Source organism: Crinia signifera, chromosome 5 (genome assembly GCF_055691185.1).
Source record: "Crinia signifera chromosome 5, ASM5569118v1, whole genome shotgun sequence".
NCBI lineage: Eukaryota > Metazoa > Chordata > Amphibia > Anura > Myobatrachidae > Crinia > Crinia signifera.
Genome location: NC_139221.1, coordinates 41,790,561 through 41,934,739, shown reverse-complemented (window position 1 = coordinate 41,934,739; position 144,179 = coordinate 41,790,561). Strand labels below are relative to the sequence as shown.

The following is a 144,179-nucleotide window of genomic DNA, read 5'->3' as shown; positions in this document are numbered from 1 at the left end:
ACAGCGTCTCCTGCAGAATGCAGGAGGGTAGGGAACTATAATGTACAGTAAAAGTGTAATGTGGGCAATGTGAAATGAGGGAGATTGCTAGACTAATGAGGGAGATAGGGAGATTGCTGCTATTTCACAGCGTCTCCTGCACAATGCAGGAGGGTAGGGAATTATAATGTACAGTAACAGTGTAATGTGGGCTAGGTGACATGAGGGAGATTGCTAGACTAATGAGGGAGAGAGGGAGATTGCTGCTATTTCAGGGAGTCTCCAGCAGAATGCAGGAGTGTAGGGAACTATAATGTACAGTAACAGTGTAATGTGGGCTAGGTGAAATGAGGGAGATGGCTAGACTAATGAGGGAGAGGGAGATTGCTGCTATTTCAGGGAGTCTCCAGCAGAATGCAGGAGGGGAGGCAGCTATGATGCAGAACTTTTTGTCATTCTGAATGATGACAGTTAGAATGTCGACTTTTGTTTTCATACCACATTCGGAGTTTCGCAGCTCTCCAGTCACGCTGGGAACTGTAGTGCCCCCAGTCACAGTGTGAACGGCCAGAGGCTTCCTGCTGTTTATATCTGGATACAGTACTGTAAATACACACTATTGCAGAGAAGTCCCGTGTGTCATGGTGGCAGCAGAAACGTACGTTATTATGAGGAAAGGAAGACAATAAAGTGCCTCATTCATTCATCAGCAGCCTCCCCCCTCCCCACACCCAGGCACCCCCTCCCCATCCCCGGCCGGCCCCAGCTTTCACCACGCCCCCCGCCAGTGACAGACAGGAGCTCCCATCCGAGCGAGACCGGCGCTCTCCCTCCTCACTCAGTCCTCCTCCTCCTTCACCTCCTCCCCGCCGAGCTGGGCTTTATATCTCCGGGCCGGCCGCGGTCTATGCAGGGGGCAGTGCGGCATCAGTCAGGGCTCGCAGGGACGGAGGTGGGGGCTCTCTGGCAGCGGCACACCGGGTAAGAGACGGATGGATGGGCGGGCGGCAGTGGGATGTGGGGTTCTGACTGGTCACACAACCGGGCGCTGCTAGCTATTTGCTGTGACCTGCTGCAGGTGCCTGGTCCTCCTGTACCATCCCGCTGCACCATGCTGGTGGTATGTGTGCCAGGCTCTGCACTGTACTGGTAGCATGTGTGTGCCAGGCTCTGCACTGTACTGGTAGCATGTGTGTGCCAGGCTCTGCACTGTGTTGGTGGCATAGGTGCCAGGCTCTGTCTACACCGTGCTGTTGGTGGCATGTGTGCCAGGTTCTGCACCGCGCTGGTGGCATGTGTGCCATCTCCTCTGTGTGTATACTAGGGGGTTACACAATATTTGCATTGATGATGAAAGTCCATACATACAGAGTGTGCTGTGCTCCTGTAGGCTCAGTGCATGAACAGCAGATGCTGCTATGGGGCCCTGACTTCATAGCTCTCAGCCTGCACACAGGGAAGGATGCCTCCAGCCTATTGCATCAGAAAGGGAGACTGCTATATAATCTGCCTTTCTGAAGAGGTTTTAGTGCATGACCTAAGATAGCACCGAGGGATCATATCCGAGTGATGGGTGGCAGCATACTACTGAAAACAATGTTAGGAAGGTTATTTTTATTTGTATATATTTTGTATGAATAATACTAATTCCAGATTTCTGCGGTTTCATTCCCGCCAAGACACTCATGGAGTTTGCATAAGTGTCCTAAGTGTGCTACGGTCTCCCTCCCGCAATCCATAAAAAAAAATACTGCTCAGTTATTTGGATTTAAAAAAATATATATATTCTTTGTACATGTTCTAGGGAATATAGATTGTAAGCTTCAGTGTGGCAGGGACTAACATAAGTCTACAATATTCTCTGTAAACCGCTATGGAATATGTTATAAAGGTAACTGATAAGTAAGGGGTGGTATATGTCTTTAAACAGTATTATATAATCATGCATTCTTGTTTGTCCTTAATGGACAAATGTTTGCTCATTCTGAATGGTGGGAGTGTTGTGAGTTTATAAACTGTTCCTGGAACCGTTCTATGAATGGACCAGTCTTTTAGGTCCTGGATGCTGGGGCGTACTGTCGCTAACATTGATAGGGTGTTTATCTTTGATGGTCTTGTCAGACGTCTACGTACAACAGTATACACATCTGGAACATGACTTACCAATGAATGGAAGTAGCCCAGACTATTTTGACACATGACATAAGACTTGCATGGATTTTCTCTGACCGACCCTTTCAGTTTATGCCACCGATTATTCATAATTAAATCTGACGTATGCCCAAAGTCACTGACTTGCAGCAATAATTGAATTACATGTATGTATGTATGATGTTCTTGGTTATTTAACACAACTCGCCTATTAGAATTAAATTGTTTTGTGATTGTTTGGGTGTTAAACATATATTGGAGGTTTAGTGAATTTTGAGTACAACTAGAATCTACCTGTAGTTGTTAAGAGTTAATGCTATGGGGGAAATTATTTAGCACCTTCTAGAACAGAGGTGGCCAAACCTGTCCTTAAGATCTACCAACAGTTCATGTATTGGGCAACCTGTGGATCTATAGTAGGAATGAATGCAGCTGGTTTGAAAATGTGACAGTTAGTTATGGCTACAGCTGTGTGCCGGCTAGGTGATCTGGAAACCGTGGACCACTGGTAGAGGTTGGGGGCCGGTTTGGCCAGCCCTGTTTTAGAATATTATAGTATCTGATTGGTTGCCTATAGCATCCCATGTGAAATAGAGCTCTAGTCTTAGTAAATTCTCCCCTACGAGTACTTGGCTATGGAGCACCTGCGGCGCGATAAGTTGGAGGATCCATTCAAAAGCAGACTTGCTTGCAGTTCCATCAGCCATGTAGTCTCAATTATGCTTAACTCGCATGACTTCACCCTTTGTAAAGTTCAATGTGTAAATCCTCCAGATACTCCTGTCCTTAAATCTGGCCATACATCAGGACGACCAGCATCCGATTCGCGTCGTCTAACTATTTCCCCAGCAGCTTACCAGACACACGATAGATCTTGTGTTTATATTTCTCATAAGATCTAATGTAAGATCTGAAACTCCCAGCATACCTGGTGTTGTCAGCATCTTCAGATCTTATGTGCAGCACATAAGATCTGAGGATCCACCTCACGACCCACGGATCTGTGCATCATACCGAAACACCATGATGCACACTTAAAACGCAACACATCACACGACCGGTCAAAATGGTGCGTTCGGACCTAAAATCGTTCTAATGTAAGGCCAGCTTTACTTGAAAGTTCCTCCTATCTGAGTAAATACTTGCAGTCTGAGCTCGTTCGCCATGCCCTTTGAAAAAGCTCTTCTCTAAGATTTAAAATCACTAGCCGTAAAAAGTGCTGACCTCAGAATATGCTTATTGAAATGGCATTTTAAAGAAAGAAATATATTTTCTTATATTATTAGAAAAACTCTTGGGACGAATCCAGCTCTATCAAAGTACTGCATACTCAGCTGGGTATGTATCCGCCATATACAGCACTGCTGACATCGCACGTCTTATCGGGTGCACAAGTGTATATAGCAAAAGCTTTGAAAGCTAGTCTGCCACCTGTGTTTGCATGTGTAAGATGTAGTTTCACTCTCTGCCAACAGATGGCAGTGTTTCGGAGTCCAACGGACACTAGACCTATATATCCATAGATGATGATTTCTTTAAACCACTTAATGGCTTTAAATCCGTAATGCCCAATAGTCCATGGAACATAAAAGTAAAGTTAATAATTATTATTTTTTCCTTTAACTTTAAATTGATTAGTATTCAGGATCCATTGGGGGAACATTCAATTATCTACTACGTACAGCGCCCGGAGCTAATCAGTTAGGGGGCTGCTATTAACCTGCAACTAAATGATGAAGCGTTTAATGCAGATTTCTCCTCGCACCCTCCAGAGGCGAAGGTACAAATGTGCGCACAGTGCTGACTCTAGGCTAGTCACTGGCTGATCACAGGCTTCTGACCTAAAAGCTCTGTGCGCTTTAAGCAGGAGAGAAGGCCATCAAGTCCTTGTTGCTATATCTCATACAATTAGCATATCTCAGGGTAGACTATGAAAAAAATATGTATGATATTCACCCCCTGTCAGAATACCGGCAGTTGGTATTTCAATGTCGGTTGTGACCTGGGTTGATTGACCCGGGAATTTGGTCAGTGGTGCTTTCACACTGCAGATCAACCTGGTTTGACACGACAATAACCCGGGTTGCTTTGGTGGTCTGAACAAGGTATAAGGAAGTCCAGAACAAAGCATTGTACATGGAAATATTAGAACATCTCCATTAAAAGCAGCCATTGAATATCATTGTATGGAACATTCCAGAAATACGTGAAAAGGTGCACTTTAAGTATTGATTGGTGCTAAGAAATTCCATTCGCATGTTATCAGCGTACATCTGCCAGTATTTTAGTAAGTACTCTCGGAGCCAGAAAGTTGAATAATGGATCACTTTTGAATGCAAGCCAGAAAAACTATTTGCTTTTAATTAAATGTGAAACTTCAGCAGTTCAGCTTAAGAATTAAAATGCCCAGCTAATTAAATATCTGGATGGCTTGTTCTACTGAAGTGCCCCCTCCCCGTATACTAACCAGAAAGAAGAAAAATGAATGCTTTTCTAAAATGAAATGGCTACACAACACTTACTGTATGTGATATGGCATCAGGTTTATTACCTTCTACCCCTTACACTCGCAAACGCCAGGTCGCACCCGGCATTTGCGGTATTTAGCTGCTCACAGTTTATTGACAGGTCACTGACCTCAACCACGGGACGGAGCGGTGGTGCGTCAGACGTGGGCAGGGGTGGAGGCAGCACTGAAGTGATGCTGCCTCCTCCATAGAAGTTAACAGGACCGGGTTACCCATTCGCACTGCCCAGCAACCCGGGTCCGACCCGGGATATGAGCAGTATTATTCCTGGTAATACCAGCAGATGAGCGGCGGCCATCGGTGGTGATGCGGGAGTGTGCATCAGCGCTCACTGTCCACCGCTGCCCTGTACAAACTGGGCGACTCAAAGGACAAAACTGAGCTGCTTTTAGCTCAAAATCACCCAGTGTGTATGGGCCTTTAGAACCGGGGTTCCCAAACAGTGTGCCATGGCAGGGGTGCCTCAGGTTGGTGATCCAGCACTGATATATATATATCTGTCTTTTTTTATTTGTTTTTTTTTGCTGACTTTTTCAATAAGAAACTTTTGGGCTAGTGGTGCTGTGGATGACATTGAGATACTATAGGGTGCCTTGATTCCCAAAAAGTTTGGGTACCACTGTGTTAAAGCGTTTTAGTGAAATGCACATAATTGCTAGGCAGTGAGCTGTATCTCTCTGCAGGAATCTCCAGTTTGCACAGGAAGTCCTGCCGCTATCTCTAGAATACAACATTGCAGTTTGTTTATGGGACATAACTTTTATTTTTTACTTTCTAAATGTCTGGAGCTTTCCACCGCCTGTACTGTTTTGTATGAGAGATAATATATAAATGGAACATTGTGAAAGTATTGTAATAGAAAACACTGGTGCCATCTGCCTAAATTGAATTCGATGTACATTCATATTTCATGCAGAATAATCCATATATAAAGTACATTAATGTCTTCTAGTGCGGAGAACTGATTATCTGAATTGTTTTTATGGTGCACAATGTGAAACCAGGCTAAATGCAGTTTCTATGTCTCGTAGAGGAATCCTTGGGACTGTGCTGTTGCAATATTGCAGCCTTCTGGTCATTTTATTTCCTCTGGTCCTGGCTGGGTAGGAAACTGCTCTCTGTGTAACATAGCTTTCAGTCAGAAGCGGAACTACCATTGGTGAAGCAGGTGCTTTGAATCAGGGGGCCCCTAGGGTACTGTTCCCACATGTACCTAGGGAAGGAGAATCAGCTACAGCCTAGAATACTTGCAATAACCCCCCCCCCCCTTTTTTTTTTCTCTCCTCAGAAGTGACCCTGAAAGCGGGAGATTGTGACGCTCAGCATTGCATCAATAATATTGCAGCCCGTAGCTATGCCATTAGCAGAGGAGAATACTCTATCAGGAGATCCTCCGCCAACTCTTCCAGTGGTTATTATTGGTAAGTTGTAGTATTTATTAGATTATTACACTATTTCGTGCTGACTGCAAGCTTCAGAAGCAATCTCTGGGTGGCAGAATAACTTTGCATTTTAATATTTAAGACGTATTGCGGCTTGAGTCGATGTCTATATTTAATTGGTAAAGATTATCAGGTATCTTACCCTCAGCGGAGGCAGCCATTGGGCTTGACTAATACCTAATTAATTACAAACCAGTGTCCTATCGGTCAGTTAGGAACGGTTGCGGTAAAACGCATCTAGTTTCACTAATAATAGTCAACAGCATTTAGACTGACCATGCTAAAGGTCGACAGGAACTCTGACGACATGGACACCTTTTATAAGAGTACCGTATCCCTTCACCACACCCCCCTGCTGCCATAGTTCCACCCACACCCCCGCCATCCTCCTTGTTCCCACCACAGTGTTTGCGTTCCCAGCGCCTGTACTATCATGACGACAGGTGCTGGGACCGGCGCATGCGGTCAGCTTCTATAGGCTGCTTTGGCAACAGCCCATAGAAGGGAAATCACGGTCTCTTTGCCTGTATGGTGCAGATGGCCGCACCGGGGACTGGCGTGTATGCAATACCGATGTAGGTACTGTGCATGCACATTGCTGCCGCTCAGCAACCCATAGGGCGGCGTCCCGGAGGGAGGGAACACCTGGCGATGTCCAACATATGTGAAGCCAGTATAGGATTTACAGCAAGACCTGGACAGACGAGGAGTCCAGGCTATTTACAGATATGTCCGAATGCTTCATTGCTGCAGTCATGCTAAGCTGCCTCTCCGGACAACTTTTTTGTCACAACTATCCTGGTAGCAACAATATGTGACACATCTGCACCAGGAGACTCTTCTTAGTATTTCGATATGCAACACTTGTTTATCTGTGACAGGTGTGTGTATATATATGAAGGGGATCAATCTGCGTACAAAGTGCTACAATGCAGCAGCTGCGTGTTTTTTTTCTCCCACATCCAGGGACACTGCCTTTAACCATGGGGATTGGGATGTGATCTGGAGGAGCCGGCACTTTAAGAAATTTTGAACTGCTGGCTACTTCCCCTCCAGACTGCAGTCTTTTGAAAAAAGTGTCCGGAGGAGTCACCCGGGTGTAGGTCTCTCTGAGACCGAAGACATTTTTTTTTTTTTTTTTGTGTTTTATTTTATGGCAGTGTTTTCTAATTGCACATGTCCCTGGAGGGAGCCAGGTTGACACTGCATGCAGTGTTCCTCCTGGGCTCAGCCACCGGGGTGTACTCCCGGGGGCCCGCCGCAGCTGCATGCAGCTTGCATACGGGTCCAGAGGCTACCGCACACCTCCAGGGACGGGATGCTGGCGCCGTGTGGTCCTGGTCAGCCTAGCTATCTGACCAGGTAATGAGGCAGGGAGCGTTCTCCCTGCAGTAACATAGCCGGCGGGCGTCTTACCCGCTCACCGGAGACGCTCCTTGCTGTCGGTGTCAGGCGGTAAAAGCGCGCTGTCACTTTAAGGCAGAGGGGGGCGGACCGGAAGGGCGGAGGCGGAAGTCAGTTACCTGAAGGGGCTCTGTGCCGGATTAGCTTCCTGTATTAGCAGGATGCAGGATCCCACATTGCCTGTTCTCTGCAGCAGCGGCAGCTCCTATTAAGGATACCTGCGCAGCAAAGCAAGCTTCCCCTAAAAACTTCAGGTACTGTGGTCTGGGGACGCTGGTGGTGGGAGGAATTCGGGTTAAGGCTGCTTTCCCCTTGTTCCACTTCAGACCCAGGTCAGTGTATACACTTGTGGGGGTCTGTGTGCACGGTTGTCTGCAGGTATGGCTGAGAGAAGTACCTCTAAAGCAACCCTTAAATTATATACATGCAAAAGATGCAAAGTCCAGTATACTCAGCATGTTAAGGGAGTAACTGTATGTGAGACTTGTTATGGGGCAGGTCAGTCCTCAAGAACCTCCCCGTAGCAGCAGCAACCATCAGAATCCCTTACAGCTGTGCTGTCTAATTTAGCTGCAGAGCTGACAGCTTCTCGCAGGGAAAGGGAAGCACTGCATGCACAGATTGAAAATTGAACCTCTGTTGAACCTCCATGGGCTAGATTCTTGTTAAGGGAAGCCCTTCAGTATGGAAGGTTCCGGTCCAGGACCTTTCAATTGGACATTCTTTCCCAATGGTCGGGGTTACACCTTCAGATGCACAGGCTCATAAAACTAAAACCACACACAAGACTGTCCTTGATGTGGTGGCTTTGCACGGATCATCTCTTGGAGGGGCGTTGATTTGGTATCACGGACTGGACAATAGTGACGACCGATGCCAGTCCTCGAGGTTGGGGAGCAGTGACTATGGGACAATCGTTTCAGGGTCGTTGGTCACAACAGGAGGCCTGTCTGCACATCAATTTTTTTGAGCTAAGAGCCATGATTCAGGCATCAGATCTACTGCACGGGAAAGCAATCCAGATCCAGTCAGACAATGCCACAGCAGTGGCATATCTCAACAGACAGGGAGGCACCAAGAGTCAAACTGCAATGAGGGAGGTTCGCCCAATTTTTCTTTGGGCAGAGCACAATGCCTTGAGCCTGTCAACCGTGTACCTGCCGGGAGTAGAGAATTGGGAGGCAGATTACTTGAGTCGTCAGGATCTCCATCCAGGGGAATGGGCTCTGAATCCAGAGGTGTTTCATCAGTTGACTCTCAGGTGGGGCATTCCTCAGGTTGACCTGATGACATCCAGGAGAAACAACAAGCTGCCTCTATATTATTTGAACATTAACATCAGTCCCTGCCCCAGTGGAGCTTACAGTCTATTAATATTATTGCTGACCAGGAATTTTTATTTTTTTGTCCAGTTATAGATTTTCTGGTACTTGTGTACTAGCACGGCGTCCATCGCATCGCAGACCATAAGGTATGCGATGCGATGTTATACAATTTTAAATTGTATGCCATTCTATCGCATATACAATGGTATGCGATTTAAAATTGTATAAGCACCCTAATGGGAGCTTACAATGTTAAATGCACCCCCACGCCACCCCCACTATGAACGTGAACCCGAAGCGTGGCGAGCGCAGCGGTACGCGTCCTACGACTTTTTCATACCCCCACTATCCACGTTGGTGTGGAGTTTATTTTATATAGTGTGGCGAGCCCCGCAAGTGGACACGGAATACATGTGAAGTAATGCGCGGCCCCTCGCGGGGCTCGCTGCACTTGCCACGCTTCGGGCTCGGTGGCTCGCTGTGCTCGCCACACTATATAAAATCAACTGCATGCCGACGTGGATAGTGGGGGTATGGAAATGTCATAGGACGCGTACCGCCGCCCCTCGCGGGCTCGCTGCACTCGCCACGCTTTGGGTTCACGTTCATAGTGGGGGTGGCGTGGGCGTGCATCTAACATTGTAAGCCCCCATTAGGGTGCTTATACAATTAAACATCGTATAGGGGGCTTATACAATTTTAAATCGCATCGGGTGTATGCCATGTGATGCGATTATGTTGTGCGGCAAAATATCGTGGGCACCGTGCTAGTACACAAGTACTGATTTTCTACCCATGGTTTGTGTAATGTCAGGGCAATAATAATTGTTGGTTATAGTATATACTGACATAATATAGACTGTTAAATGTGAAACTCTATATTGCTTGTACTGGTGATGTGCATGATCTATTGCAGGAAATGGCCCATCCGGTATCTGTCTTTCGTACATGCTGTCGGGGTACAGACCATACCTGTCACCTGATTCCTTGCATCCCAATCCAATTCTTCACAGCAAGCTAGAGGAAGCGAGGCACCTTTCTATCCCTGAACAGGTACATGCAGTGATGTAGTCACATGTGTAATCACTAATACTGTACAGATTATCCATGTACAGCAGACTTAGGCCACAGGTGGTTCTCACGCTGTTGTAGAACCACAGCTTGGATCAATTCATACAAGCCAAGGCCCGAGGGGTATTCAATGCCCCCGATGGCAAGCTATGACAGCGAGCAGTGCCAATAGCTCGCCATCAGAGTATTCATCTCCCTCCTCTTCACTCGCCGTTTCCACCACGCTAGTTCCCCACGGCGAGTGTGGCCATCAAAATGGCAGGGCTCGCCACAACATGCAGCGCACTCGCTGTATTTACGGAGAACCTTGCCATCCTCCAGTGAGGATTCTGGCCAAATGTTTAATATGGCGTGGGGTATTGTCTGCGTGGATTGCTTTTCCTCGCCGAAAATAAGACCACCTCGCCGTAGAAAACCCCCTCGCCGCGGCATTAAATACCGCCCCATGAGGGTGCACTGGAAAGCCACTTGCTGCCAAGCACTGCATTGCCTGGTTTTTATTTATTTTTCCACTCTCCCAATGACACTCTTCTGTCATTATCTCCTTCCCCACTTTCTTCCTGTGCACAGGGGTCAGAGATCCTGCCAACTGCCAGCACGTTTCAGCTGTCAATATTATTATATAGATTTAGTAAAACACTGTCAGAAATCCATCAGGAATCAGTTGGAAGCACTATCCAATCAAAACACTTACTCCTAATCATAATTCATTGATTACAATTTGAACGGTTCAAAAAATCTGTGGGTGTAAACGGCAATTAATAGCTGATACACCACAAACAGAATAAGTAATCTCCCCCTCCTCCTTTTTTTTTTTTTTTTTTTTTTTTATTAATATCCTGAATATACTTAAAGGGGGATGTTACTTTGGGCTACCAATCAGATACTATCTATCATCTTGTAGAAGTTACTAAATATGTAGATTCCAATTGGTTGCCCATAGACACATGTGTTGTAGAACTCCCAGTGTATCATGATGAAAAATATCAGCTCTACTCCTGTAGTGTAGCATTAATAACACTTGTAGGTTGTTGGCTTACAGGAGGTGGAAGAAAAGACATTGGGGGTGTGTGTGTGTGTGTGTAGGGGGGGGGGGGGTCGTTGAGATAAGGCGACACCATGTGTGGCACACCATGAGCCAAAATTGTATTCCTTGAAATCTACGAATAAACCCCGATGTAGTGTGAAGTCATGTAACTCTGACCATTAATAGACTTGGCTGCGGTTGGCGCTATTCTTCTCTGCATGCCAAATGCCATAAATATTTAAATATTTTCATGTGCTGTACTCCTTAGATCAGAAACTTCATGTTTCTTTCCAGGATTTGGAATACTTGTCGGAAGGACTGGAAGGCCGCTCGTCTAACCCCGTAGCCGTGTTGTTTGACACTCTGCATCATCCGAATGCTGACTTTGGGTATGATTACCCATCGGTTCTGCAATGGAAACTAGAGCAAGAACACTACATTCCTCACATTGTACTAGGCAAGGGGCCGCCCGGTGGAGCCTGGCATGTACGTATACTTCTCCGGCATAAAACACATACAATCAGCAGGATGTAATACAGTCCAAGTCCGCCAGAGATAAAGGACGCCTGCCAAACTAGACTGTTTCTTTAAAGCGGCAATACTTTACATGATTATGCCTTGTAAATGGTTGCCACTTTAAAAAAAACATCCAAGTTTTGGTCAGCATCCCTCACCTCTGGAAAGCTCTGACTGTATTACATTCTGCCACATGCGTATTTCTTTTTGTTTCTTGGGCTACCATTCAGGTCATAGAGACATTGGAAAGACTTTGGGGCTCTTGTGGTGCATGCGTTGTCCCTAATGACATTGAGCTTGTAGCCGTTATTAGCTGTTGACTGCACCTAGAATAAGCCGAGCCGTAGGAGCTAGTAATATTGTATGGCAGTGGTTCTGTCGGGGTGCCTTGAAGACCGCCTAGGTTCTGTAGACAGCTCTGGCACAGGTGTGATTGTGTTTTCAGAACCAAATAACCTGGTAACCATAAAGTGTAATGATGTAGTTTGACGGCGCCGCTTACGTAGTCAGCGTAGTGTCCCTGTCAGCATCAGCGTCGTGTTCCCGCAGTCAGCATAGTCATTGTGTGTTTGCGGCTAACTGGAGCTTACGCAGTTAGCATTGTGTCACCGCTTATTACATTGTGTGTGAACCATTGACCATTTTTAACCTACATTGTGGGGGGACACCCCCACTATCCAAATCAGCCTGGAGCTTGGCGAGGGGATGAGGTACAATCAACTCCACGCTGACGTGGATAGTGGGGGTTTGAAACGGAGGCATTTGCCAGAATGTAACATGGAGCACTGGCAAATGCGTCCTTTATTGTGCATGAGACGCACTTGTGCCCGCAACCCTGCTTTGTGCACATGACTTGCGCGCTACCGAACCCCTAACCCTGACCGTCTCCCTGAAGCGGACACGGGCAGGGTTGCCGTACCCTGCCACACGAATTACTGAGACGCACTTATAAGACGTGTATGCGTCCCAGGTAGATGGAGCGCCTCTCCGCCAGCGCCCGCATGATCGCCTCTCCGCCAGCGCAGGAGATCTGGTGGTTACCGGCGCTGTGTGAGCAGCGCTCACTAGGCTTGCCAGGGACAGAGCTGCAGCTCGCAGGGACAGTACGGTGACTATGCTGCCTGATGAGGACACTACGCTGAATACGCTGGTCTGCCGTTGGCCTATGCTGACAACATATCGTAGCACGGCACCGTGAAACTACACCAGTACCTCAGTGGGTGCCTAGTCCAATTGTATTAATCTCTATATTAGCAGAAATTTATTGAATCTCTACATTGAACAAAATGAAACCCTGTCTGTTGCTGCACTTCTTACTGTATAATAATGAATGATGGTATTTTCTTAGGATATGGAAGAGTCCATGTTGACTCTGAGTCTTGGTGATTGGATGGAGTTACCTGGACTTAAATTCAAAGACTGGGCCATTGGTAAGAGAAGGTAAGCATCTTTTAATAAAAGCACCAAGATCTATAACGGCACGGGTGTCAAACACAAGGCGAGGAGATAGCACGCAGGGGCAGTGTGTTTAAAACAGGAGTGCTGTGGTCCACGTCCGCCTTACCTGTTCCTCCACTGTCGGCGGCCATGTTCCTGTAGGCACATATGTTTGCGGCTACAGAAACATGGCCGCCGGCCTCCACGGCTACGTGGAGGAGGGCCCGGCCGCCTGTTCCTTCTGATGCCCGGCAGTGACAGACACTGGGTGGGGACGTCATGACTATGATGCCGCCCGCCCATGCGTCTGTAGAGAAGTAGGAGCAGGCAGGGAAGCTGGACCGGGAGTCGGGGACAGTGTGGCCGCAGCAAGCAGTGAAGAAAAGCTGGAAGCCGCAGCAGCTGCAGGACAGACGGAGAAACAGTAAGTGAGGATGAGGATCACACTCACAATAAATAAGAATATATATATCCGCTGTTTCCTGAGGTGTCCCCGTGTATAATAATAATAATGCCATGACACCACAGGCTGCTCCTCCTGTATAATCATTTATGTGTCATGGCATTACTTTTATTATATTATACAGGGGGAGCAGTCTGTGGTGTCATGGCATTATTATTATACAGGGGGAGCAGCCTGTGGTGTCATGGCATTCATTTTATATTATACAGGGGGAGCAGCCTGTGGTGTCATGGCATTATAATTATACAGGGGACCTACAGATACAACCGGCCCTTTGAGGGTGACCAAACTGCTGATGCGGTCCCTGATGAATTTGAGTTTGACACCCCTGTATAACGGTAAGGGCCCTTATACATCTGTGGCGGTTTGTTCCTACCCAGTTTGCTTTATCACTGTTCTAAAGTGCTGCGGAAACAGTTGTAAAGTGCAACGGAATATGCTGCGCTATATAAAACTGTAAATAAATCTTGATATATAAATTTATATCTTAAACCAGATTCCCCCCCCCTTCCCTGGTGAAAATTATATATATCTTTTTTTTTTTTACAGAAATATAAAAAGTGACCGAGTGACCCCAGGAGAAGTGGCTTCCTATTACAAGCATTATGTCAAAATAATGGGAATTCAAAGAAACTTTTTGGACAACACCTACATAACTTCTGTGGCAAAACCCTACAGGGAACAGGATACCTCGGTAAGCGATGACCCTGAAGATGTTGCGTCTGAAGAACCTCACATCAACAAAGAGAGTGGGGAGCCTGTGCTAAAGAAAAACTGGGAAGTCCACGGATATCGGAGGACGGCTGATGGCTCTCACCAGCCTTTTTGTCTCTTTGCTGAATCCCTTGTTCTAGCTACAGGAACATTTGATGCACCTGCTCGGCTGGAGGTCCACGGAGAGCTCCTTCCTTATGTTTCACATTCTGTTGCAGACTTTGAAGAAGCTGTGAGCAAGGGGAGGTTAAGTGGAGCGATAGACCCGGTTTTAATAGTTGGTGCCGGGCTCACTGCAGCTGATGCCGTGTTATTCGCACACAACAATAATATTCCAGTCATCCATGTTTTCCGTAGAAGATTTAATGACCCAAGTCTAATTTTTAAGCAGTTGCCAAAAAAACTGTATCCAGAGTACCACAAAGTATACCATATGATGTGTAACCAACTGTATTCCGCTGCCTCCAACTTGTACCCCTCTTATACAAGTTACCCAGAGCACTTTGTACTTTCTTTCAAGCCCGATATGAAGTGTGTCCTTCAAAGTACCGGTGGACTAAAAAAGGTTCTAAAAATATCCATGGCTGTGGTCTTAATAGGCTCCCATCCAAACCTCTTCTTTCTCAAAGAACAAGGTAGAAGTTTAGGACATCACCACAACCAGCCTATAACGTGCAAAGGTAACCCCGTTGCGATTGATCCATTCACGTACGAATCCTCCAAAGAACCTAATCTTTTTGCCCTTGGTCCGCTCGTCGGCGATAACTTCATCCGGTTCCTCAAAGGCGGAACACTCGCCATTACTCGCTGTTTACAGATGCGGCAAAAGAAGAAAAGGCATCGACTTGCGGAAAGTGGCGGTGAAGACAATGTGCCTTAAAGATCGGAGACTCCTTGTGCCTGATGCGGGATGTTAACTCTCAAACGCCCTCTCCATGATCTGCAGTCATGCAGATCCCATCAGTATGTGTTTTTGCACAGTGCAATGTATTCTGTAATCTATGGCAAGACTGTAAAAAGTCAGAGCTGCTTTTGTAGAAGATCCAGGATACCCTAAAAGACTCTTATCCCCGTGTTGCTATTTATAATTTGATACCGGTTTTTACGTTCTCCGCATTAAATTGCGTTTTTCCATATGTTGTAAATCTTATCCATTATAGTGTGAGGTTAGTGGGCTGTAGACTAATGCTATAATGGAGTCTGGGCATTCCGTTTTGGAAATGAAGCTAATGTTTTTTTTGAAAGAACTGGTTCTATACTGTAACTTGGTATAAAAGGAGGCTGCTGGTTTACCGGCGGTAATGAAGTGCTCTTACGAAAGTTATCCTAGGAATGTGATACTTTTTGCAATGTTGTTGAAACTATTGGTAATTATTATAGAAATATTAAGTCTGTAAAATGTACAGGAAGATTTTACAACCGTGTTTTAACTTAAAACAGAGATAAGAGGTTGTTCTTGGAAGTTTATGCTATGCACCCTTTTATACAGTTGCCGTATTGCAGTGAATGTTCTCTAGCTTCTGCGATCCCTTTGTGGCAAACTGTATAGTTTGCACAAAATGTCTCTATGTTGCAAACTTGAATCATTCATATACTAATTTAGATCCGTTGGCAAAGTTAGAATGCGCTCTAAATGAGTGTGGTTAAAGTGCTATTGTTGCCATACCAATCATGGGGTACTGGTAATCCTAAAGACAAGCAACATCCGCTGCCTGCACCTGTACCCTGTATTAATGCCAAATGTCTGTTAGTGTGCAGATGTTTGATTACAAGTTGTAACTGTTTAATGCAGTCCTATATATGTTTGCATAGTAAAGAACCCTAGAATTGTATAGTGGACCATACTGTATGTGCATACTGATCGGGGATTTGCAATCTTTGCCCTAAGACATATCTAATGTTTGATAGACTTTTGTATCTTGTGCTGAGATGCTCAGTAGATACCCCATTCAAGACGTGTATTGCGGTGCGAGTCCGGTGGCCGTGCTTGGAGGTGTTTTTAAAGGGGCAATCTCTTACAAGACATGGTTTTGCCTTGTAAATAACTGCCCTTTAAAAAAAAAAAAAAAAACACATTGAAGCCGGCCTATTGCCTAGTTCCACGCAGTTGAAGAAAATGGAAGGAACAAGAATGCTCTGGTTGTCAATATCACCAGTGTATGTCTCCCCGCACACCTAATTTTGGTTGATATTTGAATGCTCCATCAGTTCTGATTTGATATTGGCGGCTGGTCCAGCATTACTCCCCTCTTTGATGTGGAACTGTAAAGATACTAGCATTTGCCCAAGGCTTTGTTTGAATGGATGGCGGTTATTTCTCAGTGAAACTAATGCGCCCAGAGTCAGACAGACAAAAATGTAGTTCAGCCCCTGGAGGAATATATCTTAATCCCAGGAATTATGACGTATAGCTAACCATTGACCTTTTTTATAAAAACATTTACGGGTAACTGTAGGAGAATGTGTTTTCTCGAACAACTAACAGGGTTCTGTAATTGACTACTGACTGTCACTTTCCTAGTTACCTGTATTCCACCAATAATGTTTTTATGATCATATACATATACCATAGAAATGATCAGGTATAAGAGTGTGAATATGCAAGTGGCAAAGCGGTATAAAGGAATAGTCTTGACCTTGCAACCTCAAAATAGCAAATCAGTTTATAGGTGTAGACTCCTGCTTCTACGCTTTAAGAAAACACCTGAGATTCAGAACACATTCCCAGTATTGGTAGAAAAAGTATAAGAGAGATCATTATCAAATCACGGAGAGAGATAGAAGCTGATTGGCTAGTACTGTATCCTTCACAATTGTAGCTGTCGGTTTAAACACGCCCTATAAAATATATATGGCAGAAACTGATTGGTACTTTGGAGTCCGTCCCATTCACTGGGCTGTGAAATCGCAGCCTGAGCGATTACCGCAATACCATGCACTATGAATCATGCACATGCAAGGTCTCCCTGTGTACAAAGTGCAGACGGCTTCCGGCTGTTGGGAGGGAGGACCGGTGACGCCAGCAGTGGCACCAGTCTCCCCAGGGCCATTGCAGCACCGAGTAATTCTATACTTACATGCCCGCTGCAAGAGGTGGGGGCCGGGCAGCATCTATTCGATGGTGAGCGATTACGAATGGATATCCTGCTATGGGCACAGCTGCGGTGCCATTTGGAGCTGTGCCCAGGGCACTCTGGTAGGGAGGCGGCTAACTGATCATTAGGCTGCAAAAAGCAGCTCAGCGATCCAGTCTGAATTGGGACTCTTTATCTCTTTCTCAAAGCTCTGATAAATAGCCTAGTAGATTTCTGATTGTGTCATATATTTAAGAAAAACAAAAACCTTATTACACTGACTTCAAGAAGGAATGGGATACGGTCACTTGGTCAACTTGTGGGAAGGTTGACATGACTGAAGGTCGATAGGGTCATTAGGTCGACATGGGGTTTTTCCCTTATTTTTGAGTCGACATGTGCCGCCAGGCGGCATTTCAAGCCCTACCATCCACTAGGGCAGGGGTAGCCAAACCTGTCCTCAAGATCTACCAACGGTGCCTTTTTTCCAGGCAACCTGTGGATCTATAGTAGGAATGAATGCAGCATGTTTGAAAATGTGACAGTTAGTAATGACTACAGCTGTGCACCAGCTAGGTGACCTGGGAAATGTGACAGTTAGTAATGACTACAGCTGTGCACCAGCTAGGTGACCTGGAAAATGTGACAGTTAGTAATGACTACAGCTGTGCACCAGCTAGGTGACCTGGGAAATGTGACAGTTAGTAATGACTACAGCTGTGCACCAGCTAGGTGACCCGGAAAACGTGGACCGTTGGTAGATCTCAAGGACCGGTTTGGCCACCTCTGCACTAGGGCGTGGTGGGAGATTAAAATAGTGTACCGGTGCTACATTTCAGTGTCCATGTCGACATTCAGGTAAAAAAGAAAGCAAAGAACCCCATGTCAACCTTCCCCATGTTGACCTAACACATGTCGACCGTCATGCATGTCTACCTAGTGGTGTCGACCTAGTTGGTGTCTATCTAATGATACATACCCGCAGGAATGGGTGACATCAGCAGCATTTGGTAGTGGAGCATGTGGCCTATCCACGCACTAGCACAAAGTGGTGTAATCGGCCATGCTGGGGTTGCGCGGTTAGATTGCATACTGGTTGGACCAAAGAGTTGTTGCTTTCACAGTGTAGGTAACGGGCAGCCTGTATGTTCACATGTTGTTACTCTGCCACTTACGAGTAATGTGTTGGCTTTTCTCATGCACATTTCATTATCATATTCTGCAACTGAGTGGTTGCTGGATGCAACCCCCAATCATATCCTAGCTGCAGTCTCATGCACACTAGCACTTAAGTAACACTTATTGTGTCATTCTAGATTGCGAGATATCGGGAGAGCCTAGACTAGAGTGTATAATGTCTGCTATCATTATGGTTTCTCTGTGAAACATCCATACACTACTCACACATAATGTTGTGTAAAGTTGAAAATCTATTCAGATGCTGTATGTAACAATTTGCTGTGCAAAATATGGTTGTTGAAATGCAACTTTATATAATGCAATATAAAATTCATATGAAAAATACCATTTATTTGTAGTCCCTTTTTTGTGTGTGTGTGTCTGCTTCCTCCAAAGAATGTGATCTTTGTAGTGTTCACTCTAGGATTGACAGTGGGCAGGGCGCCGGGGGGCAGACCGGGCCCGCCGACATCACAGCTGGGGGTGGTCCCGGGCCGCCGACATCATGAAAGGGGTGTGCCCGGGCCGCCACCGCCGTCAAAGGGGGCGGGCTCGGCCCCTCGGAAGCCACCATGCTGCTGGGGCAGCACCGGGCATCGCCATCTAAGGCGAGAGGGGCAGAGGGCGCATTTTGCCCTTTAAAAATCGGGCAGGGCGCAGTGCCCCGCTAAAACAGCCTAGCGCGAACACTACTTTTGTGCAAATGGGAGGCATGAGTAGGAAATGTAGCACAGGGAATGCAGATGGGTGATGAATCCATATGAAATTTCTGGGTGATGAATCCATATAAAATTCTATTTGTAGTCCCTTACGTTTAGTGACTTAACTACGGAGATCAGTACAATTGGTGGCAGTGAGCCTGATTTAGAAGGTGAGTGACAAGGTTAAGATCTGCCTCAGATGATGATTCTTTTGATGTATCTTTGGGTGACGGGATTGCTGGTGATCAGATGCTGTGACATTGGACGTGTCACAGATCACATATAAAGAATGTAATAATAAACTTAAAAAATGCAATCAAGATGGCTAAATTAGAGACTGAACGTAAAATAGCGGCAGATAGCAAATCGAATCCCAAAAAATTCTAGTTTACATAAATGGGAAACCGTTAAGGAAGGAAAATATTGGCCCACTAAAAATTAAGCAGGTTATACTGGTAATAGAAGGAAAAGAGAAAGCGGAATTATTCAATTAATTTTTTTGCTTCTGTATTTACAAGGGAAGAGGTTCTCCCACAGATTATATGCTCGGCTCTTGATTGTTCCCAAACTGTATGTTTGAGTGAGGAAATAATCAAAAATCAATTAGAGAACCTAAATGGTAACAAATCTCCTCCTGGCCCGGATCAAATACACCCTAGGATACTAAAGAAATGGAGATCTGTCCTAGCACTACCATTGTATCTGATATTCGAGGAATCAAACTCGGGGATGGTACCAAGGGAGTGGCGCATAGCTAACTTAGGGGGAAATTTTGGTTCACTCATTCAGACAAATTCCTTCTTAGATGGACAAAACCAGATGTAACATGTGCAGAGAGAATTAGATTTGGGTGAGTTATTTTGTTTCTGTGCAGGGAAAATACAGACTGCTTTATTTTTACACTGCAATATAGATCTCACTTTGAAGTAAAACCCCACCCAAATCTAATTCTCTCTGCACAAGTTACAGCTGCCCCCCTGCAGTGCACATGGTTTGTCCCTCTAAGAAGGATTTTGTCAGAAAGAGTGAACCAAAATAACCCCCTTAGTACCAATATGGAAGAAAGGTAGTAAAAAACCCTGAAATGTATAGACTGATCAGCCTTGCATCCATTGTGGGGGGAAATATTAGAATGAATATTAAGAGATAGTATCCCAAAAATTTTAGAATAGGAGAAGGTGATCAGTAAGGCTCAACATGGGTTTCTCAAAAATAGATCATGTCAGACTAATTTAATTAGCTTCTACGAGGAAGTCAGTAGGGGACTGGACTTAGGGAAATCTGTTGATGTAATGCTTGATTTCGCTACAGCTTTTGACACTGTGCCTCATAAAAGGTTATTAATAAAACCTAGGTAATTTAGGGTTAGGAAATAAAATTTGTAATTGGATTAAAAACTGCACAATCGGGGGCAGAGTGTGGTGGTACATTCCAGCTAGGGTAAAGTCCAAAGTGGAGTCACGCAAGGTTCAATATCGGGCCCACTAACATTGATTAATGTTATAGGAAGTGACTAAGGGCCAGATGTATCAAGCTTCAAAAAATGATAAAATGGAGAGTGATAAACAGCCAGCCAATCAGCTCTTACCTGCCATGTTACAGGCTGGGTTTGAAAAATGGCGGGTAGTAGCTGATTGGTTGGCTGTTTATCACTCTCCACTTTATCACTTTTTGAATCTTGATACATCTGAGTAAATTTGCAATATTTGCGTATGACACGAAATTGAGTAAGTGGATACACTACAAAGAGACTTAATTAAACTGGAAAGATGGAAAATGCAGTTTAACGTTGATAAATGAAAAGTAATTCATTATGGGAACAAAAATGAACAAGCTACTTATAGGCTAAACAGAGTTATAATCGGGAATTCTGCTGTAGAGAAGGATTTGGGGGTCATCATAGATGGAAAATTTGGGTAATAGTGCACACTGCTCAAGTGCAGCAGCAAAAGCAAACCAGACACTGGCATGCGTTAAAAGGGGTATGGATTCAAGGGATGCCAATGTGATAGTGCCTCTTTACAAGGCATTGGTGAGACCACATTTGGAATTCTGCGTTCAGTTCTGGTGCCTCACCTTAAAAAGGACATAAATGAACTGGAACAGGTACAGAGAAGGGCTACTAAGCCAGTAAAAGGTCTTGAATCACTAGAATACAAAGATAGGTTAACCAGGCTGAATATGTTGTCACTGGAGAAACGGAGGTTGAGAGGTGATATGATTAATATGCTCAAATACAGGATTGGGAATCATATGGAACTGGGAGATGATTGGTCACTAACAGGCCTATACTTAGGACATGCGGGCATGTACTGAGGCTCGAGGAAAATAAATTCCGTACTTAATTAAGAAGAAGATTCTTCACCATTAGAGCAGTAACATTCTGGAACTCATTGCCGGTGGGGGTGACTACAGCAACTACTGTTAATAATTTAAATCAAAACTGGATACATGTTTGGCCACTAAGGGAATCCTCTAGATATGACTTACTCAAGTCAGTAGTTACATGTCAGATAGGTGGAACTCCAGGGACTAACATCTTTTTTCAGCCTTAATTACTATGTTACTATTGCAAGCAGAACAAGTCTACTTATATCAGATGCCTCCTGCAGCATTAACATGTTGGAGTTATCACTGCAGCTTCTATGTAGGCAGCAGTGATCACAACTCTAGCTACACCTGGATCAGACCCAATGTGTGGCACATCAGCTTCTGTGGAACTACATATCCCAGCATGCCACAGATAGTTTGGCTGTTAGGCTAGGGAACATTCGGCCATCCAGCTGTTTTGCTATGCTAAAACTGTTGCAGGGCATGCTGGGATGTGTAGTTCAACAACAGCTGGAGGGCAGAAGGCTTGCTATATCCCTATTAGGCAATATAAAATTGATAGCACAGCATGCTGGGGAATGTAGTACCAAAAGTCACTAGGGTGACCCCATAAAACCCTTATCATGGGTGTGGATATAAATATTGTGTACTGTGTATAGTATACCAGTAGTCAGTCTAGGCATTGGGTCTAGTGATCCAAATGATCAAACTCTAGCATGGAAGATGAGGTTTTTTTTTTTTTTTATAACCCCAAAGGTGTTAAATCTAAAATCAGGGTTTATTTATGTTAATTCCACCAAAATCTGAATTTGTAGTTGTACAGGCTCTCGGCCTGCAACCAGCTTCTAAATAATTGCCACATGGAAGTAAAATCTGCCTTTAACAGGAACAAGAAGAGCTCATGTCTTTAACTGCCCGGTTATGGTCTCCAGTCTCCTCCCTTTATACACATACACCGTACCATACCACCTGTGCGGTAAAACCCAAATTGGAACCTGCTTCGCCAACGGCAAGGTCGGACAGAAAGGGGGCGATGCCAAGGGCGAGTGGGTGTGGAATCAGCTAGAGGGGGTATGACATTACGTAGGGTGGGGCATGGTCTAGGACATAGTCTCCAAATAGTGGGATTGTCCTGCTGTAATCGGGACAGTTGGGAGGTGCAAATAAACAATGTTATGCTGAAGCACAGCCAGATTAAACTCCCTTGAATAAGGGAACTGGGGGTTGTCTGGATACCAGACCTGTACATTTCTGCATCTGTTTAACTTCTTTCCTCCATAACCAAAAACGTAGTGTTGGGTGGTTAAAGGCAACTGCCGAACCAATGCACATCACTATTACATGTTTAACATAGTCACACTTGTGCAAAAGAGGCTGGAGCAGCATCTACGCAACATCACTGCCGCCTGTTACCCCGGGCGTAAGGCAGGCACCCCCTACTATAAAGGCATGCCTTCTCCTTCATAATCGGAGATGTACTTACAGACACATCATGTATTTATATATACAACCCCCCCCCCCCCCCCCCTCAATTGGAGTGTCTATATGCTGAAGGAATTATATATGTATTATCGCCTGGCATGGTCATACAATTTTATTTTGGAAATAAAGACCCTTTTGGGAGGATTATAGGTAACAGCCTAATAACAGCGTGCCAGTTCTGTGAACCTAGAACCAATTAATTAGCCCCATGATGAGTTTTCATATAATTACACCTTTATGTTTCTATGTCTCAGTAAGATTCTACAAGTTGAGTTGCCACTAAAAAAATTAGATATTTCCATGCACACTGAACGAAAGACTGGCCAGGCACAAAGTCCTGGTAGTGATCTTTCAACAACCGGATAAGTTTATCCCCTGTACATGAAGCCTCCTGGTGTTGCAATAACATAATCCAGTCTTGGTTTAGCACAAATATTAGCATCGAGTATAAGCCGAGGGGGGCTTATACTCGAGTATATATGGTACTACAATAGTCTGTGTGTGTGTGTGTGTGTGTGTGTATATGTATATTTGTCCTAATTTAAAAATACATTTTTATTTTACAGGAGGTATACAGTCACCAGCCAGGAGGCCTTTAATACCCAATTACACTTGCGGATCCAAAAGAACCATCATAATGCTGAGGCAACATTGCTGGGACTTTTAAAGTTCTGTACACACGGGCCGACGTGTGCTCAGCGCCCTATACCAGTGATGACTAACCTTGACACTCCAGCTGTTGTTGAACTACACATCCCCAGCATGCCCTACATCAGTTTTAGCATGGGCAAATAGCAAAACTGTAGCAGAGCATGCTGGGATGTGTAGTTCAACAACAGCTGGAGTGTCAAGTTTAGCCATCACTGCCCTATACACACACACTATAGAGCGATGTGTGCTAAGTTCAGTGTCTTGATGCACATGTAGTGTGATCTAACTAGACCTAGACTGCATGTGCTTAAGATCTGAGTGGCCAATGGTGACACATTGGACCGCACATTGGAGCGATCTGTTGTTAATGTCTAAGCCAGTGGTTATCAATCTCGGTCCTTATGACCCCCGCACACAGTGCACGGTTTCCACACAGAATCACAAGCGAAATAATTAGTTCCATCTGTGGACCTTTTATAATGTGTCAGTGGGCAATGAGTGCACCTGCCAGGTGACCTGGAAACCGTGAACGATCAGTAGGTCAGTCGCACATGCTCTCACCTGTGGGTAGGAAAAACCTACCTCCTACATCTGAATGTGTGCTTCATATGTACTCTCTATGCCATATGTTGTGCCTATAGGGATTATGGAGTGTCTTAGTTTTGCATGTGCATCATTAGCTGACCATCAAATGATGTGGGTGTTTCCCCATAAGCTGCGAATTGATGTTTATGGTAAACACCCATATCTAATTGGTTGTGTCATTAAAAGGTGTCACTGCATGCAGCAGCGCCTCTTAGTATAACTGGTTTACCAGCTATATACTGCCATACCCATCTAACAAGGCTTGGAAGACCGCACAGTTCAAATTACACTAGTAGTAGTTCACGGGGCAACTTGCGCTTGCCAGCTGCCACTTGGATCCCATAGAACGTTTTGTGTAAAAGAACAGCAGCTGTACCATCTGAGACATGATACCGGCCAGCACTGTTTCGGTCCACTCCACCTTCTCCTGCCAACATGACTTGGCTACTCTTCATCCCAGAGGCGGCATTGGGGAGAGTAGGCTGCTGTCCCTCATGAGTTGACCCAGCAGTGGTCTGGTTCTAGAACCTGTTGTCCAGTTTTACATTCTGGTTTGGTAGCCGTCTCCCAGGCTGTAGCTGTGCAGCATAACCCTGACCAAACACGTTCCGCCGTATGCAATCCATGCACAATAAATCACCAACACAATGAAATATTACAAATCAAATGAATGCAGTCAAACATGTTTTATTGGCATTATTTTCGTTCAGTTCCATTTATGGTATCTTCTCTATCGTCTTTTTTTCACCGTTTTGGGATTATACCTATCGTAACGGAGAAATAAAAAACAAACGTGAGACATCAATTATATCCACATTATATAGTACAGCTGCAAACAATAAATTGGTATTACTAATTATGGTCACGTTAATTCTTGGACCAAGGTCATTGTCAGTGAGTCCATTCCAAATCTCTGATGGTAATTATTTTGTACTGCACCTACTGTAAACACTTCCTTCCTCATACGGTCATTTTTCTGTTTTATAAATTTCACAAGAGGAAGCGTTGTGACATAGGCTTTCATAATGGCAATTGAAATCAGCCGCTGTCAAAGTTTTTCCCCAAGAAACACAAACTTTAGTGAATTGCAAAAACAACAAAAATAAATAAATAAATTAAATTATATACTGTATGTAAAAATACCATTATCCTGTGACAAAATAATCTAAGCAGCACCCCTAAAAAGATACCTTAGCAGTGATAATGATCATATGGATGACAGGGTTTGAAGCTAAAAGAAAATAGTTGTTCTGACCTTGCACTTATATACATATGATTAGCTGCTGGTCCCCTTATACCCCTTTCACACCAGCCACCCAGCAATTACCCGGCATTTTTGAGTGCCGGGTCATTTTGCCGCATGCAGCCTGATCCAAATTCACACCAGAAGCAAATTATCAGGTTAAAGCTTTTTCAACCCGGGAATTTGCTAAAAAAAACCGTGTTTTTCTGTGGTGTGAAAGGGTCAACACGGGTCTTAAATCCCAACACTCCGACCCTGGTCAAGAGCAGGGTTGGAGTGCCGGGATTTAAAACCCGTGTTGACCCTTTCACACAAAAGAAAAACCTGTTGTTGTTTTTTTTTTTTTAGCAAATTATGTGTGGAGGCCCTTTTGAAATTTAAAGGGATACAACACCATTTTATATCTCTTCACTCATCGTTACGATCATCCTACAGCGATGGTCACCATGGGCCAGATTCTCTAAGCTTCAAAAGTAATAAAATGGAGAGTGATAAATAGCCAGCCAATCAGCTCCTACCTGCCATGTCACAGACTGTGTTTGAAAAATGTCAGGCAGGAGCTGATTGGCTGGCTTTTTATCACTCTCTATTTTATCATTTTTGAAGCTCAGAGAATCTGGTCCCTTAACTGTTTTTATTGTTGAAATGGGAGCTATTTTCTTATAATCTTAGGTTACGTTGAACTGAAAAATATATATTTTTAACTAATTACTTTGCTCATTTGTCTGTATTAAAGGTCCATACAATATTAAGAATATTTATTAAGAAAAAATACCACAATTTAATAAAATAGTACTTTTACAAAGTATATTGATATGTCGTTCAGCAATTCAGACAATTTATCACTTTTGGACAAATGAAGTTCATCCTTTTAGGGACATGATATTTTTCAGTTGATTTCTCCAAAAGTAAATCTTAAAAAAAAAAAAAAAGACGACGCATTTCGTCAGACAGGACTTCTTCAGGGGTTATCCTTTACTTGAATAGTTATAAAAATAAAAACTTGTAAAATTCAGAAAATTTCAGCAAGAACTGGATCGATCATCCACTCAATGAAATGAGGTTCACAACGATCATTTTATAAATCAGATTAGGGCCATTTATACTACAGATGGAGCGCGGCTCATGCTCGCAGGGGCTGACGATAGCAATATAATGGCTGACAGATAAATGTTTGGTGCAGGGATAGCCTTGCTGCCAGCTTTCATGTACTGCAATATATATATATATATATAGATATATATATATATATATATATATATATATATATATATCCACATTATCTACCAAGGCAAACACAGGGTGTTATCCACCCTATGGAAAGGGCCACTGTGCAAAATGTCACACATAGTATGGATAAAAACATGTTGTGCTTGGATTTAGAAATGCCTCAGATACAATAAAGTGATTAAGCACTTTTCCCATCATCAAATCCCATTTACTAAGCTGTATTTGCTTAGGCAGGGAAATGCAGCAGCCAAACTGCCTCATCACTTAGCTGGGAATATAATTGCAGATGGCTGCTGTTTCCCAGCAACTCCTGATTATCCTTCAGAGAAGCCAGGAAGGAAGAGAAGCGCACACACAGCTGAAAATAACTCGCCGCGTGGCTCAGCTCCTGCTCTGACAGGCGGCTGTAACTAATATCCTAATTAGTCATTCTAAATCCTGTGCCTAGGTACACAAAGCACCAAGGTAAAAGCAACAGCCCTGTTTTGCCTCAGCTCTTCCTAATGTATGTAGTGCGAGTGATTATGGTTTTGCAGTATAGTATTTATTAGGACGATGTCTGAGAAGCATAAGTGATATAAGTTGGTCAGGGCCAGGGATCCTAATCAATGTAAAGTACAACAACTGGAGAACCTCAGGTGTCCTACAGCCTTTTTAGGGGTTCACTAATACATCTGTGCCGAAAGTCTCCCTGTGCCGCACCTGAGAGAGTTCTTAAGCTGGTTACACACTAGTAGATATATCTGCAGACGGGTCTGGCAGGGTGTTCCCCATACACGCTGCCCGATACGTTCAGACTGACATCACAAATGCATCTGCCCAATGAGCTGTCACTAACCATTGGCTCATGGTGCCGCTGTACGGGCGGCCAGCGAATCGCTTGTACATACAGCACTGTGCAACGATAAATCTTTAGATACATCGGGCATCGGCTGTGTTGCACAGCCGCCGCAATATATTTGTGGACGCAGTCGCACAGATATATATATATATATATATATATATATATATATATATATATATATACACATACACATACACACATATATATATATATATATATATATATATATATATATATATATATATATATACATACACACAATATACAGAAAAGAGAGGTGCGCTTCATAGTGCAGGTAAAATAGTTTTTTTTAATAATACATATAATAGATCCAGGTATGTACAGACAATTGCTCGTACCATATATAAAATCTCTGTGGACTGATTACCACATGATATAAACAATACCCAAGGCAAAGCAGCTCCTCTCACGCCAGAGACGTCTTCAGGACAGGGAGTAGGTGCAGACGCTGGATTGCGTCGCAGGAACCAACCGCACAAGCCGACGAGAAGGCAGGTAAGCTGGAGAGATGCCGGGGCATAGACAAGACGGGTGTCACAAGCCACGTCCTAACGCGTTTCGTCAGAGACTTCGTCAGAAGGCGTGGTCTTGTGAATACCTGTGTTGAATATAAAGCAAGAAAAACCAATAAGGGACCTCCATTGATTATGTGACATCACAGCAAGGTGTTACACATTATATAGGCACCAGCACAATAATGATCATTTTGTGAAAAAACTACAATGTTCTTATAGAACCAACTTCGTAAATACAAAAACAAAATTATTTTTTTTTAAAAACAACAAGCAATACATTTACAAGAAATATATATTGCTGATCATATAAAAACATATACCATTACACATACATAAAATATCGTTCAAATATCATTTAAATACATCATCCAAAAGGATGACCCTATACAAATATTTCTGCATAGAAAAGGGGAATTTTTGTAAAACATTGATTAATGCTACACTATAAAAATACCAATATGAATAAAAAGGATATAAAACAGGGAGAACACTATATTATATTGCACAGACATAAAGCAATATTTTACGATTAATACTCCATAAGAATATGAAAGATGGAAAAATGAAGAGATGGAGAAGGGAAACATCATTGGTTGATAAATGGGGTTATTTCGTACCCTTCATTAAGACCCCGCGGTGTTAGGGTATTCAATTTTAGAATCCAATAGGTTTCCCTACGCAACAGACATTTCTCCCTATCTCCTCCTCTTTTAGGCTGATGTACTTGTTCAATAGCTCTAATCTTCATAGAACTAGGGTCACTGTTATGAACGGACTTGAAGTGACGGGGAACACTATGATTAGTTAACCCATTCTTTATATTGCGCTGGTGTTCTAGCGCTCTAATCGTTAGTGCTCTCTTAGTCTTTCCCACGTAGTGTAGATCACAGCTGCAAGATAAAACATAAATCACATGCGTGGAATTATTCGAAATAATTATATTGCAATACAAATTTTAAGCAATCACAAATAAATTGAATTTTTACATCAGAAATGTATTTGTGATTGCTTAAAATTTGTATTGCAATAGAATTTAGAATTTTTGGGGTGCTGGTACCTCCAGACTTGGGGCACAGCGATGGGGACGATATGTGCGCCCCAAGTCGGGCTAATCTATATATGGGTGATTGGGAAAAGAATACCCTTACCCCAGATCTGCTTAAGAGCGTGGTTCTTTTTAAAAGGTATATCGACAATATTATCGTCATATGGGTTGGTGATGAATTATCGTTTAATTATTTTGTAGAAACGCTTAATCATAACACCTATAATCTAACACTTACCCATAAGTTTGATAAGAAAAATATTGAATTCCTCAACCTTTTTCTGAGTTCTGAGAAATATCCAGATGTCAAGGATATCGAAACATCCACGTTCTTTAAACATGTAGATTGCAATAGTTATTTGCAATATCAGAGTTGTCATCTTAACTCTTGGAAACAAAACATACCTTTTTCACAATTCATTCGTCTAAGGAGAAATTGTTCTAATGTTTCCCTTTATGATTCTCAGGCAAATGTGTATACCTCACGATGTAATGAAAGAGGTTATCCCCTCGATACTGTTAATCGGGCATGTGAAAGAGCTAGAGCTCTAGATCGTGCAGATTTATTGGAATATAAGTCACAGCCTGAATCTCTTACTAAGAAAAATGACTGTCTTTTTGTGACACAGTATAATGACAAGGAAAAAGAAATGAAGAATATCTTGGAGAGAAATTGGCATATCTTGAAACTAGACCCTATTCTGGGTGACTCGTTATCTAATAGACCCAGCCTAGTATTCAAAAAAGCCAAAACCCTCAAGCATATGATTGCAAAAAGCCAGCTTGCACAAATCAATCCTGTCATTTCTGGTACCTTTTTAGAGATAAAAGGGTGCTTCCCTTGTAACATTTGTAAGATCTGTAAACATATAACAAGAGGTTCTGAGTTATTGAATCCTAAATTGAGTAGTATTAAAGTACATCAATTTCTCAATTGTAATTCCACGCATGTGATTTATGTTTTATCTTGCAGCTGTGATCTACACTAAGTGGGAAAGACTAAGAGAGCACTAAAGATTAGAGCGCTAGAACACCAGCGCAATATAAAGAATGGGTTAACTAATCATAGAGTTCCCCGTCACTTCTATGAAGATTAGAGCTATTGAACAAGTACATCAGCCTAAAAGAGGAGGAGATAGGGAGAAATGTCTGTTGCGTAGGGAAATGTCTGTTGCGTAGGGAAACCTATTGGATTCTAAAATTGAATACCCTAACACCGCGGGGTCTTAATGAAGGGTACGAAATAACCCCATTTATCAACCAATGATGTTTCCCTTCTCCATCTCTTCATTTTTCCATCTTTCATATTCTTATGGAGTCTGTGCAATATAATATAGTGTTCTCCCTGTTTTATATCTTTTTTATTCATATTTGTATTTTTATAGTGTAGCATTAATCAATGTTTTACAAAAATTCCCCTTTTCTATGCAGAAATATTTGTATAGGGTCATCCTTTTGGATGATGTATTTAAATGATATTTGAACGATATTTTATGTACGTGTAATGGTATATGTTTTTATATGATCAGCAATATATATTTCTTGTAAATGTATTGCTTGTTGTTTAAAAAAAAAAAAAATTGTTTTTGTATTTACGAAGTTGGTTCTATAAGAACATTGTAGATTTTTTCACAAAGTGATCATTATTGTGCTGGTGCCTATATAATGTGTAACACCTTGCTGTGATGTCACATAATCAATGGAGGTCCCTTATTGGTTTTTCTTGCTTTATATTGAACACGGGTATTCACAAGACCACGCCTTCTGACGAAGTCTCTGACGAAACGCGTTAGGGCGTGGCTTGTCTATGCCCCGGCATCTCTCCAGCTTACCTGCCTTCTCGTCGGCTTGTGCGGTTGGTTCCTGTGGCGCAATCCAGCGTCTGCACCTACTCCCTGTCCTGAAGACGTCTCTGGCGTGAGAGGAGCTGCTTTGCCTTGGGTATTGTTTATATCATGGTACGAGCAATTGTCTGTACATACCTGGATCTATTATATGTATTATTAAAAAAAAACTCTTTTACCTGCACTATGAAGCGCACCTCTCTTTTCTGTATATTGTAGATATTTGTTTCATCCTGACCCTGGATGCTCCTGGCGTGAGAGGTTGCAGCAGTTCATCAAATTGGACTTAGTGCTCATTTTCACATATACCTTTCTTTGATAAAGTTGGGCTTGGACTTATTATCAGTGCTGCTCACTGATCACAACAGTATCTATATATATATATAATATATATATATATATATATATATATATATATATATATATATATATATATATATATATATATATATATATATATATATATATATATATATATATATATATATATATATAGTAAAGGAAAAAAGACTAGCACTCGTAGGTCTTTCTTAGAAATCTGTATTCGGCAAACAGTGGAACAAACCAACGTTTCGGGGCAGCGCCCCTTTGTCAAGGTGTGTGAACCCACACCTTGACAAAGGGGCGCTGCCCCGAAACGTTGGTTTGTTCCACTGTTTGCCGAATACAGATTTCTAAGAAAGACCTACGAGTGCTAGTCTTTTTTCCTTTGCTATACTGTCCACTGAGACAGGCACCGGGGCAATTGAACCTTTCAGAGGGAGTGCCGGACCGTACTGTGACATATATATATATATATATTCTACACACTGGGCCGATGGCGTATTGATATATCGGCCGTTCAATCGAACAGCCGAAATATTGGCCAGTGTGTACGCACCATCAGTCCCATGAATCTAATGCATATAGTATTTAATTCCGTTTTTTTTTTATTTCCATGCCCATGTTGGTGCTCTATTACTGAGCCGGTAGCGGGAATGAAAGCTACCAAGAAATAATATTATTTGTGAGGTTTGATAAGGATTTATTTATTACCGGTAATTATAAAGTAACAATACAATACGTATGCTCTCTGACCCCAAGAAACATATCCAGAACAATACCAAGAAACTATCCATTGGGTCATTAAATACTTTATGGACCTTATTCAGGTCAGTTTGCACAGACCCCTACGTTCACAAGGGGTCCGTTGTTTTGTGTCTGCACATCCTTGCCAGCAGAGGGCGGGGGATCTATTAGCATATGGGAACGCCCAGCGTTTCATGGGCGTTCTCATGCTAATAGACAGATGACGCGGGTGCGGGCGGCTTACATCGACGGATGTCAGCTGCCCGCCCTCTTACCTCAGAATGTGCGCGCAGATGTAAGGCTGCTCTTAGACATGCGTACACGTTCAACATCATTCGATGGTTGGAGACCATCAAATGATGTGGGTGTTCTCCCGCAGGCCGCGGATGGATGTTTATGTGAAACATCCACTCGCATGCTGTACGAACGTACACGCTGTGCGAATGGTAGGCCGGCGAACCACCATCCGCAAGGCGGGATCTGGTTGACTCGCAAGGATTCAAATTCGCATCCGAGAGAGTCAACCAGATTAACCCTCTATATCCAAATGAAGAACTGTGAACCGAGACGGACCAGATGACAGCTAGGCAGCAATCTGGAGGAAATACAGGAGGGTCTACAGATTTATGGCCAATCTCATAGTAATTAATAGCTCAAATCACATAAAGCTGAAACGAAGGTTATACAGGGTACGCCTACATCTATATTCAAAGATTACTTTTTGGAGGAAGGCACTATAAAACACAGGATATCTATAGTACATAATAGTGTTCATTCTAGCACCCGCCGCCTTTGAAAACCCGTGCAGTCCCTCTTCCCTGCCTGGGGTGTCGCTGTCTGCTGTAGTGCTTCTAGCACAGAGTGGTCTGTATATCAGCACTGATATGCAAACCAGGCCTGTGCTAGAAACACCACAGCAGACAGCGACACCCCTGGCAGGGAACAGGAACTGCATGGGTTTTCACAGATGACGGGTGCTAGAATGAACACTACATCGGGTGAATAAAGAGCAAAGAGAATTAGTATGGACTTTCTGCATACGGGTTATACAAGGAGACAAAACATACTAGAAAATAAGGAGATAACGAGGACAGGAATGGGATTTCCTTTGTTTAGGTTCCATTATGCTCGCAGCTAAAGATACAGCATCCAGTGTTGGCTAGAAGAGGCCTATTGAATGGCTGTATTCATGGATACAAAAGCAGTCTAAATATAGGGTCAATGATAAACAACTGGAGATGACGAGTCACAAAGAATACTTGAAGGAGACTACACCGGCTGCCAATGATTCATAGCTGTTTCTTCTTTAACCCCTTGAGTGGTGGGTTTAGCGAGTATTGGGTTAACGCCGAAATAGTTACTCGCTAATTGGCTTCATGTGTATTAACAACTTACTTGCTCTCTCCCAAATACCTGCTTGAGTTACAAAACACTGCTTTACCAGTGACTGGAATTAACCCTTTACTAACTATTATTCTGACCTGCACGGAGATCCCCATACTAACCACTAATCCCTAGTGTCTTATCAACGCCATTTGGCATGCTTCAATATTTTATTTCGGTACTTGTTTCCTAGCATGGCGCCCACGATTTTGATCGAAGTGCATCTTATCGCATCACATGCAATATAGCGGCATGCGATGGATGCAATGCGAAATTGATTTTTAATTGTACAAGCACCCTGATGGGTGCTTATAATGTTAAATGCACCCCCATTGTCAACGCCACCCCCACTATCAACGCCAACCCGAAGCGTGGCGAGCGCAGCGAGCCTGCGAGGGGCGGCGGTACATGTCCTCCGACCTTGTCATACCCCCACTATCCACGTTGGCATGGAGTTGATTTTAGATAGTTTGACGAGCGCAGCAAACCACCGAGCCCGAATCGTGGTGAGCGCAGCGAGCCCCGCGAGGGGACACGGATTACTTTACATGTATTCCGCGTCCGCTCGCCACGCTTCGGGCTCGTATTCCGCTTGCGCTCACCACACTATCTAAAATCAACTCCACGCCGACGTGGATAGTGGGGGTATGAAAAGGTCGGAGGAAGCGTACCGCCTCCCCTCGCGGCTGCGCTCGCCACGCTTCGGGTTGTCCTTGATAGTGGGGGTGTCGTTGACAATGGGGGTGCATTTAACATTGTAAGCACCCATCAGGGTGCTTGTACAATTAAAAATCACATCGCATCACATGCCATTTGCTGGCATGCAATGCTATGCAATATTTCATTGTACAAGCACTCCTGTTAATTCAACGGGAATATCGCATACCACTAAATACGTTATGCGATGGGCGCCGCATACCAGTGTTAATTTTATTCAGTGAGGTTCACACAAATAAAATATCCACTCAGCAGCGCATAGTGTTTATTCCTTTTTCTTTTTTTGCCTTTATTGTGAGCTTTTAGCAGACTCACTAAACACCTGCAGCAGCAGTGGACTGATTGATTCCAATTTATTATACAGTACATTTTATTTATACATCTCTGAATAGCGCCAGGACTTGCAGATAGTGGAAGAGCCTCAAAATTCTCCACTGTCTGCACCCCTTCTTTAAGAAATTCACAATGACGATTACGTTTTTCCATGAGCAGTACGCTGGGGGAGATGCAGCGTACATAGTGGAGAACAAGACCAGTGGAAAAGTTGGCCATAGCAAGAAATCTGCTTCAATGTAATATTTATGTAATATTTATCCAATAAATTCTATAATGTGACAGTAGATAATTGGATGGAACAGGCAACATCTCCACTCTACACTGCAATATACGGTACATATCCCCCTGACACTTACTACACAGAAGTTCAGGTCTAGGCAACTATAAAAACATTGGCACAAAATGGCACCGCAGGCACTACCAATCAGAAATGTTCCTGTGAGGTCACATTTCATGGAATACAGCGGGATCAAGCTCCTTCCAAAAACATGTTTGCAAGATGGAATATGGAAGTCCTTACAGAAGAAAAAAAGGGCAAGAGACGCCAGCGATATTGGGAGCGGATAACGAGCCCTGGACTCACAGGACACAGACACCAGCAGATGATCTTTGCAAGCAGCAGTATGGCCATCGCTTCATACATTTACAGATATTACTGTATCTGCTAAAAGTCATCACTTCATAGACACAAAAACCGCACAACCGCATTCTTCTGTCTCACGGGAGTGTAGGCCATCTTCACTCGCACTAGACTGAGCTGGGAAGATTGGACATCTGTTTTAGCTAGATCTTTTGCAATCATAAGGAATGATAATAATGGCAGCTATATCATTCCTATCAAGATTGATATGAATTATATCCCGAATGTTTGTCTGTGTTTTGAATATTATGCAATAAAAAAATTGATTACAAATAATGGCAGCTATAGGGTTCCACCACCAGCTACACAGATTTGCACTAGTAAGCAGGCTGATACCGCCATATGGAGAAACAGCCGCAGGCCCAAGGAGTTGTTACAGTACAGACCACCCAACATTTTCCCTTTCTCTTCTCAGCTGGACAAGGATTACTCTGCATGTTTGGGCTGTCAGGAGGTATTCAGAGCATGGAGAGTGATACTGAATACTGATAACCTTTCCAGAGTTCCGCTTCCAGTATACTAACTGTGCTCCTTACTCATGATCACTAACACTCTCTAGCAAACTGTCCACCACTCTGCAGAGCTTCACAAATGTCGTCAAAGCCTATTTCTTTACCAAAGCCTTACATATCTCATCCAGGACAGTTATTACTGTCCTGTCCACCGACTCACCTGACTGTGTCATCCTTCTCCATCAGCCTCTCATTAGGTTGTAAGCTCTCAGGAGCAGGGCCCTCTTGTTCTCATCCTTCTCTCACGTTTGCCATCATCTCCACTACTTATAGTGGCCCTCCAGCCGCCCCACATAGTGTGATATTGGTCACTGACCATCAAATTATTTTTTTTCCCCATTTGCAAATAAAAGTCAGTCTACACTGACTTTTATGTGGCTCGGAAATGTCTAAGAACGGGGCGGACGCTTACTTCTTGTGACGTCAGCCACACCATGCAGGCTTCCCCACGCCTGCATTCGCCCAGTGTTTTTCTGGGGGCACCCACCATTTTTGTGGGCACGCCCAGAAAACATTGGGCATCCACATGCTACCTACGCAGTCCCCAAACCATTGGAACGGGGCCGAATTCGCTTAAATACCAATGAATGTGAATCACCCCCTTTTTCGGTCCACACATTCTGTAAGGCAACTGTACTCACCTGAACAGATCCTCGGCCAGTGACTGTTCTCTAGCTTGCTGCGTTTGCTCCTACAGAAAAAAAACATTGCATTTGTATTTATCTGTCACAATATCACATTTTTCTGATGACCTGCCAGTTGTAACTAGCTGAATATATTCTTTTAACAAATTGTAATCCACTTAATTTTGTGGAGATGAACTGCAAGACAGTGCTGGAAGGCCTACGCTATGCCTAACATTAGGTAGATTACAACACATTATGGCTCCTATCCCTAGCATGTAACACATAAGGGGCATGCTATGCTGCAAAACACAGGCCGATCCTGCTGTTGAGCTTAAGTAGTTTTGGTCACGTTTATGGTATCCGATTATTCACCGAGTGGTCGGATCAGCATTTGGTATGGCTGACTGCAGACACACAGCATTAGCATCTAACTAACTTTGAATGTATGGGCCTACCAATGTTACTGTAAACAATCAGGGTAAATTACTTATTAGGCATTATTATACATGTTTTGCCAGTCACCTTATAATGCAGCATGTACAGCAAGCTTCAGTTTGTGCAAGAATAAGACGGTGGCAGAAGGAAGGAGAATAAGAAGAAGGTGGTAGAAGGAAGGAGAAGAAGACAGTGGCAGAAGGAAGGAGAAGAAGACGGCAACAGAAGGAAGGAGAAGAAGGTCGAAGAAGGAAGTAGAAGAAGAAGGTTGTAGAAGGAAGGAGAAGAAGAAGAAGGTAGGAGAATTAGAAGAAGGTCGTAGAAGGAAGGAGAAGAAGACGACGGTGGTAGAAGGAAGGAGAAGACGATGACGGTGGTAGAAGGAAGGTGAGGATTAAGATGGTGGCAGAAGGAAGGAATAGAAGAAGAAGGTGGTAGAAGGAAGGAGAAGAAGGAGAAGAAGATGATGATGGTAGAAGGAAGGAGAAGAAGATGATGGTGGTAGAAGGAAGGAGAAGATGATGATGGTGGTAGAAGGAAGGAGAAAATGATGGTGGTAGAAGGAAGGAGAAGAAGATGATGGTGGTAGAAGGAAGGAGAAGAAGATGATGGTGGTAGAAGGAAGGAGAAGAAGATGATGGTGGTAGAAGGAAGGAGAAGAAGATGAAGGTGGTAGAAGGAAGGAGAAGAAGAAGGTGGTAGAAGGAAGGAGAAGAAGAAGGTGGTAGAAGGAAGGAGAAGAAAAAGGTGGTAGAAGGAAGGAGAAGACGGTGGTAGAAGGAAGGAGAAGAAAGCAGAATAAGGAAAAAAAGGTGGTAGGACGAAGGAGGAGAAGAAGAAGGTAGAAGAAGAAGAAGGTGGTAGAAGAAAGGAGAAGAAGGTGGTAGAAGGAAGGAGAAGAAGAAGGAGAGGGTGAAGGACAAGATGAAGAAGACAAAGAATGCAATTTAAAAAACATGATTTAATAGCTGGAAGCATTAGTAGCAGCCTAACATATGACCACTTTTTTATTCTCCTTACCTCCATCTCCTGCTGCAACCATTGCTCTATCTCTGAATTTTTCTTCTTATCGTGAGCAATCAAGTCAGAGCCCCCAATGATATGGGGGAAGCTTCCCGCTCCTGGATATGCTATCTATATACACAGAGAATAATATTTTATAAATAAATCAGACATATAGGTATAATAGCAGATATGCTGTGTCTTAGTTACAATGAAGAACTACTAAGTATTGTCGGTTGCTATGTGAATGCACTGTGTATTTCCCATGGAAATCAGGTACCATATCTTATTTGGATACACCTCTTGGAGAAGCTCATCACACAGCAAATGAAACAACATATACGGCACACTTTAATGTGAAGCTCTGTAGTGAAAACCCCTATGGAATCCCAGGAATGGATTACCTTTCTGAATTTCTTGAAATTAGGTCCATTTCCATTGTTCGAGTTGGTAGTGAGCCGACTGTTTCTAGCCGGTCGATTAACAACTAATGATCGAAACTCTAACACCAATACTTTGCTCGGATGTCCATCATCATCTTCCTCTTTTGGTTTAGCAGTCACCTGAACAATGCAAGCATTGGATGTTATCATTACAAGGGCAGCATCAAATCTATACATTTTGACAGTTCTCCATCTAAAAGAACCACTTGAAAACAATTCAAGACATGGACCATGATATCGATTACTATTTATTAACATTTACTTTACAGTGTAAGCATATTCCATTGCGCTTTAAAAATGTCCCCTAACTTCTACAGCCATGTTCAGACTAGTGACTGACAGAGAAGTCTGGAGAAACACAGAGAAGATAACAGGAGAGAAAGGCTGAGGAGAAGAGTTGCCCCAATTGCTCAAGATTGGCTTAAAGAGCAAACTTTATCCTCGAACTTACACACTGTGGTTGAGAGTAATATGAACATGAAGTTTTATTCCCTTTATTAGCCTTTTTTTGGGCAGCCTCAGACTGTTTATCTCCTCACAGATGACATATAGAATTTGATTCTGAGTTGCACTTAATGCATCCATCTCTGTATACACACTACGATCAGTATACCAATGCTATACTATGGCACTATACTGAGCCATAGGCATATTTCGTTATGCAATGAGTGTGATGGTGGTTTGGATGGACCAGACCGAGTGTGTTGGGAGGCTCCTTGAAAATGAAATTTAGGTTCTTATTGGTTGCCCATAGCAACATCCATCTTTAATAGAACTCCAATTTTAATAAATAAACTCCTGAGATTGTAATGGTGGCTTGAGAAGACCAAAATGTGAGTGGGATTGTTGTTTTGGAGGACCAGCCCGTGAGTGGGATGGTGGTTTCCAAGGACCAGACTGCGAGTGTGATGGTGGATTGGGTGGACCAGACTGCGAGTGTGATGGTGGATTGGGTGGACCAGAGTGTGATGGTGGCTTGGGAGGACCAGGTTGCAAGTGTGATGATGGCTTGGGAGGAACAGACTGTGAGCGTGATGGTGGCTTGGGAGGTCCAGGTTGCGCGTGTGATGGTGGCTTGGGAGGAACAGACTGTGAGCGTGATGGTGGCTTGGGAGGACCAGGTTGCGCGTGTGATGGTGGCTTGGGAGGACCAGGTTGCGCGTTTGATGGTGGCTTGGGAGGAAGGGGATTACCTTGTTGCGCTCATATTGAAGCTCTGGCTTCTGTTCCTCATCAGACTCAGTCTTTATTTTCTGAGCTCTCGGTGGAGGCGCCTAAAACAGGACAACACAAACTGTCAATTACTTGTATGGGAAACTAGTGGCAACAGAACATCGGAACACAGGATAAAACACAAATGGAATTTTCAATTGCAGAAAACTAAAGTCCACAACTTTTAAATTAAAAATAATTAATCCTTTGAATCAACTACAACAATGGCTGGAATGTAAAGCTGGTCACATGCTTCTCCCTCGCTATTCATAAAGAGCTTATGAAAATGGATGTAGTCATGAAGTCAGGAGGTATTGACTTGGTATGTGTGTGTGTGTGTGTGTGGGGGGGGGGGCAAATTCAGAGTAACTGATGACTGGCCTTGTGATCTACATAGCCCTTGGGTTGAAACAGATGCTACTTATAAATAAATATTCCATAACAAAGAAAATGACTTTAACTATTTTTCTTTTAAAGGCTCCAATAAATCTTGGGTTTATTAATATCCTCACAGTGTTTCCACCACGGCACAACCGGCCTTGTTTTAAAAGTGACAAAATGTTCACTGCCCTTTATGGAAGTGCCTGCTGGAACAGGCTGCTCTCTTCCATCTCTACCTGCGGGCAGAGAAAAGTTGTGCTATAGAGCTCACAGTCTGTGAATAGATGCCGTGCAAAAATGCCCATTTCCCCTACTGTTCTCCCTAGAGTGTTTGCAGTCTTCCCCATTCCTATGTAGCATTATGATGTTATAAAAGTTACAATTATTCAGAAACCAGGTGTTTGCAAGAGAACCGTATCAGCAGCAGAAGCGTAGCTCCCCCTTAGAACCGTATCAGCAACAGAAGCGCAGCTCCCCCTTAGAACCGTATCAGCAACAGAAGCGCAGCTCCCCCTTAGAACCGTATCAGCAGCAGAAGCGTAGCTCCCCCTTAGAACCGTATCAGCAGCAGAAGCGTAGCTCCCCCTTAGAACCGTATCAGCAGCAGAAGCGTAGCTCCCCCTTAGAACCGTATCAGCAGAAGAAGCGTAGCTCCCCCTTAGAACCGTATCAGCAGCAGAAGCGTAGCTCCCCCTTAGAAACGTATCAGCAGCAGAAGCGTAGCTCCCCCTTACACTGCAAGGCCTAGTCTCAGTTTTGTACTCAAGGTTACATGTCTAATTAAGCACAATCCCTTAGGCAACAAAATAATGTCTTACAGGAATAACTACCAATTATATCATTGTCCCACCTACACATATCCTTTTAACTCATTATGGATATTAATTCCACCTCCACAACGTAAGGCCTGGTAAGAGACTAGTGGGCACTTTACACTGCTGCAGGCTCATTACATTGTGATCATTTCAGTATATAAATGGGTCAGAATGACCTGGACATTTGGAAGCAGAACTGATTGATATACAGTACAGCAACAATATCAACACACATCTGTGTGTGTGTGTGTGTGTGTGTGTGTGTGTGTGTGTATGTGTGTATGTGTGTGTCCATTTCACTTTAATACACAGGAAATAAATATTTCGAAATTAGAATAGTTTAGAACAGGCATGTCCAACGTTGGCCCCCCAGATGTTTTGAAACTACACATCCCAGCATGCTTTGCCACAGTTTTGCTATTCGAGAATGCTAAAACTATTGCAAAGCATGCTGGGATGTGTAGTTTCACAACATCTGGAGGGCCAACGTTGGACAGGCCTGGTTTAGAAGCAAAGGGTTATTTACATTTAGAGCGACTTATTGGCTATTAAAGTGAACCTGGCAGTTTTCATAAAGCGAGCATGAACAACAGAGTCTTGGTAAAAAGTCCAATTGCAATGTGTTTATTCACACACACACACACACACACACACACACACACACACACACACACACACACACACACACACACACACACACACACACACACACACACACCTTAAATGGTATCCCTTTCTTTGTCTTCTTCAGGACTGGAACTAGGATTTTTGTCACACAGAGCAAGGCAGCAATCTAGCAGACCCACAACCCCTCTGTTCTCCCCGCCCCCTTCCCGGACTACCACATACCGGGATCTTCTCCTTGCTCTGCACCTGACACAGTTTTGAAGCACATGCAATGTATTGACATCACGTGCACAAATAAGGGGGAAAAAAAAACCTCTATTGCTGTGTGATCCCAGTGCCTCTATGCCTGCACCCTGCCGATTTGTCTACCCGTGCAGGCACAGTGCCCAGTAACAACCACCGATGGCCTCTGTGACACTCTGCTGAATCCAGCCCTAGCCCACCCTTTGCAGCCTACCCCCACCACAGCATGCGTCCAAACTCATCAAAGTCTTTTTGAAACAAACCAACTCAACACCACTCAAAACCAGTGCCCAAGGCATGTGCTCCCCAGTCGCATTATTAAACATTATATTAAGCAAGCTCAGGTGTGGGCTGTAGTGTGGTCTAAACAACCCTGTGATATGAAACGCAATAATTGTTCTAAAAACTGGGCAGAAACCATAAAACAATTCGCTTCTCAACAGCACAGTGAGCATACTTCTTATATATACAGTATTAACCCTTTTGAGTTCCAACATCTGTGAGTGATGTTCCAAATATCCTCTAAAAATGCCAGCATTGCTCACATTTGTTATATAAATGCAAATAATCGAAAAAAAAATGTTGTAAAAAAAGATTAAACATTACAGGCCATTATGAGGAATAACAATGTTCGCTTGCCAAATTTTTACACCTATTTTGACAAACTCACTTGGCACTGAAAGGGTTAATACCGGTTACATCATGAGACCTGTACAAGGGTGAAGAGGTGGAACTTATATAGATGCAACATATGGAAAAATGATATCCCGAGGGATAAGAAATCACTGCGCGTCAGTGTGAGGTTCTTGTGAATCATCCATTACATATTCTGGTTTAGAGTATATGCGAGGACTCCACATTGATCTTTGTTTTCAAGACAAACTGCGGGCATTTATGGCAAACCTAATTACCCAACAACATTGGGGATTTAAACAATGGTTGTGGTAAACTACATTATACCAAAATGTTGATTGGTCACATGATTGGCAAGTGTCCAGGTACATCAACAGCACATGAAATACACTAGAGCAGTGATTTTCAACCATTTTACCTTGTGGCACACTAAATTAGATTTAAAAATTGCCAAGGCACACCATGAGATCCCCACAGTCAAAACACATTGGTCGCCACAAGAAAAAAACAAACCTACTGGCACCCATATAAAAAAGAATCACATTGGTCCCCACAGGTAACAAAAATAAAATATATTGGCCCTTTACATGAAAAGAAGAGACCAGTAAATAACAGTTGAACTGATTGTGGCTGTAAACTGGTTTGGGCATCTCTAGATCTAGGGGCACACTTGAGAACAGCACAAGGCACACTAGTGTGCCACGGCACAGTGGTTGAAAAACACTGCACTAGAGAGAACACTGAATAGACAGTTTGCAAGTGGATACAGAAATGAACACCAGTATTAACACAATTTGGCTCTCTGTGGGCACAGTGCCGGCCTTTGGAAAGCAGAGCTTTTCATCTGGGAAGACCTTTAATCATTCTATTTTTGTGCAGATGCGTGTGACTGATAGAATGTGACAATTACACAAAGGCTGACCCACACAGTCAGCAAGAATAAAAACACTTTGGTAGCGTGGCATTTGATAACGCGCAGAATAATTCAGATGACACAAATGCAATTTATCCATTATCCTAAGCAAAATAAGTATCAACAGCTTAAAAGGGACCCGTCGCATTGAATTAACAGTTTATTTTTAAAGAAAATAAATTATCAATAACTTAGGCAAACAATTCACTGATGAAAGGTTCCATTAACCGACCTCCTTGGATCACACCCGCCCTCTGTTTTAGAAGCCCCTAGCAGCTGCCTGTTGGTTTCTTTGTAAAGTTGGGAAGCAAGAAAGATTCAACAAGAATTCTAGCAGTTTAAAAAGTTAAATGGCATCAATATAGGTTTGAGGGAAGAAATGAAACAAGGACAGGACAAAGACATTTTAGGGTGGTTCTTTATTAAGTCAGAAGGGAAGGTTGTGATTTGTGATGTTAATTCAGTCCTAGGCAAACCATAGATTAGTTATAATCATATACTCACATGCTAGGAACCATCAATCGTAAAATGTAATCATTATTCACTGGGGCTAGTAAGCAGGTGGGTTCAGCAAGATACACCACATGGCCAATGTACTATGGGGACAACCAATGTTGACCATATCATTCCAAAATATTTACAGTCAGGGCCGCCGAGAGGTATGCCGGGCCCCAGTAAAATTGGGGTGTGGCCTAATTGTGGGAGGCATGGCCACCTCCCGTGGTTAGGCCACGCCCCCAAATTATTACAGGGAGAGTGGAAAACTCTCTAAAGTCGAGGGGGGGGGGGGGGGGGGGAGGGGAAGAGTTATTATCCTCCACCCCTTCAGCAGCAGTACACACCTACAGCATGTGCTGTGCTGACAGCCGGCTCGGCATGAACTCTCACGCTGTCAATGAGATGCTCACGCTGAGCCTGCTGTCAGCACAGCACATGCTGTACGTGTGTGCTTCTGCCCGGGAGGGACAGAGGGGGTCGGACCAGGGCCTCTCCAGCAAGCCCAGCGGCCCTGTTTACAGTCGGTCCCCCCTATTGTTGTTTTAACAACCTTCACTCTTCTGGTTAGGCTTTCTGGTAGATTCTGGAAGGTGGCTGGGTAGAGGGTTTTACAACCATTCAGCCCCAATAGAATTAGGTGGTCAGACACAGAGAAAAATGCTGACCAGTGGTGCAACTTACCAATGAGCAGCAGGACTGTAGTCCCTTTAGGGAAAATCCACCACCTCGTCTCAGTGACAGTGAGCCAGAACCTTCACTGGATTCACTGGGATTAGCAGTTACTTCCTATTGGAAGTTCTACCTGTCAGTCACATACAATCTCATTGGGAGACTGCCAGACTGGTTGAGAGAAGCAGTCAGCTGCTTCCAGTAGGAAGCCCTGCTTTTCATTCAGCCCTTGCCGGCTTCTCTGTGCTGCAGTTCATAAAAGTCAACGTTTTGCACATGTGCTGGTCCTGCGCCTGCCAGATTCATTGCACTTGTGCTGGGACCTGGATGTCTCCTTACCTTTCCTCTCCAGGCATAGGGGTTGTGGCAGCCCTCCTCCCACAAGTAGGTAGAAGCCACCACTGAACACATCACATTCAGTGTTCAAATTCACCTCAGAGGTATTTAGTGGGGTTGAAGTCAGGAGTTTTGTCAAGTGTATACACACCAACCCAATTATTGATGGACCTCGCTCTTTGCAAAGGGCCATTCTCAGTGCTAAGACAGGAATAGGCCAGTACCCAAACTGTTGGAGCAAAATAAAAAGCAAGCAATTACGGTACTTGTGTATTAGCACGGCGCCCGTTACGCAGTTAGCTTAGCGGCGCTGTCAGAATCAAAGTAGTGTTTGCGCGCCCAGCGCAGGCAGCATAGTAAAGTGTTCCCGTCCGTTCGTGCCTAGCCGGAGCTTACGTAGTTAGCGTAGTCACAGTTTTTGTGCTTACATTAATGCCAGTGGAATTTCGGAACTCTTCAGCTATGGAATCAGCGTTGGCTACATTAACGCACCATGCACCTTAGAAGTCATTAACTCCACTCTGTGATTTTACGTGGTTTTCTGCTTCATGGCGGAGTTGCTGTTTTTCCTAAATGCTTCCCTTTCTAATAAACTCATTAACAGTTGACCAAGGAATATCCAGCAGGGATGACATTTCCCGAACACTCTTATTGCAGAGGTGGCATCCTATCGCAGTACCACGCATTAGGTCACTGAGATCTTCAGAACCGCCCATTTTTTAACCACAGATGTTTGCAAGAGACTGCATGGCTAGCCGCTTGATTTTATCCACTGTGGCAAAGGGTCTGATTGAAACGCCTGAATTCAATAGTTAACAGGTGTAATCAATGATGAAGTCACCTATGACAAAACCAGAGCGGACTGAGCCAACAAATGCCAACACAGTAACATCCCAGACTCTGGGGCTACGGGTTGGAACAGAGCTGTGCCATTTAGCCTATGGGGTTGATCCTATTAGTTCCGAAGGGTGCGAGTTGCCATTTGGGTGCCGTTTAAATGCTGAAAACAGCACCCAAATTAACCCTAATTCGTACCCTTCTCAGTGCTGAATTCGCTGAAAATTTCTTGCATATATATATATATATATATATATATATATATATATATATATATATATATATATATATATATATATATATATATAAAAAATTGTGGAAGGAGCACTGTATGATCTTTAATGTATGTCACCTTTAATGTATTTACCGTATATTCTTATGAGAATAAGGGCCAGATGTATCAACCTTCAAAAAGTGAACACGATCAGTGATAAAAAGACAGCCCCCAACTGTCATGTTACAGGCGGTGTTAGAACAATGACAATTAAGAGCTGATTGGCTGGTGGTCTATCACTCTCCACTTTATCACTTTTTGAAGCTCGATACATCTGGCCCTAAGAGATGTGCAATCTACTTACAGGTGGTACTCCTGCCCACCTGTGTAGAGCTTTGGTCAGGGTCAAATGCCACCCAGATCCATCCCCCCCCCCCCCCCCATGCTCTGGTCCGCTGTGTGTAGTGGAGTCATATACTTAAAACAGAAGTCAAGAGTATTTCTAAACAACACACATAATGAGGAAGTAAACAGTGTGAGCTTGTGCTGAGCCAGGGCACTTGTGCTGACACACCTACCAAGGCATGGGATTGCTGTAAAGGGGAACTCTCCACACCAAAGTGAAAGTGACCTTTTGCCTATTTATTCTTTCATATCAACAAAACCCCATTTTTTTGCAAAGTAGGTCTCAATTTGGCACAATGAGCTCCAGCTTTGACAATCATTAAACCCACGCAATAATTACATATAACAAATGCAGGGGAGCATCTAAAAAAATCTGATAAAACAACATAACTTGGTTTTTAATCCCCCAGCACACGCCCTGACCTCCAGACAGGGAATAAGGCGGGTGATAAATACTGTTGTCTGCAGTTTTACGTCTCACACTAATGAATCAGGCAGTGGGGGAAAATGTATTAAAGCTTGGAGAGAGCGATAAAGTACCAGCCAATCAGCTCCCTGATTCTGCGCAGCTTTGTCTACCCCTAGGAATATGTATCACTTACTGCTGCTCTGTCCTGTGGATCTGCCGCAAGGTCCCCACAGTCATCCTCAGATGCCAAACGTGCTCTTTTCGCATTGTTTTTTGGGTTGTTCCGGTGCACTTCCCCATCACTCTCATCTAAATCGGACTCCTCTACCACATCATCGGGTTCTTTTCTCTTCATCACAGAGGTCTCTTTTGCCAAACCAGTATCGGGGGCCTTTACATCCCCCCTAAGTTGACTATTTGAGATGCCTGGTTTTTCGTTAGATACAACTACTGGCTCCAGATCATCAACCAAGGCACAGGATACCCGTCTCTCTGCATCAGACATAGCCTTGGAACACAGAGACGTCCTGCTCTCCACTCTGGCCAACTTTGAAGAAGGGGTCTTCTGTTCATCTTCATCTCGGTCCCTTTAATGGAGAAAGGGTTAATAAGGTAAACGAGCCGTCAGATCATTATTTTCTACTATTATTGTGTAAACGCTGCAAACTCAGTCCTTAGGATTCTACCAGGAATGTATAAATATTTACCAAAGCCCAATTCAATAATTAGAGCAAAAGCATTGGACCCTTCCTTTACAACAAGCATGCTCTTTGCTGTGTCCGATAAACATTTACTCAGTTCATTAATTTCCAAAGCTGAGAAGTTGGCGGGTTATACTCAGCCGTCACCATTACTGGCAGTCAGCCGAAACCAGCATGGCAACATGTGGCTGCAGCGCATCTAGGATGATTTATGGAGGAACAGATGTGAAACCTACATAAACATACTGTACATAGTGATTGATGTGCTCTTGTGAAACAAGACACAAAATAAACAAATAAATGTTAATATTATACAAAACTCTTGGGTTATACAGATTGTGTTCCCATAAAGAAAGCACTATGTCCAAAAGCAATGTTACAATGAAAAAAAAAGAAAATGATACTGTGTCTCCCCCAGTGTCCCCGGCTATTAGCGGAGCTCCTTATTGTAAAGGCCCCCATACATTAGTCCGATTTGTCCGATCACTGATTGGCTGAGAGAGGTCTCAGCCAATCAGTGGCTTCCTATTCATTTGTATTTTTTTGTTTTTTTTAAGTGCTCCCGCTGCTGGCGCTGCCCGGCAGTGGCATCCCCTGCCCTGCTCCCTGGTTGCCTGCGCTGCCCCCCCTGCCCGGCTCTCTGGTAGTCGCCATCCCCATCTGCTGCCATCTTCCGCCCGGCTCCGGTCTGATGCGCACAGGAACGTGCATCAGGTCGTACGGGATGTCTACACGTGCGTTTTGGGCTGATTTCACGGCCTGATTCATCTGAATCGGGTGAAATCGTGCCTTAACTGCAGGGAGTAGCACTTGTGGCGATATAACAGATCTAATATACCTGGGATTTGGACACATGTCCGTCCTAGGAGCCAATCCTAGGGTACGAGCTGCGGCGCATCAGGCGGGGGAGGAGGCAGCAATGATATGACACTGCTGCCTCAATAACAGAAGTGGACCCTGGTCCCTTTACCCCAGGTTACTTGTGCAGTGGCCCAGCAACCTGGATTCGACTCGGGGATAACACTGCTTTTATCCCAAGTTGGATTGCCAGGTTGCTGGACCCGGGATATTCCACATTGCCTTCAAACCGCAGCCGACCCAGGCATTTTTTCGATGATAAAGGGGTATTATTAGTGTTCATTATATCATTCAGAACCTGTCAAAACCCAACCCAAACGCTTTCCTGTCCGGGGTAACCCTTTGCTCTGGGCTGTAACTCAGCGCTGAGATGCAGACCAGGGTGTGCTAGAAGCAATACAGCAAAAAGAGACACCCCAGACAGGAAAAGACTATATAAGTTTTTATTATTTTATACAATGGAAGAATGTTGAAAAGCTAAACACAGTAATGACCATAGCAAAAACCCATAACTCTTACTTATTAGAGTATATAATAATGAAGGTAGAAATAACTAAATAAAAACCGTCATACATGAGGTGAATCTAGAAAGTGAATGAGTTTTAGAACATACCGTTTCTTGGCCACAGGCTGGAAATAATTCTGTATTCTATTTGAAGGCTGCCCTTTCTGTGAGACAGTCTCTTTGTAAGAGGCAGACTTCGCTGTTTGGGAGACGGGACGAGTCTTCTCTTCCGCTGGGGGTGGCTCTTCCTGAAACAAGGCAGTCCTGCAGTCACCGCTGAGCCCCGCTTCCACATCTGGTTCCACCAACATACTGGGTTTATGGCTTCTACGGTGACTCCCAGGTGTCTCTTTAACCTCATGAATGCCGCTAATTTCCATACTGCAAAGATCACAGATTATTGATTGATTGTAGAATCAGATCTAGCTGTTCTTTCTGTTGCTATTTTTTTCTGTACCCATTTGCAATTATATGCTAATACTGACAGAATCAAACTTAAGCATAAGGCCGGCCGACAGTGTATATTTGCTGAAACTCCAGTACCAAATCAGGTCATGTCTTGCAATCTCAGTGTCAGTGTCAGTGTCTCTGTAGACGCGCAGGCTGGGCTGCTTTACCGAGATGAAAATGGCCCTCCGGTAATAAGCAAAATTGCAACTGCAAATTTCTGCATGCTCAAAAAACGCTGTCTGACCTCCATGACGCACCTGCATTTGGCCAGCCACTCCCCATTACCACCCCCACACACGACTTCCTGTCACTCACTTTGGGACTGATTCCACAGTGTGATCGCAATTATAATTCAGCTTCCAATCTCTGGAATCCAGGATTAATAGGCTGAACAGCAATTCAACGGCCCGGCTGCTCATGACACTCCTCAACCCCCTACCGGGGCTTTGCGCAGTGTGACGTGATGTCGGAGGACACACTACGCACCCTGCCACCCGTATCACGCCTGTTCGCCCGCCCGGTGCACCTCACCTCTCCCAACTGCATCACCACCCATGAAGGAGGGTCCTGCTGCTGGAGAATGGTTTTCAGGTGGGGGTTGGGGGTTGAGCTCACTTTACATTGATTAATTCAATCCAGGAAATCCCGGGATGGAGCATTTTTAAAATGCTGAATTTTCAAAAAATGCCCCAGGATTGGCATCCCTACGTACAATATCCACTTTGCCGCAGCATCTGAAGTAGGCCCATATCATTAATCTTGAGTGTTGGTACAGCTCGCACAATAATCAAAATAAATATTTTCCATTTAGTCACAACTCCCGCTAAAAGAGGATTACCTACCGGTTATCCGTTGGGTCCTGTGGCTCAGTATTGGCTACATAAGCCGTGGTGTTAAATGTGGGTGCAGGTAAAAAAGTTTCATCAACAGCCATGCTGAGAGAACTTGAGGAGTCAATAATATTATTAGTTCTGGTGGATGTCTCTAGAGAAAAAATAGAACGGAGATATAGATCTAGTCCAGTTATACAACGGCAAGTTCAGGCCTGTTACATTACAGATATCACCTGGTATCAAACCTTTGAGAAAGACCAAGTGAAGATATTGCCCATAGCAACTAATCAACATATAAATGGGCAACTTCTTGACTTTATCTCCCTCAAACATTTGATACATCTGTAGCTCTGTTTAATGCATCCTGGACTGTGGCTTAGCCATGCCAAACACTAATCCTAAGCACCTAGTACACTAGAAGTGAACTAAGACGCAACACTGTAGAACAAGTAACACAATGGAGGAAACAGTAGCAAAATTGAGGCATAGGTTCACAAAGTATTGATGGCCATCGATTGTCTCCACCCAATGTCGAACAGTTTTCCTATCTATAGAATGGAATCCAATGGTTTTCCGCCATAGATTGTTGTGGAACCGATGGTAACCCCCTTCACTGCACTGGGTGTAAATGGCATTAGGCAGCGCAGGGCTGCTGACTGACCGATTGTCAAGTCAGCTATTTATACGTGTATCACTCACATACAGTTTGCAGGATATGGATGTGGGATACAGCATGGCAGTGGCAACTGGTGCCTGCCCCCTTGGGGGAATCAAGCGGGCTTGCAGGCCTATGCCTCCGAGCTCACTGTTTCGATGACCAGCAGATCTTCTTAAGACAGCAACTTCTGCTCAGCGATTGTTGAGTCGGTACTGTGCTAATGGGCACTAGTCTGGTACGGATCTGCCAGCAAGTACGATCAACGCAGGCTTTAAAAAGGGGGTGAGGTCAGCAGAAAAGATCATTGAGGCCGACCTACCCCTGTCCAGGACCTGTATCTGTCTAGGGCAAAGAAGCGGGCAGTGAAGATAGTAAAGGACCAGCTACATCCTTGTAAAGGATGTCCTCCCTCTTCTGTACATGCAGGAGGACGTCATTAAAGACCCATGGGAGCGCGTGCCATTATCATGCATATCGGAAACTTATCTTCTAGATGCTAAATTGAGGAAAAAGTGAACAATGCGAAATCTCTCACTATGTGATGTAAAAAGATTGGGGGACACATTTGTAAAACTGTTTTCGGTACTTGTTTCCTAGCAGGGCGCCCACGATTTACATCTTATGCATCGCATCGCATGCCATATAGCCGCATGTGATGCGATTTTTAATTGTATAAGCACCCTAATGGTGCTTACAATGTTAAATGCACCCCCACGCCACCCCCACTATCAACGCAAACCCGAAGCGCGGTGCGTGCAGTGAGCCCGCGAGGGGCGGCGGTACGCGTCCTCCGACCTTTTCATACCCCCACTATCCACGTCGGCTTGGAGTTGATTTTAGATAGCGTGGCGAGCCCCGCGAGTGGACGCGTATTACTTTACATGTATTCCGCATCCGCTCGCCACGCTTCGGGCTCGGTGGCTTGCTACACTATCTAAAATCAACTCCACGCTGACGAGGATAGTGGGGGTATGAAAAGGTCGGAGGACGCGTACCGCCGCCCCTCGCCACGCTTCGGGTTGCCGTTGATAGTGGGGGGCCATTTAACATTGTAAGGACCCATCAGGGTAGTTGTACAATAAAAAATCGTCTACCATCGCATTGCATGGCATACGATGCTATACGATTTTTTTATTGTACAAGATCGGTCCGATCGCATCGCATCCCATATTTAGGCTTATGGTATACGATGCGATGGGCGCCGTGCTAGGAAACAAGTACCCTGCTTTCAATACATTTTATCAAGATCAGTGGTTGTACAATTTGTATGTTATCAAATCACAGAACTGCACATAAAACTCTTTTTCTAGCTTTGGCTGAGCATGAGTGTAATTATTGCATGTGCTTCCGCATAAGCGCTACAAGTAATAAGCAAGGGTATTCAATGAGCACGAGGTATTGGGGAAAAGTCATACTTAAAAAACAAAACAACACACTGTACATACACAAGCACACACATTAGTTATATAGTATATCCTAATTAAATATATAGCAAATACACCTGGCCAGACATCTGCACAGATCATTGCATGCTATATAGATACCAGCATATATTTTTCCCTTGCACAGAGGAAGTACAGAGCTGTCCTACCAGCCGCATTCCTATTGGCCGAGCGTTGCAGCGGGTTGCAGTAGGTTTCTGTTGACATGTAGATAACAGCTAAACCAATTTCAGCTTCAGGAATAGTTCTGAGGCAGTTACTGTAAAACAAGATTTATGTTTGGCTTAACGTCAAGGTGACTAGAAAAACTAGAATACAGTATAATATGATTATGTTCTACCAGATGGTCAGTATTTGCGGAAAAAGGATGAAGTATTTTACATCACGGACAGTGTAATGGTTAGCATTACTCCTCACAGCGCTGAAGTCATGGGTTCCATTAACTGTGCAGAGTTTGTATATTCTCCCCGTGCTTGCGTGGGTTTCCTCCGGGTACTCCGGTTTCCTCCCACAGTCCAAAAATATACTGGTAGGTTAATTGGCTCCCAACAAATTAACCCTAGAATGTCTGTGCAAATCTTTACCATTAACCTGAATCTAAATGAGGCCCTGTATGCTGTAAAAAACCAGGACAATATTGCATTCAATGTTTTTTTTTGCAGAATCCCCGTATTATTCTGCCCACTAAGAACCTTTGCAATCTGGTGGACCATTATGCAATAAATAACACCTGTCCTTGTGCATCCATGCCTATTTCCCTATAGAGTGTAAGCTTGCAAGCAGGGCCCTCCTACCTCACGTTATACCTCGGCAACTGCCCGCCAGGCTGCTTGGCATCTGGACTGCATACGATGCATCGCATATGGTCCATAGCATACGATGTATCATTTGCGACTCCCAGGAAGTTGTGACGGTACATACGATTTGGGCAATTTTCACCTGACTTCTCAACCTGATGCATCGGAATCAGGTAAAAAAATCCAAATCGTATAAGTGTACGGGCACCTTTAGTCTGATCAACAAGAATATAGGGGAAACTCGTCCTACTCGTGGAGAGAATGTTCTCGACCATGTTTATTGTAATGTTAAAAATGCCTACCGCTCTTTTAAGGAGGCAAATATTGGCCATTCTGATCATGTGTCACTACTTTTAATCCCCACATATATCTCCTGTGCTAAACGTGGCAAAGTGTCCAAATCCATTGTAACTACCTGGCCTGAGGGTGCCCTGGATAGGCTCCAGGACAGGTTGGAGTTTACCGATTGGAATCTGTTTATTGAGGAGTCTGTTGATATGAATAATTTAGTCGATGTTGATAACCTAACATCTATGGTGTTAGGATATTTAAACTGCTGCATTGATAGCGTGACTGTTAAGAAGCAGGTGCGCTCTTTTCCAAACGACAAACCTTGGATAAATGGTGAGGTTCACTCCCTGCTGGCAGCGAGGGATAAGGCCTTTAAATCAGGTGATCTACCTGCTTTCAGGGCTGCCCGGCTAAATTTGAAAAAGGGGATCGTGAAAGCTAAAAAGTTGTATTCAACAAAATTAGAGCGTATGGTTTCTCAGAGCAATGACGCTAAATGTCTTTGGAGGGGGGTTCAGAATATTGTGGATTATAAGGCGAATAAAAAGCCTAGCGTGGATACGTCACTGGTAGAAGACCTGAATATTTTCTATGCCCGCTTTGACAAATTAACCTCACCTCCCCCTTCTATGAGTCAGTGGGACACAGGGGCCTACCTTGAGGTAGATGAGGAGTCAGTAAGGAAGTGTTTTCTCCGCACTAAGGTTGGGAAGGCTGCTGGTGCAGATGGTATACAAGGCAAGGTTTTGAAAAAGTGCGCTGCCCAGCTTGCAGGAATTTTTACATTTATTTTTAACTTGTCTCTTAGAGCTTGTTACGTGCCTAAATGTTTTAAATTTACGACCATTGTACCTGTCCCTAAGAAAGGAAAAACCGAAAGTCTTAATGACTTTCGACCAATTGCCTTGACGTCATTGATTATGAAAAGTTTTGAGAGATTGGTTCTTGCTCACGTTAAGGAGTGCATTCCCCCTGGTTTTGACTCCTTTCAGTTTGCTTATAAAGCAAAAAGATCTACGGATGACGCAATGCTCATGTTAGTTCATGAGCTTTCTGCCCACCTAGAATCTAAGGGTTCGTCTGCCCGGATTTTGTTTGTCGACTATAGTTCGGCGTTTAACACCGTACCGCCACTATTGTTAGTAAAAAAACTTTCTAGTATAGGTCTAAGTGGGTCCATCTGTGGTTGGATCCTGGATTTCTTGTCTGATAGGCCTCAGGCCGTCAAGATAGGTGACCAGGTTTCCACTACACTTGTAGTTAATACAGGAGTCCCTCAGGGGTGTGTTCTCAGCCCCTTATTGTATTCATTATTTACGTTTGATTGTTTCTCCAGTTCAGATTCCGTCCGTCTTATTAAATTTGCAGACGACATCGCCATTGTGGGTCTTATCACTAATGATGATGAGTCGGCTTATAGATCAGAAGTTTTGAAATTAGAGTCCTGGAGCAGTGGGAATTGCCTGATCCTTAACGTGAGCAAGACAAAAGAAATGATTTTAGATTTTAGGAGGCACAAAAAGACTATGTGTTGTCCGTTAGTTTTAAATGGCCAACCGGTGGAGACTGTTGATACCTTTAAGTTTCTGGGTATCAACATTGTTAATGACCTTTCATGGAATACCCATATTAACATAATTGTCAAGAAGGCCAACCAGCGCATGTATTTCCTGAGGAAACTGCGACTGGCTGGTCTGAGTGAGAAGACCCTGACTAATTTTTATTCCTGTGTAATTGAGAGTATCCTCACTTATGGGTTATTGGCCTGGTTTGGTCCCTGCTCGGCTGCGGATCGAAAGTCCCTTCAGAGGGTTGTGTCAACTGCGGGTAGGGCAGTGGGTGTTGTTCTGCCAAACCTACAGGACATCTTTCTGAGTCGACTTTCTTTGAAGACAAAATGTATTCTGAGTGATTTTACCCACCCATATAATGACTTTTTTCCCCTATTACCATCTCACAGGCGTTATCGTTCAGTTTTGTGTAAGACAAAGAGATTTAGAGAGAGTTTTTTTCCTATAGCTGTTCGGATCTTAAATAACTGTAAATCTTGGGGTTGAATAATGTAGGCATGTACGATTTGGTTGTCTGCTATCACTGTCTTTTTTATGCTTTGCTGTATATATGTGCCGTATGCTCTTTTATTTTCGTTTAATGTTCACTGCATGTGGCCATTTTATGATAAATAAAGATTCTGATTCTGAAACTGGGCAGCATGGAAGGTGGATAGCATTACTGCCTCCCAGCGGGTCGTGGGTACAACTCTCACCACAGCCTTAACTGGAAGGTAAGCTAGCTTCTGACTAAATTAACCCTAGAACGTGTGTGTGTGTGTGTGTGTGTGTGTGTGTGTTAAGGGGGGTATTCAATCTGTGCTGGATTTTTTTGTCGGGTGAAAAAATAGGCAATTTTAGCCCTTTTTAACCACTGTGAATTTGCTGCAATTCCACGTGTTTTGGTGAATTTGGGTCCGTTTTCGCCCATGATTTGACAAAAAATAAAAACAAAAAACACCCGTGATTGAATACGGATTGGTGAATCATTGCCTTTTTTTTGCCTGGTGAAAGAAACGGCAATGATTGATTACCCTCCATAGTCTGTAAGCTCCACTGGGGCAAGGACTGACGTGAATGACCAAATTATCTCCGCAAAGCGCTGCGGAATCTGTGTGCGCTATATAAATAATAATAATAGTAAATGTAAAAGCCCGAGCCTTGCAATCATCTGCAGTTTCCTGCAAGCCTACAAAATGCATTAAAGTGTCAATGATTTAAAAGGCACAACCAATCTTGTTTTGCATTTGACATGATTGCCACTATAATATACAGCAGACTTGCCGGTATAGATTGGATGCCTGTATGTCGCAGGCTATTACATCCCCCCAACCCCCTTATATATGAAAAAGCCTTTTCCCGCATCACCAGCTTCTTTCATCTCTACCCAGTAAATAACTACATGGATTAACACAAGGCGATAGCGATGAACCTTTTAAGAACTCTCATAGTAGAAGTGATCCAGGCCGGGATACTCTGGGATTCTGATAGCTGTGACTCGGTCATTCCCACATCGATAACACAGGTATTGGGGTCTCTCAGTAGTGACTGGTCATCTAATTCTCCGGTCAGCAGTTTTGCTTTGCCGTGTCCGAACTGAATTGCTGGACTCAACTTCTTGTGCTACAACACAAAACACAATCCCGAGTTCAATAGTTAATGTATAAATGAGTAACAGCTTAAGATGTAGCGGCCCTCATGCTTGAGTCATAGAACCGCCAGCCGTCGGAAGGGGGCGCATGCGCACAAGATGCTTGCGCGCCCCATTCCAACGGAGCTCCCCGCTGCCGCTCGCATCCCAGTCTAATTGAGTCCCTCTCCGCTGACTTAGCCGCCTGTCACATTCAGCAGTGACGTCGGCAGCAGGCTCGGGGATGTTCGCGGCGGCTCGGGAGGACTCGGGTGCCTGAGAGCTCCCGAGTCCCCCCGAGCCACGTCAAACATACCCGAGCCTGCTGCCAACGTCACTGCTGCTGTAAAATGAGTGGCAGCTGGCGGCATGGTGCCTGGTTCAGGGGAGCTCCGGCGTATGCCTGAGCAAAGGTGATGGGGGGGCTCTAGAGGTGCTGCGCCAGTGGTGCACATCTGGACACCACTGGCGCGCACCCCAAGGGGTTAAGCAAACAACACTTCATAGTTGCTACAAAGTATTTTGTCTTTTCCCCAGTGATTTATAGAAACTTACAAAAGGAACTTGACCCACCTCCATAGAATTTTAAATCATCCCATGTGTAAGACATTCTTCCCATACCATAATAAGGTCAATCTGTTAGGAATAACACACAGAAACAGCTGTTCACCCCATGGTGAGCCAACATTAATCCACTCAATTCTCTAAAACCCCGGCTAGTAAGCCGGCTGAAATGTTGCCCATACACTTGTGCGATTGTATGCGCTGCGATTTCCCTTCAAGCTCCCCGTGCGATAAATCGGATCTCACATGCTTTTTTTTACATTTGATGTGCATGCAATCATGCGATAAATCGCAAGGCCCCCTGCGACCAGAAATCGGGTGATGGAACGAGGGCTGGGCTATCTGGGGTTATTTAAACTAGCAGATAGAACATTGCATTGCGATAAATTGTATGTGTTTATAAACCACATGCGATCGCACATGCAATGCGATAAATATTATGTGCAGCACACATTACCTTGAGATAAGAGATTCTACCAACGTGCCCCATGCATCGCGTCGGGGGACACATGGGATTTGTGTGCACTCCATGCGATTTATCAAAATCACATGATTGTATCCGAGGCCTAGCCTTCGCTGTCCATATGCAAGGTGATTGACAGCCGGCTGCCATTTGTGGGAGGGGCACAACAGCGAAACTGCAGGAACTACAGGCAGCGCCCGGCCAATGGGAGGGAGGGCCGCTGTCATCATATGAGGCCTCCTTTCTTCCCACAGCGCTAAGACTAGACTTACTTGGCAGCTGTGAATTGATTTTCCCATGTGTGCACAGCTGTGAACGTATCCACAGCCGTGCACATGGGTGCAGCATTTCAATTGTGCCGGGTGTGGCAGGGTTTACCTGATCCGAACACTCGCAGCCCAGCAAGCCGGCCTGAATTGGGCCCACACATTATATACCCGAGAAGAAGGGGTTATCAGGTGGCAATGTAATCACCACAGGAAAGGACCTTTCATGCCAGTGTTATTATGCTGTGGATTACTATACCCTATGCGAGGTCATTGTAAATTTACTAACAGAGTGTAAAATGGGATGGAATGCCTTTCCGCCAATATAAAATACAAGTAGCTATATTATTAAGGTGACTGGTTGGGGAGAAATGATATACATGGTGTGACACAAACGTCCCGGTCTCACCTGCTTTGCTGCCAGAAACAGGAAGGTTTTGTCTTTGAAGACAGTTTTTCTTTTAGTATTTTCCGAGAAGTCCAAAGACTCAGACTGTAGGGAAGGCTCGTCAATTATCGGCAGGAAGCTGGGGGGGGAGGGAATGATACGTCGCTATTAGGTTCCGGGACACGGTTAGATTTAATGCTGGGCAAATATATATTATAACACATACATTCAGAATGACGAAAGATAAAGTGAAGAGAGAGTTACCAAGCAACCAGCTTCTAGCTGACATTTTAGAGGCTGTGTCTAACAAATGACAGGTAGAAAATGATTGGTTGGTACTTTCTCTCTCTCCAAGCTTTGGTACATCTCCCCCACAGGAATGGCTGGTCCTTTACAAAACAACATAATGATCAATTAGTACAATCACAACTCAAAAATAACATGCACGGAAATATTGCATTCTACCACTCACCGTGAGGTCTATATCTGTAGCAGCTTCTGTACCCAGCGCGGGGCTGCTGTATCCTCTGTACTAATGCTGAGCGGCGGGCAGTGGAGCAGCTTCTCCATGCAGTCACACCGATTGTCGCTATACGCAGGTGGATTCTCACCTCACCCCTCTATATGTGCCATTACCCTCATCATCAGCCAATGCAATAATACGCCACCTAGGTATATCTATAGTATGCTTATGTGCCAACCTACATGGGCAGCATAAGTGCCATTGTCCTCATCATCAGCCAGTGCTTGCACCTGCAGCAATGATGTATGAGGACACACCAGTATGTGAGACTGCATTCTTCCCCAGGTGTAAGTGTGTGGTATGTGTAAAAGAGCTGTGGACAGCTCGGAACGTGTCAAATGTTACTGCAGGAGCCACTGCACTATTAGCATGCTGCATTCTATGTGTAAGGACAAATACCTGTGAGTGTCATGCAGGGAGTATACCAGAACTCCTTGCTACAAATCCCGACTGACACTCACCGCCAACAACTGGCACGATTTCAAGACTGCTATACCTACCCAATTCGTTTTTATCCTTGTACTACATTCTTAAATGTATATTATTGTCATTTTTAACTGAGTCATTTGTTCCGTTGAGTGGCCTCTAGTGCTCAGCGGAGGTACTTCAGCTCACAGAGGAGTAGTTAGTGAGATATTTATAGAATGGGATGCGGTCATCTATTAGAATGAACTTAGGTCTACAGTCATTAGGTCGACCCCACTAGGTCGACTGGCAGGAAGGTCGACCTGACTTAAGGTCGACATGGGCCAAGGTCGACATGGGCCAAGGTCGACATGACTTAAGGTCGAATTTGCATAAAGGTCGACATGAGGAAGGTCGACTGGTCATAAGGTCGACATGGGTTTTTCACTGTTTTTTGAGCCGAAATGTGCCGACAGGCGGTATTTCATGCCCTACCATCCACTAGGGCGTGGTGGGAGAATAAAATAGTGTGCCGAGCGCAGCGAGGCACCGTGCCCGAAGCATCGCGAGCGAAGCGAGCGATGCGAGGGTCCGATTCTCATTGCCAACTGTGTCGACATTCGGATAAAAAAACAGTGAAAAACCCATGTCGACCTTATGACCAGTCGACCTTCCTCATGTCGACCGTTATGCAAATTCGACCTTAAGTCATGTCGACCTTGGCCCATGTCGACCTTAAGTCAGGTCTGCCTTCCTGCCAGTTGACCTAGTGGGGTCGACCTAATGACTGTAGACCTAAGTTCATTCTGACAGATGTCCCGATTCCTTGTAGAATATATAAAGAGATTCTCTGAATGCCACAAAAAACCTTGCAGGGTCAGACATTTGCCATGATAAAGCAGAACAAAGACAGTGAGGTTGGTGGAGGGGGTGAAGTCATTATAATGAACAATAATTAATTGTAAAGCGCAACGGAATATGCTGGGCTATATAAGAAACTGTTAATAATAAAAATGAATAATTTACATTACCGTGTAAGTGCAGGCAGTGGCTGCTTCCGCTGGATAGAGGTAATCATCTCGCTGAAGTACTCCGGTGTTATAATAGATCTGCAGCAAATTAATGCGCATATTGTCTAAAAATAAAAAAAGTCACTTTATTGGGTTGTACAATGCTACATATTATTATAGCAGGAACATAACCATAGTTGGACCAGCCGCGGTACATTAGCCTATAATGTTATTCAATACTAAAAGATGGAAAGAAGCAGATAAATAACATGTATTCATCATCTATATACTGGCGATATCAGTTACTGATGTATTCTCATACACATATGCTTTTAGCACCATATGGCACGAGACACCAGGCGCCCCACCCACAGGCAGCGATTTCCGTGCTAGAACACTCTCTCTAGAATTTTGCGTATTCATTTAATAATAGTGTACTAAAGGGCAGATGTATTAAGCCTTAACAAGAGATAAATGCAAGGGTGATAAAGAAATAAAGTCCAGCCAATCAGCTCCTTTTCAAACACAGCCTGTAACATGGCAGTTGATTGGCTGGACGTTTATCTCTCTTTGTCACCCGTGCATTTATCTCTTGTTAAGGCTTAATACCTCTGACCCACAGTACTGGATTTGGATTAGTATTTTCTAGAATTGGTATAAAAGTAGTGGATTAAGCAGAACGAAGCATAGAGCGAGTCACTGGTATAGGAACTCTGTCAGTGCCCTTTCTACCCAGATTCTGTATTTTTTTCCCTGAATTTTGGGTATTAACCCCTTCAGTGGTGTTTTTTTTTTTTTGGGGGGGGGGCGCTCCCTAAGAACCCCCCCCCCCCCCACTGTGTTGTTTTCCGGAGCCGGGCAGCGCCGCTGAGTACTCCATCAGCTGCTGCCCTGCCCCCAGCAACCCGGCTGTGTGTGGCGTGATGTTAGTAAGGTCACACAGCACACAGCCAAAAGAAGGAGGCAGGGCTGGGCAGCAGGAGCTGGGCAATGGCTGAAGTTGAGCGCAGCGCTGATCTCACCAGCGCTGCCCGGCAGGAGGGAGCACAGGCAGTGGCACTCCAGAGAATTTGCCAGTCTGCGCACTGGAGCATAACCCGGAAAATTCTCTGGAGTGCCAGTGAAGGGGTTAATGTGCTGTTCCAACGATATCGGGATAGCAGATTAACTCTTTGCGTGCCAATTGTTCTTTTTTTGGGTGCAATATTTAACTCAACTTCAATGAATTGACTTGGCTGCATTTGTATTTGTTTATACTAAGAGAACAGCCGCTGTGAGCGGCGCCGGCATTTTTAGCGGATATTTTGAGGCTCTATCACAGCAACGTTGGCGCTCAAAGGGTTAATACACAATATTTTAATAAAGAGAAATATGGCGCGTTTAACTTGCAAAGTTGTGGTGCAACAAACAGGGCTATGGCCCTTATTCAGATCTGATCGCAGTACAAATTTGTTCTCAAAATGGGCAAAACCATGTGCACTGCAGGTGGACAGATGTAACATGTGCAGAGAGAGTTAGATTTGGGTGAGCTTTTTTGTTTCTGTGCAGGGTAAATACTGGCTGCATTATTTTTACACTGCAATTTAGATCTCAGTTGCAACTCACCCCACCTAAATTGAACTCTCTCTGCACATGTTACATCTGCCCCACCTGCAGTGCACATGGTTTTGCCAGTTTTGAGAACAAATTTGTATCAGATCTGAATAAAGGGCCCATATGAGGGAATTTTAGAATAGGTGTTTTCAGACAAATCTGTAAGGACTACGACATTCACATCAGTTCACATTCATAGACCGTATATTCGGACTGATTCTAATTTGGAAGTAAGAAAAAAAAGTAACTTTGTATATGGAGCTAATGTATATTGTTTCTATGCAGGCTAAATACTGTCTGCATTTGCATGGAGCCCTCAAATGTTAGTCAGCTTTATTTTAACACTGCAATTTAGATTTCAGTTTGGACAAGCCCCACCCAAATCTACCTCCAGAGCTAACGCCTTCCGTGAGTTTCACACTTGCCGGGGGGTTCGCTCATTGATGGGCGGACAGGGGGCAGGCAGGGGACCACCCAACGTTTTAGGGGCATGCCCACAAAAACCATGGGTGCTGGACGTACCCCTGGGAATGTCAAATGACATCAGTGCCCACCCTGAATTCGGCCATCTCCAGACAGAATAAAAGTAAGTCAAAGGCGAAGGAAAAAAAAAAAATCATTCTTCCGTGTGGCCACATGCGAACACATCCAATAGCATGCTAGCAGCGGGGAGGAACCGGGCTTTCTGCGGGGCTGCAAATACCTGCTCGTTAGGCAGCGAATATGTGCAGCTTAGCGAGAAGATCTGAATCAGGCCCATGGTGTAGCCTAGGTGCACATTTGCTTCTTTTGCTTTACTTCCAAATCAGAAACAGGTTCCTCGGCTGCCACCACCGCCGGGGGTGAATCGTCCGTGAGACAACATGACCCATTACCGAATGCAGAACGAAATAATGTTTGTGCTGCAAAACAAATATAAATGAGGAACTGCTCTTATAAAAATTTAAATAAATATTAATAAAAAACCCAACCACAAACAAAATGAGTGTGTATTAGACTGAACAAAATAAAACCACGTCCGTCACGCGGTTGTGTTTGTGTTTCGTCTGAATGAGGTCAGAAATTGAATTGTAGATGAGGAACCGCTGGTTATTTGTGTGAAATATTCTATTTTCAGCTGGGAATGGAAATGTCAACGAGGAAATCGTCAATTAAAGAACCGAGGTCTGTATCCGGCCAGGGAAACGCAATAAGCGGCTTCTCATTACGGTCTCCTATGCTGCGTTTGTCAGGGCGGACGTCATACACAAATAAAGCTTTGTTTAACCCCTTCACTGCTACAGTAAGTCCCTCATTCTTTTGCAGCATGGACTTTATACTTTTATTACCTTAACCCTACATATATGTCTGTAAGGTGTGAGGATTTATGTACAGGAGCCCCGAATTCCCCACACAGCCCTATTTATATATTCTCACATTGCTGGAGGCTTCCCAAATTAGTCTTAGTTGTATATGTGAAGTAAATGGGTAGGGACTGATTCAGGTCCCGACACAATTGGGTTTGGATCATTAGGTCCCCAGCAAGTTGGTCAACAAGCATTAGGTCGACACCATTAGGTCGACATGGCTGAAGGTCAACATGCAGAAAGGTCAACATGGGCTAGGTCGACAGGGTCATTAGGTCGACAGTGAAAAGTTGACATGTTTTATTTTATTTCACCCGAATGTCGACACAGTCAACATAAACACAAAAACGTTGCACCGCGTCCCCTTGCATGGCGCGCCATGTGTCGGACACGGTGCCTAGCTACACTGTTTTATTCTCCCACCATGCCTAGTGGATGGTAGAGCATGAAATACTGCCTGTCGGCATAGGTCGTGTCGACATGGACACAGAAACGTACCACCGTGCTCACCATGCTTCAGGCATGGTGCCTCGCTACCCCTGGCACACTGTTTTATTCTCCCACCATGCCCTAGTGGATGGTAGGGCATGAAATATCACCTGTCGGCACATGTCGGCTCAAAAAACAGTAAGAAAACCCCATGTCGACCTTTTGACTGTCAACTTTCCCCATGTCGACCTAATGACCATCGACCTTCCTGCATGTCGACCTAAAGTTGTGTCGACCTACCTGCATGTCAACCTACTTGGTGGTGACCCAATAACCGTATGCCGACACAAGTAGAGCTGGTTGTCACTTTGGCATACCCATAATGCACATGTGCATTACTGCATCACAGCACTGAGGTCATGGGTTCAATTCCCACCATGGCCCTAACTGTGTGGAGTTTGCATATTCTGCCTGTGCTTGTGTGGGTTTCCACGGATTACTCCTGTTCCCTCCAACAATCCAAATATATACTGGTAGGGTAAATGAGTGAAGGATATCTTCTTCCCAATAAAACAGGGTTTAGATAGGAGACTACCGGATCCGGCTCCCACATGAGCGGACAGGCGAGGGAGAGCTCCGTTGCAGCCCCAGCCCTAAAAATTAAAATTAAGTGAGCTTACCCTGAAGACCGAAAGAATCTAGCCCTAGCCCGGTGCAGCAAAGAAGGGCAGAGAGGCGGAGAGGAGACCGACTGACGGAGCCGCGAGAAAGAGAGCCCGGGAATAGAGGGAAGCGCGAGCTCGGATCCGGGTCGCCGAAGAGTGACGCGGTGGTGACCGGGAGACGTGGTGGAGCAGCGTGATACGGCTAGCCGGGTCTCGATCCAAGGCGCAGAGGAGAAGACGCAGCGGCAGCCGGAGACTGACAGAGCGGTGGACGGGAGGCGCTTTGGAGCGGCGTGACCGAGCCGGCTGCAAACCAGACTCAAGGCACCAAGAAGCGATACAGTGATGGCCAGAAAGCTGTGTACAGCAACACGGGCGGCTGTCTCTGCAGGGAGGGAGGCAGACCGTTACTGACCGAGACAGAAAAAAGCAAGGCAGCGCTGAGGAAGTGATACAGCGGTGGTTGGGAGATTGCCCACTGCAACACGGCCAGATATCTCCTCAAAGAATAACGCAGGCTGATAGAGCAAGGAGAAATAAAACAGCGCAGAGGATTAAGCCGGCAGTCGTATATAAGAAGTGTGACCTGGACTTGAGGTACTGTCTTACTAATTTGAATGAGGTCTGGATATAAAAATTCCCTGGGTAGTCTGGCAGAGTGACTCCTGCAGTAAAATATATGGAAGATATGTAAACTGGCCAAAGTTGTATTTAAAAATTCCAGCAGATTGTTGGGAAGATAATTCGAAGCAAATGAACTGAGACCTGTATTGGTATTGTTATTACTAAATTACCACTGGAACTGTTGAGTACTGTGAAATAATCTGAGGAGACACCAGGTTCCAAACTACAAGTGCAGCCAGTGTCCCTAGCCCCAACTAGACATATCACAGAAGACCCCCGGTAACATACGGAGAAGTGGTCAAAGCCATACAATTGACCATGGGGCCGTTAATGGAAATGCAGGCCTCTAAATTCTCAACGGCCATACAAGAGTTGAAAGAGGAGCTGCAACAAATAGTAAAAGAGCAGCGGGAGACTGACGGCAGAGTAGGAGAGCTCTTTACAGATATGGCCACGGTAAAGCAATCTACTGCCACAATGCAGAAAACAGTTGATTTGATGCAGGCCAAGATTGACAATTTGAAAAATAGGGCCAGGAGAAATAATCTCTGGATAGTCAGTCTGGATGAAGCTATAAAGGGGCCCGATTTTTTTCATTTCATACAACAATCCCTACCAGAGATGCTACAAATAGCAGCAGAATGCAAAGACATGATAGTTGAGAGAGCCCACCAGTTGGGACCTGTGCATAAGTCCTCAGAAGGGAGGCCAAGAGTAGTTATTTTCAAATGTCTGAACTATCAGCATAAAGAAGCGATTTGGATGGCATCAAGGAAAATTAGGGACCCGACTTGGAAGGGAGCGAACATTTTTTTATTCCAAGACTTTTCTGCAGAAGTGTCTAGGGCAAGCAGGGAATTTTCTCCGCTGTGTGCTAAATTATTTAAAGTCAATGTAAAATGTGCTTTGATATTCCCAGCAAGGTTGAGGCTGTTTCTGGATGAGACCACGAAGGAATTCACTAATGTGAGGGAAGCGGAGAGATTTCTAAGCGAAAAAGTGGCCTCATTTGGGGACTTGACCTGTAACCTTGGAGATAGCGTTGTTTAAATGTGTAAATAAGAACGTCGTTAGTTAAGACCTGTGGAGGAGACAGGTTGAGTAAGAATTGGAAAAAGGAAATAAAAAGTCTGCTTGGAGAAATCCAGTAGGGGAGGGGATGTTTATGGAAATGTTCAATAGAATTATAGAAATAGGGACACCGAGTGAGGAGGGAGAAGGGATGTACCCCCAAAGAGAGAGAGAAAAAAAAAAAGAGGGGGTATATATAAAGTGTATTTCTATGTCAATATAGGAAAAGTGTTGCACAGGGATGGCGGGCCCTACATGCTAACACTTAAGAGGGGTCGCCTTTGCAGCCCAGAGCCATTAAGGGAGAAAAGCAAGGGGGACCTAAAAGGGTGGGCCCAGGACTGCAAAGGCACCCTAAAAGATATGTAGAAGAATTATGTATATATGAATGAAGATAATAAGGGGGGGTATTAGTATTTGACATTGAAAGTGTCAGGGTAACTCAAACGTATAGATAGATATAAACGAAGGAGAAAGAGCTGGGGCAGGCAAGGGGAGATCCCGGAAAATGAGAGTGAAAATATTTTAGTCAGTCAAAAGGCTGAAAGTGGGATAAGAGGAAGTCCAGAAGGAACAACAATGGTTCACGGGGGAAGTTTTGAACCCCTGATGATGTTTATGTTATTGTCTTCATATTCAAGAAATATGGTTCTATGTGTTTTTTGTGAATGTATGATAATTTTTTTTTGTAGAGTGTTGTGTCAAGTGTTATATGTAAGACCTATGGCCAAACCTGATAGATTTATCACCTAAAGTATCAAAATTAGTTTAAAATTAGGAACCCTGAATGTGGGAGGGATAAATACCCCTGCGAAGAGAAAAAAGATATTGATATACTTAAATAAAATACGTTTAGACGTAGTATTTTTGCAAGAGACACACCTCTTACCCCCGGAGATACTCAAATTAAACATAATGAAATGGAAAGTTATAGCATCAACATACTATACATCTAAGTCAAGAGGAGCAGTAATATTGGTGAGACAACCTCTAGATACCACAGTACCTGCAGTAGATGCCGACCCGCAGGGTAGATATATTATTGCAGATGTTACGATTGGAGGGGTAAGATATACCCTATGTAATTTACATGCGCCAAACTCAAAGGCAAAATAATTTTTTGTGCCATTAATGAACAAATTATATTCGTACCCTATGGATTCGATAGTAATGGGAGGGGACTATAATTTGGTAGCTTCCCCAACATTAGATAGAAATTTGCCATCGAAAAGAAGGAGCAAGGAGGGTAAAGGAATTATAGGATGGGTGATTCTAAAAATGCAAATGGTGGATACGTGGAGAGCATGTTTCCCAACAGAGCGGGAGTATACATGTCTCTCGCCAGCACATGGTACATTGTCTAGAATAGACTATTTATTGATATCGAAACAATTATTTTCTAGAGTAATTGACACTAACATAGAATCTATTTCGATATCCGACCATGCACTATGTTGGATAAAAATAGCTCAAAAAGCGGATAAAGGGCCGATTAGACAATGGTTTTTCCCATCTTACCTGTCAAACTCAATCAAATTCCGACAAGAGTTGGAGTCAATGTGGGAGGAATATACACAAAATAATATAGATATGGGGGAGAGGGATCCATTGATATTTTGGCAGGCGTCTAAATCAGTAATTAGAGGCCAATTGCAGTCGTACTGTAGGTCGAGGGAAAAGACCATGGAGAACACATATTTAGAGGCGCAAGAGGCATTAACTGAATCCTATCAAGAATATAAAAAAAAATCTCATCGAAACAAAATAGGATATCGTATCTAGATAGGAAAGCTATATTTGACAATGTATTGAAATCTCTAGAAGCTAAGTTCTCATTTCAAAGGGAGAGTGCAATTTATAGATATGGGAACAAAGCGAGTAAGCTGTTGTCAAATTTATTGAAGGGGAGATATACGAGTACCTCCATTACCGCCATTAAGAATAAAGATGATACCCTGGTAAAAAAGAATAAGGATATAGTACAGGTCTTTAGAGATTACCATTTGCAGTTATACTCCAAACAGGAAATAAACACTACCGCTAGAGACGAATTTTGGAATAATTTAAGAGTCCCCCAGGCGTCGGAAGCGCAAGCAGCAACATTGATGCTACCAATTTCGGAACAGGAGGTGCAAAGAACTATAGGATCGTTAAAATTAGGAAAGTCCCCAGGACCTGATGGGTTATCCAATGAATATTATAAAATTTTGGCCCCTAAAATTAGCAGTAAGTTGGCAAAAGTGTATAATTTAATATTAACAGGTAAAGCACTTCCACTATATTTCAACTCAGCCACTATTAAAGTTTCATTTAAACAGGGAAGAGACCTAGAACAACCTAGTTCATATAGGCCAATATCACTATTGAATACGGATTACAAAATATTAACAAAAATTATATCCGACAGACTTAAGGTAATTTTACCATCTATAATACATCAGGATCAGTCAGGATTTATCTGGGGACGACAGTCAGTGGTAAATATCAGAAAATTGTTGACGGTAATGGAATGGGTGAGATTACACCCGGGATCGGATATAAAAGCAGTGCTTTCTCTGGATGCAGAGAAAGCCTTTGATATGGTTACCTGGGAACACTTAACAGATACACTCGGGAGATTTGGGATGCCAGAGGATTTTGTGTCATTGTTAGCAAGATTATACACTATGCCAGGTACCCAGGTGGCCATTAACGGGTATGTATCTCAGCCCTTCAATATTGAAAGGGGCACGAGGCAGGGGTGCCCTTTATCACCCCTGCTATTTGCAATGGCATTGGAGCCTCTGGCTATCTCCCTGAGGAGTATGGATAGATATAGGGGGATCGAGGTGGGAGGCCTAGAGGCAAAATTGGCATTGTATGCAGATGATATGCTGCTTTTTGTTTCTAGACCATCGGACTCGATACCAAGTATAGTGGAAGCAATTGAGTCTTTTGGCTCATTTGCAGGATATAAAGTAAATTATAGTAAATCAGAACTTATGGTGCTGACAGGAGAGGCCTCAGATATGAAGCGGTATCCCTTAATGAACCAGTTCACGATTGTAAATAGCCACTTTAAATATCTGGGTGTATATATACCCGTGAAACTGGATGATATCTACTCAAAAAATATTACACCAGTGATAATGAGTATATCGAAACTTTTAAAGAACTGGGTGACATTACCATTATCACTAATGGGGAGAGCAGAGGTAATTAAGAGTGTGGCTTTTCCAAAATTGGCATATATCCTGCAAATGATACCATTAGGACTTAGTAAAACAGATACGAGAGTAGTAGATCGCATGTTCTCCTCCATTCTGTGGTCAGGAGGTAAACGTAAAGTGGCTTACAATAAATTACAGCTACCAAGAAAGGAAGGAGGGTTAAATATTCCAGATGTAGGGGCCTACTGTAGGGCAGTATGTTTTAGATATATCACAGATTGGCTTCAGAGGAGATCAGTTTTCACTCATCTTGAATTAGAGGAGGGTTTTTTTTCTCCGTATTCACCTACAGCATTGATCCACTCCCCGAAAAATGTGATACCCATAGATCTGCTTACCTCCATTATATTTAAAGAAACATATAAAGCCTGGGTAAGCACTAACAAACAAATAAAGAGGAATTTTACAAGGTCACAGTTTAATACAATATGGGGAAATCCACAATTTAAACCAGGGGTAGAAAATAGCAATTTTTTTAGATGAAAAGAGAAGGGTATCAGTGTAATTAGAGATGTATTTGATCCAGGAGGCAAGGTAATGTCATGTGTAGAGTTAAAAGAAAAATATAGGCTGGAACAAACGCAGTTTTATATGTACCTTCAGGTGAGGCATTATATTCAGACACAGAGAGTAGTGATGGAGGATGAGAAGGCTGTGGATCCTATCAAAAGATTAATGACGGTAATAAGCTCAGTGAGATACCGCTTGGCCTTGTATTACGATATATTACAAAATACTAAACTCAAAGAAAAGTGGAAAGGAGCGATTAGCAGATGGCAGGGGGATACACCAGATATGCCTAATTGGGAATTAGTATTGAAAAAGTGTATCTTCACATACAGGTTGAGTATCCCGTATCCGAGTATCCGTTATCCGAATTATTCCGAAAACCATACATTCCAGAAAGTGAAAAAAAAAAATATTTTTTTTGCTAAAAACTCACTGGGGACATCTGTAACAGCATCACTGGGGACATGATATGTAACTGGCACTATATATGTGCAAGACAATGATTGCTTGGCATTCAAATTCAATATCGGAGATAGTACACAAATTTTGTTTCATGTTTTGAAACCTTGTTTTTTGAACAAATAAAATATATTTGTGTGTATTTTATGTGGTAATAAAATATATTTGTGTGTATTTTATGTGTTTATACAGCATACATGCAAGATACTTCAAAATACATAATTTAAATATTAAAATATTCCGAAATACGGAATAATCCGTTATCCAAAATTCTCCTGGTCCCGAGCATTTTGGATACGGGATACTCAACCTGTATAAATGTTTATACTCAGTATTATTGCAAGAGGTATTTTTTAAAATGTTATCGAGAGCATATATTTCACCAGCACGAAGAGCCCATATGATTTCGGGGGAATCCGATCGGTGTGTTAAATGCAGCAAAGTTTCAGCCTCCTTTTTTCATAATTTTTGGGGCTGTGGAAAAATAGCAGTATTTTGGAATAAGGTGATAAACTATATAAATAGAGTGTTCTCCCTAAAACTAGTGAAAAAACCCAAAAATATGTATGTTGTTTTACATAGAAGAGGGGGAATTGGGCCCTAGGAGTAGAAAGATAATGCCGGCATTAATAGTAATATTGGGAGTAGCGAATAAACTTATTTTACACCACTGGATTAAGCAGACAGCTCCATCCATATCAGAATTGGAAACTATGGTGTTGAAAATCATTTATATGGAAAGAAGAGCTACTCTACCGGATATCGAGACAGGCATTACTAGGTTTTATAAAAAAAATGGAGACTTTATATTGAATCATTGCCCACGGAGATAAGGGAAAATGTGATGAATTTATTTGACAATACGACATGGTCAATAAGGAGGCAAAATGTGGCAAATTAGAGGAAGAGATGAAAAGGTTCAGAATTAAATTTAGAATAAAGGGATACTAGTAGGTGAAGTTTAAAATATTTAGGAGGACATTGATAGTTTGGCAAGGTTGTGCTATGTAAAATATCTACCCCATCTTTGTGTGTTAATACAGATGGGGTTATTTTTCTTTCTTTTCTGTTTTGTTTCTGATTCTACGTATTGTAATATATTGGGATTTTCTATTGACTGGCTGTTAAAGAATAACAGAAACAGAAATAAGGGTGAAGGATGCATAGGAATAAAGTGAAAATAAGCATTTTGTGAACAACAGGAGGTATAATAATGTGGGGATAAGGGGTAATAATAAGGAAAAGGGGAGGAGGGGAAGGGAAAGAAAAGGGGAAAAAGTAATATTCTTTTTTTTTTTTTCTATTCACAGAGGGCCCATCATGAAATACACTGGTTTTTATTTTTTTTCTCCACAAGAGTTAGTCACAGAAATCCAACACATATATCACTAAGTAATATAGTAAAAATTTAAATAGTTATACACTTAGGCTCCATATTAAGTAGAAACACAAAAGGAAAGGGAAGGGGAGGGGAGGGAGGGGAAAAGGGAAGAAGGGGATGATCACAGAACACGGTACACATTAATAACACAGTACACCCTCATCCCCATAGAAAATATTTCCTGAGGTTCAATATGAGTATATGTTTTGATCAAGTGTTATTGGAGAATTGTAATCCATACACCCAGTATAAGATAATTTATAATCTGTATGTATGATTTATTTTGAGTTCTTATGTTTGTCTATATGTCTATGTATTTTTGATGGAAAAATAAAAAGAAATTATAAAAAAAAAAAAAAAAGGGTTTAAGTAGCTTAGTCCACCATTATTAGTGCCCAGGCTGCAGACCCCTGTTCAGTCCTTACAGGTCAGGTTTGTGGATCTCAGGTACAAGGTTAATGGGATTGGGAGTTGGCAGGGCAAATATCAGTTACATTGCAGATCTATTGTATGGGAGCACTACCTCCTAGTATATCACAATACTCAGGCCCTTATTCAGATCGGTGCGGATATTCCCGCATTCTTACGGAGCGGTCCGCACGCCACGGTGTTTTGCCGCATGCGGCCATCGTCCGTAGAAACGCCCACGTGTCCTCCGCATTCGGACGGACTCACTCTTTAAGAACAGGGCGTGTTTACGGACGACATACAAACCATGCGTGTGCGGGAGAAACACTCAGATTCTGCACGGTATTACAGAGTATTACAGAGTATGCTCGGAAATACCGCATCCGAACGGGAGCCAAGCGGTGCTACCGCCCGTAAGCGGAGTATTTACGCCAAACAACCCACTATGAAGTATCTTCTGCAATACATCACATGACCCACTTATTCAACTACCTATCCTCATAAAAAACAGCTTATTTGGAATTGGAATCAATTAGATGCCAATATATCCTTACAAGCATGCCTAACACATGCATTGCACACATTAACCCTTACAGCAATTGAAGTGCAATGGTTTCAATTAAAGCACTGACAAGCGTCCTATTAGTGAGTAATGAGTAAAGGAGTAGATTCTATTGGGTTCAGGTGTTAATGGTTGTAGTCATTAGGCGTACGTTCGCCTACCGCATGAACGAGTGGTGTCCGCAAAGCAATAGTACACTTGTGGACACCGCACATTTCTGCCCTTTTTGATCGCGTGCATTCGGAGTGGTTTCCGAATGTACGCCCCCCAACATAAGTGTACTCCCCCGTGTCCGCCCATGTTTCCGCCCCGTTTTGCCCACTTTGAAACTACGCCCATGTGTCATTCCGCATGACGCCCATAATACGCCCCTATTTCCCGACTGATAGCGGTGAACAGTTTTGGACGGGATTTGGCCGAACTGGTACCGAGTCAAGGCGTGGCACATGCGCGTAGCGTTCTCCACGCATGCGCAGACGCCGTAAAGACGCGATCCGAAAGTATGCGGTAAAGTCCGCGTCAATCAGAATAAGGGCCTCAGTGATAATTGGTGCAGAGCAGGACCTGACTACATCACACACAGAGACAGAAATATAGGGATAAATGACATACTGGGTCACCTACCTTAATAGTGACTTTAAGAGAGGTCATAACCAGATGCGTACATTTCTCTGTCCAGTTATTCACAACATGACCACCTAATGCTAGCACGGCCTGGGACAGAGAATTCTTCTCCGAGGCATTGAGGCACGAGGAACAGGCAACTAATGGCTCATACAATACCCTTGGGGGAAGAAAAGAAGAGTTACACGCAACAAATTACAAACACAGCACTGCAATGTAAGCTACATAATACATAATGTAGCCTGACGTCTGATGAACTAGATCTCCAAGATAAAGGCCAAGTGTAGATGATAACAGCCATGGCTGTGTGTACTTCTATGGAGTGCATCATAAATGACTTGTTTCTCCTATGAGGAGTGCTGTCTTTGATCCGTCTACTGGAGTGTCACACAAGTTGCGATATGCATGGATATTGCAGATTTCAGCACAGTGTGCATATGCCATTGAAAGACACTGACTTCTGCGCATCAGCCAGACTAGGAGTACAGACAGAGTTCGCTAGTGCAAACGGCTTCATCTGTCCATCGTGGATCACTCTAGGGTTTGCTGCGGGCCATGCCACGTTAGTCCCAGCAGCAAAGAGACGTTAAATAAATTCCTGGTGGTCTAGCAGTTTCCCAGCATGAGCTGAGTACCGCTGCCAACTCATTGGTGCCCGGTTCTCCAGGCCCGGAATACCCTACTATTCCCAGCATCTGCCGTAGGCCGCCTGAAAAATCCAACTGTTGCCAAGGAAAAGATGCTAAAAAGAATTCAGTATTACCAGCACATAACAGATGGGTGGACGGCTTTCCATAGCGCCCTACTATGGAAAGTCATCCACCCCGAGGAAAAATAAATAAATGAATCCCTTAGACGGGCAAACATTGCTCAGTGTATATGCACTGAGCGATTTTAAGCCCAGCAATTTTCCCCATCATCGCTGACCAAGATTGTCCTGTGTGTATGGACCTTTAGACTACATGTGTGTGCCACTCATATAGTGACTAATAGAACCGCATGATGATCAAAATAACAACTAATAATAACATGATGTGTGGCAGGTAAGTGATCACCTATTAGAAGAGAGATAATAACATAATGGTAACGAAGAACCGCTTACCTGTACTTGCTATTGTAGACACCAAATGTCACCTTGTCCCCAGATTTCAGCGTCCTAGGAACAGCATTCTCCATCTTCTCTCCGTTAATAAAAGTGCCATATTTTGAGGAGTCTTTAATAGTTAGAACGGGAATCACATCTGGCCGCCCCTGAATGAATAGACAGCAGCACATGTAAATCCTATGAAGCCTGGATTATTACATACCCTACCGCACAGTATACAGCAGAGATATGGACCGGTGTGTCCCAGGCAGTGTCCTACCATGGAGTACCACATTGTTCTTGATCACAGAGGTTTCCTGACCCAAGTATGTAAGTTGTGGCTTGTGTACAGTGTGGTATAGTTATGTCACAGGACCATCCTTTTAGATCTCCCAAAATCATGAATTGCTGGAAAAGCCAGAGAGAGAGACCATATTCTATCGCTGCTGCCATCTACACCAGGGGACAGGCCATTCCATTTACCCAGTAACAGCAATCTTCAAGAGCTTTGGATTTTATTATGTTCCATTCCATCCTCTATAGTTAAGAGGATAAAACAAATGTACAGTTCCAGACTACGATGAAACGTGGTGCTGGGAAAACAAAATTCCACTGTCTATTATTATAGACAATACATTAGTGACCTCCAAGACCTTACGGGTTTGAAGCTCCGCACTTACTAAATGGTTTAAACACCATCATCCATTGACCAGCAACTCACTACCCTGAAGTGAAAAGGAGACCAAGGTCCTGAACTAAAATAACCAATGTACATCTCTTCTCTTATCTCATAATATCTCTCAAGCCAACCTCTTCGCTGTTCATAAGATCCGCTTCCCTTATCCACACTCTTTCTTCGGGCTGCATCTACTCGGTGGAATTCCCTCCCACATGCAATAAGAGTCTCCTTTAGTCTTTAAAGGGGGGTATCCAATCCAGAATTCCGACTGTCGGGTGTCAGAAAATCCATAAATTATCGGAAAGGCCGCGGATTGTCGTTTCCGACAAAACATATCGGATCGTACACACTTCGATGCGGTCATTAACGGTAGCATTAAATAGGTGAGTTCCAATATTTCCCGGGACACAGATTTTATAAACCCCCTAAACCTTCAAGCGTTCCTGGAAAATTCCCCTCTTCGGGCAGCTTATCAGATTCCAGAACTGCCCTCATAACCTTCAGAAACCCGTCCTATCCAATTACATCCCCACTGCACAGTCCACACGTAACCTCACTTATTTTCTCTCTTCTCACTTTGAGAGTCTCCTGACCCCAACCCAACATTGCTGTGTGACCGTAATATACAGTCCTCAAAGAACCTTTGCAATCTGGTGGACCATTATGCAATAGATAACACAAATCCTTGGGTATCAATGCCTATTTCCCTATAGGCTTACGAGCACGGCCTTCCTACCATTTTTTCTGCCTGTTCGTACACAGGGGGTTATTCTAGTTCACTCTTTCTGACAAATTCCTTCTTAGATGGACAAAACCATGTGCACTGCAGGGGGGAAGATGTAACTTGTGCAGAGAGAGTTAGATTTGGGTGGGGTTTTACTTCAAAGTGAGATCTTTATTGCAGTGTAAAAATAAAGCAGCCAGTATTTACCCTGCACAGAAACAAAACAACTCACCCAACTCTAATTCTCTCTGCACATTTTACATCTGCCCCCCTGCAGTGCACATAGTTTTGTCCATCTAAGAAGGATTTTGTCAGAAAGAGTGAACTAGAATAAGGCCCTCAGTTTGGTTCTATCGCTAATTCCAATTGTAAAGCACAATGGAATATGCTGCCAAACATAGAAAACGTAATAAATAAATAATACATTAATTGCTGGCCACAACTGACAGGATTTCGACATGGGCTCTGGGCTTCCCCGTGCGCATCGGCAGCAGGCTGTTCTAGCAGGGCGCTGCTAGGGGGGCGGGGCAAATTTTGCCCTTTAAAAAAAAAAAAAAAAAAAAAAAATCGGGCAGGGTGCAGCACTCCAATAAAACAGCCTAGCGGGAACACTAATACCCAGTCAGGGGTTAAAGTATTCCTATGTTAGCATTTTACAGTACCCTGGGATATTCAGGGCAGGGAGAGTGATACAAGGAGAACAAAAGCGAACATCATTTATTAATGAAACAAACAAACTACGCTCAATGACAGAATGTAAATCTGCAGCCTGGAGCTCGGAGTCCCAATGCCTGACTCATCACGTTATACCCAGCTGTCATACAACCCCACACGCCTCTGTGTTCCCATCACTATAACTCACCAAGCTGGCGACAGAGTGGCTCACAGTAAACGTGGCATGGATTCTGCTAATGGACTGATCATCTTCAATCAAAATTGTGCAGTTCTTGCGCCCCACAACGTAGCCGACATCGGTGAGAAAGCTATAACGCGGTCCTGTAAATCAGAAGACAACATCATTTATCAAAGAACAAAGGCACTTAAAGAAATATGGAGGAACATTTGCATAAGTAGCTCTGTAACTATAGCAACCAGAGATTTCATTCTCTGATTTATACCGGACAAATATTGGAATCTAATGTGTTGCTAGGGGTAACGGCCAATTACTTTTCCTGCATAACGGTTTCCTGAAATGTCTGTCATCGTGTTTCCCCATAAGAAAATAACTAAACACACAGTTATAGGGTTTAAGAAATATCAGATATGGAAAAATAAAGCGCTGATAATCGGGATTTATATTCATTTTGATTATTTATCATGGGGTTTACGCTGCTGCACCTTCATCTCAGTAGAAGTAGATACGCGAGGACGCCTGCAAAAGGTACTGGAGGAGGCGGGATGGGCCAGGTCTCTTCATCCCCTTAGCTCCGCCCCAATATCCCACCCCCCACCCCCCACACACACACACCTCATTATTATGCCATTTTTCAGGACGCTGCTGCGGCAGCCTGCCAGAATCTACGCTGCTGGGTCTGGCCTCCGGCAGCGTTCTGATCAGGCAGGGTGTACTACTACACTGTGTAGGCTGGCAGGGCAGCGAATTCTGTCTTAGATGGATTGCAACTCTGCTGATGAGAGGACGGATGCTGAGAGGCAGATAACAAGTCACTGTGACTGGAGCCGGAGGGACATTGGGCAGGCTGCAGAGGGGTGGTGGGACACTGGGCGGGCTGCAGAGGCGGAGCTGTAGTAAGGAAGGCCAGCTGCAGTGCTTAATGCAGCCTGAACCAGCCTGTCTGCTGTTTAGGAGGGGGGGGGCCTGCCTGAGTCATGAGCATATGTGAACGCTCACCGTTTCATGGACGTTCCCATGAAAACATAGGCGTACACATGCTAATGTGTCCATGATGCACGTGCTGGGGGCGGACAGCTGACATAACCGGGTGTCAGCTGCCCGCCCAATTCCCTTCAATTCTACACGCATATGTAAGGGTGGTCTGGACCATCGAAAGATGAGGAGGTTCCCACTGGAATGCGAATGTATGTTCATGTAGAACATCCGTTTGAAAACCTTTGCGAACGCATCCCGTGTGCGAATGGGTGGCGCTGGGTAACCATTCACAAGGCGGGGTCAGAGTGACTCGCAAGGTTTTCCTCTTTCTTTTTTTTTTTTTTTTTAAAAAAGGTGGTTTTTCATCCTTTACTATCCAAATGGGCATACAGTGGGAATATAAGTGTGCCAGGGGACGCTTTGACATATATCAACATAGACACCAACATATACCTACCATTTATACCATAACCCTCTCTGAGGCAGTACTGAAAACATTTGTGCCAATGGTGGAGATGAAAGGAAAGTGTAGTCCTACAGGTGCTGCCAGCCAGTCTACCACCCACAGAGCATATGCGCAAGGCACCGCTAGTACTACCCCATTCCTATTTATTTTGAAGATCCATGTACAATCAACATTCCTACACTAATACCCCTTTCAGACAGAAAAGTCTGAAAATCCCAGCAAATACACGTGTCAATTTGCCAGGAGCAGCCTGACCCCCCTTCACACAGAAGAACAAATTACCGGGTTGAAAATTTCTACCCGGTAGTCATAAATCCCGTGTCCTCGACCCTAGTCAATTCCCGGGTCGGAGACACGGGATTTACGACACGGGTGTGCCCTTTCACACAGAAAAAGGACCTGTGTATTTAATGAAATTCCCGGGTGGAACTGCTTCACCCGGGTATTTCATTTTCTGTGTGAAAGGGGAATTACTAATAGAGAGTTTGTCATATAAGGGATGGCCACTGAAAATGGATGGTTGGCAACCACTGTTGGTCCCAATCTGATGGAAATTATTTTTCCACGTGCAAGAAACTCCATCTTCTACTGCGCAGTCTAGTATTCAGATGGTTGACAGACAGCAAACCCTCAAACTGTACCTTTTGACCTGTACAGTACCATTATTAAAGGCCTGTAACAGCCAAAAAAAGGCTTTGTGCTGGGTTTCTGGTTCCCTGTGGCCACACCCCTTTCTGAATTTCTGCCCTTCAGATGTTGGAGGGTTTGAGACAGTGTCTAGGTCGAAAACATATTGTCAACATGGTCAAAAAGTCGACACAAGCAATAGGTTGACAGGAGTTATTTGAGATTTCTTATCCCTTTTTAGAACTTTTGCATACACGTGGATTCTATAAGGAACAGCAAAGTGTGCCAAGTACAGCTATGCGAGGACAAGAGGTACATTAATTGGGGTGTGCATGTGCTCAGGTGTCGACACAGAAACAAAAAACCTGTAAAAAATCTCATGTCGACCTTTCATGTTATAGAATGCAAGTTCTAATGGCAACATCGCTGACATTATTAGATGGACACCCCTATGCCATATGCATTATATGTCTAATTATAGCAACAGCTGCCCCGCCCCCTAGTAAAACACACACAAAGTAATTAACACATAAATAAAAAATATATATATATAATTCACATAATACTATAAATCAAAAAGTGATGGAAGCTGGAGACAAATAGAAGTGTTGATTTGGACTATGCATTTGTAAACCAGACTTCCTAAATGAACGAATAAAACACCGCACAAGGCTGCAAGAATAAGGGATTAAATGTAAATATTACATTGCAGAATGAGACAGTTGTGATCCCAAGTGTATATGTGCAACTGGGATCACACCCCGGGTATGGCACAGATCCTGCCTGCTCTATGTGACCACATAACATATGGCTGGCTGTTACCTCCTGCACTTTCCTGCTCCAGCGCCCACATTGCTGCAGCTGTGCTGTATTACTTGTAGCTGGAGTCCATACTGTAGCGTACACACAGGCGCCTAGTCATGACATCATCACAGTCTCCACACCATTACCTTCCAAAGGAGACATATCTCCATCTTGTGGCAACAGTGGTGTACTGCAAGAAACTTGTCACTGAAACTGTTGAGATTTATAAAAACTTTTTGGGTTTGCTTGTTTTCCCCGCTGATTCTGCTATTTTAGCTCACTGTTCCATATAGGGCCAGATGATCCTGAATTGAAAGTATAGTAAAGAAAGCACACCACTTGTCTTGCAAATTGCATTAGTAGATCGGAAAACTTTACTTATCCCATGCTTCAGGATAGTTACACAAGGCATTAAAAACCTGAAATAAGCAGTTCCCCAATCTGTGTCAGACTGCAAACACTCAGGAGCAGGGTCTTCTTTCCTCACATGCTTTTCCTTCCTTTACTTATACCATTGGGATGCAATCTGGGTGTCGACACTGGAATACTGACAGCTGGCATCCACAACACAAGTATGCCGGAGTGGGTTAGGGTCAGGCCGAGGAATGGGGGTTTAGGTTTAGGCACGGGGTGGAGGGTAGGGGCCTAAGCTGTCTGAGGGGGATTAGGTTACAAAGAGGGGTTTTTGGTTTAGGCACTTTTAAGGGGTTGTTAGGGTTAGGCTGCTGGGGTTACATAGAAACAGAATTTGACGGCAGATAAGAACCATTTGGCCCATCTAGTCTGCCCCTTTTTTTACCCTTCAGATAATCTCAACCCTTTTTAATCCTTATTTCTTTGTAAGGATAAGTGGCAGGGTACAGGGTTAGGGTTAAGCTGCCCGGGGGGAGGGGGGACAGTTAGGCTGCAAGCAGAGGTGTAGGGGGACAGAATTAGGTTACTCACACAGTCCTTGACAGGTTTCTCTGTATTGGGATGCTGGGTCAGTCGTTTGATTGTCGGCATACCCACAGTGGGACATCATATGTATCCCATGGGTATGGTAAAACTCTCCGACAATGGAATTCGAGCCCGACAGCCCCTTGCGGACTCACCACCCTGCAGACTCGGTTATGGGTAAAAAACGGAACCAGACAGTACCCTGGAACGCCGGACCAGACAGGTACCATTCATAAACATGCCATTCTGGAGTTTGTAGTGTCCGGTGCATTGTGGTGGGTGTCTCATCCAGTGGGGCTGCCTGTGACACCTGTCATCAGGGAGAGGTGGAGAATACAGCCTCTCTGCATGGTCCAGGGATATAATAACAATTGTAACAGTCTGGACCATACAAGGAGGCTGTAATGTCCCCTTCCCTATGTCCCTGGTGAAAGCTGTCACAGGCACCCAGTCTGGACGGGATACCCCTCGGACAGCCACCCCATGGACCGGACACTACAAGCAGCAGAACAGTTTGATAGTCCGTTCCGGCATTCAGGGGTCTGGTCCAGTTCCAGTTTTCACTTAGTCCCTGCAGACTCGGTGGCGAGCTATGGGGGGGGGGGGGGGTTTGAACCCCCACGAGGGAAAATAGCCCATGAAACTTGGGATTCCGACTGTCGGAGAAGCAACCATCGGAATCCTGACTGTCGGTGAGTCATCCAGCACCCGTATCCAATACCATCATCTTCTCCTCATTGCCAAGCCAACAGTGGCACTGACTGAACCTTTGGAGTCAGCCAGCACTGCTGCTGCAGGTATTATGACTGTAGAACAGCAATGGTAATAATACAGCTTACACGCTGCCATATTTTGCACTGTAAAGGTGCCCATACACTAGTAAGATTTATCTTCAGATCTGGCTGGTTGGAACAAAAACATGGTTATGGATGAGTGACAGTTTGGCAGTTTTCCAGCATTTCGAAGCAAATGGTCAACTGTCATTTGCTCTCATCCATTACCATGTTTTTGTTCTGACCAGACAGATCTGCAGATAAATCTACGTGTGTATGGCCACCTTAAGTCGTTTGCACTTGCGTAGTCAGTATAGCACTGCGGTTTCTTACTGGCATAATATAAAGTATATTAATTTTAAAGAATGGGGTATTTCTTTCTCCTGCATTATTTATACTGCAGCTTAGCAGCAACTAACACATTTTAATTCAGAGGCATCAGTCACCCAATCTATGGCTCTCCAGCTGCTGTAGAACTATAAATCCCAACATTTTGGGTTATAGATATGATAATGACATCATACAGTTTACTTTACTGCACTAGTAGACCCAGTGTCACGTGACTCGGGCATGATGGGACGGTGCCTGCGACTTGTAAGCTGTCAGTGTGGATAATAAAGTTGCGGGAGACTGAATTGGCTCATCTGATTAGGTACTAAGGGCAGATGGCCGCGTTAATATCAGCGGTTGGGCGCCAGGCCGTGCTCAGGACAAGAGGAGCTGCGGGCAGCCACAGGGTAAGTCCTCTGATCACCATTACCCGGTTTGGGCTTGTGGATTTGTCACCGTTCGTAGTAGGAAATCGCGGTGGCGGCGCCGGCGCCGGCGCTATAATACTACTCCACAGCTAATGAAGCTTAGCATGTGTTCTTACACACGTGGCCAATGCCTGTCCAATAGCTGAGGCGGAAGCGTTGTACTGTGAAGTGTAAGTTGCCATATTTGGTAAGGGCAAAAGGTTTCTTTTACCCTTATGTCAATTGAATGTACAAAAGTAATTAATAGGAAAAATATATTTGCTGCTGGTGCAAAAAGCTGTCATATTTACCAAGTGATCATATTAACGCTAATTTGTAACATTTATTGCACAACAATGGAATCTGCATATTTTGAGTCAAAGCTGCTTTACACAATGTGGTCTATAAATCTCTTTTGACACAGATGTTTCCTTCTCCTGCATGTTCAAATAGACTGACCTGTTAGATGTGCAATATCCCCTATAATAGTCAGCTGACTGGGTTCTCTGCAACAAGATATAACTTATTTGTGGCCTACTCTCCAAAGTTTCCAAGGACAGTACAAGGGTTAAAGTCTGTCCCTGGAATTTTCTCTTTGCTTTATAATACTGTCCAAATGTCCAGTAGGTTATCCTGCCTGTGTATACCATATAACATTGGAGAGAATGCCCTTGAGCACAGATCCTGTAAACACACTGGTACGAGTTCACTTAAGTCCAGGAACGATCACCTCCATCCTCCATTAGCATAAACAAGGTTTGCTAGCAGTATCACTAAGGTGTGATATGCTACACCTCAATCCTAGCGTCTGCAGTAAGCAATCACCCATACATACTGACTTATTTATTTATTTACAGTTTCTTATATAGCGCAGCATATTCCGTTGCGCTTTACAATTGGACACAACAGTGATTAAACAAACTGTTTAGATACAAACCGACATGGGGGTAGGAGGGCCCTGCTCGCAATCTTACAATCTATAGGGATAATAGGGGGGATACATAAGGATAGGATTCCATAGCATGGCAGTCCCATCAGCATACCTCCCAACTGTCACGATTTTAGAGGGACAGTCCCGATTTTCGGGACCTGTCCCGCTGTCCCACCCGCGGCAGGCATGGTCCCGCTGCGTGGGGGTGACAGTTGGGAGACCCCCAATCTAGTAGAATAGACGCTGTGCGCATGCGCACAGCGTCTATTCTCGTATGAAAATGAAGTCGTGGCTAATTAGCATAAGCTGTGCCTTCATTTGCATACGCCCCGCCCCCTTTACGGACAGAAGTTGGGAGGTATGCATCAGATTACTAGACGGTCCTAATGGGATGCAATTACATAAGAATGCTACTGGAGGTTGTGTGGGGGTCCTGAATATGATAGGCTTGCCTGAAGAGGTGAGTTTTCAGGGACCGCTTGAAATTTTGGAGGCTAGAGGAGAGTCTACACTGTACAAATTTTTTGACCAATTTGGTTGAAAGACATTTCCATTGAACCCAGTGTCCTGGATGGAAGATGTTGACAAAAGATATTGTCAACAAACAAACGATGAATGATGATGCGCATACCCGCCAGTTGTTCATCAAGATTGTTCGTCAACTGTGCATGCAGCTCAATTTCAATATCTTTCAAAAAGAGCCTATAAACTGTAGCTAGATCTTTCTTTCGTCTGTTGTCAATATCTTTTGTCAACATCTTTAGTCCAGGACACTGGGTTCAATGGAAATGTCTTTCAACCAAATTGGTCAAAAAAATTGTACAGTGTGTATGCACCCTAAGGGTGACATATAATAGAATGAGAGGTTTTTTTCACACTTTTTAAAATCGCACCATATCGCCGCAAATCGCACTTTTTTTCCCGCATTTTTCATGTGTAAATTGCATATTTAATGGGATGCGAATAAGCGGCTAAAAAGTGCGATATGGTGCGATTTTCAGTCAAAACCTTGCGAGTTCTGGTAAAAAAAACGGCGTGGGGTCCCCTCTCCTGAGTATAACCAGCCCCAGGCTCAAAGAGCCGGTCCTGGTTTAATAAAATCATGGGGCAAAACACATAGGGTTCCCCTGGATTTTATAAAACCAGCACCAGACTCAAGGGCCGGTCCTGTTCCCAAAATACGGGGGACAAAATGAGTAGGGGTCCCCCATATTTCAAGAACCAGCACCGGGCCCAACCAGCCAGCAGGGTAATGCCACAGCTGGGGGAGACTTTTTATACAAGTTCACCCGGCCAAAGCATTCATCCCCCTGACCGGTCAGCATGGGCAGGGGTCCTGGGGGAGTGGGAACCCCCCCAAAGAAGGGGTCCCCCTCCAGAACTTACCTGCCCATGCTGAAGCCCGGGGCTGTCCTCGATGCCCCTTAGCGGTGGGCATCGAGCTGATATTTGGTGTAAAAAATAGATGATAAACTATTGTCTTATACCATGGAACTATGAGTCCCAGCAAGCCTCCCCCGCATGCTGGGACTTGGAGAACCACAAGTCCCAGCATGCGGGGCATTAAAGGGCCCGCTGGCACTTGTAGTTCCACAGTAAAAGAAATAGTTAAATAAACACACATTGACACCCATTAAAAATAAAACTTTAATACATCCAAAGCCCATACATACTGATACTTACCTATCTCGAGCCCGTTGGTAGATCCCAGGGTCCGGTTCCGGGGCTCCAGGGCTGAAGAGTCTGGGGTCCTGGATTCGAAGAAACCCATGGGGGACCTGTGGAAGGAAATCCTACTCACCCAGGTCCTCTGGCAAAGATCCCCTCTAGATCTAGAAGAATAAGAATTGAGAAATGGCCTTTAGATTTAGTAGTGGCCAGATCATTGACTACTTTAGTCAGTGCTGTCTCAGTGGAGTGTTGAGAGCGAAAGCCTGACTGAAGTGGGTCCAATAGGTTGTAGGAGTTAAGAAAGTGTGTGAGGCGAGTGTAGGCAAGTTTCTGAAGTAGCTTGGAGAGGCATGGGAGCTGAGAGAGGACGGTAGTTAGAGAAACAATTTGAATCAGAATTGTGTTTTTATTTTAGAATGGGAGTATCAGTGCATGCTTGAACAGTGAAGGAAAGATACCTGTAGGGAGTTAAGCCCCGTACACACGGGGGAGATATATTGCTCAGCCATATAATGGTGTCCATGTCGACACATGAGAATGAATATGAAAACATTCAAAAATTGAAAAATAAATCTTCAAGAACTCATGTCAACCTTTTTCATTGTCGACCATAGCCATGTCAGTGTTTTGCATGTGACATTTAATCCTGGGGTTGCCGTGAATCGTGGGGGGTGTCCACAAATCGCGGGAGGCGGGGTTGCCGCGAATCGTGGGGGGGGTTGCCGTGAATCGTGGGGGGGGTGCCGCGAACCGTGGAAGGGGGGGTAGCGGGGGGGTGTGTGCCGCAAATCGTGGGGGGGGGGGTTTCCGCGAATCGCGCGGGGGTGTGTGTTTTGCCGCAAATCGCGGTAAGGGGGGGTCGCAGGGGGGTGTGCCGCAAATCGCGGGAGAGGGGGCGGGGGGTGTTTTGCAGCGAATCGCAGGGGCTGGGTACACTGAGCATTAGCGGCGTGCATATTTAATGTGCTGGCCGCTCATTACATATTTAATGGTTCTCACTGCTGCCTAAGTAACGTTTCAGACCGGAAAAAAAAAGGGTCTGAAATGGGAAGGACCCTGCTATTATACCGTTTCCAAAAAACATTTTTTTTGGAAACTGTATAATCACTCTGCACCTTTCAGACCGCACATATTACCGTTTTAAAACGGTTTAAAATCGGCAAAATACGGTTGTTTTTTTTTTTTTTTTTTCTGCGGTCTGAAAGGGGCATTAATGGATCACGCAGGGCTATCTACTTAGAGCTGACTGCTTTACATGCCCCAGACCCGTGAAGTAGAACATCCGATAACCAACCCTACTAGCCCCATGTTCCAGCAATTACACATGCATACCCTCCAACGGCTGTGGTATAGGGTTCCGACAGTCGGGATCCGTGACAGTCATTAGCCCGATGTCGGGATCCCGACTGGCCGGACTCAGACAACATGACGAGCGCAACAAAGCCCCTTGCGGGCACAGGGGCTCGCTACGCTCACCACCTATTCTATTCTCCCTCTATGGGGGTTGTGGACCCCCACGAGGAAGAATAGCTGGTGGCCGTCGGGAACCCGTCTGTCGGTGTTTTAACAGTCGGGATCCCAACGCCGGGTAAATGACTGTCGGGACCCCGTCTGGCACCCCCCTCCAACATGACCCATTCCATTAGGTACAAAATGCTCTTTTCCTGGATTTCCCTGCCTGTGCCTCCAGCACAGTCCAAAATTCAAGAGAGGGGGGGGTCACATCCAGGACAGTGATGTTTGGGGTGGCAGTAGGTGTGGATCCCCTTTTTGAATATTGGACTGTGCTGCAGCCCCACCTCTGCAACTGCCACTGGCAGGGAAGTCCAGCAACAGAGTATTTTGTACCTAATGGAATGGGCCATGTTGGAGGGTATGCACATGTGATCAGGAACTTATTCAGGATCACGTGTCATTGCCGAGAATGGGTCTATTACCGCATCGTAAAAACACGCTATAATTGGATAACCCGATCCCACCATTGGGCTACAATCACGATCTTATCCCATTTTTGTCATGCCTTACAACTTTTATAGAATGATCTTTCAAATTGACCAGCGGTTCCTGGCTACATCTCTATCAGATGCACACAGTTAGTTAAGGCCCATACACACTTGCCAATGCCTGCTCCAAGGTAAGTGGCAGCAGGAGCGACAGCTGTGCTGCAGCAGGGCCATCCTTAATGATGACCTCCTTCAGCCGGACATGATTGGATGAGGGAGGGGGGTCGTTAATGACAGGGAGTATACCTAGGCAATATTGTCCACTGTATCGCACAGTCAGCCCTTTTTGTGAACAATATCGCCTAGTGCAAGGCTGGGCAACACCGGCCCTCCAGATGTTAATGAACTACACATCCCAGGATGCTTTGCATTAGTTTTGCTATGTGGCCATGCTGAAACTGATGCAAGGCATGCTGGGATGTGTAGTTCATCAACATCTGGAGGGCCGGTGTTGCCCAGCCGTGGCCTAGTGTGTATAGTCATCAAACTTCAGGAATTCATATTCTGATGTGTAATAGGTCGGTCCATTAATAGTTATGGAAAAAGATTTGGTCATCCAGTTGTGAATGACATCGGATACTGGGGGTTATTCTAGTTCATTCTTTCTGACAAAATCCTTCTTAGATGGACAAAACCATTTGCACTGCAGGTGGGGCAGATGTAACTTGTGCAGAGAGAATTAGATTTGGGTGGGGTTTTTTCTACAAAGTGAGATCTATATTGCAGTGTAAAATCATGCAGTCAGTATTTTCCCTGCACAGAAACAAAAAAACTCACCCAAATCCAATTCTCTCTGCACATGTTACATCTGCCTCCCTGCAGTGCACATGGTTTTGTCCATCTAAGAAGGATTTTGTCAGAAAGAATGAACTAGAATAAACCCCACTGTGACGTAACACAGTGCTATGCAATGCTGACACCGTTTTAAAATAAAATTTTAATTTGCCTGATTATTGTCCAGAATATGGAATCTACATTAAATAAACTTGTAATGGACCCCACACATCTGCAACTGATTGCCGCAACTCCACATTCTCCACATTCTACTGGTTTGGGGATTATAGAGATCTATCATGTTGGATTTTTTTCAGCTCAACCATTCTGATCGAAAAAGGGTTGGCATCAGAGAATTTTGGTGAATGTACCAGATTGATAATCATCATTCCTGGTGGATCAGATCTGTAATGATTGGCAACCTGGGGAATCTGGGCACTAGATGTATAGTCCCCCCTCCCCCCTTTTTTTTTTTTTTTGAATAAAAGTACTCAGTTCAAGTTGCTGCACATTTACATTCAAACAGTGCTTTGAAAACACACAGGGGGCCTGATTCAAGTTCAATCGGTCCCCGCCGTATTAGTTCCTGGAACCGATTGAGCAGGGTCTTTCGTACTGGGAAGGGGGCGGGCGTGGACATTGGCCCCAGGCAGTGGATCGCCCAGCATTTTATGGGCGCCACCATGAAAACGATGAGTGTTCCCCTGGGAGTGCAGATGGGCCTATGTCTGGCAGGGGAGGGCTTCTGACATCGCATGCTGTTAGTGCCCGCCCCCTATTTGGTGGACTCTGAAGGAAATAAGTCAGAAATAAATATTTTGATGGTCAGTGACCATCCAATGAATTCTCCTCCCTTTGGCCGCATGCGAGGGTATATGTTCTTGGACATGATACCGAGGGGGTGCTTGCGGCAGGGGGGGGGCAGGTGTTTCGCAGGGCAGTGGGGGGCATTAAGATACCAGTTAAGCAGCTAGCGACCGCTTCTTAACGAGCTGTGTTGAATCACCCCCAGGTTCTTTGTTTAGCATTCTTATCTAAAATACACACAGAGGAAGCTGCTAAATTAAGAACAGTCTCAAATAAATCAAATGTTCTTTTTAAAACTTTGAGAGACAAATTAATTGAATATCAATGACAGGTATAATATCCCAAAAAAAGGTTGCTTTTGTGAGGTTAAGTTTTATATACAGGTTAGAATGCACAAATAATTATATAGCCAGTTATGGTTCATTATTACCTATAATGTACTTATTAACAGATTTGGCTTTAGTTCTACTTTCTCCATTTATAGTGGAGACCACTAGATGGCAGCATTGTCTTAGTGGTTTCCCTGTACACGGTAGTGTGAAGCCAATATTTATATGGGGTTTTTCATTCCCAACGTGTGCGTTTATAACTTGTTATATTATTGGATTCCGCTTTACTGCACGTGTCTATACACTTAGAAATGGCAGCAGTAATACTGTACTATTGTTGTTAAGGTATAAGTGGCCTGGAGAGCAGCACTGGAAATGGCCACCGCCTCCTGCTAGAGGAGATAACAGCCATTTTGGGAGTGACTTTTTCAGTTTAGTATGAAGGAGCAGGGGCGCAAATTGTAGTTACACAACTGATTGCTCACCCCAATAACGCCATGATGACCAGGTAGAGCATAACTGCTATAACCATTTGGATGCACGATGATTAGTACACCTTGCAGCCAAAATCTGACGAGGAACAGGAGCATAAGGCCAGATAGTGATAAACAGCCAGCCAATCAGCTACTACCTGCCATGTCACAGACTGTGTTTGAAAAATGTCAGGCAGGAGCTGATTGGTTGGTTGTTTATCACCCTCCATTTTATCACTTTTGAAGCTTAGTGCATCTGGCCCATAAACACTGGGAAAAGCATTGTAATGGATCTAGTCAACAGTAAGATAATAAAACCTATAAGGGATTTCTAATGTGCAAAATACATGAAAAGAAACAGGAGGTTGAAAAAATATAATTATACACCAAAGCATAAAATACAATAAAAATAAACCCAAGATTTGCCAAAAAAAACAAACAAATAGAAACCATGATTCATTAATGTGTGTTGGCTAAATAGTCTCCTAAGTCCATGTGTTTAACATGTTATTCATGCATTGAGCAAAAGTTCTCAGTGGCCAATTGATTAGATTTACTTCCTTCTTACTGCAAATTTGGAAACGTGCTATTTATCCAGAGGAATCTCTATCTCTCGCAAGGCTGTAAGGTGAGCATTTGGGTTAAGCATCCATCATGTCTCCTGTCAATGGGCCAAACGTCACTCCGGGACTTGTGCAGAAAAAGCAAAAATTTACTGTGGTCGGTCTACGCCGTTTCGGGCATATAGCCCTTCTTCAGGACACTTAACAGTGCTAAAAACAGCAACATATATTTATACATACCAGTGGGACCAGCTTCCAATGCCACCGTCCGGGACTCCCTGCGTCTTCCGGGTTACACACCAGAAATGAGGTGTCACCAGCTCCCGTTCTGAAGATGGGCTATGTGCCCAAAACGGCATAGACCGACCACAGTAAATGTTTGCTGTTTCTGCACAAGTCCCAGAGTGATGTTTTTCTTCTTCATATATGTAAATCGAGGGATTGATCCTGAGCGGGCACCCGGGCGTATACAGCACGCTGACCTTGCAGCAGGGCACTACCGGACTTTCTCCATTGTGAGCATTGTTGTTGACTATGGACATCTCTTTACGGCCACAGTCTACACATCTTTTACTGGATACTTCCACACACAAAGCACAAGTCATGTGAAGTTGTGCCCATGAAAATGACAATGTATGTAAGGTATTCTTATGGCCGGCCTCCAAAGAAGCTAGGGATGGAAGTATGGGATCTTCAATTTGGCAAAATCACTGATTTTCTGTGTGGACATTAAAGGGCCAATTTTATTACGGGGCAAAAGAAGCCTGGTTTTGAGTTTCAAAATATTGTCCCTTTAAATCCTGCGACAAATTGGTGAAAATCTTTTGATTTTGCACATTTACACATATTTCAGTAGAATAAAGTAAATATGGGGTGTGGTGGATCAGGAGATTTGCATCATATATAAGCATCCAACACAACTGCATAGAGAAGGGTCCTGTACACTCCATATCATTAACGATGCGCGCTATATATATAGCGAACAACCTTCGTTCCGTGGTTCCCGCTGATGTCGACTGACATCATTCAGTCTGTATGCTCAAATCACTCACCCACCATCTCATCTCATTTAATAAGGAGGGCACTGTGCGGGTCATCTGGTGTGTATGGGGACTTAACTTTTGATGTTCATTTAAATGAGCTGCTCAGTCAGCTTGTGATATGAAGAGTCTAAAAGGTGTATACACATGGCAAGATTTAGCAAATGATGCGATCTTGTAAACTATTTCCTCAGAACTCCTGGACAAACTATTTGGTGTCCGATAGTAAACGATCACACATGAACGATTGATCTTTAACAATGGTGGAGGGGAGTGGAAGGCAGTCAATCAACTTTACCAAATTTTTCATCATGCATACACATGAAATGATTTGAACACATTGCAAAATATTGGTCTACTGTATGATCTTTCTGCATGCATGAAAGATGATAGACCTCTCTTAACGAGCGGCGGGTACGCACATCGGCATCTTTATCGTTCATACACATGGAGCGATTTGAACGATTGGATGTTTCCATACATGGGACCGCCCACATCATTTGCCAAATCGTTCTGTGTGTGTGTATGCACCTTTAGTTTACCTATGTAACCATGGTAATGACGAGAAATTACACATTTGGGTATATTCAGTGCTCTTAAGGTGAGCAGTGCCGATACCATGCCGTCAGTATTCAACTGCCCCCCTTTACTCACCGTTTCCACCTCAATGGTTCTTTTCAGTGAGGTGGAAACGGCGAGTGCGCCCATTACAACGTTGCAAATGGCCGGCGAGGGGGTTGGATGGCGAGGATGACTTTTCCTCACCAAAAAAAGCCATCCTCCACATACAAACACCCCTCACCGCCACCAGGGCAGGCAACAGGGTGGGGGGACAAAGGTGACACTTGCACCGGGCACTGACCTTGTGAGGGGCCAGGGGCTATTAGCATGGCTGCAACAGTGCAGCCCTAGCAATGGTTTTAAAAGGTGCCAGCTGCTGGCCCGCACACCTGGAAAGGAACTTACATAGAACCCAGTCCAGTTACCCCTCTCAGCCTGTTCACCTGTCTGGCTACCCATACTTTTAGAGTTTAAAGACATCACGTAATACACCAAATCGCACAACACAAAATGCTTTGCCCTCCCCTATTACATTGCATAATAAATATTAATTTTTTTTTTTAAATACGTTCAATATGCAATGTAATAAAAATTGTGCATGGTTGAGTAGCCCTGGAGATATCAGTGTTTTTTGATTTTTGTTGGCAGCCCTGGCTGCCGCTCGCCAACGGCATTGAATATACCCCATTGTGTTAGGTTTGAGAATTGCAGTTTTGCTGTTGGGCTTCATCCTGTGTAGAAGAGCTATGTCACTTTATATAAGGATGTACGCAATTAGCATTTCAAGGACATAAATTTACTGACCAATTTCTCCTTCAGCTCAAAGTAAGATTTTAATTAAACGCTTCAGTGCTTTGAGTACATTCAGAAATTCACCTTGCAGTGGTATCCATCCTGTTTTTGGCATTGTTACTGTTCCCCATATGGGACTTTGCCTGCTATTGCAGTGCCTTTTATTCCAATAGATCCAGGTTCTGGCCACTTTGTCCATTTATGACATATGCCGCAGATGGTTCGTTTTGATTAATATTTATTTATTTATTTCATGAGCCTAATACATGATTTATGAGGTAATCCATACTTATTATAAAGTGTAATCAATCATGGAGTGTGTGGTGTGTTTTTTTTTTTTTTTTTTTTTTTTTTTTTTATGTCCTAATTTATGTTTTTATAGATCTTTTGCATGAGTAATATTTTAACGTGGTATAAAACTCCAGAACACCTCAGTGAAAGATCTGTAGCAGTAGAAATGGCGTGTGTGTGCACCCCTGAATCACGCCCATAAATATAGAATATTGGGAATATATAGGAGTAAAACCATGTGCAATGGAGCGGAAAGTCACTCATTCAGAATCGTACAATAAACATGGGATAACCCTGTTGTCAATGCAATACTTTTTGTTTTTACCAAGATCATGAAGAAGAGGAAGGCAAGAGAGAGAGGTATATTTATTAAGGCTTCTAAAAATTTAAGAGATTTTATCTATAGTTTCACTATTGCGTCCTAGAAATTGATAGACGGAATGATTGCTTGCTTTGGGCAATATCACTTCTGTTCATTTTAAGAAGCTGTAATACATTTTCAGCCCGCAGAGAAGGGGGGATATAGGGGGAAATAAAACAAATGAACAGATGGGGCAGATAGACCTGTAGGAATAACATATCAGAAGAAGAATGGGGTGTGAGAGCGAAAGAGTGATGTCCAAGTGTCTCAAACCTTTTGAAAATATATAGAAGAGAAGTGTACAGATGATATGGTCCACTTTATAGTTTGATTATAGTATATATTGGACCATGGTTGATATCTGCCAGCAAAGAAGTCCGAACAGATCAACGTCATGGAATCGGGCTGTAGGTGTAAGGCTTGTTTTATCCAGAAAATGTGATCATCACCAGATGTTTGTTTAATCATTGCTCCCCCATATACAGTATAGTATGGAGATACTTGCAGAAAAACACCTCAACCACACGGGTGCCGGACAGTTTCCCGACGTTGGGATCCCGACTCTTGCCCCGCTGTCTGTCCGGCCAGTCGGGATCCTGAAGTCGGGCTAATGACTGTCCGGATCCCGACTGTCAGGACCATATACCACACCCAACCACACATGACAAAGACATACTTCTGCCATTTTTTTTAAGAGAAATCCCTATTTTTTTTTTTTAGTAAAAACTAATGGGGTGAGATTCACTGTCTGTTGGTTTTCAAGCTGCTGATGACTGTTTGGGTTTTCAAACTTGGTGCTCAGTACCCCTCTGAGGTCATGTTTTCCAGGTCCGTTGGTAATACACAGCGCCAAGGGCGTAACTACCATAGGTGTGGGGGGTGCAGCTGCTATGGGACCCAGACATGAGCCCCATTGCGACTCTGGCCATGGGATCATCCTTCATTGGGAACAGCTCATTGAGGGCAGGATGCACTAAACAAAAAGCACGGCTGCACTAAAGGAAAAATCCGTTATCAGGGTTTTTACTACACTTTGTTTTCACTGAAGGGGTTATCGCCAGCAAAAGCACGTGATACCCCATACTTGCCTATGGGCTTCTTACCGCAACCCACCTCTGCCCCACACAGACTCCCGCCAACCCTGACTAGTGATCTCTCTCCCTCTCTCTCTCGAAAATCTTTCACATACCTGTACGATATGTTTTATTTGCTACAAATGGATGAGACGAATGGTATAAATTGTGCCGCCTGAATTCCAGGACAGCCGCTCCGGTAGTGGATGCGTTGTTAGAGGTGTCTCAGCTCTTGGTTGGCTTTTTGTTGCATCAGCTCAAATCTTTATAATTGACAAAAAGAAAGGTATTCGTTGTTTCTTCCATAAGACAATTATTTTACAGTGTTCTTTCTTACGAATTAAAAAATCCTTCATTGCCGTCTAATATTGCAGAAATCTAAACTATGTCTATATATTTAATTAAGCAGCTGATTTGGTTTAAACAGGTATCATTAGACGCCTATTAGACAGATGACCTTTTTAATTTAAGCGCTTTGGATGACAAACTCCTCCTGTGTTCTTGTTGCAGTACGAAAGCTGTTCCTCCGCATAGAGGACTTCTAGCACTCGCTGTGACATTTTGTATCCTTTTATTAAGGGTGTACAAAGGCCGCAGCACTTCTTCTTCTAAGGCTCTGAGAACTATTCTCTTGTCACTTAGTAATATGACTTCCAGGCAGTCCGTCGGTCACACTATATGGTTTGTAAGTGAAACTCCTTTGTGTGATTATGCTTTTATCACCTCCACCTCTTGATCTGTTGGTATTCTCCAAGACTTTCCTAGTGTCCTCTTCTCACTCTACTGTGTAGGCTCCTTCATCCCAAACTACCACCACTATGCCATTGTGCCATCTTCACCTGAATATCTCCGTGCTACTGTACCTCATATTTACTATATCAACATCAGAGTATATTCTGATTCCCAGTACTTTTTGTAACTAACCCTCCACCATTGGGAAGTATCCAATGCTGGGGCGTGCTGTGACAGGGAGTAGGGTCATTATTCACTAACCCACCCACCGCCCCCCACCCCCCTTCGTACACGGTTTCCCCAGTGCTCTGTTTTTAGAGCGAGGGGGAAACTGCTTATGCGGCCGTTTAAAACAGCGAGGCTAGCGGGTAAATGCAGCAGGCTCCCTGTGTTAGCCACGAGCCTCACTGTTTGGGGGAATCCTCGCTGTCCTCTGACAGTGAGGATTCTCCCGGGACATTGAATAGGGTGAGCGGCTGGCTTTAAACGGCGAGGATTGCTTGTTTTCTGCGATCCCCGCTGTTTAACCCTCCTTGTCGTCCGCATTGAATACACCGCATTTATTGTCTCCTTCCTGCTTTCCCATGTACCTCATGTCTGCTGCTTTGGTATCCTTATTTACGTCACCCTCATCTTCACTCTCCACATTGAGGTGTGAATTTATGAAGCTTGGAGAAGTGTTATCTATCCCCATAAAGAACGTTATGAGCAAGGTGATAATGGTTCAGCCAATCAGCTACAATATGTAAATTGACAGGTAAGAGCTGATTGGCTGAACCATTATCACCTTGCTCATAACGTTCTTTATGGGGATAGATAACACTTCTCCAAGCTTCATAAATTCACCCCCTAGTCCCTTTCACTGTTCTGTCACCTTCTCCTACACAAAATAGCTAGAATATGCCCCTTTTTCACAACAGCTATAACCATAACCATGGCCCATTATTCCATCTTCAGTTATATCCTAAGCTTCTCCTAGTTGGCTTTCCTCTCCACCCTCCTCCCCACACTTCAGTCCGTCCTTCACATGGATCTTCATTCTCTGCAAAACCCTACACTGGTTCCCCATTGCCTCCTGAATTCTGTTTATTCTATTGACTATCCCGTACAATATACTATAGGGGTGAGAGCTAGTGAGGGGGCTAGTGCAAAGAAGCCTCTTGCCTGCTTGCTGCGCTATCCACACTGTGGGCTCAGTGGTTTGCTGTGCTCCCCTCAGGAACTATTCTTCATCTATGGGGTCAGACACCCCCACAAGGGAGAATAGCTCAGGATCCCGACTGTCAAATATTTAAGCAGTTGGGATTCTGATGTCGGTATGCTGACCGTCTGGATCCCAACTCGTGTGCCAGCGCCCTGCTCGCATGTGCTATGACTACCCGACAGCGGAGACTTCCAACAGTCAGTATACCGGCATTGGAAATTCAGACCACTAGTACTCCAACGGGGAGCGAGCACCAAGACTCCTGTTGCAGGCTCGATGTTCTCTGCGCTTGCCACAGGTTCTATTCTCCCTCTATGGGGGTCAGGATCCCAACTGTTTGGGCTGACTCCAGGTGCAGGAGCCAGCAGGCCGCAAACCTCTTCCCTTGCAATGTGGCAGACTTTACAATGAATCTACAATCCTCATAGCAAGCACTAATTGTCAGACAGTGTTTTTTTAGATTGATTTTGAAGTCTACTAGCCTTCTATCTGCTAAGCCTACCATTTCACTATTTGCTACATTGGCTCTATAAACTCTCAGCAATCACTATCTCTGGATATCATTCGTGTCTATCTGTCCTACTTCCCCCTAGCTTGAATGTTCAAATGAGAAAGGAAGGCCCCCTCTTCCCAATAGAGTCGAATCTGAGTTGGGTGCAAAAAAAATAAAAATAAATAAAAAGCCATAATCTGGAACCATCCCAGATGCACTGCAAAGGATGCACATGCACTGAAATACTGGCTGCTTTTTTAAGTATCCCACAAATCATGCACAGCTTTATTATTACACTGGAAATTATGCTTCAGGTTGGACACTTCCCTCTTGTATTTTAATCTCTCAGCACATCTACCCCAGCTACAGAGAAACATGGACATTGCTAACAACCCGCAGGAGTGCATATTGCTAACAATATACTCATACCTCCTTCTTGGGAGCCGGAGGACGGACAGGGCACTAATTTTGGGGGCATGGCCTAATTTCGGGGTCGTGGCCTATACTCGCGGCTCACCCGCGAGGCCATGCCCCGTTTTGACGCTATGGGGGCATGACCCAGAGGCTCTTTGAGCCTCTAGCCATGCCCCCAGCCCCCTGGCTGCGGGAATAGACTCTGTGCGCATGCACACAGCGTTTATTCCCCGCTGTAGAGATGGGCAAAACGGGTCACTAGCGAGAGCTGGCATCCAGCAGACCACCTCCCCCTTGCACACAGATTCCCCGCAGGGCTGCATAATCCTCCATTTGCAGCCTTGGGTGCGGAGGAGAAATGACCAACGAATGATTTCTCCAGCACTCGCAGATCTGAGACACCTCTGTGGTGTCTCTGACCTGCATGCACCCTGTGCGGGAAGCGGGTGGGCAGCTGATATCCACTGACGTTGCCTGCCGCGGACCTGTGTCACTGGCAAATTTGAATGGGAACGCCCATGAAACGCTGGGCGTTCCCATGGGCTGTGCCCCCCGCCACCCCATGCCCACCACCCACACTGCAAGTGCGTGCAGGACGGCGAACATGTAGTTCACCATGCTCGCTCGCACCCAGCTTCTGCACATTCGGTGAAATGCGCCTGCACAAAAAATCGGTCCCCTATGAGAATGATTGATTAAATTAGCATAACCCCCTATGTGCAAATCGACTGGGCAAAGAGTGCATGGGAGGGTGCTGTTGCCGGCAGGAAACTGTTTCAGTGGCAGTTTGCAACCCTTAGCCGGCAATTTTGATTTTTTTTTTCCCTTTGTATTGAACACCATTGTTTATAATTGACAAGGCTTATGACTAGACAGGATTATATGCAACATAAAAAGCTTGAAATATGCATGAAAAATACTTCAAATTTGCATGAAAAGTGTTTAAAATATGCTTCATTAAATAATAATAAAAAAAATAAATTTTTAACTTATTTATTTAAAAATCAGCATACAATTAGTTGCAAATAAACCTTAAAAATAGGCCCACAGCATCTGCAGATGTCTAGTGCTGTACACAGGATTTTTTTCCTTCCTGGCTACAACAGCAGACTGCAGCGTCCAAAGCTGCTCTTGCATCAACTACACGGACCCTCATCTCCAGCGCAGATGGATCAAATGTCAGCATAGCATGTGAGGGCGGCGCAGTGGAAGGCTTCCTCACTGCGCCGCATACTCACTGTGACATGGCATTTCCCTTCCTCTTTCCTCCCACCTCCTCTGCTGCAGAAGTCTGTCTCTTGGTGTAAGGTCCCAGGCCAGGGGCAGGCAAAGGTTCAGGAGCTTCGTAAAGGCATCCTCCTGACTGACTTTTATCAGCATGGATTGGCAGCCTAGAGCAGTGTCAGACATATCGTACATCCAAGGTTCCCCACACTGCGCACATACTGCCCCAGCCTGCACACTCTACCACTACCTGGCCAGCAGTAGCAGGGAAAGCAGTGCTGTGACTCGCGGGTGGAAAGGGGGCAGGGCCTAAAATATGCTCCATCACTTGATTTTAGGTAAAATATGCAATAATCAGTAAGAATGGGCAAAATATGCAAATGCAAATGCATATGCAAATGCTTCTAATCCTGTCTCTACTTATGACACTATGTGCATCTAAGGACTTTTACGTACTCTCACCCTCTTGTATATGTACAATTCCTTTTGTTTAGGACGTCGTGCAAATAAACTTGATGCTTTCTTTTAAAGCCTTGTTTGCATTTTCAATTAGAATAAAAACAAATCTGGATTTTGATCCGTAAACTTCAGCAGCCAAGTGGAAAATTAGACTTTAACAAGTCTGATGGCGGCTTCCCGTTCCTATTGTTGTAACCTAGAATATACTGCTTTCAGGATCATTATGTTTTCCAATGAGCTGGTTGTAGTTTAAGATCCCAGGCAACAAATCATTTTAAAATGGCAAAAATAAGTAACGGCAGTAAAATAAAATAAAAAACAGAGCTACAGAATTCTCGCAGAAAGAAACTGAAACACTTGGCAAGGTGGGACTGGTTTAGATTAATCCTTAGACCATCTTATCACTTCTTCATGGAGTTTTGAGTCCCTTTCTGTCTGTCAGAACGTTGCATGAGCCCTGCAGTAATTACTTATTGTTTTTCTCGTACTAGGTATTCAGCAATGGAACACCGGCATTGTCAAGTGAGAACAAAGAAGCTCCTCAATCAAAGTTCTACCCAGCATTTCAGACTGTGATGCTGCCTCCAGATGCCTTCAAAGGAAAGGTGGCCTTTATCACTGGAGGTGGCACTGGCCTGGGAAAAGGCATGACAACGGCTCTGTCTAGGTTGGGAGCCGAATGTGTTATATCCAGCAGGTATTATCCTTTATAGCCACTGTAACGTTTCACAGTCTATCTTGGTCTACTGTATATTTTGTTACTTTTTTTTGGGCAACGAGAGACAACATTAGGGATGGAAACTTTTTGTTGTCTGCCACTTGAAGGCACAGGGCAAAATTGACCTGATCAGTATAGGATTCAATCTGTTGGCTACAATTTGAGCATCTATGTTGGGCATTACGTATAAAAGGGAAGTTGGCCAATAACGTCATTATCCCCAAAACATAGAAGAGTTCCCTCCCTCTACAAATGATAGGCCAATGCCGGTCAAAGGAGGAACTCTGCAGAATTTGAAAGAAAGAAAAGGGTTTAAAACACCAAAGGTTTCGTTATAGTATTGCAGGGTTATGTAGGGTACACACCAGAACGATCATGAGCAGATCGTGAGACGACCATACGATGGTCGCACGATCTGCATCTAATCCAATTCCGATCTGTACCCAGTTGAAGGGGTGTTTTTCAAATCTTGACTGCAGCAGGTAGGATCGGCCAAATGACCAGCGGGGACGTGCATCGAATAGTATCTAAAACATGCCCAATTTACATACAATCGGTCGAGATTGTATTGAAATTTGGGGAATTGAGGCCAAATCCTTCTGGTGTGTACTCAGTATTCAATTATAGCGGTGGTTCTCAACCTCGGTCCTCAGGACCCACCAACAGTGCACGTTTTCCAGGTCTCCACGCAGAATCACGTGGAAATAATTCGCTCTACCTGTGATCTTTTAAAATGTCAGTGAATAATGAGTGCACCTGCCCAGTGACCTGGAAAATGTGCACTGTTGGGGGGTCCTGAGGACCAAGGTTGAGAACCACTGGTCTATAGGAAGGATTGAAGGCTTAAAATACTGCCTGAACTTCATGGTGAAGTCAGAGTTGAGGGGCGTACAATAGGCATCTAAAGCTGGGGCAAAGAAGCAGAGGTAAGGTATTCCAGGGGCTCATCACGCAGGGAGAAGGGGGCTTGGGTAGATTTTAAAGAACTATGTAAAAATCGTTTAATTCACCCACGGCCTCGTTTTGGATCATAGGAAATAATTTCTCCCTTTTATATCCTGTTCATCAGACCAGATGCCCTCTTTCGGGAGCAGTTTATTCGCTAGAAGGATGTTTGCTTTGTCTGTCGTCTTATTAAACCACATAGTCCTTGCAGATCACAGGTGCTTCTAAGTGTGGCAATATTTATTGTTTGGTTAGCAATATTTTCCAGTGTTAAGGGCCCCTTACACTTGTGAGATTTTGTAAGATTTGAGTCAATTTATCTGACAAAATCTGATGTGCCTGTCTGACAAAATCTTATGTGCCTGATGTGTAGGATACAATCCACAATCCCTTGCCATTGGGTATAACCAAGAGATTGGATGAGATTGAACCTCCTGCACATAGGATAAATCTCGAGTCAATCAGGTTCAATTTGTTGAACAATAAGTTGAACAAGTGTAAGGGGGCCTTTATGCGAGTAATATCGGATTAATCACTAAGGATAAGGTCTTTTTTAATTCTCCAGGCTTAAAAGCAGAATTGTTAAAAATAAAAAATAAATCGATGTTAATGCAAAAAAAAGCCATAGATCTTTGGATAATCTGCAAATGATCTCTCCAGTAATCATTTTGGATCTGTCCTTGGGGGAAAAAAAACCCTCTGTAGATCTTAACGCCCTGTTCGTGGAGAGCAGGCGTTACTATTTCTTTAAAATGCTAGGTTCTTGTGTAGTTTCATGGCGCCGTGCTACTTCCTGGTTGGGTACGCTCGCCAAAGTATCTAAAATAAAGTAACTTAACTCCATGCCAATGTGGATAGATCATACCCCCACTATCCACGTTGGCATGGAGTTGATTTTATATAGCGTGGCGTGCCACCGAGCCCGCAATGGGACTCAGACGCACGCTGGCGCCGTGAAACTACACAAGTACCAAATGCTATATATGGAAACACTTGGTGGTTTGAGACAAAACTCCTTTTATGATTGTAATATTCTCAAGAATAATTTTTAATATAATAGTTAATATCGAAACAAAAAATTAGTACAAAAATATGAAGACCGTCCGTAAAATACACAAACAAAATGGGGATTAAAAAAAAAAAATTAATTTAAGGTTAGATAGGAAGAGAGGGAGAAATAAAAAGAGTAGAAAGATAAAGAAAAAATATAATTTGTAATCTTCTCATTCTCACTAGGATGCATTACCAAATATATTTTATTTTGTTTCTCCGAACTGTAACAAATCGCTAGAGCACTAACCTGGAGCAAACCTATTTCATCCTTTATGATAGTTTTCTATTCTTTCAGGAAACTGGATGTTCTAAAAGAAACTGCCGCAGAGATCACAGCAGAAACAGGAAACAAGGTGCTTTTAGGTTTCTGTCTGAGTTACTCCCGCTTACTGTGGGATAGATCTGTTGTTCTTGTCGCTTGTTTAGATCTGACGTTATATTGTCTTTCGCTCCTGACATGTTCTCCTGCAGATCCGCTGTCTAGTGTCTCATATGTATAAGAGAACAGATCAAGCGGCACTCCGTGGCTGGTATCAAATACAGTAGGCAAAAATATACATTACAGATTCGCCAGTGTCCATACATCTGTAATGTATCTTTTTTCCTACTCAAAAAGTATTTTATAACAGCCAAGGAATTCTGCTTGATCTGTTCTCTTGGGAATAGGTTTATATTTGAAATTGCATGGAGACACCCTGGGAGTTGATACCTTGTCCAGTGTGCCAAGCTTTACCTCCTATCTCCTAAAAATGTATTGATCTAACCATATACAGTAGTTTGTTTTAGAATGTAGCATATGTTTGGGATACATAGGCTACCTGACCCTAACCTCCCCCTTCCACAGTCTAACATAAGTTCCCCCCTTGTGCCTCTCTTCGTGGCCTAGTGCTAGCGCTCCCTGCTTGCTTACTGTTCAGCATCCTTGTTGGTTTTGACATTCTGCTGGTCTCCTTGCGGTAGTTGAAATGCCGGCATATGTATTATGAATGTATTGTATTGATTCTGTGTATGCTGTAATAGTGTTATTGGCATGCTGTGTGATATGACCTAGAAGCTTTCTGTAGGGAACAAACAAAGAATAACAGTCCTTTACCTGTTGCAGGTCCACGCTGTGCAGTGTGATGTCAGAGATCCAGAGTCTGTTAAGAAAGCCGTGGCAGAACTCATTCAAGTGGCAGGACATCCGAATGTAAGTATACATGTAATATGTGACCTGTCCTTTCACTTAGTCTTATTTACACATTGGGCCTTTGTGTATATATTAATACATGTTTACCCTCAATGTTTTCCGTCTGCGCAGACACAGGGTTTGTGCGGCCTTGGGAATCAACCAGAATATACCCCATAGTCCTCCAAGGGAGCTTCATTGCTCATCTTGTTCTGATTACTGTCTGTCTCCCACCTTGGGGGCTTCGAGCACATACCTTACTGGAGTATTTAGTTTTCCCATTTCCTGCACCGTTTATGAAACAAAAGGGTGTACTCCCACTTTTGAATCACCCTGTACTTACTATCAGGCTGATGGATATTGGGATCCCGATGTCTGCATCTTCACTGATCTTCTGATTCCAGGAATGTGTTCTATCTGAATCTCTGCTCTGCCTGAACTCTGCTTCCATTCTAAATGTGACGCCAGAATAAAGAATTCAGACCGTTCAACAGTTCAGTCAGGTGCCAAATGAACCTAATTATTCCTGAACAATGTGCTATGGGCAAGCAGGATACAGCAAATGTTGTATACGTCACTGGAGTCATGTTCAGAGAATCTGTTCTACTATGTGTGGAAACGCAGTCATCTGATCTCAGCAAGATGGTGATGCCCATGTACTGAGGGTGCTGGCTCCACATGAAGGATATCCATATTACATTGAACATGTCCCATCAGCCTTGGCGAGAGATGTACTGCCTTCTAGCGATGGGACAAAGTACAGTAATGGGGCTTGTCACTGCAGCCTGTTTGTATAAGATAGCAGCGATTACTATGTATTGGGTTGTTAGTCACTGGGATAGATAGAATAGAATTCCTTTATTCGTCTCACAATGGAGAAATTTACAATTGTTACAGCAAGGTTCAAGTACAGATAAGGGTGAAAATAGCAAATAAGATAAGAAGTCCAAACAATATAAATCTAGAATCTAAGAACATGTAGGTCCCTACAGACCATGACAGTTGTACATTCTGATTGCAGCAGGTAGAAAAGACCTGCGGTACCTCTCCGTTGAGCATCGAGGGTGAAGCAACCTATCACTGAAAGTGCTACACAGATCCGTCAAAATATTTTTGAGAGGGTGTGAAGCATTATCCAATAATGATGTTATCTTGCTGATCATTCTCCTCTCACCCACAATCTCTACAGAATCCAAAGGCATTCCTAGGACAGAACTGGCCTTCCTTACCAGCCTGTTAAGTCTCTTATTGTCGGCTGTTAAAACACTGCTGCCCCAGCAGACCACTCCGTAGAATATGGCTGATGCCACTACACAGTCAAAGAAGGTCTTCAGGAGAGCTCCCTGCACTCCAAAGGACCTCAGTCTCCTCAACAGATAAAGTCTACTCTGCCCTTTCCTATACAGAGCAGCAGAATTATCAGACCAGTCCAATTTATTGTTCAGATGAAAACCCAGATACTTGTAAGTTCTTACGATCTCAATATCCATTCCCTGAATACTCACAGGAGTTGGGGGGGTATGCTGACGTTTCCTGAAATCAACTACTAACTCCCTAGTCTTCCTCGTATTGAGTTGAAGATGGTTCCCCTGACACCAAGTAGCAAAGTTCTGCACAAGTTCTCTGTACTCCCTATCTTCATCATCTACAATAAGGCCCACAATAGCAGAGTCATCAGAGAACTTTTGTAGATGACAGGTTGATGAATTATATGTGAAATCTGCAGTGTAGAGGGTAAAGAGAAATGGTGCCAAAACCGTTCCTTGAGGTGCCCCTGTACTACAAATAATAGTATCAGAATGGCACTCGCTGGTCCTCACATACTGTGGGCAGTTAGTAAGGTAATCCAGGATCCAGGTGATTAGATGATGATCCACCCCAGAGTTGACCAGTTTTTCCCCCAGAAGCATGGGCTGGATGGTGTTAAAAGCACTGGAGAAGTCAAAGAACATTATTCTCACGGTGGCCCCAGCCCTCTCCAGATGAGGTAGGGATCTCTGCATTAAATATATGACAGCGTCATCCACACCAATTCCCGGCTGATAAGCAAACTGCAATGGGTCCATAGAAGTTCTCACCAGGGGTCGAAGATAGCCTAGGACCAACCTCTCCAGGGACTTCATCAGCTGAGATGTCAGCGCAACCGGCCTATAGTCATTGAAGTCCTTGGGACGTGATGACTTTGGCACAGGTACCACACATGAGGTTTTCCACAGCTTTGGTACTCTCCTTTGCTCCAGACTTAGATTAAAGAGGGTTGCCACTATCCCACACAGCTGCCCAGCACAGGACTTAAGTGCTCGTGAACTGATACCATCTGGACCCTCAGCCTTCCTTACATTACACCTACTTAGTTCTCTCCTCACCTGATTTGTTGTTAAGGACAGGGTGGAGGCGATAGGATGCTCTATGTATTGAATATCTCTTATTAGTATAGTAGACAGAGGTTTTGGTTTATTTGTTTTCTATTACACTGCAGGGAAAACTGTGAAACCAGTGTGTGTTTAACAATAGGTGAGACTCCCGTAAGAATAATCTATTTTATCGTGACACCATCCAACAGTCAGGACTACTACTTGTACTAAGGGCCTGATTCAGACCTGTTCTCTAGGCTGCGTATGTTCACAGCCTAGCTAACAGGTAAGCTACGCCTGACCGAATGTCAAACCCCCCCCCCCCCCCCCCCTCTCCTGCCATGTGAATTCCCACGTGCGCATGCGAGGGGATGTATACGCCTACACTTCCCCTTGCATTTGGCCGCACGGGCGGAAAAGCATTTGATGTTCTCTGGCCATCGATTGATTATTTATTATTTTTTCCCGTTTTCAGATAGAAGTCATGTGACATCAGCTGCCCGCCCCAAGTAGGCATCGAGACACCTGACCAATATCATTCACCTCCCTCCCAGTCCATGCATGTAGTTGCTGGTGATATTTTCAGATTGAGCTGCAAATACAGACAACAGGGGGGGGAGCACACACCATTAACAATATAGTCGGTGCATTTTAGATTGTTACTGATATTGTCCATATTGTTAACGATATATCACCCAGTGTGTACCCAGCTCAAGGATTTCCTTGTCAGTGGATACTCTAGCTCTAAAACGGCTAAAGAGACGCAGGTGTTCTGCTTCAGGGTTCCAGCCTTTTTACTGGCAGAACATGCTGGGAGTTTCAGTTCAACAACAAAGTTAAATAAGCCTGCTGCAGAACCTTATCACTTTAAGGACTTGCTGGTGCATGTAGTTCCACAAAAGTGGCAGTATGGGATCTGATATTTATTTTTAGCCTTTGGGATCCCCGGGAAGACTACCAGACCTCCCGCAGTGCCGTGTACTTCTCTATCTGAGGTCTCCACATGTGGTCCCTCGGAAATCATTCAATCACTTTGTCACCTGCTGGACTTGAATTGAAGGCAGATCTCTCCCATCACTCCCCAGTCTCGTATTAGTTCTGACTTCCTGAGACTTTGTCCTCCGTTTAATATATGGCTTTACTATGGTGCGCCCAGCATTTACACCGCTCTATTAGTGACTTGCTCGCATGGCTGATTAAAGCTTATAGTCATCTTTCTTATTTAAGGCATTCTGTGTGATGTATGATGTCCTCCATTAGCAAGTAAGCTGGCAAAAATGGGTTCTAGGTCCTATATATTGCTGTTACCTCATACTTCTTTTATGGAATATGAACAGTGACAGTTCATATTATACAGATGTGTCCTCGTACATCTTTGCTGCATTCACGGCAAACGGACGATCTAGGCACGCCGGGTCTCGTGAAAATCTTCTAGCGTCGGCCATCTTTTTTGCTTCTTTTTGCCAAAAATGTATCTTGGTGGCAACTCAAAGTAAGTAGGACTAGGGTGGCCAATCCCGGGATCGGCGGGATCCCGGGATTTGGCCTAAAAAAGTCCTGGATTTCAATCCCGGGATTGGATTATCCAATCCCGGAATTTTCGGGATTAGACTGCGCATGCGCAGTCTAATGCCGGGCAGCGTCTGAGCACAAGCTCAGACGCTGCCCGGCTCCCGAATCCTGACCCCTGCGTGCGGCGATGCGTAGCGTGACAGTAGAGGTCACGCTGCGCAGCCTTCTGCTGTGCACGCCCCCTTCCAGTCTCCTCCGCACGTCGCCTGCCTCTGCCCGCCCGCATCCTGCGGCCTGGCTGCTAAGAAGGAGGTGCACGAGCCTGGAGGCACCGTGCACCTCCGAACCCACTCCCGGCCGGCCGCCCATGTAAGTAAATGTGCGGGTCGGCCGGTGTGGGGGTGGGTATGTGTGGAGCAGAACTGTATTAGGGATGCCAATCCCGAGAATCCCGGGATTGAAAAAATGCCCCGGGATTGGCATCCCTAAGTAGGACGCACCAGGTATCTCACACTGCATGGCGTATTGAGGCTAGATGTATAAGTACACATTTGTATGTATGAACAGATGTAGCCACACTCCTCTACCCTGTTGGCCCGCCATCCCGACTTCGTTGTTGGGCCAGTAGAAATGTCCCGTTATGGCGCACTAAGGCGTCTTCTGACAAAAGCCTGTAATTACACGGTTTTGCAGATGGGTGGCGATTGCTTCAATAAGGAAAACTACAGTATGGTGCCGCGGATGTATATGTGAAGCGCCATTGCCATTTACTGTTTACTTTGCTTCCACGTTACCTGTGTACAGTATGCATCACTTTTGGAGTTTTTTTTCCCTTTTGGCCGAGAAGTGTGGGCATTTATGGTGAAAATGTCTTACTGCAGAATCAAATGTTAACGAATAGATGGTTTATAACCGATGTACTCAAATATACTGTATTAGGATGAAATCGGCGTGTATCCTCTTTTGTCCAATGACGTGAGGATTTAGATAAGGATTTTTATCTTAAGGAAAAAAGAGCAGGTACGATGGTCAATACTGTAAATACTTAGCATCTGCGTTGTGATCCCAATTAGTGCAAAAATGACACCTAATAGTAAATCCTTTCCTTTGCACTGGGGAAAAAAAATCACATTCCAAATCATTTTCTTTGCAAATCTGAGATTTGCATGATATTTGTGTAGCACCTGCCTTTGTTAGTCTGTACACAAAACGTTCTAAGAGCTGATACCCCGGTTCTTGTCCGAGGACATTCTTCTGTCAGAATTATCAAAGACTTGTAATCCTGTCAAATTGGGGGTGATTCAGCAGTCGCTTGCTATGCCGAATGCCCCCATCTCCGCCACCATATCCTCTCACATTTGGCCGAAGGGAAGTGAAGTCATTCGATGGTCTCATCAAATCATTTCTCTTCCCTTTGGAAATAAGTCAGTCTGAACTGATTTATTTCTTTTGGTGTCCGCCAAAGAGCGCTGACGTCATGTGACTGTGTATATCTGTCTTTGTAATGCAGGCAGAGGAAAGCTAGAACAGTCATTTTTACTTCTAGTGCATTTAAAATCCTTTTCTTGTATGAAACCCTTAATTCGAATGATTAATTTAACGCTGAAGTATGTGAATGTGTATACATGTCAAAATCAACTCTTGATAAAAGGCATAACATGAAGCAATGTGAAAGGTTGCAGTATTATCTATTTAATGAAAGGTAGAAAGATATTCTTTTCTATCATGTGTGATCTCATTTCAGGGAATGACCATGTATACTGTATATTAGCACTTGCATGAATACTCTATTTGTGGACCCTTTTTTTTTTTTTTTTTGAGGTTTGTAAAATAGCGTTACATATTTTTATATAGGTCACAACAGATTGGGCAGCCAATCAGAAGGCGATTTCCCCCCAGGCATTCCGTTAGATTATTAAGACTAAAAAAAGGATCTTCTACCCACTGGGATCTCAGACTCATTTCAGACACATTTCATTAAGCTTATTAGCTTTTCATTTAGAGTGAATTCCAGTATCGCAGACTCTTTAAGCCTGCTTGAAGCCTACTAATTTGATGGTAAATATTTTAATTGCTTTGCCAGAAGGTGTAGCTCAGTGGTTAGGCATAGCTCAGTGGCTAACAACCCTCATGATATAATCATGCCAGTGAGACTGATGAGGACCAAACGTCAGTACTGGCACCTTCTAACCTTGGGCACGTGGCTGCCTACTTGCACTTCAAGCACCAGAAATTGTACAGAAAAAGTACAGGATTTGTTTTTTTCCGCTATAACTAAAATAGTTGATATCACCAGTTGAATTCTCTTTTTTCTCTGGACCGAGATGCCATACTTTGAAATCAAGAAATAGGCACGCAATAAGATGTTTTCTGATGTTAATGTTAAATGTTTGATTGATGTATTCCACCACCTTGTACCAGAATCTAGAGATCTTACTGCATGTCCAAAAATTCTATAATAGGTCTATAATAGGTCTGCACTATGTAAATTGTATTTAATACAACAGACTAATGGGCTTTATTTTTGGAGGGCATTGGGGACAATTATTTTGTATAGACAAACATATTTGTCAAATGCAGAGGCTATGTAGTAAAAGGCTAACACTGCTCTTTACCACTATGGGGAGATTTCAGGTGCTGTGCACACTGGCAGCCACTAGATGTCGCCAACATTACTGTTGGGTTGTTCGATCGTTTTGAAAAAAAAAATGGCAGGCGATTGTCTATAGTCTATACTGCATTTTATTATTATTACTAGCTGACCCGCCCAGCGTTGCCCGGGAAAACCTTGGTTTTTTTTTATTTCCAAAGTTGCTGAAAAATGTCATCTTACAGTATGCTGTGCCAAAGACCTAAGATTGTAATTTGTTATAGATTCCACCATAATGTTAGAATATGTTTGCATTGATACTCCATGATGGCAATGAAATCAGGTGTGGTGGTGTTGTTTGAAACACAACGCTCCTGAGTTGATAACTTGTATGTGTTGATGAATTCCACATCCACTCCTGAGATTTAGCACCTATGACATACCTTCCAACATCTGAGGGTCAGAAAATCAGAAAGGGACGTGGCCACACCTCCATTTCTATACTTTCAATGGTACAGTTTCTAGGGTGTGTAATTACAGGCGCTGAGTGCGTGGAGACCGGGGTGGGCATTACTTACCGCGCCATAATTAATTAAAAATTCACCGCTCCCTGCCACTCCCCTCACCGATCCTGCCTGCAACAATCTCTGAGGTCTGGAGATCTGTAAAGCACATGCACCGGGCATCTCTACCAAACAGTGGGGCAGCCCCTGAGTGTGGGAGCAGGTCCGGGGGCCTGGCCACATGACATCATGATGCGATGCACGCTAACCGCACCACTGGGAACGGGTGCAATGGGCCAAATTCTTCCCTACACCCACCGGGCCAATACACCGATCCAGCCATCGCAATCATAAATGGGTGCATTGATAAGGTTTGGAGTGTAATAAGTTGAAGAATAAGACTGAGCTAAAGATTTGCCGTGTTGAAGTGTACAATTTACTCAATAAATTATGAAAACATACGTGTATATAGAAGTACAATTAAAAAATGAAAGTAGGAGTAAAAAATAAGTTCTGATCAAACTGATAATTGTTTGGATGGGGGTGGGTTTCGAAACAAATCTATAGTTGGGGGGGGATGGATATTGTGGGCATAATTGGTGTTTGGTACACCTACAGGGGGTCCTCAATTGATGGGATTTTCAGTACAGTGTCACGGTCACAGTGTCACCATAGCGGGATTCCCAACTGGGGTCCAGGTGGTCTTTTAGGGACCCTTTACAATCCCGTAGGTCTCTTCTCTTTGAGCCTACGGTCTCCCTTAGTGATAGTCAATCACTGAGGGAGACCGTAGGCTCCAGGAGAAGAGACCAACGGGATTGTAAAGGGACCCCTAAAGGACCACCTGAACCCCAATTGGAAATACCCCTATGGTGACACTGAAGTGAAAATTTCTCATCAACTGGGGACCCCCTGTGGGTGTATAAAACACTAATTATGCCCACAATATCCATACCCCCTCCACCTATAGATTTGTTTTGCAACCCACCGCCATCCAAACAATTATCAGTTTAAATCAGAATTTATTTTTTAATCCTACTTTCATTTCTTGATTGTACTTCTATGTACACACATTTATTTCACGATTTATTGAGTAAATTGTGCACTATAACGTGACAAATCTTCATCTCAGTCTTATTCTTCAACTTCTTACACTCATAACTTCAAACAAATACATGCAGCGCTCATGCCCATCGACCAAACATTATCTATGAACCAAAAGAGTCTGGGAAACCCTTAAGGCAGAGCAGTGCCTGATATCCAACTGACTAATAGGGTGAGTGCAGTGTACCCACTTTGTATTGATCGCAGGGCTGGGCAACACCGGCCCTCCAGATGTTAATGAACTACACATCCCAGGATGCTTTGCATTAGTTTTGCTATGTGGCCATGCTGAAACTGATGCAAGGCATGCTGGGATGTGTAGTTCATCAACATCTGGGGGGCCGGTGTTGCCCAGCCCTGGATCAACGGGTGCATTGGCCAGGACAAAGATTTCTCAGTGCAACTGGCCGGGGTGCGCAGAGATGGATATGGGAAAAAAGAAAAGCCAGTACATTAGGTACAGTTTTTATTAGCCGATACAGACTGTTAAATAAACGGCAAATTATTTTTTTATGTGTTTGTGTGTGTTACTGTTTTTGTGTGTGTGTGTTGTAGTGTATGCGGTTGTGTGTGTTGTGTTGTATGTATCAGTCCAATGCGTAAGTGTGTGAGGTGTGCTATGTATATACAGTATGTGTATGTGTGTGTTGTGCCTTTGTGTATCTGTGCAGTGTTTAAGTATGTGTTTTGTGTGTTGTACTGTTTTTTTGGGTGTGTGTGGTGAATGTGGGTGTGTGTTGTGCTGTTAGAGGTATGTTATGTTTGTTTGTTTGTGTGTATCTGCCCAATGTGTAAGTGTGTAAGGTGTGCTACGTATAAATGTGTGTGTGTGTGTGCTGTGTGTATCTGTGCAATGTTTGTGTGTGGTCTTTGTATTGTACTGTTTTTGGGTGCGTGTTGTAGTGAATGTGGGTGTGTGTTGTACCGTGAGTGGTGTGTTATGTGTGTGTGTGTTGTGTGTATCTACTGAATGTGAGGTGCGCTACATATATATGTGCATGTAGTGTGCTGTGCATATCCTGACAATGCTTAAGTGTGTGTGTGTGTGTGTGTGTGTGTGTGTGTTTCTGTATCTGCACAATGTGGAAGTGTGTGTGTTCTGTGTGTTTGTTGTACTGTTTTTGGGTGTGTGTAGTAGTGTATATGGGTTTGTGTTGTACTGCATGTGGTGTGTTATGTGTGTGTTTTGTTGTGTGTATCTGTCCGATGTGTGTGAGGTGCGCTACCTATATATATGTGTGTGTTGTGTGAATATGTGGTGTACTGTGTGTCTGCGTGTACAATATGTACATGTGTGTGTGATGTGTGGTCTATGTATATCCTCAGTTATTCCTAATTGTTTAAAGCCTTCACCATAATGTTAGAATATGTTATGCATACTCAATGACAGCAATGATATCAGGTGTGGAGTTGTTCCTTCGACAACGGTTTCCCCCGATCGTCAATCTTTTTCCCAGATCATCAATGAAGGCAAATTAAAACTTGGTGTTTTTTTAAATTTCTAAGTGAAATTTCCCAAAAACGGCTTAGAGGTGCACACCACCAGGTCCAGAGGTACCTTGTTGCCAAATTTGGCAGCTCTGAGTGCCACGGTGTGCCCGCAATGCAACGGACACGCACACATACTCTTCAACTTATTATATAGATTATTATTTATTACCGTAATCATTTATTTATATAGCGCACACACATTCCGCAGCGCTTTACAGAGAATATTTGATTCACATCAGTCCCTGCCCCAGTGGAGCTTACAATCTATATTCTCTACCACATGTACACACACACAGACATTCTAGGGTTAAATTTTTTGGAAGACAATTAGCCTACCAGTATATTTTTGGATTGTGGGAGGAAACCGGAGCACCCGGAGGAAACCCACTCAAGCATGGAGAGAATATACAAACTCCGCACAGTTGGGGCCATGGTGGGAATCGAACCCATGACCTAAACGCTTCTTGAAACTGTTATATTTTACATGTCTTAATATGTGCTTTTTATCCTCTTATGTTAGGTTATAATAAACAATGCGGCTGGGAATTTTATTTCTCCATCTGAAAGACTTTCTGCTAATGCCTGGAGAACGATCACAGACATTGTTCTTAATGGCACTGCTTACGTAACGCTTGAGGTTGGGAAAGAGCTCATTAAGGCAGGAAAAGGTAAGACACATCGACCTTGATTTGACTTGACCTTTACCTTCTGTGAAACAACTCAACGCTTTCTATTGCTGTCCTAGCGCAAACATTTCATTGTCTGCTCCTATTGTTGTTACATAGCAGATGTGATCTCTCCGGTGTTCTCGGAGAACCTGTTCTTCTCATCAGGCGCTGTCAGAACTGCCTTAAACCCTTTTAAAACTCCCGTTGGTGATATCATTATTGTATGACTAATTTATGGCGTTACTAATAAAGAAGTCTTTTGGTGCAGATTCAGTAAGCAGCAAATTCCTTATGGCATCATCACGCGTTCTGTTTCTCTATGATACCAAGCATGTACACACCAGGACATCAGTTCCATATATCGAGCACATTGGGAAGCCATATCATCCAAATTGTACAGTGTGTATCTACAGTCGTGCGCTCCTGTAAGTCTCTATAATTTCTGTCTGGTCAATATGTGCAGAAATATTCAATCCGCTGTAAAGCTAGATTTTTTGTACGGCCCCTATCTGCATACCTTTAAAAAGAACACACTATAAATATTCCTGGTGGGAATATACTGTATAGGGAATTCTTTGAAAATCAATGTTTCAGGCATCTCCAAAATGCAGCTTGCTTGGAGTAAGCTCTTAAATCCCAGAGTTTTAGGCTGAAATTTTGACTGTACACAACAGCGGTGAGAAAATGGAACCTTTTTATCCTGCTTGGCCTGAGCTAGGGTGGCTAATCCCGGAATTGGGATTGTCAGGATTCCCGGAATTTGGCTGCATGTGTAGTCTAACCTGAGCACATGCTCGGGCACTGCCCAGCTTCTCCAGTCTCCAATGCACCGTGGCGTGATCAGAGGCCAAACTGCCCAGCCCGCTGGCCATACTGCTGCACCCCCAGACAGCTGCTTCTCCGCTTCCGGCCAAACCACTGCACCACTCCCGCCCATGTTTGGGGGGCAAAGGGTGTTTTTGTTTTATTTATTATGGAGGGCAATTCCGGGATCGAGCATTTTGCACTTCCGAATCCCAGGATTGAAAAAATGACCTGGGATGGATTGACATCCCGAGACAGGGCAGAAAACCAAAGAATAGCTTTATTTTTTTTATTTATTTTTTTATTATTTATTTTTCTGCTCCCTCAAATTTTGTGGGTGTGATTTCTACAGCTCCTGATTCATGTGTTCTGCACAAGTGGAAACAGGTTCTATAATTACTGGCCCTTCAAAATCGGTCAACTCACATGTGCATGATTAAAGAAATCCCAAAAACTTGAACTGTTGGGGGTACTTGAGGTAGTTGGTCACCAATGCATTATAGTAATGAGGGACACTTTGTAACTCCTAGAGATTTACCGGCAAAAGCTTTCATTTCGTTGTAGTGGTCTTTTCTTGTTCAGCAGAACCCGCTAAGCTGTCTGCCACCACAAGCGGGTGTTCCCTTTCCTGAGCTTCGCTATGACAGATATTCAATGAAGTATATCTTTCCTGAAGTGAATTTTCTGCAAAGACCAATCTTCCATGTCGACTTTCCCGTTCATATGAAAGTGATACAAAGAAACTGTTACGGGCACGCGTGAGTTGGATGCTATTGTAAGTTAATTACCAACTGACATCAGGAAGATTGGTCTTTGCAGAAAATTCACTTCAGGAAAGATATACTTCATTGAATATCTGTCATAGCGCTGGTCACTTGTTTTCTTTCTCTTGTCTGTATATTGCATCTGGGTTTTAGGCGTAAACCCATTACAAGAGACCAGCTGCATTTAATTATCCAGCGCTTAGTACACACATACCACTTTCCTTTCCTGAGCTTGTTGGAGTAAATTTACGGGTATAGGTCATAGGTTTAACAGAATTTACTGTAGGTCGACCACTATAGGTCAACATTCGACCTATAATGGTCGACCTAATGCTTGTAGACCTAGTGACCACATCCCATACTTACGGCTTGCCTACTGTACATAGTCATCCTTGTGCTTCTTGTGTCTCTTCCATTGGACCGTCTTGCTAGCACCATTTGCTTAAGGCCCATACATACTAGAACATGCATGTCCAAACTGTGGCCCTCCAGCTGCTGTAAAACTACACATCCCAGCATGCCTTGCCATAGTTTTAGCATTCACTAATAGCTAAACTGTAACCAGGCATGATGGGACTTGTAGTTTCACAACAGCTGGAGGGCCATAGTTTGGGCATGCCTGCACTATAAGCTCCCCGCTGATGCCAATATTGGCAGAGGCGGGGACCCAGTGGGGGATGGCAGGCATCGGCAAGTGCATACACACTTGCCAATACCACCCACAAGGGGGGCGGATGGTGGGGCCGTCATTAATGAGATCTCCCTCATCCAAAAATGTTTTGATGAGGCAGTGGGTTGTTAACAACACGTGGGAGCACGCTTCATTTAACAATGTACAGCATATACACTAAGAAAGCACCTTCTGAGCGATATTGTGACCAACATTGTCTAGTGCGAATGGGCCTTTACTGTCTGTAAATCCACACTCTCATTGTACAGCATCTTACAATGTGTTGGTGATCTTAAAGGGATAATAATGATGATGATGATGATGATAAAATGTTGACTTATCAAGTATTTTCAGGTATTCGAATCACTCATACAACTAGAGAGCCATTTATACGAAACTTAGAGAATAACTATTATACACTATATAACGATCATGGAGAACCTTGGCATTCCAGCTGTTGAACTACACATCCCAGCAGGCCCTGCAACCGTTTGCTATTTGGCCATGCTAAAACTGTCGCAGGGCATGCTGGAACATGTAGCTGGCATGCCAGAGTCCTCCATCCCTGCTATATAAAGTTGTCTAACAGTTTGACTGTTCGCATGTTAAATCTTTTTCATCTCCGAAGACAAAAACCTCAAACCGATGAGTCCCTAAACTGTTTGAATATATCCCTTATTTTAGATGCCAATTGAATAGCCAAGGCGAGAGTCATAACTTTTCCACCTGGAGATGATTTAATCTAATAATGGTCGGTCTGCAGAACATAGACCGTAATAAAATCGTCACTGTAAAGGAACTAAACAAACACAAAAGATGTATGAATTGCCCTCCAAAATTGTGTTGAGTAGCTGTCTCTTTATCCATATGGGTACTCAAGAATAGGTGTTAGGGAAATTGATCAAATCAAATGTGGTTAATCAGACAATATATGGGGAAAATGCGAGGCAGACAAGGGCAATTCAGAGATTAAAGTCTTGTTGACAGATGCAACATTCAGGAACTGCACCGAATTCAACAAATCCTGTAAAAGGGCAATCGGATTAAGGTGTGATGATCTTACTTTAATCTGCTGAGGACGTCTCTTATCATAAATGAGAGTTGAGCGGAAGGGAACAGTCTTCTGTATATAACAGCTATAATCCATCATGGCAGACTGTGCTATGCTTTATCTTACAAGTTTAACATTGTTACACTGAGCAGTGATACCACAAATTGTGTACTTTCATTTATTATTATTTTAGATTTTTTTTTCATATTATATTGCACAGCCCCTTTCCTAATGCCCATTTTGTTATATCTTCTTTTCAGTTGCATATATGCTGTACAATGATAGGTATGACCCCTGGATGCACCAGCTGGTGACCTTGTGGGGCTGATTCTAGGTTAGGACCAAAGAAAAAGAAAATGGGTAAAATAATGTTGCACTGCAGGTGGGGCAGTTTTAGAATGCAGAGACAGAAGCGAAGACGATGGTCATGGGAACCGACGGTTTTGGTTATCAGCCTGGGACTCGATCTGATGGTTATTGACCTGGGAACCAATGGTCCTTATTTCCCTCCCCTCCAGGGGTTGCTGATTGGATAGCTGTGCACATGACTGCAGCAGAGTCTTAGATTGACCAAAGGGCTTGCACTGCTGGGAATACACCTGGGTCATTTCCGGAAGCTGTGGATAGGTGCTTGAGAGTCAGCTGACATGGGGTGTCATGGTGGCAAGCATGGACCATGGAATCAGCAGGGAATGCCTGATAGTAGTAAGGTGCCAGCTTAGGTGGCATCGGGACATCATGCGAATGACATGACAATGACATATATGTGTGTGTGTGTGTGTCTATCTAGTGTCCGTGATTCTCCGAAACACTATCTGCCAACAGAGAGTGAAACTACATCTTTTTCACACATGCACAAACATAGAAAGTAGCAGACGAGCTTTCGAAGCTTTTGCTTCGAGTGGCTTACTAGTATATAATATGTATGTATGTATGTATGTTGAGGTTTCCTGGTCAGTCAGTATTGCACAATGATAGTCTGCCCTGCTGTTATAATGTTGTGTGTCCATAAATCCAACACTCCATAAATGTAAAAAAAAAAATGTTTTCATTCCATAGAAGACCATGCAAAGATGCTTGCTCAGCACCAAAGTAGCTACTGGGTGCTTTTATCACCATTGTCCTCCGATTAGAAGATCTGCTGTGTTTTCTATATATTGAAATAAACCTACAATATATTTAATCTAAGCGCTGGTTTCCCTGTAGTTTAGAAACAAATGAACATAACCAGTGGGTTGGGGTTTTAAAAAACAGGGGTTCTTTATGTGAGAAATTCCTGTGGTGCCTGCATAGCCCTACACTCAGTAGCAGCCCATATGTGTATTCCAATGCATCCATGTAGAAGTGTCACTGTTCTGAAACCCACACACTAAGGGCATAATTCAGACCTGGTTGCAGGGCAAATCAGTTCTTAAAATGGGCAAAACCCTGCTGCACTGCAGGTGGGGCAGATGTTACGTGCAGAGAGAGTGAGATTTGGGGGAGTTATTTGGTTTCTGTGGGATGCGGGAGCGCGCAGCAGCACTTATCGCCGGGGCATACACACTTTGCGGCTTTGCGCTGAAAGCCGCTCAAACTTGCTGTTTTGAGCGACTTTCAGCTCAGTCGCCCAGTGTGTATGGGCCTTTAGGCCCTTCATGTACAGTACTCTGCCAATCTGTGTACGGATGTACTCATACAAGAGCGTGTACTAAGGAACTCCTTATCTAGCAGTCCACCTGTTTTCGGGGGTTTGTCGCAAATATTAAGTATCCCCCGAATGTATCAAAGGGGGGCTACCGCAGGAATCTCCGATCCCTGCTACCATCCCCCCTGCATCGCCGTCGGCCACATCACCCATAGGTTTCTATGGGTGATGCGAAGCTGCCCGATGTATCAACATCGGGCAGCCCGGCTTTGTATCCCTGGGCTATCGCCATTCTGGGATGGCAATAGCCCATTGTAGCCTATGGGCTACACACCGCACTGCCCAGACCCTGCGCCCTCAGGGATGATACATCCCGCCGGAGTGATCGCATTTCACAATGCGATCCTGGGTGGTAATATTCCGCCCAGATCGCATTGTAAATGCGATCAATGATACACGGGCCCCTCAGTCTGTATTTTAAATAAAATATGATGCCTTTGTTAATCATGACCAATGAAGATTTAATGGTGGGAATTGTAGTGAGAGGCAAACATTTTTCTAGATGCGTCACACTTGTCATACAGTATACCTGTCCATGAAAATTATGATCAGTTATTGGCAGCTGTGTTTATTATACGTGGTGCTGAGTTTATGTCCACATTGTGATTTATCAGCTCTTTGTTCTGCTATGTGAAATATTGAAGCCTATACAATCTCCAACTCCTTTTACTCCGTGTAAGATATCCCCGGGCACGTCTTGTAAATGTCCGCATGGTTCATGGCTCAATTTATTGTGCTCAGATTGAAGCATCAGTCCCCGCTATAAAATTTGATTAGCTGAGTCAGGTTTCACGTTTCCACAGCGGTATTAAATATTGTATAGATATCCTTTAGGCAGGAATAGTTTAATTAAAATTGTTTTGATAACTTTTCACTTCATTATTAAACGATTAATAATTTAACCATAGTTTTGGTTGTAGAATAACAATGTCTTATTTATTCGGCATAAGCAATACTGGGGTAACCTTAATGGTCTTTTTTTTCAGTGCACGGAAGTGTTTTAATAGCAAAATGTTGCTTTAACCTCTTTGATCCGTTGTATTGTAAGTTTATTGGGTGGGGACAGGAAGGTGACTATTCAGATGCACAGACGTGTCACGGTACTGGTTGCGAACTCAGATGCTCATTTGCTTTCATTGGAGGCCAAAGTCTGAGAATCTGCACCTAGCATGAGGGAATAGGATCATTGGATAGACAGTAACTAGGTCGACATGACTGAAGGTCAACATGCATGAAGGTTGACATGGGTTAGGTCTACATGGGGAATGTCGACAGTCAAAAGGTTGACATGGCTTCTTTTTTTTTTTTAAATTTCGACATGGACACTGAGGGCGGTATTCAATGTGAATACCTGCAAGGTGCAGCGAATCCTTTTTCAGATTCGCTGCACATTCGCCACGTTCCGGAGCCTCGCTGGCTCCGGTATTCAACGAGTCAGGGGCTCGCTGCCCCTGACCGGCGAATATGAGCTCCTGCGGCGAACGCCGCAGGGAGCCTGAGGACGGTGGCAGGCAGAGAGATGGAAGTCTCTCTGCCTGCCCCAGAACGTTTGTGGGGGGGAGGTGGGCTCCCCGGGTGCCAGGCAGCACAGGCTGCCCCCCGGGGGTGCCAGCAGGGGACCGGGTATATTCACTACACCCGATCGTAACGATCGGGTGCAGTGAATATATGAATATCTAATGAGCGGCTCGGCTCCGGCGCCCCCTGCTGGCTGCTGTGTAAAAAAAATTATTATTTTTTTAAATTAAATATATATTCATGTGCTTACAGCACATGAATAAAAATAGCATGCCCCTCCTCAGAATAAAATTCCTGATTTTTTGACACCAAATGAAAAAAACAAAACACTTTATTTTAAAAGTTCACATTCCACTTCTCCATAAAAAGATAACGATTGCTACTCGGTGAATCATGGCGAAAAAAACCTTCAAATGTATTCGCCATCTGGTCATTGAATAGGGTGATTCACCGTTTTAGTCAAAAATTCGCCAAACAGCACAAATTCGCCATAAAAACATGGCGAATCAGGCTCATTGAATACCGCCCTGAAACGTAGTGCTACGCTCGCCATGCTTCGGGCACGATGCCTCACTATGCTCGGCACACTATTTTATTCTCCCACCATGCCCTAGTGGATGGTAGGGCATGAAATACTGACTGTCAGCACATGTCGGCTCAAAAATAGTTAAAAATAACCCCATGTCGACCTAATTCTTGTGTCAACCTAATGACCTGTCAACCTAACCCATGTCGGCTTTATGCTTGTCAACCTAGTTACTGGAGACCTAGTGACCGTGTCCCAGCATGAGGATGGTGCGGCTGATGGGAACGTCTACAAATGCACCATGCAGATTTGTTGTGTTTGAAGACAAAGTGGGCATCCGAGCCCTTGCACATTAATGCACACTTATACACTATGCTATGGGAACGGCTTATACCAGCATTAGCATAAAGTGTCAGGTACATCTACAGCAGAAACACTAGTAACACTTTCAAATCGCTAATGCTGGGTCAGGCCTGGGATCTCAATCCCTGGTCCGGCACTATCACGTTAAACCCGGGTCGCCCATTATATACTGGGCAACCCGGGTTTAACCCTTCTTATAACCTGGGTCGAATTGCTGGGTTGGTTAACCTGGGTTTTAAGGTCTGGTGCTTTCACACAGCACCTGTACCTGGCTCGACCTGGCAATAACCCAGGTTTGATTTGAAAGGGGTATAAGGGGCTCACAGAATCAGCTGCAATGCGCCTGGTTGATGGCAAATGTCACTTAGCTGGTCTGTATCAGTTACAAACGATAACGGGTGTATACACTATTGCTGCAGTCGCGTCAAGTAGCCCTCTTTGGTCACATCAGCTTCCACGCAACATTTTTTTCACTCGTATCTGCGTCTTAATAGCAATGCGACGCTTGAGACCTGCTTCACTTGAATGCAATGATTCATTTGTTATGTAACCCTTCTATGTATATATGTGTGTGCAGCCTTCACTGATTCCGTAGACTAAGTTCCACAATGCAGCAATCTTGGCTTTATATCCACAGCAGGGGGGTTATTCTAGTTCACTCGCAAAGGCACAATCACTCTCTAATAGACAAAACCATGTGCACTGCAGGTGGGGCTGATGTAACAAAGACCGTTAGATTTGGGTGGGATTTGTACTTCAAACTGATATCTATATTGCTGTGTAAAAATAAAGCAGCCAGTATTTACCCTGCACAGAAACAATAAAACACCCAAATGTAACTCTCTCTGCACATGTTACATCAGCCCCACCTGCAGTGCATATGGGTTTGTCCATTCGAGCAGTGGTTCCCAACCCTGGTCCTCAAGTACCCCCAACAGTGCATGTTTTCCAGGTCACCCGGCAGGTGCACTCATTATTCAGGCACATTTTAAAAGATCCACAGGTGGAGCTCATTATACAGATGTGGCACTTCCCATCCTGGCTGGCGGATCGCCAGAACGTCCCCGCTGGCGACCCGCCAGCAGCCTCGCCAGCGAATATACTGAGACGCGCGTGCGCGTCTCCGTCTCCGTCGCCAGCGCGACGGAAACCCTGTCCGTCTCCGCCTCAGGGAGACGGACAGGGTTAGGGGGGGTTAGGGGGGGATGCGGGCAGGCGGCGGGGACCCCGGGTTACCGCCGGCAAGCCGGCGGGGACCCGGGGGAACGGATGGAAGCGCCGTCGGAAGGGGACGCACGCCTCTCGTGCGCGCGCGTCCCCTTCTCACCATCGCCATGGCGCTGGCGGGGGATGGCGGCTGGCGACGCCAGCGCCATCCCATGCCAAGATGGGACCTGCCCCATCTGTAGCACTTGTGATTCTGTGTGGAGACCTGCAAAACATGCACTGTTGGGGGTACTTGAGGACTAGGGATGGGAACCACTGCATTAGAGAGTGATTGTGCCTTTGCGAGCAAACCAGAATAACCCCCCAAGTTCCGTAATGTTCTGTGGGCCCTATTCAGACTTGTTTGCGGTTCTTAGAATCCGCAGCACAAGTGATTATCGGACGACCGTGCATGCGTGAGGTGTCTGAATAAAGGCAGCCAGTGATGGCTAGCCTTCACTGGCTGCTCGAAGTGTGATGACATCCTGCATGCGTTTTGAGGCGGTAACCCAGCGTTTTCTAAGAGTGCTCCAGAAAACGTAGGCGTTCCCCAGTCGTTAGGAGGGAGAGCCGCTGACGTCATCAGTGGCTTCCTTCTCCCTAAGGCGTTCCCCGGCCGTTGGGAGGGAGAGCCGCTGACGTCATCAGAGGCCTCCTCCCTAAGGCGTTCCCCGGCCGTTGGGAGGGAGAGCCGCTTCCTTCTCTCTAAGGCGTTCGCAGCGCTGAGTAAGTCTAGACTTAACCCGGTGCTTGCGAACAGGGAAAAAAAATAATTTGATGGTGAGTGATTTCCCATCTGTGCGCATGGCTGTGTACGCATTCACAGCAGTGCGCAGAGTGAGGGGTGAGCTCGGCGGGGCGACATTTATCTGCCCGCTGGGCTCCGAACACTTGCTACCCAGCAAGCGGGTCTGAATCTGACACTTTATGCGGGGTTCATGATCGGTCGCACACAGATGTAAAAGTATCTCCGCATGCCAACTTAATCCGTGCTGTCTCGTGAAGGGTTTCTTTGCATCGCGTTGCAGTTAAGATGCATATTTGCTCAAAAAACATGCTTCACGTGGGTCACCGGCCAGCAGTCTCCCACTACAAAGGTTTTATGCTTCGGAGGCCCTATAAAGTGATTGAATGCGGACTTATCTGGATCACAGAAAGTTGCACAGAAACTGCTATGGGCAGTATTCAATGAGAAAAATTTGCCATGTTTTATGGCGAGTTTGTGCTTTTCTCACGTTGGACGGAGACTTTTGCTCTCCAAAAGCGAGCAACCCTATTCAACCTGCACTTCTCGCCGTCTTTCTGAGTGATTTTCGCCATGTCTCTCCGTGTAGCAATTCTCCATCTTTTCATGGAGAAGTGGAATGTGAACTATTAAAATAAAAGGTTTTTTGTTTTAATTTTGGTGTAAAAAAATCAGGAATTTTATTCTGAGAAGGGGCATGCTATTTTTATTCACATGAATATATATTTTAATAAAAAAAAAAAAAAATATATATATATATATATATATATATATATATATATATATATATATATATATATATAATTTTTATTTTTATTTATTTTTCTTACACTCCGCAGCCAGCAGGGGGCCTGGAGCCGAGCCGCTCATTAGATATTCATATATTCACTGCGCCCGATCATTACATATGCATGATCGGGAGCAGTGAATATACCCGGTCCCCTGCTGGCTCTGGAGGGAAAGCTTGTGCTGCCTGGGTCCCGGGGAGCCCACCTCCCCCCCCACATACGTTCTGGGGCAGGCAGGGAGACTTCAATCTCCCTGCCTGCCACCGTCCCACGGCTCCCTGCAGGGGTTAAGATTCGCCGCGAGGGGCTGCTCGCCCCTCCGGCATTGAATACGTTGAGAGCGAGTGGCAGCCAGCCCTCCGGAACGCAGCGAGTGTGCAGCGAATCCTAAACAGGATTCGCTGCACACGGCGAGATTTCTCATTAAATACTGCCCTATGATATAAGATCACACCTAATCATCGGGTCATGCCAACTACCTACTGCTGAATGTGGAAGTGCTTAGGCTTTCCTCTAGTTTAGGTGCACACATTAAGTGTTGCGTTCAAGAGATCCTTAACGTATTCCTGCCCACTAGATTGTAGGATGTCACTGTCCTCCTAATGAGTGACCTTCACTGACAGCATCTTGGAGAATTAGGCAATGTGATTTGCTACGAACATTTGTGAGATGTTGAGTATTTCATACCTGCCTGATATTGGCGTCATCGCTTGGCATTATGCCAATTCTGTGTGCATGGACAACCAGAAGAGCATGATGATCCTAAAAACTTGGGGAGAAGGAATATCGCTCATCTGCTTTCTGAGAGCTATTCTTGTCCTTCTGAAGAGGACAAGAGTAGGTGTGACCCATAGCAGCCAATTGGATGCTAGCATTTTTCAGTGCAGTGTATAAAATGATGGCTAGAATTTGATTTGGTTGCTGTGGTCCATTCTTCCCACTTTTCCTCTTTAGAAGGATTGCTAAATCAAATTGAAGATGCTGCCCGAAGCGTGGCGAGCGCACGCGTATAACTTCACAGGTATACGCGTCCCCTCGCTGCGCTCGCCACACTATATATTCTCAACTCCAAGCCGACATGGATAGTAGGGGAATGAAAAGGTCGGAGGACGCGCACCGCCGCCCCTCGCGGGCTCGCTGCGCTCGCCACGCTTCGGGTTGGCGTCTATCGTGGGGTGACGACGGGGCCATATATAATGTGAAATGGGTCATATTGTCCCATTTCAAATTTTTCACATTTTTTTTTCAATGTGAGATGGACTTAATCAAGTCCATCTCATCTTGTGCCATTATAATGGCACAAGACCGACGCGATGCTCACGATTTCAATGTTAAAAAATATTTTAACATTGAAGCCTATGGCAAAATCACGGGCATCGTGTCGGTCGCGTCGGGACCAATGTTAATGGTCCCGACCGACGTGATGCCCCCGATTTTTTACCTTTACCGGCAAAATGGATCTGATTTCAAAGGAAATCGGGTCCATCGTTGGGATTGTGTACCTTAACTTAAAGGTACATGATCCCAACGATTGTGGCCGTGCTAGGAAACAAGTACCAAACATCCTCTACCACCCTGGAAGTTATGTATCGGGGCCCCTTCATTCAGCCCAATGCCCCCTTCTTCCACCTCATCTCCCACCATCTGTGCAGTAAAGGGGTAATTAGTGGAAATTACTGATCCAGGCCCTACATGCTGAACGGTTGATATAATACCCCCTACCACCGGCAGGACATCAAACTTCCCCCACCCCTACCAATGGAGGATCGGTAGGTGCCCCAATACATTGCTATGCCCAGGGGTCTATACTGCTGTTGATGCCCCTGTATGTGTATGTATGTATATATGTGTGTGTGTGTGTGTGTGTGTGTATATATATATATGTGTGTGTGTGTGTGTGTGTACTTTAACTGACCCGGCATATATTGGGTCACCTAAGTGTCCATCTCCGTGCTTTGCTCCACCCCTCTGGAAACCCCCTTCTGAAAATCCTGCGTTTGCCACTGAATCCTCCTCATAAGAGTGTAAAAAACATTTCATTTCAATTAAAATACCACTTGCCAATTTTTTTTTCTCTTTTAAAAACCTCCACCTACATACATAGGAATAATAATAAAAAAAAAGGATGACTGGTTATGATGTAAATTATTAATATGTTTGGGCCACTGTGACCTGACAGAGCTTACTTAGAGCCTCCCACTCAAACAACATAATGTTCACTAGATGCAACAGTTTTGCATCCATCTATCTTGGCTGACTCACCGTGTTCTTACAAGTAGGAATTGTTATACGATGCTATTTCTGTTTCCAGGGGCTGCGTTCCTGGCTATTACTACAATATATGCAGAGAGTGGATCTGGCTTTGTTGTTCCTAGTGCTTCTGCTAAAGCTGGGGTGGAGGCAATGTGCAAGTGAGTGCTCTTATAACGCAGAGTAATTATTGTGTATATACATTAAATGCAGACTGGAAATTCACTAGCACCTGTAAAAGATTGCTCATTACAAGTTTGATTTTATGTAATATAATATATGCCTGTGTAATAGTTTTTATTTTTCTCAATTAACAGAATGCAAAATGCATGAACAGAAGAGAGCTCTAAATCCAATTAATATTTGGTGTGACCACCCTTTGCCTTCACAACAGCATCAGTTCTTTAATACCCCGTTTACACCAAAATCGTGGAGCCAACCCGGTATTTGGCATCACGGTTCCAATCCAAGTCTGATCTGAGATTTTGGTCCGTTTACACTGCGGTGCCGCGGTCCCCCCCCCAGTGTAAACGGGAGTGGTGCCTCCCGCCCAAGCACCAGGACCACAGATCGCAGCACCGGTCCACAGACTGCTGCGTCGGGGGCAAGCCCAGCACCAAGGTAAGCTGTTGGGCTGCCCCCACCCTCAGTGCATCCCTGCAGCCCCCATCCGCAAGGTGAATGGATGCTGCACACAGGCATCCATTCACCTCCTCCCTGCCTCCGCTGATGTCTGTACAGTATAGCAGACTGCAGCAGAGGCGGTGTGCACCCCCATCCAACCTCCATGTTGACCGCAGGATGCTGCGGTCACCGCCTCAGAACCGGGTCCACAAGGGAAAAACCTGCAGTGTAAAAGAGATATTAATGGGTTATGAAGCTGGGTCCAACCCTGGAAACTCCAGTGTTCAAAGACCAGAGTCGGACCTGGGATTTTGGTGTAAACGGGTTATTAGATACATTTGCCCAATATAATTTTCATATGAAGGTTGAAACAGTCATTAACTGAAATTAAACTGCTGTGTAGGAGGCTTAAAACTGGTTACGGGAGGGCCAAACTTTGCTACAAAGGTGAGGCTGTGGAAGATCTTCATGTCGCAGGTCGTACACCATGGCAAGACTGAGCACAGCAACAAGATGGGTGCTGGATGATGCTCCGACAGTGGGGATCCCGACAGTCAGTATCCCGACTGCCGGTACTCCGACATGGGGGATCCTGACTCCCAGTAGCTATTCTCCCTTGTGTGGGGTCCACAACCCCCATAGAGGGAGAATAGAACCTGTGACGAGCGCAACGAGCCCGCAAGGGGCTTCTTTGCTCTCGCCCCCTGTCGGAGCACCGTCAGTCAGGATCCCGACGTCTGGATACTGACTCTCGGGATCCTCACTGTCTGAGCCCCATACCACGCCCCAACAAGACACAGGGTAGTTATTATTGCATTAGCAAGGTTTCCAGGCAAACATTTAAAGAAGATTGTGCTTCTTCTAAAGAGCTTGAAGAGCACATCTTGAAACTCAAAGAACGGGCAATGTTCCCTAGACACAATGGGCAGCCAAGGAAACTTCGTGCATAAGATAAATGACTCATTCTTATGGGACCCAGGTACACCCATCTACTGTTTGGAGAAGTCTGTTCAAAAGTGGTCTTCATGGATGAATTCTAAAGTGCTTGTTCCAGAGGTGGGGCAAAATTAAAATACGGGAAGCTACACCAACTACCACCCTAAACGCTGCCAAACCTTGCCAGCTGGGACTCCCTAGCAGATGGTTTGGCTCTTCCATTTCAATTTTGATGTGCCTTTAGCACCACCTCTGCAGCCACCACTGTAATATATATGAATATACGCATACTGTACACTAAATAGCCAGTTTAGACAGACCCCAGCAATGTCTTATGGGAAGAACAATACAAAGACATGTGGACACAAGAAATAAAACTTTTACAACATTTCACTTCTTCAGGGGAGTAATGGATAATAAATATTTGGGTTGCCGCTTGTTTAATTCCGCCGCCTCCTCCATATTCTCCTCGCTTGTACTTTCTCTATGTGCAGCATCTCATACGATTTGTCTGCTGCAGAGTTTTAGAAGATGGAGAGTGGGGGAGGTTGAATTAAATATGTAGAGACTGAAATACCACTTTTAGCTCTAAGTGAACCAATGAACATAACCTCAAGGCCGAAACAGAACGGTTTACAGCTAAAATGTATCCATGTATTTGTTTGGGAATTTACGGTGTCAAAGGGTGTGGATGAGTTGGTCACCGGCAAGTTGTTAGACAGTCATTAGGTTGACATGCAGGAAGGTCAACATGAGTCTAGGTCGAAAAGGTCAATAGGTCGACATGGGGTTTTTCCCTGTTTTTTTACCCGAATGTCGACATGGACACAGGTTAAGGTGCACCGCGTCGCCACAGTACGCTCCGCACACTATTTTATTCTCCCACCACGCCCTAGTAGATGGTGGGGCATGCACTACTGCCTGTTGGCACAAAAAAACTGTGAAAAACCCCATGTCGACATTTTGACTGTTGACCTAACCCATGTCGACCTAGACACATGTTGACCTAATGGTGTCGACTTGCTGGTGACCCAATGACCGTATCCTGTGTCAAACATGTTCTCCTTTAAAGGTCACCAATATGTTCCTTCATCAGCTTCTTTTACCAGTTAAAGTGACAACTTTTGGAGTTTCTCAAAATCTTGAAACATACTGAGAATAATGGAAGAGTATAGTTCTAAATGAATCCCTATTTGTTCCAGTGTATAATATAGAATCATTCAGTTTCATCTTCATGAGAATCTGATGTATGCTCTGTTGTTCTGTAATAAGTTGGCGTGTATCTGAGTCATTTAGTTTTGCTGCTGTTTTGCAATTGAAGTTATTTTGCAGAAATCTAGTTGATGCTTATGTGTAATATTCCATATTTTAGATCACTTGCAGGTGAGTGGGGAAGATATGGCATGCGCTTCAATGTTATACAGCCCGGTCCCATTAAAACCAAGGTATGTGGATTTTTAATGATTAAGAGTAAATAATAATTTTGTTTAGCCCCTTTTCTCACTTCGTGACTCTGTATATATTGATCAGGGTGCGTTCAGTCGCCTGGACCCCACTGGAGCCTTTGAAGCAGACATGGTAGATAGGATTCCATGTGGACGTTTGGGCACAGTTGGGGAAATAGCAAATCTCGCCTTGTATCTCTGCAGTGACTATGCGAGCTGGGTGACCGGGGCGGTAAGTGCGCGTCATTTAATGCATTAACTGTCATTTCAGTGTTTACTCTTTTAAGCTAGATTGTTAGGTCAGTGCAGATTTTTTATTTTTTATTTCTGTAACTTCTGCTAAATGGATGGGATAGTCCTTCACCTCCTCCATTCTTCTATTCTTCCCTTTTTCTGTTCCTTTTGTCTTTCATTCTCATTGCTTTGCTCTTTCTTTCCCTTCCCTTCTTTTGATGAAAAATATCTCTTTCAATTATTTGATACATTTTTACAAATTGTATCTAACAGAATAGACCTATTCGTTTTAACCCTACTTTTATTACACAAAGTGTAAAATATCCTATTAAACACTGCTGGTTTATTCTATGGAAGGCACTGACAAAATCCGCCTACGAGCAGGACCCTCTTCCCTCATGAGCTTTTCCATCTCTTACTGAAACAGTCTTTGATGGCACCAGATCCTGCTATTTTCTGCCTGAATAGGATCATTTGGTCTATAGTAAGTTGGTCAACAAGCTTTAGGTCAACATGGCTTTAGATCGGCAGGTCATTAGGCCAACACGAGCATTTGGTTGATATGGTCTAGGTCGACAGTCAAAAGGTTGACATGGGGTTTTTCACTGTTTTTTTTGGACCGACTGGCAAAACAGTCGACATGGACACTGGTTAAAGGTAACCGCGTCCCCTCGCATGGCTCGCTGCACTCGCCATGCTTCGGGCACACTATTTTATACTACCACCATGCCCGAGTGGATGGTGCTGTATTAAATACTGCATGTCGGCTCAAAAAACAGTCAAAAACCCCATGTCGACCTATTGACTGTCGACCTAATGCTTGTGTTGACCTATCCCCATGTTGACCTAATGGTGTCGACCATCATGCTGTAGACCAAATGACTGTATCCCTTTCTCCCATGCTGATACTTATTCAGTGTCCCCTGCTGATGCATCCAGGTGTATGTACCCTGTACTTGTCCTCTATATTCCGCTGTAAGTCACTGTTTTGCTTATTTGTTTATGTACTCTGTAACTGGGCGCTGCAGATCCCTTGTGGCGCCATATAAATAAAGGATAATAATATGGTAGCTATTCCTTTTGCCTCAAATGAGGACACTCATCCATTGAAATGTCTGATGACTCTGCCTGATCTGATTACCACATTTCACTACTGGACATGGGAATTGTAGAAGTTGAGACAAATAGAATTCTGTGCGCAGTACTCCAGTATAGTAACGTCCTATCGACACCAAATAAGAGACTGGATACCTTCAAGTAGGAGCAGCATCCGGCACCACTGGCACACTGCCCCTGAGAGCAGGAACCATCCACCTATTATAATAAATCTTTATGTTCTTTTTCATTGGCTGTCCAACCTTTTATACCCTTCTTTATATACCATTTATTTATTTATTTATTATAGGTTATAAGAATGGATGGTGGCGAATACGTCTCAATGGCTGGAGAATTTAATAGTTTGAAAAAGGTAATGTGTATTTTACATAGTGTTGGCATTGTAAACATTAGTTATACATTGTGTAGTCTCGTAATATTAAACATAACTAACATTTACAAACTGAAACAGTTCAATATATACATACAAGCTTTCTTGCAGATATTATTTGTGCGAATCAGCAGAATTGTAAGCGGAGATAAGAATTTAATATATTCAATGTTTTACCTACTTAAGCTTTTGTTCCATCATTTGAATTCAACATTTCCCCCTTAATAAACTCCTGGTCGATGCTCATGAAAGTAAGTGAACATCGGGGCAGTCTTTGTGATGTCAAATTTATACCTTTTTAGTCCCCCTAACATGTTTAAATCTGACATCACAACGATAAACAAATGCTTAAGTAGGTAGAACATTGAATGTATTTATTTCTGATCTCCGCTTACAATTCTGCTGATTCGCACAAATAATTCCTGCAGGAAAGTAAGTATGTATGCAATCACAAACCTGCACACTCACCCAGAGGGAGCCAACAGCTGGGGCGCCATCCAGGAATACCGGTTGTGTGTCGATGTTCCAAATATATACCAAGACAATCCCCAAAAGGGGAATTAATAGCACTCACCAGACTTGTAGATGAATTCATTCCAAATGTGCCGCAATCCAATGTGATTTGTATCAAATGTAAGATATCAGTTGGCTAACTGATACATAGAAATAATCCCTGTTCTTCTTGCCTTGCATCTACAGGTAACCAATGAACAGTGGGACATTATGGAAAAATTAATCCGGAAAACAAAGGGCTCTTAACTACATTAACTATCAAATTCAGACATCGTTTGTGGACAACTAAAAGGAAAGTTATTATAAGCACTTAATTTCAGTTCCCCCTAGCAGGAATATACAGCATCATTCTCTGGCTTAAATGTAGCTCAAAGGTATTCAGAAGGGGAAGGAAGGTTACAACTGCATAACGTATGCAATAAAATGTAGAACATTAATTTTCTATATCTTAAATAAGCAAAACAAACTTTTTTGTCACAATGTGAAATCATTCAAATTGCATTAAACATTTGCTGATTTATAAATATTATCTGACAAACCGCTGTTCATTTATTTCAAAACTCTGAAAGTAACAGTGTTTCAGAATATTTTTGGAATTGTTCTTGGCAAGGATATTACTTACCATGGTGAGACCAGTCTATGGAAAGGGGTGTGGTCTTGTATGAGTAGTCCTGGCTTTGTAAGAGGGAGTGGTCTCATAGTCTGATTTCCTGTTTTCAGTGGTCCGGGAGAGTCTGGCCGCATTGCATTTATACACCGTGACAGGAGCCAAGTGCTGCATATAATGTTACAGTACAGCACCAGCTATTGTTACTGAGCAGAAGCTGACATTTTCGTGTCACCCCTCTCTACTATTCACACCCCCCAAATGAAGCCACTGGGTTCATGGAGTATTTCGGTTTTGGAAGAGGGACTTCAGGAGAGTATAAGAGTATATTACACTCTTTTCAAGTACGTATCACCAGTTTCTCCCTAGGCTTTCACCAGAGATGAATGTAAGATCCTTGATAAAGTTAAGGAGTGAATTTACTAAGCTGGGAGATCTATTGAAGATGGGCAATCAGATTCAACTTCTTATATATTTATTTATCACCTTCTAGAAGATAATAGATTCTGATAATCTTCAACAGAATCCTATCTTAGTAAATTTATCCCTAGATCAGACCTGCGATCCGAAAATTACCCGACATTTTGAGTGCCGAGTAATTTTGCCGGGTGCAGGCTGACCACCTTTTACAGTGATTAGCAAATTACCTGGTTAAAAATGTCAACCCGCTAATTTTGCTGAATTACACGGATATTTCTTCATTTTGTAAAATGGTCAACCCGAAAAGCCGACTCCGGTAAAAAGCAGGGCCGGCGACCTGGGATTTTAGACCTAGGTTGACCCTTTTACACTGAACAAATTACCCGGTAGAACTGCATCAGCTGGTAATTTGAAGTGTGTGTGTGTGTGTGTGTGTGTGTGTGTGTGTGTATATATACATGTGTATATATATATATATATATGTATATATATATATATATATGTATATATATGTGTATGTATATATGTATATATGTATATATATATGTATATATGTATATATATGTATGTATATATATATGTATATGTGTGTATATATATATATATATATATGTATATATATATATATGTATGTGTTGTGTGGCCATACATCTACAGATCGATTGTCAGATTGGGCTGGTTGGGGAACAAATACCTGGTAATGGATGAGAGTAAATGACAGTTGACCATTTGCTTTGAAATGCTGGAAAACTGACAAAAACTGTCCAGGTTTTTGTTCCAACCAGCCCAATCTGACAATCGATCTGTAGACCTTAAGCCACAAGCTACATGCACTCGATGTTCCCATCCATCCACGTCATCTGGTGATCATACTTTCATAAAGGAAGATGAAAGCAATCACAAGGGATATTCTTCCCTCTACCTTCTGTTTTTATTATTTTTTATTTATTTTTTTACACTGGCTTTGAGTATATTTATTTGAAGTCATCTACTGTACCAGCAGCCTAGTTTGTAAATAAATCAATGTTAGATAACATGTCATCCTACAGCTCTCCCGTACCGGTCCTGCAATTTATTGCTTGTTCCAGTGCTCTCATGATCTATTATAGCACTAAAATACACCGCATACATACAAGGATGACTTACTCAGAGATTCCTTAGACTTCTTAAACTCAACATTGACCTGTTTTTTGTTTTTTTTTTGCTTGCGGAATTTCAAATATTCAGAGGTAAATAAAAATTCTAAATGCAAATGAATTGAAGTGACAAGTTTTATACTCATGGGTAAAGTGGCTAACAGATTCCAAATGGTATACGGTCACTAGGTTGACAAGGGGAAGGTAGACATGCATTGGGTCAAACACTAAAGGTCGACATGGGGTTAGGTCAACAGGGTCATTAGGTGACACATGTATTAGGTCGACATGGGGAAAGTCGACAGTCAAAATGTCAACATGCGGTTTTTCACTTTTTCTTTAGCCGACAGGTGGTATTTCATTCACTACCAACCACTAGGGCGTAGAGTGAGAATAAAATAGTGTGCCGAGCACACACACGGTGCATTTCGGTGTCGATGTCGACTGTGTCAACATTCGGGTCAAAAACCATATGTCGACCTAATGACCCTGTCAACCTTCCTATTGTCGAGCCTGTGACCCATACCCGTTCCAAATAGGTCTGAATTACAATATGTGTTCTATAACATACTTGTGTCCCCGTTAGGCCATTCTTTTTGACTAACAAATCTGTGGTCTGACAGAGGCGCAAGCGCAGAGAAGGCCCTTGCGGGCTTGTTGCGCTCGCTGTGTCGGGCGTTCATCTGGCACCCACCTGTGTAGTATTACACGGAACCTGATTGAATATGCCCACAAGTGCCCAACTGACAAATCTAGAGTTCCAAAAACATTTCATGTCTCACAGGTTTCTCCTTTGGATAAGAGTGGGAATGAAAAGTAGCTTTTCTTCTTCACTGGGTTATGACAGCACTTGTAATGGGTTAGCTGCCTTCTAGATAGAGGCAAGTAAATTAAACTTTTTCCCAATGTGATATATAATGCACCCTGGTTTTGTCTTGTAAATGATTTATGCGTTAAAAAAAATAAAAGGGGTCAGATTTGCACAATTTTCCCATACCTCTGGGACTTTGAGGATTTTACATCTAAGGTGCCCATACACGTTACAATTATTGTATGCAATATTGCATCTGATCGCATCTCGGTTTTGCGATGAGATCTAGTACAAAAAGTATGTGCTGCACATACCTTTTTGTACTAGATCTCATCTCATCGCAAAACCGAGATGCGATATTGTATACAATAATTGTAGCGTGTATGGGCACCTTTAGCCCTTTAATATTTGTTGTCACTCACTCAAGGTAGGTTGCTGAAGTGTATGGTGCACTGCTATACCAATAGTATGTAAAAAAAAAAAAAAAAAACATTGCTCAATTTTAGTCTTTTTCATCAGGTGGTTCAAGATTTAGTGGCCCATGGACAAACCATGTTGGACTGTTGGGGAAGCAGATGTAAATGGGGGGTGTCCAAACTCCAATCAGATTGGCTGTGTAAAAATAGGGGCCTAACATTGTGGATAATGGTAAAGCAGCCAGGGTTTACCCTGCACGAGAAAAATAAATGTATATGCACCTCTTCTACTGCAACACGACAACCTTTTTTCAGATGGCAATGGTCTCTTCCAGAATAATGCGCTTTGTGCACTGCAAAAAATTGTTCAAGTCTGAGATACAGGACGGAGATGTTGAGTTGGCCTTCACATTTCCCAGATCTCAATCCTTTAGAACAGGCATGTCCAATGTTGGCCCTCCAGATGTTGTGAAACTACACATCCCAGCATGCTTTGCCACAGTTTTGCTATTAGAGAATTCTAAAACTATTGCAAAGCATGCTGGGATGTGTAGTTTCAAAACATCTGGAGGATTTAGAACAATTGTGTGGTGTGTGGGAAAATCAAGTCTGACCCATGGAGGCCCCACCTTGCAACTTACAGGTCTTAAATGATCTGCTGCTGTTGTACTGGAGCCCGATAACAAAGGACACTGGGCCTGATTCAGTAACACTCGCTTTTTCACTCGATTTTTCCATAGGATTCAATGTTAAAATGGTCTGAGTCCATTTTAACATGGAATTCAATGGGAAAAAGGGGTCCTTTTCATACCCCTACTATCCAAGTGGGCATGGAGTTGGATATAAACCTGTGGCGAGCGGACACAGAATACCGTTCGCTCGCCACGCTTCGGGCTCGGTGGCTCGCTACGCTCGCCACAGGTTTATATCCAACTCCATGCCCACTTGGATAGTAGGGGTATGAAAAGGACCCCTTTTTCCCATTGAATTCTATGTTAAAATGGACTCAGACCATTTTAACATTGAATCCTATGGAAAAATCGGGTCCATCGCATCGCATCCGATTTGGTCGCAAGCGATGTGCCCGATCCGACCCGATTTCTAAATCTGGCGCCCAGATACTACATAAGTACCGAAATTTGTAAAAAATAGGTGTATTTGTATCCAGAAATACACTTATTGTTGACATTTACTATCCCAAAATACGGCAATGCGTATTCGTATTGATAGAACATCAATACGAATAGCCGTATTTTTGGGATAGTAAATGTCAACAATAAGTGTATTTGTATCCAGAAACACACTTATTTTTGACATTTAGGGGGAAATTTACCAATATGAAAAACCTAGTTTTTCGTATTGGTAGTTTCCCTACGACTGCATACGACTGTTTAAGTCGTATGCAAAGTCGTGTTCCGGAGGATCAGTTACAAAGCAGTCATATACGACTGCTTTGTAACCCTCCGATGGTGTAATGATTCGTATTAGCGGCCATATATACGGCTGCTAATACGAATTATTTGTAGCAGTCTGCACGGATCAGTCAGATCCGTGCAGGCTGCAAGGTGTAAAAAAAAATTAAATAAATTAAAAAAAAAACGGCGTGGGGTCCCCCCCACAGCCATAACCAGCACCAGGCTGAAGGAGCCGGGGCCGGTAATTAAAAATCAGGGAGTCCGACAAATAGGGGCTCCCCGATTTTTAACAACCAGCCCCAGGCTCCAGGTCCGGGGCTGGTTCCCAAAATACGGGGGACAAATTGACTAGGGGTCCCCCGTATTTCAAGAACCAGCCCCAGGCACAACCAGCCGGCAGGCTAATGCCACAGCCGGGGGGAGACTTTTTATGCAAGTCCCCCCGGCCAAAGCATTAACCCTACCGACCAGTCAGCCTGGCCAGGGGCCCTGGGGGAGTGGGGACCCCCCCAATAAAGGGGTCCCCCCCCTCCAGGACTTACCTGACCAGGCTGAAGCCTGGTGCTGTCCTCGATGCCCCTGGGCGGTGGGCATCGAGCTGATAGTGTTGTAAAAAATAGAAAAATCTATTGTTTTTTACTGTGGCACTACAAGTGCCAGCAAGCCTCCCCAGCAAGCTGGGACTTGGAGAACCACAAGTCCCAGCCTGCTGGGCATTAAAGGGCCCGCTGGCACTTGTAGTTCTACAGTTAAAAAATAGTGCACAAAACACACTGATACACTTTTAAAATAAAACTTTATTACACACAAAGCCCACACATACTAATACTTACCTATCTTCTCTCCGTAGGTAGCCCTGATGTCCTGTGTCGGCGTCTTCTGGTCCTGTGTCGTCTTCTTCCTCCATGTCGACCGTCGCTGTCGCCGTCCGGATCCGACGAAATCCATTTGGGAAGCTGTGGAAGGAAACCATACTCACCTGTCCCAGCGCGACGTAGTCCAGGTAAGGGTCTTTGCAAAAAAACAAACCGACACCCCGAAACCAGACCGGACTGACGGAGACGCACGGTGTTTACATCGTGCGGCTCCGCCTCCCGAATGCCGCTATTGGCCCCCTTGCGGCCTAGCGGCCAATCAGGAGCCGCTAGGCCGCAAGGCGGCAAATAGCGGCATTCGGGAGGCGGAGCCGCACGATGTAAACAAACACACGTGCATCTCCGTCAGTCCGGTCTGGTTTCGGGGTGTCGGTTTGTTTTTTTGCAAAGACCCTTACCTGGACTACGTCGCGCTGGGACAGGTGAGGATGGTTTCCTTCCACAGCTTCCCAAATGGATTTCGTCGGATCCGGACGGCGACAGCGACGGTCGACATGGAGGAAGAAGACGATACAGGACCAGAAGACGCCGACACAGGACATCAGGGCTACCTACGGAGAGAAGATAGGTAAGTATTAGTATGTGTGGGCTTTGTGTGTAATAAAGTTTTATTTTAAAAGTGTATCAGTGTGTTTTGTGCACTATTTTTTTAACTGTAGAACTACAAGTGCCAGCGGGCCCTTTAATGCCCAGCAGGCTGGGACTTGTGGTTCTCCAAGTCCCAGCTTGCTGGGGAGGCTTGCTGGCACTTGTAGTGCCACAGTAAAAAACAATAGATTTTTCTATTTTTTACAACACTATCAGCTCGATGCCCACCGCCCAGGGGCATCGAGGACAGCACCAGGCTTCAGCCTGGTCAGGTAAGTCCTGGAGGGGGGGGACCCCTTTATTGGGGGGGTCCCCACTCCCCCAGGGCCCCTGGCCAGGCTGACTGGTCGGTAGGGTTAATGCTTTGGCCGGGGGGACTTGCATAAAAAGTCTCCCCCCGGCTGTGGCATTAGCCTGCCGGCTGGTTGTGCCTGGGGCTGGTTCTTGAAATACGGGGGACCCCTAGTCAATTTGTCCCCCGTATTTTGGGAACCAGCCCCGGACCTGGAGCCTGGGGCTGGTTGTTAAAAATCGGGGAGCCCCTATTTGTCGGGCTCCCTGATTTTTAATTACCGGCCCCGGCTCCTTCAGCCTGGTGCTGGTTATGGCTGTGGGGGGGACCCCACGCCGTTTTTTTTTTTTATTTATTTTTCTATTTTTTTACACTGAAGCCTGCACGGATCTGACTGATCCGTGCAGGCTAAAACGCAAATAGAACAGGAAAATGGTGTTCTATTTTCCTGTCGTATTTGCGTGGGTGTTTCACACCACTAAGCAGCCGTATTATCAGTACGGCTGCTTAGTAAATCAGAAACCACCATTCTTTTGAATGGTGATTTCTGTCGTATCCTATCGATGGTGTAGGGCATTCGTATTTGTAACTACAAATACGAATGTTCCATCTTTAGGACTACGAATTGTTGTATTTTTGGGATTGTAAATCCCGAAAATACAAATTCGTAAAAAAAAGGTGTATTTCTCCCTATGAATACACCTTTTTTCTACGAATCCATTTTGGTAAATGTCCCCCTTACTATCCCAAAAATACGGCAATTCGTATTGGTATTGATGTTCTATCAATACGAATTGTCGTATTTTCGGGATAGTAAATGTCAAAAATAAGTGTATTTCTGGATACAAATACACCTATTTTTGACAAATTTCCTTTAGTAAATTTCCCCCTATATGCAATTTAATGGTATAGTACATTAAATGCCATTATAACAGGTAAAATTGCATGTCATCGCATGCCATACAATAATGGCATGTGATGCGATTTCATTACGTTTGCATACGTAGTAAAATCGGGTGGCGTGATAATACACAAGTACCCAACAATTCCTTTAATACAAAAAAATGTACCCGAAGCATCTACAGTAGTGCACTATGGGCTCTGTCCAATTACCCACGAAGACCTTGTGGGTGCGTGTAAGTGCTGCTTAATTTATGGTACTGCCGACTTGTGGATCAATCTTCACAGCCATAAAAATCCAACACTCATTTAGGCGCTGTTGCCAGCGGCTTCATGCACGGGCCCTGGCACTCTGCGGGTAATAGGGCTGACCCCTATATTTGAACTGAGATGCAAAATTGGAAATCGAACACAGCACAAGAATTAAGGCAGATTTCTTGCACCATATAGAGCAAAAGAGAAAGGTGTCGGAGCATACAACTGTATACAACTGTATATGGGTATTTCCTTTATTGAATTCAGTTGGGCTAGACAAGAGTTTGACCCCACAAAATTCAGAAAGTTTCTTTTTAATGTCCTTGTTGAAGATGGGCATTGGATCGCACGCCAGAACTTGAAAACTCATTGTTTGAACGCAGTACCCGTGCATTGAGTTGCTCTGTTTTATAGGGCTTGTGGAAACGGAGGCTTTCGTGTGTACATTTTCATTGTTGCAATTGATAGCATTTTTTATTATTGTGAAACATATAGACAGTTGATTAAAAGATACAAATGTATCATTCCCAAGAATTCCCTAAAATATAAGAACAAACAAACAGATAAAGACTTTGGTTCAATACTCCGCAAAGGTCATTGAGTATATGAGTTCTACCTACAGGGAACCCGTAAATTGTGATACAGAAAAGAAACACAAAAGATTGTAGTTGTCATGGCTACAAAAGAAAATAATTTATATCTTTGTAAAATGAAAGAAAAGACAGTAGGGATTATCAGTGCATTATAAAGGAATAGAGTCTTAAGAACAAAGTGCTATACTACAAAGGAAGATTTAAGACCCAGCAGATTCTTATTACGGATGCCAGCACAGTTCGCATGTTAAGGTCCAAACAACCTTTGAAGTAAGATCTATAATAATACTTGATTAAAGTAATTGTGAGAGACACTTTTATTCTATGCCTCAGTTGGATGATTCATTTTATTTTGTATAGAGAACATAGAGATGTGGTATATTAAATATTTGTTTTGTGTCTTGGAAAAGTTATTTATCCTATATATCTTAATGTGCATCTGTGTCTATGGATGGAAGTCTTTTACAATCACATTACTTGCATTAAGGGAGCAATACTCTGTTGTCTTTTGTTCCCCTTTTTAAAAAAAAACACACAATTTAGGTTACTCAAAATAATTTAACTGATAACTGCCCTCTTGCAAATTTTCTCCTTTTTAAAATCTCTCTAGAAGGCAAACCATCTCATCACTCAGCATGTAATGTGATGATAAAGGGGATAGATTTCATAGTACACAGGACACAGCTTGAGGCTCAAAGGTGCATTCCAAAGCCTCTCTGCTAATATGTGTCATGTGGCTGTGGTTTCTATGGTAGTCTCATGACACTCGGCGAATCCTGTGGAATTATAATGTATTAATAGCCACCCGAGGAAGTAAACGAAAGAAAAATAGTAATTACTAAAATTATTGTTTCCATAGTTATTCACTTCATTGTTTTATATGATACATTTTTAGTCATGTTAGTAAGTAGATTTTGTGAGGGGGGGGGGTTGTTTCAATGCGGCCATTTTGTGTATTTGTAGTTTTTATTAATTTACTTTCTGCTTAAAAAGCTACATTAATATGGAAGTGAAACATAGAGGCACACAATAGGTTATATTAAAAGCATCGGATGAACGTGCAATTCTGAAGCCGTTTTGTGATGTTGAATCCAAATGAATCAGGAGATTGTGGACGTCAGTCCCATCTTCCACTGACGTCCACATTCTCCTGATTCATTTGGATTACAACTACCTACTGTATGGGATATTTGCATTGTTCCTAATATCCAACATAAGGAGAAGACGCCTAATAGGGAGAAAATTGAACCCCAACAAGAGAACTTTTGGGACTATATCATCACTCCATTCTGGTCCACAAAAATACCAGTAAACATCGGATGGTAATATACATCAATTTCTAAGCATCTTTTATTGATAAAAAAAGTCATTCTATATAGAGCTCCTCAATATATGATTATTACATCTATGTCATCTTATTGCTCATCAGCATATATATGATTATAGTTATAATTATCTTATGTATTTTTATATATGTAAACATTAAATTGTCTTTTTAACTGAGAATCCGTCTGGTCTATATATTGGTTCAGCCAGCGCTGGCACTCCTTTTATTCTCATCTCCATCTTTGGCCACAAGCCCCTAGTAGCACATTGGTCAAGTCCTCACTACTTACATTTAAGCTGTGATGTGTATTGAACTGTGGGGCTCTTTATACCCGTACTCTATTTTTGTTATTTACTTACTGTAATGCTAAGTTTTGTCTCCCTGTACTGTTCCTTTGTACGGCGCTGCGAAACACCTGTGGCGCCTTATAAATAAAATAATAATAATATACAAGTCTATTAGCCCCACCATCCCCAAACCAGGTTCAAAAGTTTTACCTGAGACAGATATGCGCCCATTTACCTTGAACTGGTATGAAAATCATGAAGCATGCCCACAACACTCCCATGTGTTCTATGTGTCCACACAGTAACAGTACAGTTTGCTGAAGGTTATGTCCGCTGGAGATCAAACACATACTTGACACCGCAGTCATGCTCTGAGAGTTTTAAAAGAAAAGATGTGTCTGTATGTGGCACTATGGGGAGGGGGGCATGGTCCCACTCTCCCCCTATTTGGCCCTTCCCATGCTCTTCCTCACACTGTATAGATTCCTCCCCCTTCCTTGGGACACTCTGGCACTATGGGTGGGATAGCAGGACAGTCCTCAAAAACAGTGGCGTAACTAATAAATATGCACCCCCCCTGGCGATTTTGGCAGCGCCGACCCCCCGCCCGAGTAAAGTTAACCCCCCTCCTTACCCCTTTGCTTGCCGCCGCAGCTGCATTCTTGGGCTGATCTGCGCCGCGGTCTGTCGCTCCTCTAACTTCACCTAATGAAAACGGACCCTCCCAAAATGGCTGCCCCTAAAACCAGACTGTTTTTAAGGATGCTAGAGAAAGCTACCGCCTCCTCTAGCATCCTGAAAAACTGTCTTCTGTATGGGGGAAGCCATTTTGGGAGGGTCAGTTTTCAGTAGCACTGCAGCAGGAGCAAGGAGGAGACGGAGAGCCGGGACCGCACAGCCACCACAGACAAGTAACAGTGAGTCCAGGCCACAGGCGCTGCAGCGGCGTAACCATAGCCCCGCAGACCCCCGACGCCCACACTTTCTCAGCACCTCCCTGCCACCGCAGGTTCTGCAGGACTATTGTTACGCCACTGCTCAAAAAGCAGTTGGGAAGGAGGCAGGAGCTGCTATAAATCATGTAATCTTTGTCACATTTTGGCATAGATACAATATAATCTATATATATATATATATATATACTGTATAAGGCAAAAAAAGAAGATTGACTCATCACGAAAAGTCTACAACCATGAATCTTGGCAGGTTGCTTTTTCTAAGGTCCCAGGTGTTTGCTAAGAACCGGTTTGACAAATGTCACTGTCTATCCACATAAATTGCCAAAAATGCATGTGTGTAAGTATGTATGTATGTATCTATGTATGTTCCAGCATAACTCCGGAATGGCCAGAGCAATTTACACAAAACTTGGTACACATATGATTTACAATCTGGGAACAAACACTCTGGGGGTAAGACACCCCTAGGGGTGGGACAGCAGCACAGAGTTTATCAGGAGACAGCATAACTCTGGAATTCCTGTAGCAATTTACAACAACCTTGGTACACGTGTGACTTACAATCTGGGAACAAACACTGTGGGGGTAACACACCCTTAGCGGTGGGACAGCAGCACAGAGTATATCAGGAGACAGCATAACTCTGGAATTCCTGTAGCAATTTACAAATTTACAACAACCTTGGTACACGTGTGACTTACAATCTGATAAAAAACACTGGGGGGGGGGGGGACATACCCCTAAGGGTGGGGCAGCAGCACAGACTAGGGCCCTTATTCTGATCTGTGCGGTACGGCCCGCGTGCGGCCGTACCGCCGATGTTTTCACTCTGCACATGCGCAGAGGTCACTCTGCGCATGTGCAGGCGAAATCGCCGCACACAAATTTTATACGCCGCAAAGGGGGCGTATAGGGGCGTGAGGGGCTTAATACCCTCATTTCCCTATGCATACGCCCCGCGTTTCATGGGCGTTCCCATGCAAACGCGGGGCGTATGCATGGTAATGAGGCTATGACGCCAGTGATGGGGGCGGAAAGCTGACATCGCCGGATGTCAGCTCTCCACCCCCATACAAGCTTTCACACGGACGATTGTCCGTGTGGTCTAAGCTTGCGTGAGCGGGGGGAGCGTGCGGCCCTGCCTTCGATGGTCGTCGACCATCGAATGCAGGGGGCAGCTCCCACCATGGTGGAGGCGTACGCCCCACCATTTTCATGCGGATCGCCAGCCGTCCGCGTACGGACGGCCGTGGCGATCCGTCTTGTAGGCGGGGATTGGTTTGTGCGGCCGGAGCAACGTATGCGGCTCCGGCCGCACAGATCAGAATAAGGGCCTATATGAGGACATGCATGGTATGTCAGTGACAACAGGGATGATTTGAGGAGGGGAATAGAGGCAGCAGGAAGCCACAGACTGAGTGTTGTATAGTAGGAAGAGCAGGGTCCCTTGGAGGCTCAAAAATGGGTCTGGCCACTACACAAAATGGGTCAGGGAAGCAAGGTATAGCATAGAGGGGATAGAGGACATTGTGTTTAACGGTCCCACCCGGAGCCAGCGGTATCATGGGAGGGAGTTGGGATTACCCCCTGCCCGGTGCTGGAGAACGGGGAATAGAAACCATGCGTATGTGCACAGCGTGTATTCAGCAGCTGGGGGCATGGCCAGCAGCTTAAACAGCGCTGGCCATGCCCTCATAGTTATAGGAAATGGGGGTGTGGCCTGCACTCACAGCCTCCCCATGAGGCCACACCCCTTAAAACATAGCCCACGCCCCTTTTCCGATCACTTGCATGAAAATGTTGGGAAGCATGTATTTTCACTTGACTGATTTTTGTCTCCAACCAAGGTAACTTAAGGAAGAACTATAATTGTTATTCAGCTAATGGACATTATAGTCAACAATTTTAGTATTATTGGTATCCAGCAAAAATGTTTCCAAATGACGAGTACAGTATTTGCACCATCGGAACTAATGTATTTGAGCATTGATGCAGGCAATATGGGTGGGGGGTTACATAGTAGTTAAGGCTGAATAAAGACGTGCATCCACCAAGTTCAACCGTTGGTTAGCGTGTATGATCTATTTGTTACCTCCCTTTATATATATATATATATATATATATATATATTGTGTATTCTGATTTAATTTTAGACAAATTATGATTGTTATTTTTACCCCTGGATACTTTTACCCAATAGATGTTTGTCCAACCTTATTTCAAATGTATTTACTGCGTCTGCCGGGTTGTTGTGCTTGTTATCTTTTCTATACTGTAAATAGGGTGAATAAAAGTGCCATGATCTGCGTTACCTAGTTAGTTAATGCGGTGAGATTACATATTGAACAAGAGCGATGCAGAAGAGCCGGCATCCTGAGCAGTGCGCCTCGTCTCATTCACATGCCTTGACCCAAACTCCTGCTCCTGCCAAGAGTGGATATTTTATGTCTTGGTGGCCTCTATGAATCTTTGAACTTAGTATTGCTCGGTGCTGCAAAACTGTGTACAATTTAGATTGTATCTCGCCGTTCTATGTTCTCTCATCTAGCGCTTTAATAAAGTGTCAGCAGTTTTTACTTTCCATTATGCTTAAAGATGCAGAGGAATCCTGCTCTATCCCGAGGACCTGACTGCATCATTTAAGGTGATCAGAAGGTTATCTTGTTGATGTAATCTTTACTTACATCTTTCAAGTCGTGAAGTTTCATTCTGCGTTTCTCCTTCCAAGAATGTGAGTACACATTTTATTTTAGATCGGTGTCTGAATACAATATCCTCTTGCACATGACTTAAGGCAAGTATTTAAACAGCTTATACAACAATGTCCCTGATATCCCAGCGTATCCTCTGAGACTTTACTTCGCACTCAATGGCATGGACGCATTCATGTTTGTATGTAATTATTATTACTAGTTATTTATATAATAATAATATAATAATAATAAAATAATAATACTATTACTAGTTATTTATATAGCACACACATATTCCACAGCGCTTTACAGAGTATAGTTGAACCTTCACATCAGTCCCTGCCCCAGTGGAGCTTTCAATCTATATTCCCTACTATATGTACACACACACATACACACAGACATTCTAGGGTTCGTTTTGTTTGGAGCCAATAACCTAGCAGTATATTTTTGGATTGTGGGAGGAAACCGGAGTACCTGGAGGAAACCCACGCAAGCATGGGTATAATATACACATTTAGGGCCATGGTGGGAATTGAACCATGACCTCAGTGCCATGAGACAGTAATGCTAACCATTACACCTTCCATGCTGCCCATAAAAATCCATCTGTCCAGCATTTGTGGGCTACGGAACATGAAAAGTATTTACCCCACATGGAACAAAATGTATGTGTTTGTACCCCTTGCATTGCAGCAGTTTGTCCCGGTGTAAAGTCAACTGCTCTTTCTTACTTTCTCCTCGTCTCATTATCAGGCCCCTAGAGATCTGGGATAACGGTAATTCACCCTGATGTGCGCTGTTGTTTGGGTACGACAAGGAACACTTAAGGCTAAATGCCACTAAGAGGCCAAATGCAGAAAGAAGCAAGTTACTAACCTCCAATGTTGTTGTATAACTGTATTTTTTTTTTGGGGGGGGGACACTATATCACTATATGCAATCAAGTATTATTTATATGAGCTTAAAGGTGCAGAGAGGAAGACCATCCTGAGAGTACTGTACCTAGGTGGAAGGTGTAGCGGAAGACCATCAAGAGAGTAGTGAGATGGAATGTGCTAAAGAAGACCATTATAAGAGTACCAAGGTGGAAGGTGCAGAGGAAGCACCTCATGTGAGTGGTTAGGTGAAAGGTACAGAGAGGAAAACCATCCTGAGAGTACTGTACCTAGGTGGAAGGTGTAGCGGAAGACCATCATGAGAGTAGTGAGATGGAATGTGCTAAAGAAGACCATTATAAGAGTACCAAGGTGGAAGGTGCAGAGGAAGAACCTCATGAGAGTAGTTAGGTGAAAGGTGCAGAGGAAGTAAATCATGAAAACACCATGTAGGTCCCAGTATAGACTCATAAACCGCTACTCTAGAGCAACAATTGCAGCCACAATGCTGCTCGTACAACCAACCTGTGAGTCCGTGCATGAATTTCCAGAAATGTTTAATGCATTTAGTAATGACTGCTTTTGTAGATGACATACTATCATCATGTTTTTATTCCCACTTTATCATATACTAGAATTTAAATATTGAATATATATGAAAATAGAGTATTAGCAATTCATGTTCACCACTCAATCACTGTTCCGTGCAACCGCTGTTATCTCTGACTGATAACTTTTTATGTGACTGGAGAAATTCAGTTTTGTTACTTGAGCAATACGA

The 144,179-nt window shown here is 43.9% G+C and overlaps 3 protein-coding genes across 3 annotated transcripts; 2 read left to right on the top strand and 1 right to left on the bottom strand.

The window, feature by feature from the left end:
- The first annotated feature begins 778 nt into the window (after nt 1–778).
- On the top strand, nt 779–18,655 carry OSGIN2 (oxidative stress induced growth inhibitor family member 2). The gene is made up of 6 exons (XM_083187092.1): nt 779–960; nt 5,947–6,079; nt 9,746–9,882; nt 11,222–11,413; nt 12,792–12,883; nt 13,893–18,655. Exons 2-6 carry the CDS (start codon nt 6,013–6,015, stop codon nt 14,935–14,937), a joined length of 1,533 nt encoding a protein of 510 aa, XP_083043218.1. The 5' UTR covers nt 779–960; nt 5,947–6,012; the 3' UTR covers nt 14,938–18,655.
- A 6,076-nt stretch (nt 18,656–24,731) lies between these two features.
- Nucleotides 24,732–78,760, bottom strand: NBN (nibrin). The gene is made up of 16 exons (XM_083187091.1): nt 78,605–78,760; nt 75,721–75,854; nt 73,474–73,622; nt 72,372–72,531; nt 59,512–59,615; nt 57,574–57,691; nt 55,674–55,864; nt 51,753–51,862; nt 49,513–49,654; nt 48,329–48,601; nt 46,350–46,743; nt 39,158–39,238; nt 37,926–38,084; nt 37,540–37,653; nt 36,100–36,149; nt 24,732–24,824 (listed from the first exon to the last, which is right to left on the bottom strand). Exons 1-16 carry the CDS (start codon nt 78,633–78,635, stop codon nt 24,791–24,793), a joined length of 2,244 nt encoding a protein of 747 aa, XP_083043217.1. The 5' UTR covers nt 78,636–78,760; the 3' UTR covers nt 24,732–24,790.
- Nucleotides 78,761–80,888: 2,128 nt separating this feature from the next.
- On the top strand, nt 80,889–129,475 carry DECR1 (2,4-dienoyl-CoA reductase 1). The gene is made up of 10 exons (XM_083187090.1): nt 80,889–81,035; nt 97,722–97,927; nt 100,242–100,299; nt 101,049–101,135; nt 111,189–111,336; nt 123,770–123,869; nt 126,641–126,713; nt 126,799–126,945; nt 128,353–128,415; nt 129,133–129,475. The coding sequence occupies exons 1-10, from the start codon at nt 80,964–80,966 to the stop codon at nt 129,190–129,192; spliced, it is 1,014 nt and encodes a 337-aa protein (XP_083043216.1). The 5' UTR covers nt 80,889–80,963; the 3' UTR covers nt 129,193–129,475.
- The last annotated feature ends 14,704 nt before the right edge of the window (nt 129,476–144,179 follow it).

Coding starts and splice junctions, on each gene's coding strand:
- OSGIN2 (XM_083187092.1), top strand. CDS start 6,013: ATGCCATTAGCAGAGGAGAATACTCTATCAGGAGATCCTCCGCCAACT. Junction 6,080..9,745: donor TCTTCCAGTGGTTATTATTG/GTAAGTTGTAGT, acceptor GATCTATTGCAG/GAAATGGCCCATCCGGTATC. Junction 12,884..13,892: donor TGGGCCATTGGTAAGAGAAG/GTAAGCATCTTT, acceptor TTTTTTTTACAG/AAATATAAAAAGTGACCGAG.
- NBN (XM_083187091.1), bottom strand. CDS start 78,635: ATGTGGGCGCTGGAGCAGGAAAGTGCAGGAG. Junction 49,655..51,752: donor GGCCAATAGGAATGCGGCTG/GTAGGACAGCTC, acceptor TTTTTTCTCTAG/AGACATCCACCAGAACTAAT. Junction 39,239..46,349: donor ATCCACAGGACAGAGCAGCA/GTAAGTGATACA, acceptor GTCCTGTTTTAG/GCGCCTCCACCGAGAGCTCA.
- DECR1 (XM_083187090.1), top strand. CDS start 80,964: ATGGCCGCGTTAATATCAGCGGTTGGGCGCCAGGCCGTGCTCAGGACA. Junction 97,928..100,241: donor GAATGTGTTATATCCAGCAG/GTATTATCCTTT, acceptor CTATTCTTTCAG/GAAACTGGATGTTCTAAAAG. Junction 126,946..128,352: donor CGAGCTGGGTGACCGGGGCG/GTAAGTGCGCGT, acceptor TATTTATTATAG/GTTATAAGAATGGATGGTGG.